Source organism: Phascolarctos cinereus, unplaced genomic scaffold (assembly GCF_003287225.1).
Source record: "Phascolarctos cinereus isolate Bilbo 61053 unplaced genomic scaffold, phaCin_HiC Scaffold_3;HRSCAF=262, whole genome shotgun sequence".
In the NCBI taxonomy this organism is placed as follows: domain Eukaryota; kingdom Metazoa; phylum Chordata; class Mammalia; order Diprotodontia; family Phascolarctidae; genus Phascolarctos; species Phascolarctos cinereus.
This window is the reverse complement of record NW_027555736.1, coordinates 52,800,468-52,922,284: the sequence shown is the minus strand read 5'-3', so window position 1 is coordinate 52,922,284 and position 121,817 is coordinate 52,800,468. Positions and strand designations below refer to the sequence as shown.

Below are 121,817 nucleotides of genomic sequence, written 5' to 3'. Positions count from 1 at the left end.
AGTCTCCATCGTTTCCACCTCTTCTAACACTTTATAATTCTAACAAATTCTAGAACTGTCCTTTTTCTCAGCCAACAACTACCTTTTTTTTTTTTAAATGTCTTTTAGTTCAAACCTTTGTTCAACTTGCTGCTGGTTCCTAGACATACTGTGATGAGGTATTAGAATCAAATGAATTCAAGTCTATCCTACAATATTAACACTTTACAGGTTAACTGAAATATCTCCCAGATGTCTGACCTAAAAATCACTACCACTGAAATAATACACCATCTATTCAAGCAGTTATTTATACAAATGTGTTTTATTTATTTTTAAGAGAACAAAAGAGGTGGCAGAAAATATTTGCATATAACAAATCCTAGTTTATAAACACAGTTATTTTAGTGGTAACATTTCTAACGACATTCAGGGGATGTGTCTCAATCTGCTTCACCACATCTGGAACACTGGTAGTGAGGAAACCGCAGCCGGCACAAAGTATATTTGCAGTGTGGCCAGAACCCTGGAACTGAAATGGCAAATATGATTTCTCCTATTTTCTTGAAGCAATCTTTAATAAAACAAAAGGTGATCTTTGGCATAGATTCATTTTTAAAGGCATTAGTATTGCATTTATATCACATAAGCAACTAAAGAAATTATGGAACTGGTCTAGATAAATGACTTGAGGTCCCAACTCTAAGATTCTATTATCAACCAATCAATCAATCAATATTTATTAAGCGCCTACTATGTGCCAGGCACTGTGCTGAGTACTAAGTACTCTTAGGACCTCAAGAACTCCATTTATTAAAAAGGAAAAAAAGAAGCCTAAAATGTACAGGACTAACTGAAGACAGATTTTACACATTCAACGTTGGGATCCAACCCAAGTGAAGAAAACCAAGGGCCAACGGGTTAAAGCTCTCGCTCAGGCCTTTTCACCATCAGATTTTCTCTCATGTACCAGGCAGGTGTTTCGAGTACTCAGCAGGGATCCCAGGAAACAGATGACATGGGCAATGAAGGACCTGTTACCCACTTAGCTCCTTTCTTCAGACCACAGTGCAAGGTGGGGAGGGAGAAGGGGCTGACTTCATCCACACACTCACTCTCGCTATGTCCCCTGGCCTGCACTGAAGGCACCTCTTGAAGACTTATTTCAGGTTTAGTCACAGCAGTCATTTTTAGATGTGGGAGACTGCCCTCGATAAGTCACGATCAGCCTCCTGTATTGCCAGACCAGAAAATCTTCAGTCTGTGGGTTCATCTCTCCTCAAGCTGGAGAGGCCCCAGTCCAGAGATGGCCCTTCTTTTGCACTAATCAACACCGGGGCAAAAAAGAGCAGCTGTCAGACTGGGGCTGAGTTAGAAAAGAAGGATATTTCAAAGTTCCAGAAACAGAGAAGCACCTCAATGTCCTCCAAACCCATCACGGAGGAAGAGAAATTAGTGGAGGGAACACAATCGGGCCAAGCACTCAAATGCAGCATTTCATTAAGGCCTCAGCAAAGTCCTCGGGGGGGGGGGGGCAGTGACAAAGCATGCATTGCCCGGGTATGGCCCCACTGGACAACGTCCCAGCTGCTCTGCCCCCAAAACAGCAGAGACGAGAGCACCAGAACACACAGTGTTTGGTAGCAGAAATCCTACCCGAGCAAGTGGGCAGGCAGGCCAAGGCAAGAGGCAGGGCACCTCCCCACCCTCACCCCCTTGAATGGCTCCAAGAGCTTCCCTGGAATGGATGGGTCACTTTAGAGCATGATTCATACCATCACGTGTGATTCCATGATTTACTTAGAAGAGAAAGAAATCTTCAGGTTTGTGCTTTTGGAAACTAGCAAAGGAAAGGACAGAGGCCTTTAAGGTAACGATGCAAAGGCCATCCGCCTCAGGTTACTGCGGGGGCCCAGGTTTCTCTTCCCCAGCAGAGCCCCTTTTAGAAGGGGCTGGTGACCTTGCAGAAGGCAGGACAAGGGCACCAGCTTTAGGGCTGAATATGGTCACCAGCAATCCACAGAGCAGCAAACATATTATCAGAGGCAGGGGGACAGCCTGCTCAGCCCCCCAGGCTCAGAGGAGAGAGCACGTGAGCAAGGTATGGAGTGGGGGGCAATTAAAGGAGGTTCCTATCCAGAGACTGTCCAGGTAGGATGCAAGGGTAGTGTTCCATACTTGAATTCTGAGCTTATGTAAATAGAAGTCTGGGAGCCAGAGTCCTAGACTGGTTACAGGGAGAAGAGTTACATGAGGATGTTTGAAAATAGAATACAGACTTTTTCTAGAGAGAGACATTACATACAGTCCCCCAAAGCAAAGGAGAATATAACATTTTCTAACATGGAAAGACCAAATGTGGGGGTGTGTGGAGGAAACAGGCGGGGGTATGACCCTCGCCCCCCCGGCAGCAGCCAGGGCCTTGGGCCACAGTTGTTCCTGCTTAGAAAAGAGTCTCTGAGCCAGGCGTGGGAGTACTGGGGTGTGGGGGAGAGTCAAGCAGGGCGATGGCTGCACTTGGAGCTACTGGTACCAGGGAGTTTTTCGAACCCAACGCAAAGTGAAACCGGCATCTGTTCGAATCTTAATTGAAGCTGCTTCCGCTTCTCTGACAGTCTCCTTGACAGACTGCATCAGGTTCTGGGCATTGTGAACCAGCATTTCTGTGGCCTGGAAGAAAAGAGACATTTCCCTTTAGTCCAGGCTACTCCAAAAGACACAGAGGCAGCCTGGCAGCACAGTCCCCTTATGTTACTACGTAGGGAAACAAAGATGGAGACAGAGACTGGGGCAGGCTGGAAGGGCCTGATCCCAAAGCTGAGTGGCTAGGAAAACCTTCTCCATCTTTACAACCATGGGCACATTGGTCCTCCTAAGGCAGGGCTCCACCTCCAGGGGCTCACCAATGTTAGGGTTAGCCTTACTGTACCTCAGAACTCCTTAACATGAGCAACCACTAGGGGCAGCTAGTTGGCACAGTGGATAGAGCACCAGCCCTAAAGTCAGGAGGACCTGAGTTCAAATCCGACCTCAGACCAAACACGTGACACTAGCTGTGTGACCCTGGGCAAGTCACTTAACCCCAACTGCCTAAAAAAGAAGGGAAGAAAAAAAAACCTTGCAAAACAAACAAACCATGAGCAACCACCAGCCTCAGCCTCTCCCCAGCAGCAAGAATTACAGCCTCCTGCACCTAATTACAGCTGCCCTACTCAAGTCACTATGCTATAGGAGGGGTATCGTCCAATACCAATAAGAACTATGTAAGGAACACCCACGACCAGCCCCAAGCTGTTAATGAAGGTGTTGGATTCCTACAGCCCTTGTCTGAACTGGGGAGCATTTAGTCTCTCTCATGAACTGGCTTCTAATACACATGAAAAAATTATAATGAGATAATAAAATATCTTTCAACTAAGAGTGTGAGCTCCCTGATGACTGCAGCTCTATGCCACACTTGCTGTGTCCACCATACAGGCCAGGGCTTTCTTATTGCAAGACTGAGCTCAACGAATGGCCCATCACGGAATGAAGCGCTGTCATGTTCCGAATCTGTGAGCTGCTTTTTCTACATTAACCCCCCCATTCCTGGTCTGTGGCAGAAGGCCCAGAGCCCCGCCTCCCCCTGAACACAGGCCTGGCCTCCCCGACAGTAAAATGGTGCCAGTACACTCCAACTCTCATCATTCTGGAGGTCACCTGGAATGGCCAACAGGAACACCGGAATGATACTCACCTGTTCCGACTCCTCATCACTGATATTGGTTCGGCCCAGCATGGTGGCTTTGACTGTGGATAGGATTTTGAGCTGAGTGCTAATAGTTGGAATTCTCTCACACACCTGAAAAGAAAAAAATGACCATGGACTTACATTGTTCAGTTATAAGCCATATTTAAAAGGCGTATCCATGACGACAGCTAATGACTATTCCCACCCACTGATAATCTTGCAGCTGGTGCCCTATGTTGGTTCCTCAAACGCATCCAGGGATTTCTATCTTTTAAAATTAGAGAGTCTTATTAATACAAAATATAATGCAGAAGAACCCATGTCCCCCCCAGGTTCCCTCAGTCTGGGACACTTGTCCATCTGGTCAGAAAAGGACTGAATTAAATTCCTTTGTTAGATAAACAAGTCAATGAATCCGTCCTGCCCCCCCCCCCCGCTCCCCCTCATCTCTCCATCCTTCTGGTATAATCTCTCATGGCCTCTTACGTCTCCTCCTCTCACACTCTGTGCTATTCTATGCTCCCTGTTCCTCGTCTCTCACCTGTAATAGATTGGTTCGGATGCGCTTGTCGGTACACTGTTTAGCCACCTCCTTGGCCAACCGCGTCACCTCATCAGAGGCTTTGGCGATGTCCTTCGCACACTGGATCAGCGCCCGTTTGGTGCCACTGCCTCCTCTCACCAGCCGGGACATCTCAGCCATCAGCAGGGCCATCCGTTTGGCTGCTGCAATGATGTCATTGCCCTAAGGAAAAGCAGAACCATGGAGTAAAGCTTAGCCAGCTGGCAAGACCAGAGAAGGAGGCCAGAGCACATGGAGGAAAGATGAGGCAGTCAGTTGCTTGCGGGGACAGGAGGACAGGAAATCACCCTTTTAAGAGCCCACATGCACAGCACTGGGAAACAGACGGAAGAGATTACTGAGATGGCTTCCTCTCCCCAGCTCTCAGCAATGGAAAGGAACCAGCCTCACAGCTGAAAAGAGACGAGTCCTGGGTGTTAGTCTGACATGAGGATTGCCCCTCAAGGGCTGTTAATGAGCACATTAGCACCCCAAGTTAATCACACTGATGCCTGAGGCTGGTTAGAAGGGCACGTCACCCTGGTGCAGGGACGAAGTAGGGCAGCTGACCTGAGGGGAAAAGTACTGAGTGGCCGGCCTCAAGCCCTGCCAGCATCCACCCATGAGCCTGCTCTGCTGGACCCTCCCTTGGAGACCACAGTTACGCGATCTCCTTGCAATGCCAGAAGTTTTAAAACTTCAAAGAACTCTGCGTCCTCAGTAAGTGGCATCATGCAAGAGGGAGGGGATCACCTCCTGAACAGACAACTACAATTCTCACCCCGCTGCTTCCCATCTTTCTCGCCAGTCACAGTGTCTAAAGGAACTGACTGGTTTTAAATTTCCACATTCAAGGTGGTCAACAGTCAATCCAGTGGTTCCTTCAGGACAGGAAAAGCAAAATGTCTTATTAGAGGCAGAGAAACTCAAGCTGGACAAAAACAGAGTTGGAGATTTACCAGGAAGGCCAAATAGATGAATGAATGAGAGTTAAAACGGGTCCTGAAACGACCCCAGAGATCACCTGCCATTTGCCAAAACAGAATCCCCCACTACCCTTCACTCAACACAGTTCTTGGATTGGGCATTTTTGTTCTATAAAACCCAGTGGGACACACTAAAACAGGAAAAACGGGGCTGGATTTCACCCAGTCATTCATTTAATGCTTTTATATCCTCAGTAGTGATACCCACAAATAGTAGAACAGTGACAACGGAAAGATCAACACTAAAAATCTTTTTTTTTTTTGCGAGGCAGTGGGGGTTAAGTGACTTGCCCAGGGTCACACAGCTAGTAAGTGTCAAGGGTCTGAGGTCGCATTTGAACTCAGGTCCTCATGACTCCAAGGCAGAAGCTCTATCCACTGCGCCACGTAGCTGTCCCACAAAAATCTCCTTTTAAAAAGCCAAGGTCTAGTAATTTTCCCCTCAGTCTTCAAGTTGGGTTTTGTGTACCCAAGCCATGTCACTGAAGGGTCCTAGAAGAGGAAGTGCTAAGAAAGAGGTCACAAGCACTACTGACCAACACCAGGTCATCCAAGTTAAGATGGAGGCCACTTTAAAGAAAGTGCACCCTCCCACACATACCCTCCCACACACACACACCTCCCCAGACCACAGAGAGGATAGATTCTACACCAGGGAAACGTGCCAGATGCGCACCAGAGGGACCACCTCTTAAATGCAAACCCACAATCATCCTAGCATTTTATGCCTTTGGTTAGGGAATGTTACAGCCAAGTGTTAGTTATCACGCCTTGCACCTTGCAGCATAACAGTTCCAAAAGACAGAAAACAAAACCAGTCAGTGACCACCATCTCAAATGCAGATTTGCATGTAGGCCCCCCCAGGTGCAAGGCTCTGCTGGTTCTGCCCTGCAGAATCAAGCCCCTCCCCCTGGAGTGATCGCTAGGTGGACAAACGAAGGGAGGGCGGCCTCCAGTAAAGGCCCGCATCTGCAAAACAGCCAAGTGCAAGGCAGCAGAGACTCTGCCATACAAAGCCATTCCTTGTCGAGATCCACTGTGGTCTCTGAGCCACGGATGAAAAGAGCAGAGCACATAGCACAAGACTCAGTCCAGTGACTTCTTCGATGGTCTACAATGGCTCCTGATCAGAAACTCATTGAGAGACTCACCCGTGGCTTTGCGAGTCGTTCTAAAACGCTAACTCGTGCTTTGAAGTCAGCAGGGCGAAAACGACAAAGACAGGAGAAAGGAAGCCTTTCAAAAGTGACCCAATCTCTCTCCTTAGTCTCTCCCCACCCCACCCCCCAACAGAAATGCAGCTTCGTCAATCTGGCACTGACAGACCTAATATACTTGTGAAGCCACTCTCAGTTCTGACAATGAGGTGCAGACAGACAGATGACCACCCCATCCAGACTCCTGGGGCTCTTGCAGATCACAGGTGATGCAATGTGTCAGTGCTGAACATGTCCGGATGCAACTGGAGCAGTCCCCCACTGGGAGGGAACCAATGAGTACCTTACTAGACCACTTGGTTGCTTCTCGATGTAAAGACTGAGCAGCGGCCAGAATGGGCTGGTTAACCGGCTGATTGGTCGGCATTAACAGCAGCTCAGGCTCATAATCATCTTCGTTGTCAGAGGGGAGAGGGAACCCCACCTCATCGGCAACATCCGCCTCAGCTACACCTACACCTTTCTCCAAGGCTTCTTTACCCGGCTTTTCGGGCAGCAGGAAGGATGAGAAACAGGGACAGAGTTAGTATAAGCAGGAGGACTTGAGAGACTAGTATGAAACAGAGCCTCAGCTGGTTTAGTAACCACAGTTCCACCGACTCGGAGAGAAAATATCAGAACCTCCAGGGGGTGAAACAAAGGGATTCGTGGAAAGGGAGCGTTCAGCATCCAATCCTATAAAACCATGCAAAAGGGTAAGATTTTTCTAAAAGTAGTTAGGCAAACAGTACTCATCTTTCAGATACTTATTGTCAGAGTTGAATGGAACAAAAGAAAAGCTCGGGACAGAACATTTGGGGCAGACAATAACCGTGACTCCCAAACAGCCCCAGATAAAGGCAGTGAGTGCCCCCAGGAGGCTGAGACTGTTGAGCAAGCTGCTCCGAGCAGAGCTGAGTGACCCCTCAGTCAGGTCATGTGTACACCGTTCTACATCAGAGCCCAGGAAGAGCCCAAGGCAGCTCAGCGGCTGCCAGACATGGAGTAGTGTTTCCTTCAGGAATAAAGACAGAAGTTAACAGAAGCCCAGAATACAAAGAGTATATCAGACAGCACCAAATACCAAACCCCAAGGGGCAAAAAAAACAGAAAGGGAAATAATTACATGGCTCGACTCAGAGCACCGTTTAATGAGCCCATCCAGCAGCATGCCCCTGCAAGGTATGGCAAGGAGCCCCCCAATTCCAAGCAGGGCAGAAAGGGCAAGTGGTAACTCAAGTTGTTCCTGTTCAAGACAAACAAGTCACACTTTCCAGGCCTTGTCTATCTAGTCCACAGATAAAGCAGAGCACCAGCTTGATGACAGGCTAGTGATGAGCTCAGGTCCCAGTAGGGCCCTCAGAAGAGTTCAAAAATGATAGCATGAAGATATTAGCCTGTGGTCCCCCCAAACTAGAGTAGGCACTAATCCAAAATAGTAATAGAGTGCCTGAGGAGAGCTGGAGGCCAGGGAAATGTCCGGAATTGCCCACAAAGGACAACCAAGGAAAAAAATGAGCTGATTCATTTTCATGAAAGGACTGTGAAGCCTGATGTAATGAATCACATCTATGCAACTGGCTCTCAGAGTGTCAGTTCCCAGCTTGGGTCTCATATCTGTCCTTCCCTCCCATCTATCTAGCCATCCGTATGGCCTAATCACAGCAAGGAGTGTTAGGCCTAGGGTTCCGGTACCTCAAAGTCAACTATTCCTGCCTTCCAAACCTCTGACAACAGTCAGCACTAGGGACACCAAGGGAGCAGAGTAGAGGAAGCCTGTTCCAACAATGGTATCATCTCCAAGAGTTTAGCAAAACAGTTAGCAAAAGAACAAAGTCACTTCCTCAGTCTGGAAGAACAGCAACTGAAAAGGATAATCTGGAGGGTCCAGGACAACCTAAGAATTCAAAATATTCCTGAGAGGGAGGTACGTGAAAACGGATAAAAATGAAAAACCTCAAGACAAGAAATGAAGAAACAATGTCAGACACGTTAATGTTTGCCATTTGGGTTAGAAATGCACTTCACAGCAAGCTAGAAATGATACGTTTTCATATCCAGAGAAATGACTCAGTTTTCACAGTTTATGAAACAGGCAAGAATTAATTACCGGAAATGTTCACTCAACAGTAAGAGCTTTATCAACTACATAAAACTTGGATTTCCACATTTGCTGTGACAAGGCTACACCAAAACTGATTGGCTAACATGTGAAAGATAGTTGAGAAGAAAGAGGTTTCTATGGCCCCAGTCTGCCCACTGACTATAGAACACCGAAGAAAATGGAACTATTTTAACAACAATACAAGAGCCTAAGAAATAGTTTCTTGTTTCAGGGCACTAATAATTAGCAATGGCAAATCCAAACATCCTATACACATGAGGAAAATAATGTTATAAATATTTGATTTCTGAACAACCTAATTTATCCAGTATCAGGGCAAATGTCCTCCCAAGGAGGCCTCTCCTCAAATTACATGCATTCCATTCTTCAACTCCAGCACATGAAAGAGAAACCAACACCCACCACAGACATTCAGATTTACTCAGCATATTCAGCAACATCGAGGACCACAAGAACCAGAGGGAAAAATAACTGCACAAGCCAATCTGACAAAATGTTGATCCTTTCTGTTATGCTCTCAAGCTTGGCTCTTTATCCTTACTGAGGAGCTACTTTTTCTTGGGAAGGGCCTTCAACACTTACCTTGCTGGACCACTTCCGAGCTTCATCATGGAGCTGCCTGGCAGCCATCATCATTGGCTGGTTAATCACCTCCCCGGCCTTCTGCTCAGGGAACTCTTCATCCTTCTCCTCTGGTGGAGGAGGCCTGGGTGGTGGAACCTCACCCTCAGGCAGAGGAGGTTTGGGAGGAGCAAGCTCATCTGTCAGCTAGGTGAGAAACAATCACTCTGTTATTACTGCAGCCCCAAGGGAGAACATTCTCCTTCCTCTAATTCCACCAGCTGGCTAAATAACCACCTTCACCACAAAAAGAAAAAGCCACTACACAAACACCATGCATGCTCACATCCATACATACGACCAGCCCCATTCACCCCTGTCCACATAACCAGCCATGCTGAGCCACTGATGCACATGTATAAAGCACTATGTGTCTCAGCCTGATCAGAGGCAAATTTTCTTTCACACTTCCCCACAAAAACCCCATCACAAAAGCCAATGCCACCACCATTGGTACAAGGATGCTCTCCTGGGCTGTCTAGTAGCAAGAACGCTAGACTAAGAGCAGGAGACCCGAGTTCCAGTGCCAGCCACATCACTATGGGAGCTGCATGAAGGAATGAATGAGTCCCCTCACCCCTCTGGGTCTCACAAACTTCTGGAAAATGAGAGAGCTGGGCCAGATGGCCTCTCAGCATTTGTTCTGCTCTAAAATTCTACGACTGCAGGACAATCAGGCTGTAGGAGGAGCTACCACCTAGGAATACCTTTTCTCTCAGTTCTTCCTGACAAAAGCCTAGATGGAAGGATACAAGTGGTACATTCTTGGAGACTTGCTGTCAGCAAACAGTTCAATCTGGCCCAGTGGGACCTATGCTAGTTTACAGAATTACATTTTATACCAAAATTAAGTGCAGGAGTTGGACAGGGACCAAATTATCATTTTTCTAGGAATGGGCCAAAGCCAAGCGGGTGATTTTGCTGAAGCTGCTCTTCAGAATTTATGTGTTCAAAAATAATAATTCTACTTATTTCTTCATCTTTTTTTATTTAAAATTTTTTTTCTTATTTCTTTATCTTAATTGAAAAGTTAAATACCTGTCCCACCACTATCCTAAACTATTAATGCACAGAATGAAATTTCCACTGTCTATCAAGTAGCTTCAACAGATTTTCAATAGATCACTTTAATTATCAACATTTGGTGGAGAGGGGGTTTCCAGTTATGAAGTAAAACAGCTAGAAATTTTGCCTTCTGTCCTCACAAAACATTTTTAGATACCCAAGTTGGTGATCAATAGGCCATCAGTTAATTTGAAACAACTATCTCAAAAGTCCATGAGGCCAGGGTAAAGTATTATAATTTCTAATAGAGAGGATAAAAGGAAACAAAAAGTTCCTCATCGAGGTAAACTCATAGGAAAACCAGGAAAAGGATTGTGCATAGGCTGCTCAGTTTTGATGAGTGCTACTGACAACTAGAGAGAAACTAGAAAATGGAAACCCCTTAGGCCCAGCCCTATTAATCTCCCTCTCAGCAGGCTTATCAAGCTGGCACCCAACTACTCAGGAAAGCCCATGTGTTTTCAACCACTGTGAGATCCCTGCATCTGCTACTAACTCCACTTCATGCAAAACTCAAGCAACTGCCACCAGCTCCTCTCACTCCAGAACAGTCTCACAGCATACACATTCCCTTTCACTGCAATCATAAACTCTCTGCTGTATCACATCCTCAAACTGAATTTACTTACCCGGAGTTGTTCAAGATCTGGGGGTGGAGGAGGGAAGTCAGGCTCCTGAGGCTGGAAGGCTTCTCTGACCTTGGCCACAGCACCCAGAATCCGATATCCTGAGTCCAGGAAGCTTTTCTGCAGGCCTAGAGACAACAAGCACCCTTACCTTCCAAACAAGTGGGTCAGCAGCCTGGGGTTCTCAGCCCATCTACTGAAGAGGAACTGGTTTGAGTTATCAAAAGCTGGAGGACACGAACCTGATTGCGGGGCATGCCTAATGACACCGGGATTAGGGACATGCAACATCCGACTTACATCGGTTCCCTGTGCCCCAGAACTCTTCTCACATTTCTGTCTCTCTCTGCTCTACTTAGCTGTTGGCATGTCACTTCTTCTCCTGAGGTGCCCCACTCAAGCTTCCCTTGGCTCCAGCTGAGAGCTGGGCATACTCAGAATGGACAGTTGGTTGTAGATGTATCAAAGAACACTGGAAGTCTGGGATGAGGACGGGTGAAAGCAGGGGGATTCTGGCATCAGCCCCTTGTCCCTAATATTCCTAATATTAATCAGACATTATGTCTAACTGGTCACACTTGACTAGACAGCAAATGCATGATCTCAGAATAACCCAGGCGTATCTAAGCCATGAGTATACAGTTCTTATTATGAATATTTTAAAATCTATTTTAATGGTGCAGAAGCTATGAACACCAAATCCAATCTAAGGAAAATCACATGATTTGGTGTAATTTGGTGTCAAAGGACAACTATTATGCACCTATGGGGAAAGTCATCTTATAAAAACTAGGCAATCTTAAGTTGGCCAGATCACTCCATAAAAAGGGTTACAAAGGAGATTAAAACATCTTACTAGCTAAGGAGAGTAGGAGACGTCATAGATTACATAAGGTAAATATTTGGAAAATGAAATTTTTAGCTAAGTCTCTACTGAGGATGGAATGTGGTCAAAGTTAACAATGACTGCAGAGTACTAGAAGCTACTTAGTTTGAAGGCATTCTATATTCTGAGAGTAGAGATGACATTTTTCTATGCCATGAGAAAAGATGGCCTGGGAAGGGTAAAGCACATGATCCTTGATACTGGACCAAGAAAGTGCCATCTTTTATTCTCAAGGTGAATCTGTAGCTTCTATCATATTAAATGGATTCTAGCTCTAATCTAGTAACACCTGAAATTGATAAATGAAATGAAATGAATCATTTATTGCTTACCAGGATCAGAAATGTTTCCAGCTACAGCTTTAGCATCCATCACCATGGGGGAAATGGTTTTGCTCAGTTCATCAGAAGCGGCCTTCACAGCTTCCCGGAATTTGGGATCCTCAGAGTTTTCCACCTCCCGTTTGGCTACTAACAGGATCCGATTGGCTCGCCGAGCAATGCTGGTTGCCCCAGCAACGAGCATCTGAGGTTGGATGTTAGCCATAGCTACTTTACACTTGTCAAGGTCTTTCTTAATCGCTTCCTCAGAAGCATCCAGCAGAGATTTGGTATCTATGGCTTCATCCACCAGCCCTACCAGAGAAAGGGAAACAACACTGAGATTCTGCTCTTCCAAGAAGAGAAGCTCCCAAGTCCTATATGGATCACACAAATGTTTGCTGAAGTTTCAGCACTCAGAACTCCCTCCTTCCTCTGAAGTCTTCCCAACCATCAAAAGCTTCTGGGTGATTACAGCCTTTGAAAAGGGCAGTCTGTGCCAAGGGTCCGGACTGACTTACAGATTTTGTAAGAGCAGTTATCAATGGCCTCCGAGCCTCCATGTTGGCAGCCAAAATGCGCTGCTCTCCAGAAGAAGCAAGGGACGCATCGGAGACTATCACCACAACACCTTCACACTATCTGCTAAGAGCGTGGGCTCTCTGTCCTCCTCATTCCCCAGCCATCTGTTGCTTCTTGGCAGCTGACCCTGCCCGAGACGAGCCATGAGGAGCACTCCAATATCCCTAAAAGCCTGCTTCTTGTCTCTGTTACCTTGATGCCAACACCTCATAAGCTCCGCTTTCATCTCTGGCTACTGGGGGACCCTGTCACAGGAGGTGCTGCCGCTACACCCAAGGCCTTCCCGCTCACATCTCCCTTCTCTCCCGTTCCTCCCTCAGCTCAGAATGAAGACGCCTGGGAGGTGCCACTTCAATTGGGCAGGCTCAGGTTTGGGGGTGGTTACAAAAAAAAACAACCCACAACAACAACCCCACTGCATAGCTAAGATGAAACACTGAGATGGGCTGTGCTGAATTGTCGCTATTGTCATTCCATGAAACACGAATCCCCTGAAAATGACAGGAGCGCTCAATGTTGCCACAAACTGCTCCCTCACATCCACTGAAACCAGATCCAGGCTGGAGGCAAGCAGGGACACTATTCAAAGAGAAGATAGGAGCCTCCACAATGGCCATCGCACAGCCAGGGCAGCCTGAAGACAGGAACACCTCAAAGGGCCTCTCTTCAGCCCCAGTGGGGAGGTTTGACTGAGAGGCGGCTGCTCAGTGTCTCCAAGCACAGCCAAGCTGAGGGCCCAGCACATGACTCCCCTCTCATCCGGTTACAGCTGGGACACCTCTCCATTCCTGCTCAGGTTTCCAAAAGCTCACTCTCCTCCTTCAAAACCCCAGGGGACAGAGCAAAGGAGAGCCGCCACCTTCCACAAGCTTTACCTGTCATTTTTTCAACATTATCAATCCACTGATTCTTCATAGTTTCAAAATGTTCATAAGCAGCTTGATTTCCAGGGTTTCTTAGTAAGATGCGAGCAGCTGAGACGACCTGTCAATAGCAAAGGCACATTTAAGGATCAAGTAACGCCCGTGCCCAGAAATTAACTGAAGGACACGTGGCTCTGTGCTTGGGGAGAAGTGGGCTACCGTGCTTCCCCTCAGGTTTGCACTGTACAGCCAAAACCCCTGAGCATGCACTGAGGAGTCACAGCACATGCAGTTTATCTGAATTCAAACTTTTAACTTCATGTATACACACCATTCTGCTTTATAGTCAGGCCCTAAAACTCCTGTTTTATAGTCCAAACCTCTCTTTCATAATGAAGAATGCCAACAGCAAATATACCATTATTCTTGGGGTAGGCTCTGGTCAATCACACAACACAAGCCCCTTGAAAAGAAAAGGAAAAAAGGAGAAACCTGATCTCTACTGAACTCCAGTAGGAAGTCTTGTTGCCCTCAATCATGGCTTTTATGAAAGGCACTATTCACAGAAAGAAGTCACTGGGAGCTGATTTATGAAGTGAACTTCTAACAAGATGTAACTTTCAATTTTCAATTTTATAATTAGCTACTGCATCAAGAAATTACCTATATCATAGGGAAGTTCCCCTCTTAAACATGGAGATAAATTTCTCCTTTCCAAATGATCTAAAAAGCTAGGCGTAAGTGCAAGGTGGCAGTTCTGTGCCAGGGGAAGGGGGATTAACCCTATTAAAAGGTTAAGACAACCACTTACAAGCAGTGGGGGGGAGGGGTTGATCCCCTCTACTCACTCTCAAACAAATACTCAAGACTCCAGTTTGGAGTGTGAAGGATTTTGTCTACGACCTTTCCTCTCAGCCTGCTATGCCTTGTTTCTGTCTGTGGCATGAGCAGTCAGTCAGGCTCCATGGCTGAAACACTGCTCTTACCCTTGGATCTTTCTCCCACCCATTCCGAGGACCCCACCTCTATAACGAATAGCCCTTCAATCTTCCCTTTTTCTCCTCTGCTACTGACATTATCCTAGGCCAGCATCTCACTACTACCTGCCTATATTACTGCAGACACTTCCTGACAGTTTCTACTCTCCACCCTCTCTGATCCATCCTTCATGCTGCTGAACTGATCTTATCAGCACAGAACTAATCGTGTTTTCTCGCTGCCAATATCAAGACTTAACTCTGCTTACAGACAGAACATCAAACCCTTCCATCTGGTATTATTTGCCATGTACTCCAAGGTGACACCAATGGCCCTTTTTCCTACTCCAAGGATTGCTTTACATTGTTCTCTACATCAGAATGTCAGTGCTGTTCCCCTGGCTGACTGAATGCTTATCTGTGTTTTAAACCCCATCTCCATGTACCTCCCACAGCCTCCCAGTCAACACTGCATTCAAGGGACTTTTTAGGTAATATTTTGTAATAAATGCTTGCTGATGATTGGAGTTATTTATGCCTTATCTCTCACTGAACTATAAACTCTCTGAAAGAAAGGATAATAACCTGCATGCCAGAGGTATTTAAGGAACATTTTGTTGAAGTGACTTAAATTTGGTAAAACAGAAAAAAGCCCAAACCTTAGAAAATATAAAATATCTCCTTGACCTGAGACACTAAATCACGTTAACTGATGGTTCAGACATATTTAGGACTTTAACTCTTGCCTGACTTTCGTCTTCCCTAATTCTCCCAAATAACCTATTGGATGAACAGTAAAATAATATGAAAACGGCAAGTGATGGCATGAAACCGAGATTAATTTTTAGAACACCAACTTAACAGGTTTACAGGAGAAGAAGGGGGAAACGAGGACACTGAGGATTCAAAAGATTCCTCAGTTTGTCCTCATTTTCAAATGAGAAACAAATCAAGTCAAACCTGGGGCGTGAGTTCCCTCGCTGTCTTCACCGAAGCCTGAATACCCTCCACAGTTGATTTATTAGCTGTCCCTACAGCAGCTGCCTTCTCTGCGGTAGCCCCAAGCCTTCCAGAGTGGTTTTCAAAGTTAGCCGCTCTCTCATCAAACACCTGGAGAGAAAAGACATTCTGAACTTTTATCTCTTTAGGCCTATGAGGAGTTATTCCCAATGTAAAGTCTGGGAGAACTACCCTAAACCTAGGTGAATAAGGCTGAGTTAGCACTCATTCCTTCAGCCCTGACAAGTTTGGTCATACACACACACACACACACACACACACACACACACAGAGACCCCTACCTACAGAGGACACAGGGCTCTACCTTGCATTACAAGGAACTTAATGTGAAGAAGACACAGTCCCCAGACTCTCAAGAAGTCTATAATCTAATCTGGAGAAGACAGATAAATCTACAGCTCTAAATGTTAAATTCACGATGTAATATGTTAAAAATAAAAACTCCTCCATGTTTTGGATGGTCCATGGAGTTTTGGGTCTTCAAAACACAAAACACTGCCACAAATAATCTCCATAATAATGTATAAGAAATCTGACTAACATAGTTCACCACAGGGTGTGTACATGCATATGCCTGAAACATCAGTGAGGCTTACGAGCTTTTACTGCATGCAAATGCCGAGCTGTTAAATGAGATTACAACAAACATCTAAGTTAACTTGTGTCTGGCAGAGCCAGACCGGCAAGGCTGCAAGGCTCCACAGCCTGTGAAAGACAAGTTGTTTCACCAAATGAAACAGCAAAAGCTCTTCATTCTTCTGAGAGGCAGTAACACAGAGAATTCTGATCAGTCCTAAGAAATGGGTCCAAGCCTCAGCCTATTTCTTTATTAGCTACAGACTCTGGGTAACTTCCTTTCTCCTCCCTGAGCTCCGTTTTCCTCATTGGTGTACTAGCAGCTTCACAGGACTGTAACAAAGATCAAGTGGGGATGGAATGAGAAAATGGAGAAGGAAACTATAATCATTAACCTTGTTTTCTGTATGAAGGAAATGATCAGACCTGTGGCTTAAAAAATCCAGGATATGTTTACTAGCTGATTTGAGCTCTACTAATACACCTCTATATATGAAAATGTATGAACTACTCTTCATCAGAGCAGGTACATAAAATGCTTCAATGCCAGGAATTCTATGCTTTTGTCTCCTCAATCTGCCATGACACTAGGTATACAACTAGCGCTCTCAATCTCTCTGTCTCTCTCTCTCTCTCTCTGTCTGTCTGTCTGTCTGTCTGTCTCTCTCTCTCTCTCTCTCTCTCACACACACACACACACACACACGTACATGTTCGGGGTAAGAACCTAAAGCATAAACAGCCCCAGTCCCAGCCGCAGAAGGCCTGTAGGCCAACTATCCAGCTCCATTCTTACTATAGTGCCTTGTACTTCTTCCACAGATAAACTTAGACTATGACCTAGTTTTGCCTTGATTTTTTTGTAGAATCACACAATATTAGAGGAGCTTAAAGCCCTTAAAAAGCATGCAGTCCAATCTCTTCATTTGATCCTTGAGATGTGCCCAAGGTCATACAAGACAGTGACAAAGTGTCACACAAGTACAGGACAGCAGCAGCAGCAGCAATAGCAGCACTGCTATTATTGACAGGTCCTTCCTGGATTTTAGAAGACCCTAAAGTGACTTTCCCAGTCATTTAGGGCAGAAAAGGAAATCATGGCTAAAGCAGGTGGGTAAAATAAAATATAAATAGCAAAACCAAACAAAACTAGTATTGCCACATAACTCCTCCAAGACAAGCACATGCAAACAGCCCCTGCCTCTTTCCACACCTTAGTCCCAATTTCCACTTTTGCTTGCCCACTAATGCCCTTAAATGTGCCTTTTAACCCCAATGCACTTATTATAAAGTGCTAGATGAAATTAAGATGATCTCCACCTCTCCTGAAAAACACCATTTCCCATCAGTTCTTCATTCCCTCAAGGGATGGCTCTATATCAAAACTAGCACCTAACAAGAAGGACAGAGAAAGCCATAGATATACCTACCTCATCCCTGTTTGGCGCATCAGGGGGTGCAGTGGCCGCCACTGCCAACAGCTTGATGGGTGTTGTGGTATCACTAAAAACATCTGACACTTCCTGAGTCATGGCCTCTTGCATCTTTGTTTTCAGATCCTTAAAAATATTTTTTTCCAAATGAAAATGCCCCCAGGATTATCCAACTGTAAGCATGTCTGTCAAATCAAGATTCCTGTACCATTTATTCAACAATTTATTGAGCACCTAGCTACACACAAGGAACTACAAAGCATTCTTAAAAAACATGGTTCCCAACCTCTAGAAGCTTACAGTCTAATAAAGGAAATACATAAGACATATCAGGTGAAACCATATATTCTCATGACATCGTAGGTCAGCTTAAAAGACCCCTTTGCTTTTCTTCTTGCCATATCCTTGAAGGTTAAAGGGTTGAGATCCAATCTCGGGGAATAGCTCCAGTTACAGAATAAGGTTTGCTAATGACTACAGAAATAGTGAAAGATGTTTAATGGGTTCTTTTCCTAATGTTATATTTGGTGTTGCTATTATTAAAGGAAACATTTTATGTTAGATTTTCTTTATCTTAGTAGAAACTAGTTACAGAAACATACATTTCTATATTTACCATCTTTGAGCATAATACAGACTTGGATTCTCAGAAGTAAGCAAAAGATTCCTTAACCCCCTGTAATTTGGATTCTGAGTCATCTCTCAACTCTGTTTTCTCCAAAGTTACCAATGATTTTGCCAAATTCAATAGCCTTTAAAACATCCACAAGCTTCTTCACTTTCCTATAACATCTGACACTGCTGACAACCCTCCAAAATACTCTCTCCTCATTCAAATGTTGAGGCACTGCTCTCTCCTGGGTCTCCTCTCACCAGCCTGGCTGCTTCTTCTCAGTCTCCTTTGCTAGGTCATCATTAATGGCCGCCCTTTCCAATGATGGGGGTACTCCCAAGGCTCTGTCCTGGATCCTCTTCTCTCCTCTCTCTACAGTCTCTATCAGTGATCTCCCACAGGAGCTAACCCTTAACTCTATGAAGATGACTCCTAGATCTCTATATCCAGCCCAAGTCTCTCTGCAGAGCTCCATTTCCACATCACCAACTGCCTATCAGAAATTTAGAACTATACGTCTCACAAATATCTAAAGCTTCTACATGTGCAAAAGAGAACTTAGAGTAACCCCCAACCCCAAACTTCCCCTTCTTCCCAACCTCCTGTTCATGTCTGGGGCACCTCCATTCTTTCAATCAATCCCCCAGCTCTGCAACCTTGGAGTCATCTCAATTCCTCATCCTCACGCCACCCGCACCTCTTGCCAGGTCTTGTTGGCTCCATATCCATATCACTAACCTCTGTCAACCTTCTCTCCACTCACACAACCACCACCCTAGTTCAGTGTGTCTCCATGCTTCAAGTTTCTCCTTTGTTCAACCCATCCTTTATTGAGCTGCCAAAGTGATATTCCTAAAGCAAAGGTCTGACTATGTTACTGTCCTGCTCAAAGAGCTCCAATAGCTCCCCATTGCTTCTAGGATCAAAGACAAATTCCACTCTCTGGCATGTGAAGCTCTTCTCAATCTTGCTCCAGCCCACATTTCCAGATATGTATGTATGTATGTATGTATGTATGTATGTATGTATGTATGTATGTATGTATGTATGTATGCATGCATGTATGTGTGTGTGTAATGTATGTATAATATCTATCTATCACTTGCCTTTACTCACTCTTCAGTACAGTTAAGCTGGTCGTCTTGCTATTCCTCACATGACATGCCATTTCCCATCTTCTTACCTTTGCCCAAGGTATGTCTCCTCATGGAAGGCACTCCCTGCTCATCTCTGCCTCAAAGAATCCCTCCTTCCCTTCAAAGCTCAGCTCAGGCCTCACTTCCTACAGGAGGCTTTTGCTGATCCTCCCAGCTGCTAAGGCTTCCATTCACACACACACCCCAAAATTACTTTGGATTTTCCTTATATATATTTTGTATTTTTTTTTAAGGCAATTGGGGTTAAGTGACTTGCCCAGGGTCACACAGCTAGTAAGTGTGAAGTGTTTGGTCTGAGGCCAGATTTGAAATATTTTGTATTTACTTATATGATGTTTTCTTCAATAAAACATAAGCTCCTTGAAGCTAGGATCCATGTTGTTTTTGTTTTAGTACCCCCAGTGCCTAGGAGAGTGACTGCACAGAGTAGGGGCTTAATAATTGCTTATTCACTGACTGATCCTATCATTTCATACAATTATAGTACATAATCCACTATCGTCTTATATTAATTTTGTAATGGAATTTTCCGAATTTCTTGCCAGAGACAAGAATTTTCTGTTAGCCACAGATTTCTTTTTCTCCTTGGCCATGGTCTTTTTACATCAAATACTGTAAACTATACACAATCAAATGCTACACATAATACGATGCCTATTCCTTTAAATAATTATGTCAGAATGTATTAATTCTAAGTTTTACCTTTAAGGAATCCTGTAGCTGGGAAGCAAGAGCCCTGGCCTGTGGACTCTCTCCTTCCCCTCTTGCAGCCAGGTCTGCCAGCTGGGCTGTTAGCTGGTCCACTCGGTCACATTTTGCAAGAAGATCTTGGCGATAAGGCCCCATCATAACATTGGCAAGACGATGCCCTTCTGCCACAAGTCCACGGATTGCAGCCTGACCTGCATCAAAAAAGAAACATAAACTTTTCTTCAAGAAAAAGTTCAGGGCAGATAAATAGCACAGTGGACAGAGCACCGGCCCTGGAGTCAGGAAGACCTGAGTTTAAATCCAGCCACAGACACTTGACACTTACTAGCTGTGTGACCCTAGGCAAGTTACTTAACCCTGATTGCCTTGCCGCAGCACCCCCCCCAAAAAAACCAGTGGGGAGTTCAAGTGTAGCTGTAGCAAGAAAGTCCAATAAAATGTTTTTTCGTTACTATCCTACGCCAGAGCTACATCTCCAAAAGGTAGGAGCATTGATGCCACTCAGCAGAGTTGGACTTCATGTCACAATGTGAGCTTCTTAGAGGTGCCATTCCGGGTCCTCTAAGGCATTCCCCAAGGCTCTCTGCCACCCATTCTCTCCTCTCTTTCCATTCTCTCCCTTAGTGATCTCACCAGCAACTGTGGATTCAATTATCATCTCTACGAAAACAACGTCCAAATCTATATAATCAACCAAAATCCCTCTACTGCATTCTAACCTCACCCTGCCAACTACTTGCGGGACAGCTCCAACTGGATGTATGTCAGCATCTCAAACCCAGTGTGACCAGGATGGAATTATCTTCCCCCTCACAAACCTTCTCTCTTCCATCCTCCACGGTTCTATTGAGGAAACCGCCACCCTCTTGGTTACCCACATTTCTGTTAGTCATCCTTACTCCTCCCTATCTCTCACCCCTACATTCAATACTCTCTTATCCAGGCCTACAGTTCCTACCTCCACAATATCTCCTGCATGTGTTTCTTTCTCTCCACTCAAAAAACTCCATCCTAACTCAGGCCTTCATAGCTTATGTGGATTATTTAAATAATATTCTATTTACTCTTCCTGTGGCTAGCCTGCTCTCTCCAGTCTAGCCTTCAAAGAGCTGCCAAAGTAATATTCCTAAGGCCTAGGTGTTACCTTATTATTCTCCTGCTCAAATGCCTTCTTTCAGTGATTCCCCATTGTGTTTCTAAGGTAAGACTCAAGCTCCTCAGACTGAGATTTAAGGCCCTCCCCACCCACCTTTCCAGCCTGATTTCACTCCTCCTTTTTACACATTCTTCCTTCTAGGAAATGTGAACAAGTTTTCCCTCTGTTCAATATCCAATCCCACACTTACAATAAATTTACATAAGTCATCTTCCATGTGTGGAATGCACTCTTTTATCATCTCTGCTTCTCCATTCACATTGCCACCTCTTCTATAATCCTTTGCCTGAGCACCACCTTCTCCCACCTCAAATCACTTTGTATTTACTTATATGGACACATGGTCATGGGTATCTCTCAGGGGAGGGTCAGCTCTTTGACAGCAGGGGCCTTTGCATCTGTAGTAACTTGCCAAATGACCTAAACACAGCAGTTGTTTCATATGTGTGGGTTGAATTAAACTTAATAAAATGATAAGCTTCTTTTCTTCTGCTTTGAGGAAATTCAGTAACCCTAGATTTACTCTCCCTGTCTTTGCCCAGATCCTTTCCTTTCCTCCACATTCTACCAACTGCATTATTTCTAGGATTGCTTCTCTGTTCCTTCTGTCCTTTACTTAAAAATCTTCTACTTTTAACAGCTTTATCACTATTTTGTCCTAAAATTCTCTACCTAAATCTGGCTCTTTGTTCTTTTTTTTTTTTTTAATTTATTTATTTTTTAGGGGAGAGAGGGCTAATCCATTTCTTCCTCTAGTCCCTTCAGGATATTACTATAATCTCACTTACGGCACCTTGAAAAAATTTTCCTTGGTTACTCCTTAAGGCTACTGTGACTCCAGGGCTACTTCTGCTAGTCTCCCATTCCTGCTTCTTCTAACCTCTGCTCTCCTTTGCTTTGTTCATTCATTATCTAGATTCTAAATACTTGGTCTTCTTGATATTTGTAATTTTGTGACATGATAATATTGTAATACATTCATATGCTATTTGTTCAGCCATTCCCCAATTACTGGATACATGAGATATTTCCAAGTTTTTAGATAGTATGATTAATGCTGTGATAGATATTTCTGTAAAGAGCCTACTAATGGGATCATTGAGTCCAAGAGTTCAAACAGTTTCATAGATCTCATTGGATACTTCCATATTACTTCATAAAATGATTCACGAATTCATAGCATCTCCAAATGTATGATAGTATACCTATTGTGCTACGCTTGCAATAACAATGAATTTTTATTAACTATCTTTACCAATTTAAAGGATGTAAGGCAATTTCTCAGACTTTATGTTTCTCTGCAAAAGTTTGAACAATTTTTCAGGCAGCTATTGATAATTCATATTTATTTTTCTAAAACACTACCTGATTCATATCCTTTAATCACTTATATCTACTGCATAATGGTCTTGCTCTTATACTTGTATGATAATTCCTTATGGATTTTTAAAAATTTCAGATTTTTATGAAAAATATTTATGGCTAATTTTTCCCCAATCTTTCTTTCCATTTTATTCTGGCTATGCAATTGTGCAAAAACACTTTATTTTTATATAATAAAATCTTCTGCTACTAATTATTTTTTTTTCTACTTGCTGAATAGGAAAGAAATTCTGTCCTCTCCACACCTTCAAGAAAGCTATCATTCCATTTTTTTCTTTTCAATGATTTTTTTTTTAGGCAACTGGGGTTAAGTGACTTGCCCAGGGTCACACAGCTTGTAAGTGCCAAGTGTTTGGTCTGAGGCTGGATTTGAACTCAGGTACTCCTGACTTCAGGACCGGTGCTCTATTCACTGCACCACCTAGCTGCCCCTTTTTAATGATTTAAAAAAATATTTATATCATTTATCCATTTGTAGATATGATAGCCAGCATGAGTTGTGGCTATTTTTTTTGCCATACTCTTGGCCCATTTTCTCAACAGTTCTTGTTTGTTGGTTGGTTTTTTGAAAAGCAACACATCCAAGAGCAGTAAACTACGCTGCAGCCCACAGGGCTTACCCCAGGATGGCCGAACCAGAAAGGTGATGACAGAACTTCCAGGCCTTCAGCAACAGAAAACAATAGAGCTTAGCGCTCAATTACCAAGCATAATCAGTTAAATAGCCATCACATCATGGCTTCCTCTTCCAAGGGGCCACACGGAGGTGAGCTTCAGGAAGGTCATGCTCTCCCTCTACATAAGGAATACACTTTCCCCAGGTATAAAAAGCTGCTACAAGTTACAGCACTTCTTTCTGGTTTTGCAATCTTGGATTTATCAGATACTGGTCCATTTCATGCTTCTGATTCTACTTTTGGATTATTTATTTTGTTCCTCTGATCCATTTTGCTATTTTTTTTAATCCTGCACCAGATAGTTTTGATAATTATTACATTATATGATGATCTTAGATGTGGAGTCAGGGACCCCTTTCGTCTTTTTCCCCATTGTTCTCCTCGACAGTCCTCTCGATTTATTCCTCCATAGAAGTAATATCACTTGGGGAGAGGGGAGGAAGGAGAAAGGGAGAGAATTTGGAACTCACAGTTTTAAAAACAAATGTTGAAAATTGTTTTTACATGCAACTGGGGAAAAATAAAATACTAAATAAACAATTAAAAATGTTGTCACTTATAGGAAGTGATAATGGAAAAAAAGCAGCATGAGAACAAAAATGTAAACACCAAGTATGTAAATAAAAGCAATATGTGGGGGAAATACATAGAAAATAAAGAGTTCAGCTGGGACTATGGAGGCAAACAAGGATGTTTTCATTACTATCTTTTTAAAGCTAACATATGCTTTTAAAAACTCTACAGAATACCAACATATGGCAGTGTCTATTCCTATACATAAAAGTGAATACCTTTGCTAGTGTTTACTACACTCAGAATAATTTTTTAAAACTTTAGGAATTTCTGACAATACTACACTCAGAATAATTTTTTTTTAACTTTTAGGAATTTATGACAATTTTGCTTTCTATTTTGGCAGTATAATTATTGTTTTTTAGGTGGATACTTAACAGGTCCTTTTAACTTCTCACTTCAGGATACTTCCTGGAAGAACAAAAGCCTGCTCTTCATTTACCAAAATTATACCTAAGTGGATGCTTTGCAAAGGAATGGGGGAGTTAAGTAGTAAAGAGGTAAAAAGCAAATGCTCAGAACTGGGGATCCAAAAGCCAAAATGGTCATCTGGAGCTGAGCAGTACTGGATGACCCATATGGCAGCCAAGTCATTTATCTTGTTACCCTCTCAGTTCTACTGGAGCAAGAGGAGGTTAAGACTAATGACAATGACCAGAGGCTTTCCAAAAGCTTTGGAAAGACAAATGGTACCAGAATGCTGGCCAAGGTGGGCTCATTTTCATTTAGTACAATAGAGTGAAAACAAAATCTAGGAAAACACCTTACCTACGCCCCTATCGTCCACTGTGGGGTTGTCAATCCACCTCTGAGCTTGTTCAATCTTGCCCTCCAGATGGACAGCTGCTTTGGCAGGTCTGCTATTGGCCACGGCCCTGTTGGTTTTGGTCTGCAGGTTCTGCAGGGCTGTGGCGATTTGCTTAGCCAAAGCCCGAGCCTCGGGAGAGTCTCCTTTTCCCCTGAAGATAAAACAGCAGCTGCTCAGTCATAAACTCCAGCTAAATTAAGACAATGAACCACTACTGACCACAGTTAAAAAAAATACACACATTATTGCCCCCCAAAAGAAAGGGAGTTCCCAAGAAGACAGACAAATTAAATTCATTCTTACCATCGTAGGCATCATATAGCCCAGGGTAAGCTGTTTACACGCAACCTCAGACCATTACTTAAAGAACTGCGACAATATAGGAATAAAAGAATATTCATAATACAGTCAGAAGCAGATAACTATTGCTGAGGATTCATTACTAATGACTTAACTTCATTCCAAATAACTTAATTTCTAATCACATTTGAAGAATCTAATCCATTCTGTCTAACGAAAAGTCAGCCTTAGGAAGACACAATTTCTGCAGCAGTTGTCCTCTCTGCATAATGCCTTAAAAACCTTATGATAGCAGAGGGCTGGCCTAGAGGTCCTGTTAAGGTCACTAAGACTTAGGATTCTATACATTTCTTCACTGGAAGGCTAGAAAATCTAAGTTACTTATCTTACTCTCTGAAACCCACCAAGGTGGCCCCTAAGTATTTGATTATGTTCTCAACTCCAGATTTCAGTGGAGAATGAATACACATAACTGATCATAAAAAGATGACCTACTCTCACCAACATTATCTTTAAAATTTTATCTGCAGCAGCAAAAATTTAATGAATGTCCCCTATATGCAAGAAAGTATGCTAGGCACTTAGAGTTGATACAAACAGGTCTTTACCCTCAAAGGAGCTTCTAATCTAGCAGAAGACAAAGAATACAAACATAAAAGGATAGGTAACACTCTAAAGTAGAATCATGAAGTGTCACAAGGATAGTACATACTAAGTGTTTCTTGAATACAGAAGAAGGAGAGAACTCTGGGGGCTGATGAGATCAGTTACTTGGGTTCAGCCTTAAAGAATGAACAAGATGTCTGTAACTGGAGAGAAGGTAAGAAGGGCATTTCAGGCAAGGGGGAAGGGGAGAGCAGAGATACATAACAGAGAATGCACATGATTTGTGTTGGTCTGAAGTAAAAAATTATGTAAATGAATATTGAGAGATAAGGCTGGAAAGGTAGATCAGATCCCAGGGGGTGAAAAGCCCAGAATGTCAGGATAAAAAACACTGTGCTATATGTGACCACATGTACACAGCATTATGTTAGTCAAAGCTGATGATCTAAAAGTGATGGGATTAATATGGATTAACTTTTTTTTTTTTTAAGTCAGGGATAGAGGAGCAACATGGCACAGTAGATAGAATTCTGACCTGGGTTAAGCTGCCTAAAAGGTGCTGCTTTGTATTGGTGGTTCCTCACTGATGTGTCCAACTATAGGTAAGGCCAAAACCCTGGAGGCCAACCACACAGATGAGCAGAAGAGCACACCCATCTCCCAGGTATAAACAGATACCCAAGGACTTGGGTACATGGCAGGGTGTTCAGCTGGCCATGATGTTTTGGATGGTTTGGAAGATTCCCCCATCCCACAGTGGACAACAAGGCTGTAGGTAAAGAGTTTAGTAGATTTTGTTTTCACTTTATTGTACTAACTGAAAACAAACCCACTTTGTCCAGCACTAGGGCACCACTTGTCTTTTCAAAGCTGATTCTGCCATGACATTCTTCTATGCTCAGAGGCAGCTCTTTCCAAGCCTCCTTTCTCCCACTTCTTCCCTATGCCCAGGAAGCTTGTTACTGAGAAAACCTCAGCCTTCTGCAAAATCCCATCAGCCTTGGGACTGATGGGCTCTTCACCACCTCTGACCCTCTGACTGAAAAGTGGAGCCATGAATGCCAAAACCTCCACTTAGTGTGGGAGCTCAGCTCTAACATCTCCACATTTCTCACCTGGCTGCTCAACTCTGATTCTCCACCATGCCCTTTCATCAGTACCTTCCCCATCTTACTAGCTTTCTTTTGTGGATTGTCTTTCCCCATCAGATTGCTAAGCTTCTTGACAGCAGGAACTGTCTTTCTCCTGGCACATGGCAAGTGTACTATTTATCGACTACTGACTTCACCTCCACTGCCCCAATACTAGACAACCCTGCACATTCAGAGTACTTCAGGTAAATAAAATAGCTTCTCAATGGGGAAGGAGCAGGGACATCTGATGTAATCTAACAGAAAAGGGTACGAGAAATTAATTTAATGCTAAAGAAAAGTGAGGAAGAAAAAAGAGCAGGACCTCTTTTCTAGACAATCATAAAGAGATTCATGGGAGATGTGGTCCTTTAAGGCAGGAAACTGAGATGCTGAAGCTATTACAAGAGACGTCACCAGAGAAACAACATCTGAGATTTCTTACGAAAGACACAGCGTGGTGAGGAAGGAGAGGCTGTCCCTTCTCACATCTGGCCAATGGAAGCATCCACACAACTTCCATTCTTCGCATGATGCTGAGAAAAGAGATAATCTACTGCAAAGATGCAAGATCTGGAGTCAATAAGACCTTGGCTTGAATTCTGCCTCTGACACTAATACCTTTACACCCTACGTATAAAATGAGACAACTAATATAAAGGTTTTTTGCAACGTTTAAATGTTTAAAATGTTTAAAACACTTCTGAGTCTATCTATCAAGACACACGGGAATTATACAAATGCAACTACAAAATGCTCTTTACAGACATGCAGATCTAAATAGCTGGCAAAATACTGTTGCCCACAGGGAAGCCATGCCAACAGAACCAGTGTTTATATGTCTCTTTAAGGTTTGCAAAGCCTTTAGCTATGCTATCTCATGTGATCCTCACAACAGCCCCTGGGAGGGGCTATTATCACTCCTTTTTATAGATGAGGAAACAGAGGCCAAGGCAGGTTAAGTCACTTGCAAGGCTCACACAACCACTACAGCAGAATTTGAACTCAAGGACTCCTGCCTCAAAGTCCAGTGCTCTTTCCCCTAGGCCACCGAGCTGCCTATCTTTGCCTCCCTTTGCCCCTCTGCCAAGTGAAGAGAACCATGTCCTGCCTCCTTAATGGAATTATTATGCCACCTAGCTGCATAAAAATAGCAACGCTACCTAAATTTATTATCAAGCTACAAAAAGATTGTTTTTTGGAGCTAGAAAAGTCAATAATAAAATTCATCTAGAAAAAATAAAAGGTCAAGACTCTCAAGGGAAATAACACACAAACACATAAGTGAACCACAGTAGCACAGGGTTCAATAAACCCCAAAACACCAAACTATGGAGCAAGAACTCACTATTTAACAGAAACTGCCAGGAAAGCCAGTGAGCAATCTAGCAGAAATCAGGTACAGACCGATAGCTCACATCATGCCCCAAGGTCCAAATGGCTACGCGACATAGACGTAAAGAGTGACGTCATAAACAGCTTGAAGGAACAAGCAAACTACCTTATGGATCAATGGGTAGGGAAAGAGCTGAAGACCAAACAAGGCAGAGAGGAAGGAGATCACAGAAGAAAACACAGACAATTTTGATTCTGTAAAATTTAAAAGTTTTTATACAAACAAAACAAGACTAGAGGAAAAACAGTTAACAAGGGGAAAGATATCTCTGCAGAAAGTTTCTCTGAGAAATGTCTAGTATGCTAAATATATAAGGAACCAACTCAACTGTATTAGGACAAGAGCCATTCCCCAATACATAAATGGTCAAAGGATATGAACAGGCAGTTCTCAAAGGAAGAAATCCAAGCTTTCAACAAATATATGAAAACAATACTCAAAATCATTTTAGGAATAATTAGAAAGATGTGAGTTAAAGCAACTCTGAGGGTCTACCACACACCAATCAGATTGTCAATGATGATTTTTTAAAAAGGAAAATTAAAATTGTTGAAAGGGCTACAGGAGAACAGGCACACTAATGCACCACTGGTGGAATTGTAAATTCATTCAGCCATTCTAAAAGTAATTTCGACTAGGCCCCAAAATACTAAACTGTTCATACCCTTTGTTTGACCCAGTTATATCACTACTAGGCCTACACCAAAGAACTCAAAGAAAGAAGGAACATATCCATTTGTATAAAAATATTTTGTCAGCTTTTTTAGTGGCACCAAACAACTGGAAATAAAGGGAAAGCCCACCTATTAAGCAATGGCTAGAAAAATTATGACCTATGAATGTAATAGAATATTTTTGAGTTGTAAGAAATGTTGAAAAAGATACTTTCAGAGAAACCTGAACTGATGTAGAATGAAGTGAGGAGAACTAGGTGAACAATTCCTACAAAAACAATGTTACAGAGACAAACGACTTTGAAAGACTTGAGAACTCTGTTCAAAGCAAAGACCAACTACCACTCCAGAGGACTATTTATGAAGTATATTACCAGCCTCTTGATAAAACTGGTCACGCGTTTAAGAGGCAGAATAGCATATCCTACTGGACATAGTCAATGCGGGAAACCATTGGCTTAACTATACATATTTCTTATAAGGGCCTTTTCTTTTCATTTTATTACCTCAACTGGGAGGGAGGTAAAGAAGAAAGGATAAGGATAGGATAACAAAAAGAAAAAAAAACAGAAAACAAACAAGGAAAAGGAGACTGATGAGGTATTTTTTTTTAATGAATAGAAGAAAGGGAAAGGCAGAAAGAAATACAGATAGAACAGCTTTGAAAGCTACAGGTTGAATTTATTAGAATTAAAAAGAATAGCAAACTAAAAACAATAGAGATTTGCAGTTTCATGTAAAAATGCTTTCTGTTCTACTAGGAATATGGAAATACCCATTTTATTTGATGCCTGTTAAGGTCGGTTGAAAAATGACTTTATATAAAAGAGAATTTGTATAGGAATCAGGTGTCCTGGGTTCTAGACATGGGGTTATGGTACCATTCTACAACTAACTTAACTGTGATCCCAGGACAATTACTTAATCTTGCTGTGACTTGGTTTTGCCATTTACAAAATAGTGGTGGTGACAATCATAATAGCGGCTAACATTTGTATATCACTTCAAGGTCTACAAAGTGCTTTATCGTGGGTCACAGATTTAGAGGTGACAAGGATCTTCGAGGTCATCAAGTCCAATCCTTCATTTTACAGAAGAGGAAATTGAGGCTCAGAGAAGGTAAATGAATTCTGCAGGGTCACACAGCCAATAAGTGTCTGAGTGGAACAAAAGCCCAGGTCTTCTTACGTCTAAGTCCATCACCCTACCTCTTAGACTGTACTGCCTCAGGATAACGAAAGCGATTTGATCACCTCACAGAGTTCCTGCAAGGGTCAAATGAAATAAGGCTACTGCTACACTGTTAAAAGTGGTCTTCATGTATCAAACAGTAAATAATAGAAGGGGAGAGTTGTATGTATAATCATTCACAACCACTTTTCCAAGGTGTTATGCTTAATTGTTTATAGGATCTGGGGATGTTTGAACACAATTTTGTTTTGTTAATGGAATAACTGGTTTTGTTTGGGAGGAAATTACTTAGTTTTGAAAAAGCTTGTGCACATATATTAATTAAATGTTAAATTCTCCCTCAAATGAAAAATCATTACTCACTGTCTCCGTAGATCTGACAGCTTAGAAGTCAGAGCAGAGATTTCTCCAAGGGAACGCAAAATGTCATCTCTTTCTTTAGGATCATCACACAATTCTGCAATTTTCCGAGCTTCAGCCAAAGCACCTCGAATCTGTTCTTCTCCTTCAGGGCCCCCATTTGGATCTGCAAGCCAATTCTTCATATAAAGAAATGGCAAGAAACGAACAAACAAAAAAAAAGCCCCAACAAATGAATGGATGATGTTGACAATGAATTACTTAATCAATCTCAAGAAGCATCTACTGTACCTTGTTAACAGTGTCTAGCAAGCTCCTGGACCACTTTCCGTACAATTACAAGCACAGCCATTTTTAAAAGACTGACCTGTTTTTATACAATGTTACAAGAGTATTTTGCCAGTCAATCTCTTCTATTCTTTAAGAAAAAAAAATTGAACCATTTCTCTTCAGAGAAAATAAGAGTATTTTCACATGAGGTAACATGACTTTGGGTTACTGGAGCCTGATTAATTTTGCAGTCCCATAAATTTTACATTTGCTTGCCCCTGCTAAGTGCTTCTTTACAAATCACTTATTCCAAACAAATACAGATGCAGTTCCTGTAATGAAAGATCATATATATATGCTCTATTCAACATCAAAACTATTTTCTTTCTGCACCCATTACAGTGCTTAATATTAACTGTTCAAAATAAAGAGCCTGATTCTAAAGTATCCAAGCATTAGTCTATAGCTGTGTAATTTTCAAAGTTAACCTGCAGAAGCTGAGAATCAGTCATTGGACAAGAACACAGCCCTCCAGCTGTGACTGACAACAAGATAAACCACTCTTGTCCTGAGAGGACAAGAGACAACTCGGGACATTTACTGAACACGTGCATCTCCGCCCCACCTCCGTACCTGGGCAGCATCAATCTTCTTTGCGATACTTTGTTTTGAATTGGTCATGGCCTCCAGTTTGCGTGCTGCATTCTCCACCTTCGCAGTGAGCATATCTAGACCCTGAGACACCTGCTGGGCTTTCTGCATGACCATGGGTGAGGCTCCTTGTCCTCTACTCAACAGAAAGACAGGCTGTTATTGTGACCCTGCAAATATGCAGTCACAAAATGTTCCACCCAACAGAAAAGCACTAGTCATTTTTGTTCACATACTTGCATCCTTTCCCTTCTTCGACAAATCTGGAAAAGCACATAGGCATAAACAAAGCAAGGCATCTACTTTGTCTGCTGCTCTTAAGAATACATCATTAGCTCAGTGGAGAGGCAAAGCTACTTGGAAAACCAGGGCTACAAAGGAATCACCTCAAAGAACCCTGAAACATTAGGGAATAATTTCTCTCGGCGATTACTACATAAGCCACCCTAAACTCCAAAGAAAAACATGTTCCGAATTATAGTGGCCTTTGTTACCATTGCGGCACTCTTGAGAAATGTCTACTTTCAAACATTATTAGCAGTATACATTTTCAGAGCTCCTCAGTTTTTTGATATATAGAGTAGTCAACAGTTTCATTTGAAAATCTCTACTCTCTGCTTCTAAGTGACCTCCTCATACCAAGCAGCCCCAGTCAGTAGACATGTGCTAAAAGAAAGCTGAGCATGTCTGTGGTAAACTGAGGACAACATTCAATAGATTTAAGGTTATTCCACTAAGAGAGCTGCCTTCTAAAGAAGCAATTATCTAACCTATATTTTCTCACAACCCAGTGGTGCTATCATCATAAGAACTCTCATTTACCATTAGATATAACAATGAAAGTGCAAAGGAGCAAGGCAGCTAGATGGTGCTGTGGATAGAGCACCAGCCCTGATGTCAGAAGGACCTGAGTTCAAATCAGGCCTCAGACCAAACACTTGACACTTACTAGTTGTGTGACTGTGGGCAAGTCACTTAACCCTAATTGCCCCCCCCCAACGTTCCAAGGAGCTTCACCTTCATCTGACAGGATTTCTTTTCAACAAGACCAGGATAAAGAACAGCCATGCTTAGCAGGTCAAGGGGAATTTTTCAAGTCAGAAGAACTACCATACTGCTTCAGATCTTTGGTTAATCTAGTCCCATCTTCTCCAACAGGATGGTTTCACCTGATGATTTGTTCTGGTTTTCCAGGATTTCAGGAATGGTCTTTATAATTTAAACTCCAATCTCTCAAATCAATCTTTTTAAGCTTTCATCTTTCCAAATGAAAGAACTCTGATATTTTCAGTTTTTCTTCCTATAACAGTTAGCACACTTGATATTCCTAGTCTCTCTCTTTTTATTGAGAAAGAACAAAATACACACTTAACCACAAAAAGGCGCCTCTGAGAACTCCACATCAAAATCTTCTTTCGGGGAGATAAAAGGTTTGCAGAGACTGGCTATTAGGCAAGAGGAAAGAAAGAGGCACCCACAATTCTGCCAAACCTCCTTAGTACTTCTAAGGACTGAAAAAAGACTTCCTTTTTTTCCTTTCTACAAAGTTCAATTTATATTCGTGACACAAAAGTTTTTTGTTTGTTTGTCTGTTTTTTGGGGGAGGCAATTGGGGTTAAGTGATTTGCCCAGAATCACATAGTTAGTGAGTGTTATGTGTCTGAGGCCATATTTGAACTCAGATCCTCCTAACTCCAGGGCTGGTGCTCTATCCACTGCACCACCTAGCTGCCCCCAAAAGTACTTTTTTTTTTTAAAAAAAGGCTTGCTAAGATTTTAAGGTTACATTTATGTTACATGTCCTTTATTCCTTTTAAGGTAAAGAACAAGTGGTTCTATTGTGTAAATGAAGTAAGCAATGTCTTGTGATGACTATATTTCCCATTACATATAATACCTAAGACAGTCCTTAGGCCCTGTCTGGGGACATCCCATGTTGTCTTTCAGGACATTCCAATAACAAAATTAGTGTTTAAACTTGCCCTATACTAGAGCTTCACCCCCAGGCTACTGCCTGACAGATGAAAGTGTCTTAGAAGAAGAATCTTTCATACTTCAGTCAGTACCTATACATTCCCTTGGATGTGCTCCAAAACAGAACTGATTTACAATGAATTTTGCTCTTGAGAAAATGGGGCTATATATGCAAGAGTGTAGAGTAACAGAAAGGGACAGTCACACAATCAAAAGCAAGCTGACAATATGTGGTCCAGAAAAAAATGGCTGAGAGCTGATGAATCAGAAAATACCAACCAGAGTAAGCAGGACATTGGTTTGGAAAGAAACTACCAGGAAAGTAATTCTAATGTCATTTCTCTTCATGGTCCCTTTCTTTCTTCCTAATGGGGGACTCAAGACTCCCATTCCCTGGCTTTTGCAGTTTTTCCTTTTTACAAGTTCTTCTAAATCTATATCCAGAAACTGAAAAAGTCCCAACAAATGTCAATTCAGTTCCAAGGCACATTCAGAGGTGAAGAAATCAGAGCTGCATATCAACTTCATTACAGAACATTTGCAGGCTAAGAAACTTTTTTTTTTGGCTTTTTGGTGAGGCAATTGGGGTTAAGTGACTTGCCCAGGATCACACAGCTAGCAAGTGTTAAGTATCTGAGGCCAGATTTGAACCTCAGGTCCTCCTGACTCCAAGGTCGGAGCTCTATCTACAGCGCCACCTAGCTGCCCCAAGAAATTTTTCTTTAAGCAGCTCAGCTACAATCATGTAAACTTTAATGGTGTGCAAACTCTATGACAACTGTTTTCTAAACCCTTTTATTTTACCATGGAATGAGTCTACAATGTACAGAGAGCCAGTACACATCAGTGTAAGAGCTAACATGTTATCTGACCTGTGGAAAGTTATCTTTCTCCAGTAATCTTACAGAAATCCACTTTACTTCTAATAATGCTGAAAAGCCTGAAACTAAATAAGCCAAGAGTTCTTGTTGGCCTACTCCAGGAAGCTGCTCATTGAAACCAGAAGCATTCTACCTGGCTCGGTGTTCAGCCACTTGGTCGGTCATCTGCCCTAACATTTTGCAGGTGCCCAGGATCTCCCTGCGTTCTTTCCCAGCACAGAGTTCACCGACTTTGCCAGCTTCATCCAAGATCTGCCTGATTGCTTGCTCCCCAGCATCTCCTATAGGCAATTACAAGATATACAATATTTACACGCTGATGTCATTCACTGAGAGATGAAATGTTTGTTGCATTTTTATACACTAGCACTAGGGGTAGAGGAAATCAATCCAATAGCTAGTAGTCAAATGGTGTCCCTGAAACCACAGAGATTCCTGCAAGGAGTTCTTCAAACCAAAAGCACTTGGAGATATAAAGAAGCCTGTGCTAAGACTACGGATGATAAGACCAGAGGGACAGTTTAAGGCTATTTAGGGACACCAATTTATAAAAATTTTTTAAATTTTTCCTTTATTTCCTTGTTCCTTTATAAATATTGGTTTAAGGAATCCATGAAGCTCAGCTCAACAGCTGATTCAGTCCCTACCTTTATAGAAAATACAACTAGCTCTTTCCAGTCCTCACCCATCAACTACTCTGCTTAAGGACTCTGTTAACATACTCAAGATCTTACTTCACTCTCACCATAAGAAAGAAGGATGAGGTCTTTTAAACCAAAATAATCACCTCCCTGTCCAGGGAACCAGCCAAGTGTGAAAAGTCCTGCTCTACCTTTCTATGGTCTTTTCTATGTCTGAGAGTTAGAATGATTTACTCCCTAAAGGGAATAGGGAAAAAAAGGAAGAATTAGCTGGGAGAACTGGATGGAAAAGCTAACAGGATTTCAACAGCAGAGTTGTGTCTCATTTTTTGGGAATCATCAGGCAATCAAACGCTCTGAATAAATTAATCCCTCAGATAACTGAAGCAACAAAAGCGTTTACTGGAACATTTTCTAAAACACACATTTCCCTGCCTCAGTAAATAGAGTATATTGAACATTTTCTTGATGACTCCATGACATCATTATAAACATCAATTACTTTACTGAACTATATTCTAATACAATGATGCCCATGGAGGTTCTTTGGGTTTGTAGGGTAGTTTACTCTTACATCAGAAAGTGCCACAATACTGGGCTTTCCTAGATGGTATATCTCCTGTTTCCTCGCTCAATGTCTGCCATCCCTTCTTGTCACTATCAGAGTGTTTGCTTCTAACAGTCCCTTCAGCCTCTTATTTGGCTATCCGTCCAGGAAGACTAAAAGTTGCTGGGGAATAAGACAATCAAATCAGTAACCTCAATTGTATACACAATACAGATTCATAATCAATAGACTCAGGCATAAGACTGGTTAGATTCTTTTCTTATGGTGGAAGGTACATGGACTGATTCTCTCTTTGGGTCAGGCACCATAAAGAGAGACTAAGGAAGGGATAAAACTAGATCTCAGCTGAATGGAAGAGATCATATGTCACAGGGCAGAGAATCCTGGGCTTGGAAAAAGGACACCTGAAGTCTGGGCACAGCTTGATTCCTCATCAGCTATATACATTTGAGAAGACAATTCACCTCCGTGGACCACAGCTTTGTCATGGACAAATTAACATGTGATCCACTAGCTCTGGCACTCTATGAGACTAAATTTTAGATGACGAGGATCATTCACATGACAACCAGATTAGGCCTCCAAACTGGACAGACTTAATTGTACTGGCCTAGTTAGAAGCTGTATCTACTATGAAAGAACCAGCATAGGAAGGTTTGGAAAGACTCTGGCTGCCATGTCATGGACCTTTCAGACACAATTGCTCTTGAAAACCCTCTCCTATGGAGTGATGATCTAGAATAACAGCACTCAGATGGTATGTTAAAGTCCACTAAGCGATTTACAATTATTATCTCATTTGATCTTTACAACCCTGGGAAGTAGGTACTATTCTTACTCCCATTTCACAGCTGAGGAAACTGAGACTGAGACGGCTAAGTGACTTGCCCAGGGTCACCGAGCTAGTAAGTGTCTGATGCCAGATTTGAACTCCGATCTCCCTAATGCTAGGCTGGGAGTTCTATTCACTGTGCCACCTATTTGCCTGGGTGCTACACAGCAGCTAACCTCTGCATGAATGGAAGGAGTTCTCCTCTATTTGTGAGGGAAATCTTGGGCTGAATGTACAAATATTAGAATGCTTTTCTTAACCGAGGACTGCCAAAGCTACAAAAGTACAACCAAAGTCTTACCTGGCGAGGCAGTGGGATCACGGAGCCAACCTTTAGCCTGGTTCAGTTTAGAATCGATGGAGGCCAAAGCTCTCTTCATGGCTTCAGTGTCCTTGGAAGAGAAATTCCTAGTGATTTTCTTACCAAAACTGTGCTGATATAATACAAAGTAGACAGATGCAGCAGTAACATAACATAGCAAGGAGACTCCTGCATTAGCTCTATTTTTTAAAGATACTGCTCACACAACAACTCTTACTTCAGTCTTCAAAATGCAGCATACCTTGCATGCAAATCTTCTGTTAATTACATTCAGTTTCTTATTGTCCCCTACTGCTAAAATCCCTGGAGCCAAAAGATGTTTCATTTCTATGTCAAAAAGAGAACCAGCTGACACAATTTACATTAACAGTCTTTCCGCCCAACAACATTCATCTTGCCCAGTCGTGGTGGTGGAAGCCCTTCCAATCACAGAGAGATTCAGTATGTTGGGCCACAGACACTTTTCTTTTACATCTTGCCTTTTAAAACACACAAAAACTGATGATAATCCTTCACTGCGCTTTAGAGAAACCACAAGAACTCTGGATGAATGGTTCCTAAAAGTTAAAAAGTATTCATTTCAAAATTTATTTGGAATTCTACAAAAGAAAATGATGAACTAGAGTGGAAAGCTATTGTGGAAGAATGTAAAAGAAAGGGTATTTAAGATCCAGATTTTTTTACATACTTTCTCCCCTTTTCCTCATCCCCTAATCCCATCTACCAGTGGTTCCTTACCCTTAACCCCAAGAATGGGAAAGGATCGAATAGGTTTCAATTTATCATTCACTACTAGAAGTCACACTAAGTAATATGAGCATTACTTATACAGCGACGTGGTGTAGTGGATAGAGTGCCTGGCCTGGAGTCAGTAAGACCTGAGTTCCAATCCAGCATCATTTGCTAACTATGTGACCTTGGTCAAGTAACTTCCATTTACCTCAGTTTCTTTATCATTAAATGGGGACAATAACAGCACCAACCTCTCAGGATTTCCATAAGGATCAAATGAGGTAATAATTGTAAAGCACTGAGCTTAGTGAGTGCTAGACAAAAGTTAACATTACTATTGATACCAATTATTAATAATGACACTGAGCTACTAGGTAAAGTGTATGAGGCAGGATTGGAACTGAGTCTTCCCACCTCCTGGCCCAGTGGCCTGGGTGCTGTACAGCAGCTAAAATCTACATTAATGGAAGAACATCTACACAGACACAAACAGAGATGCCTGCAGTACTGAAGTAAATTCTCCATTTCTGTGGAAAATCCTGGGCTGAATGTACCAATATTAGACTTTTTTTTTTTTACCAATAACAACAACTTCATCTTCCGGGCTACTTTATAAGAATATTGACAAATCACTTTTTAAAGCGATCTTCCATATCTCCAAAAGCGTTGTTCCCCATTTCAAATCTACCTTCTTTTCTGCTGGAGGAGGAGGCCTGGCTAGGTAGCTCCCTCAGAGAAGCCAGTGAGTCCTCGACACTCCAGAAAACATGAAAAATCATTAACGTTCCCTGTCCTTTCACTGTCCCTGTTGTTCCCAGAATCTTACCACATGGGGGCACTGCCCACCAGAGGCCATCACAACACAGACCTGTTAGAGCAAGCCGACAACAGCAGCCCCAGATCAACCGACTCTGCACGTCTCAATTAGGCACCGAGGACCAACACCTCACCAGCCTCTCTTTTCCAAATTAACCATGCAAGTCTGCTATCCCCTTGCAGTGCCTTCCTCCTAGACTAGACAACAAAGGGGGACCACTTACTTCTCCCTGTAATCATCCATAGCAAAATCTCACTCATTAACACTAATTACTGAGCTGGTGATATTAAAAGTGAATCAAACAATTTTAAAGCAGCCATTACTTTAAGAACCTATATTATTCCAACAAACACCACCACACAGAGGTCTGAGGCTGAATAGAGACCTACTTAACAGACTAGCAATTACTAGGAATAAATAGATGCTAGTGAAATGCTTTAAACCTTGTTTTATTGAATAATTTAAATATCACTCTTCTAATCTTATTTATACTATTCACTTACACAGCAAGCCCTCTCCTTCATTCTTAGTAAAAAGGATACTGATAAAAATTGTGTTATAACTTCATGGTCCTAATAAGGACCTATAGTAGTGATATGAGCTGGTGTGAAGGCCCTTTCCAGCTTGGGAAGGTAGCAGGGCAGTGAAAAGAGCACATCTAACTGAAAGGGAGGAGGTCTAGGTCTGGAGTCTGCCATTAATTTACCATGTGATCTGGGGAGAACTCATGCCTTAGTTTTTTCATCATAAAAAAGATCTAAAATTCCTTGGCAGCTAGGTGGTTCAGGAGATAGTACACTGGGCCTGGAATCAGGAAGACCTGAGTTCAAATCTCTCCTCAGACACTCAAAGAGCTGTGTGACCCTGGGCAGTCTCTGTTTGCCTTAATCCTCTGGAGAAGGAAATGGCAAACCACTCCAGTATCTTTGCCAAGAACACTCCCTAGACAGCAGTGGCTTGCTATGGTCCACGGGGTCATGAAAAGTCGCACACAACTGAACAACAAAGGTTGTTTCCAACTCAAAAATTCAATTGTTCCAACTTTATTAAAATCAAGAACAGAACTGTTCCCTTTTAAACAGTTTATCTAGTTTACAAAACATCTTCCTCACAGGAGCCCAGTGAGGTAGATAACGAAATAAAGCAGAAAAAATAACACTCATACTCCAGATGAGGAAAGTGAGGCTCAGAGAACATTAATGACTTGTCTCTAGCTCCCAATCATGGAAGAGCTAGGATCTGAAGCAGAGGCTCTTGCCTACAAGTGCTATGTTCTTCTGTACCACCAAACAGCTTCACAACAGTTTGTTCAGAAACCATTCTCCCTAGAAGACAGGAATCCTGTAAACGTAAAAACATATTTGTTCACATAAAAAAACTTACGTATTCAGTAAAAAACTTATGGCTATCTAAATGTATCTCAGAAGCCTAAAACCACATTTTGAAAACTAAGTACATTATTTAGTGCCCAGTCTCATGTTATATTATACTATATTGAGAGGCTCCAGGCCATCAGGACTTATGAGTCTGCATACTTGTAGGAATGAAGGGCAGGGGATTCTTGGGGCTTACCCTGATTTTGTGTGAGAGTCAACAACAATTATCTACTGGGATGATTTCAGCTTCCAACACATACCTACATAAGAACATTGCCCCGAATTACTCATCTCTACATGACAAATTTCCACCACTTGATAATCAGTGACCTAGACAGATGACAGCTTTCTGTATCCACTGCCTTAAAAAAACAACAACAACAAATGAACCCCAAAGGAACAACTAGAGATCTATTCAGTCCCCTCACAAAACCTCTCGTTTTTCTCCCTAATAAAGCAGGGCAGTGAATGCGTTGGGAGAAGGGAAGAATGTTATACTCATGAAATGAGTAATTTACAACTGAGTGGGAGAGATGGCAGTCAAGATGTTCAAATTAAGCGGCTTGTTTTTCCTCACATAAATATGTGGCAAATTTGGAAAAAGACCACTTTGAAGCTGAGAATTTTCACTTAGTTTAACAAAGCTCCCAAAGGGGCAGATGTCTGGAGATTACATAGTTTTTACCATACTCACTTAAAAAGAACTTTCAAAAGTTAATTTCTGTGAAAAATAAAAGTACCTATAGGTCTTGGAGTTTTAATCTCCCAAGAATCCTATGTTCCATTTATGGTGTGACAGTTGTTACAGTAGCATTGTATATAACATATAGTTATATTTAGATATAAGATAAAAATTCAGATGCAATGGAAGAAAAGCAATGTGAGAAGAGGATAGTTATTAGATGCACTCAAGAAGGTGGATCTGGGTATGAGCTAGGTGGGTTTCTAATTAAATAAAGTAACAAGCTACACCTGCATCCAATTACCTTCCACCTACAGCCTTCAGCTTCCTGTCAGTATCTTCTCAAAGGAAGGCTGAAATAAGTGGGAAATGCAGGGTCCTTTCAGCTGGCTTTTCTTCCCTTTATCAACAATTCCTTATGTGAATATATAAGATGTACTGAAAAAGGAAGTCTGTGGTGATTTGGCATTGTTCCCACTTAACAAAAGGTAGACCACATAAGGATACTCTTTAAAATACCTTTCCCATAACAATGAAACTTACTTTCAGTCACAGCAGCACTTAAATAGAAACAGCAAAAATAATCAAGAAGGACTGAGCTAGGAGACAGCATCAGGACCCCCAAGGTCCCTGACAATTTGATGAAGGGGCAAAAGGAGGACCCCCTACCTCTACCTGCCCATGCCACCTACCAGCACTCATCCTGGCCCTCCGGTCCAGCCCTCCTCAAAAAAAAAATGAGGCTTTAAAAAACGAGATGTGTTGAAAAGAAGGTTCTGGTGCTAGAATGAGCCCTTTTGGTAGTCAACACATAAATAATAAAACCATACAATTAGATGTTTAGAGTTCAGTCAGGTCTTGGAGGGAAGGCCAATTTCTCTAACATTTGAACTGTTTCTCTTCTTTTAATGATAAAATAAAACAAACAAATAAAGTGGATGGTTAACCCAAATTCTTAGTGGCAAATCTCACAGGATAATGTTTCTAACGAAAAATACTAAATGGCTTGGAGAAATCTATACACTTCTCAATCTGGGGAAGTGCAACATAATGTGGGGGGAGAGGCTGGGGGAGTGTAATGTAAAATTCGATCCTCGGATCATTAATTTCTGCAGCAAGGATAAGTATTCTAGTGATGCAGTTTGTAGCTGATATTTCTACTTTTGGTAACGTGTAGTGAAGTCTGGCAGGACCACTTAGCTTCGTCACCACTTTGGGCCAGTATCAATCCTAGTGCATGACAAAGTACTGCAGCAGAAGATTCCACATAACAAGACCAAAAGTTTCAAGGGGGTGAGCCCAGCAGAAGGGCCTGTGGGGTGTGGGCACTGCCGGCCATGGAGTACCTGCCTCTTCTCAAAGACTGGCATCCCTCAGTTGATTCCTTACAAACAGGAGAGAGGTCAGAGCAAAGAACAGATGTTTCAAAGAGCTGGATTTAACTGGTGTTTCAACAATTTTACTAACTATAGTGTTCAACAAGAAGTTATCAGTAAACAAGTCCAGAATTTCTGAGTGACTGATCAGTTTTAATAAGACTGATTATGTAAGCTTGGGAAATCATTTGAAAATTCTTAGCATTATCACTGGAATTCAGATTCAAAGGCACAATGACTAACCTTAGCAAAGTCTCCTTAAAAATGAGTTCATTAGACAAGCTATACTTCTACCCCCAATAATTTTTTCCACTTTCTGGAGGCACCATCAATGTCCAGGAGAAGCCTGCACTAATGGAGAAGCAGGCAACATGTATAGCAAGAGAAGGTTAATTATTTTTGGTCTGGGAGAAAGAATGAGAGCTGCCAAATGTACTAAACATACTTTCATTATTCACCACTTTCCATTTTAAAGGAACTATATCAAGGTAAAAAACACAGCTAAAAACATCTAATTCACTTTTTTATCATTCCACGCTGCATTTCTCTACCACAATTAGCTTGGATAATTTCACTGATTCCTTCCACACCAGCACAAGGCCAGATGGTCAGCATACATAGACAATGCCTCGTTCCTTCCTACTACTACTTGGAAAAAAAGGAAAGCTAGAGACTGAAAGGTCTGCTACCTACAAGAGGCAAAGAAGAGTTCACAATGAGGAACAGAGGGACAGAGCTTGGGAATGCCAAGGGTGGTTAGCCTCCTCCTTCCAGTACAGAGATACAGGATGATCACAGCTCAATCAAAGTTCAGAAACACCCTTTCTTTACTATTACTGCAATTACTGTTAAGTTTTGAAGCCCAGGGCTAATATTAAGAACAGAGCTTTATACGTTCATCTGATATCACCAGTTTTATTCTTCAAAACATAAATTCATTAAGTCTTTTTAACTACTTCAGTGTGGAGAACTCCAAGCATACAATTTTTATCCAGCAGCATCCCAACCCTATCTTAGTAGACAAGTCACAGTGAATTGCCATGGGTTAAGTGACTTGGCCAGGGTCACCCAGAAAGTAAGTCTCAGGGTTAATATTTGAACCCAGGTCTTGCCAATTCCAAGCCCAGCACTCTAAACTCTCAACCATGCTGCTTCTAGTATCCATCAATCACATTTTAAAACTATGAAGACAAACCCTGAGCAAAGCAACATTCCAGACCTTCCAGAAGAGAATGATGGGGGAAGAATTAAGACAAAGAAATAGCATGAATGACTAAGGGGAATTTTTCCAGAAGAGCAGGTCCACAGATAACTCCAATGTTACCCTGCTGTCCCACATAGGCCTACACTCTCCAAATGAATGAGTGGAAGTGGTGAAGTCGTTTTGGCTGGAACAGGAAGCTGAAACCTTTCCCAAATGTGTCTACCAAACCCAAAAAGTCTGATTTACCACAATGATGCTTTTAATTTGTTTCTTAAATGAGTGACTTGAAATGAACACACAGATTAGAACTGCCTAGATTTCTACAGCCCCGAGATCCTCATTAAATGGCATTCTGAAGCGTACTCGAGCACAGTGTCACACACTGGCACACGGAAGGAGGCACCGCACACAGCCAACACAAGACACAAATCCTCACAGACATGCTTATTTCTCTTTTAGCAGAAAAAAAAAGTGCAAAATAGACTAGATGGCAGGAGAAAGCTTACCTTCTAAACGTGAGAAAAGAATAAAACAAACATGAGAACAAAAACAAAAGGCAGAAAGAAGTCATAACAGCGAAGTCAGAGTGGTAAAGTACTTCAAGGCAAAGGTAAGTTAACTCTAAAGGACGTCAATAGTTTCAATACAGAAATTAGATACAATCTAATTAAGAACTGTGCAAACACCTCCCTCGACAAATTGTTAGGTAAAATTAGCTTCGCCTGTTCAGTTTCATGTAGCTGACCACCAGACAAAGGGCAGTCCATTCCAGGCCCCTCCTTATCAGAGGAAAGAGCTGGCACCACTAGGAAAAAGGTTAGAAATTACACCTGGAAACCAGGCTATGATGTTCTCGATTCAGTTCTGCCACTGGTGGGCTACAGGACCCTGGTCAAAAGCATCTGTCGTGCAGTAAGCATTGGGAAGAAGGCTCTGGGAGTGCAAACAAATTGCTAGAGTCCCCAGTCCAGATGCCTGTGTCATAGTCACTACAGGGAGAAACAAGACAACCCTCAGCACAAGGCCAGGGCTGGCAGAGACAGGAGAAAAATCTACCTACAGTCAAAGTAACAGGTGGAAAATAAGAGAAAAAAAAAGGAGACTCCGGAAAACTCCTAACACTAGAGAGTTTATATGAAAACACATTCCCCAGCTGAGTTTTACATCTCTTCTCCTAGGATCAAAGGTCACATGCCAAAATTTTTCCATTATAATCTCAAGATCAAAGGTTAGTGGAGGAAAAAGTTTTCCATGAGACTTCTGAATAGGATACATCCTAATTGAACTTATTATGATGGTTCAACTACACGGTGTACTTTCACCCCAAATCTGGCTTACATGGAGCCCCAGTGAGTCTATAATCAGATTTATTTTCAGTGCACACCTATGTGAAAGGTTCTTTTCCAAGAGATCTCATTTTGGGGAAGCATCCTCTATTCAAGGTTGGCCTTTACTCAGACCAACACGATAGGTTCATAGCAACAGCTACCAGCAAAAAGTGGTGTAAGAACCAGTGTCAAGAGGATTCTTTCATCCATCCTTCCCTAAAGGAAGTACCCATTATAAAAGCATTCTCCCATTCAAGACACCAGAGAGTCCTGGCCTGAAGTCTTGAGGTAAACGGAACATTACTCTGGGCTCTATATTCAATCTTGGTTAACAAGAAGTTGCTGGTCCCAAAAGCAAAGAAGTTACCTAAATAAAGAGCTGACATGTCTTATGCTACACATAAAAATACTTCAAGATTATATATAAGAAATTACAAATTAACCAACCCTCCCCTCCCCCTGAGGACTGGTCAGCCATTTTCTCCCAAGTTCATACTTACCTTGCTAGCCCAAGCATCTTCATCCCAGGAAGTGAGCTGCAACACCCGGATGATCTCATTAATCTCTGCACTCATCTTTTCCACTGTAAAGTTTCGGTTTTTCAAAGCTTCTTCAATACCTTGGTTTTTGGAGTTTTTAGTAGTTACAAAAATCTTCATGGCTGTAAAAACACATTAGAACTAGGAAATTATGGCCAAAATTCAATTCCATTGTCTAAGATTAGCTACACCATGTAGAAAAGACATTAAGCATATGCAATTATCATCTTAAAAAGGGATAAAAGTTGGGTCAATAAAATTTTCCAGCCTGGAAATCTCTCACCACAAGAAAACTAAACACATAAAACGTCACTATAACCACTTATAAATTAAGGAAATAATTCAGTATATACAACCTCAAAACTCACAACCACAAAGTACTCGGGCCTCCTGAGAGCCTGAGAACAAGGACCCTAAGCCAGTGAGCTTCATGTAGAATGATGGCAGAAATAAGATGGCAGAGATTATAAATCTAGGACCACTCCTCCATTCCCTATTCCTTGGCTTCCTCAACCCCTTTAAAAACAATAAAACACAAAAATGTAGAATAATAGGATAGAAAGAATCTCTCCCACAAGAACTTTTTTACTTTAAAACTAAATATATATATATATATATATATATTATATATATATATATATATATATATATATATATATATATTATATATATATAACAATTAGTACATTTCATTATAATATTCAGAATAGAAAGGATCTTTCCTCCAATTCTTGTGCCATGTTTCTACTGTGAACATTTTTGGAATGAGGTGTATCCAGCCTCAGAACACATTCCCCAGTAAGTCAATGTGAGAACAGGAATTTCATAGGTTCAGAGGTAGAAAGACCCTCAGAAGCCATTTGGTCCAGCTCATATCTATCCAAGAAGAGCCTCTCCCAAACTCAACAGCCTTTGCTTGAAGTCCACTAATGTGGGGAGTCCTACAGCCTCCTACAGAAACCCAATCCACTTTCAAAGAGCTCTCATTATTACAAGTTTTTTTCCTTACAAAATACACCTAAACTGGGTTCTTGTGAACTTCTCCCTTCTACTCTCTTGGGCCAACCAGAACAAGTTTATTCTGTCTTCCATAACAGCTCATCAAAAATTTTAAAAATTATTTCCTCCCTAGCCAACCTTTATCACCTCCATTCTAAACATCCTTGTTCCTTCAACTAATCTTTAAAACACGAACTCAAAGTAACCATCCCCACTATTCATTCTCTGCAGTTTACCAGAGATCTTCCTAATGTGACACTGAACACAATACTCTGGGTGTAGTTTGACCAGGGCAAAAGAAATTAATCACACCGTCCACTCAGTTCTGGACATCATGCCACTCAATGTACCCTCAGACTGCAATTACTCTTCTTGGCAACCATGATGTTGACCATTTTAAACTTTCAGCCCACTAAAATCTCAGGATTTTTGTTTAATGCACTGATGTCCAACCATATGGATTCCCCTTTCATATTCATTTTATTTTTATTTTTACTTTTTTTTTTATTTTTAGGCAATTGGGGTTAAGTGACTTGCCCAGAGTCACACAGGTAGTAAGTGTTAAGTGTTTGGTCTGAGGCCAGATTTGAACTCAAGTCCTCCTGACTTCAGGGCCAGTACTCTATCCACTGTGACACCTGGCTGCCCCTTTGTGTTCATTTTTTTAAACCTTAGTGTAATACTCTGAATTTATCCCTAAGTTATATCTTTCTAGATAGCAGCCCAATGTTCTAGCCTGCCAAGATCGTTCTGAATTCTGATCACCCAAACTTTCTGATAAGCATGTTATCTATATTTTCATCTGAGTAGCTAATTAAACACGTTACATAACACAGAGCTAAGTATATATCCCTGAAACACATCTCTGGAGACTTCCTACCAAATGGACACTGAACCATAGATTATTTTATGTTTCCAGTCAGTCATTCAACCAATTTCAAACCCTAAGATCTAACTAGATCATTGTCTGGCTTACATCCCTCCATATTCTGCAGAAGATCAGCAGGAGAGATTTCTGTCATATGTTTTGCTAAAATCTAGGTAAAATATATCTATAGTATTCCCTTCCAGGACCAGAATAGTAAACTGCCCCCCCCATAATCCCAACTTTGATAGGCTCTATAATTCTGTCCAAAAATCACAGACAAGTTCACTGGCATATAGATTGTAGATTTCAATCTTTTCTCATTTTTGAAAATCAGTTGCCCTTCCCGATCCTGTAGCACCTCTCTTGTTCTCCACAATCTTTCAGGTAGCACTGATAATGATCCCAACTGTTTTTAAGTTTACTTGAGCCAAGTAACCTGAACTCTTCCCATATCTTTTCTCCTCATGCTCTCTGTTTTCTCCTTATTCTTACATTTCCACTATTTTCTATATCCTAACACTCCTTTACTACCTCTTCACTTAGCTAAGTATCCACTCCTGGCATCACTGGAGGGACCCAAGTTGATACTACAGATAACCCATATCATACAAATTCCCTATGCAGCAGCCCTTTTGACCAGTGCCCTCCAGTAGGAATGTCATTGTCATTGGCAGAGAAGACAGAAGCAGATTAAGAACTGGGCAGCTTTGCATCTGTTATCTCCTTAAGCAGGAATTCTTCCTTCCTTCCCCTTCTTTAAATCTCCCCTTTGTTCCAATCCTTAAAAAGTGATCTCAGTGACTCAGGACTTCCCTACAATACAATAAATTTCAAACCACCCAGGCCTGCCCCACCTGTCCATATCCACCCAAAAGATCTTCACAGGAGATCCACCCAGCAGCATGCTGGAGGCCCTCCCTGCTTTCGTCCAACATCACAAAGGGTCCCAGTGGGGACACCTGGCAATCTACCTGTCATTGCTTATTCTCACCACGTGACCAACACATCTTCCTTTTCTGTCACGTAATTCCCCAATGATATACTTTACTCCTCATCCTCCTTCCATTTTCTCATTGAACTTCATACAATGTTTCGGCTTGCTCCCACTACGCATTTTTCCATTATCCTTGTAATGCTCATCTTTAGTTCTGCGGAGGCAATAGTGTTCCAGGTCTCACAGGCATACAGGACACCAAGAAAATGTTTACATTGAACAAATGTGACTTTTCTGTCACAGGAAGCTTCTGGGTATGTTAAATGCTTTACAATTTCCCAAAAGCAAATTCATCCCTCTTCCTCCTACTTTTCAACTCTGGGCCTACCTAAATTGTCTGTCTCAGGGTATAGATACACTATTGAACAAGTTCTTAGAGTGTCCATTCAGATGCATGTTGAAATCTGGGCAAAAGACATTCTTTATTCATTTGTTTCTTCCTGTGAGGATGGACAGACCCAACTCCTTCAAGTGATTACAGATCTCTTCCAAGGGGTTTGATGCAACTGACACAATGTCATACACAAATGGGAACATAATGAACGACTTCAGCATCCGTTAGGAACCCTTCCTTGGCTTGGATGCTGTGCTGGATCTCCTTCATGACAACGAGGAATACTTTTGGTGAACATCTATTACCGGATGCTTATTATCAGGTGGTTACTGAGCAGGGTTATTTCTACTGTTTCATGTCCCAAGGAATCTTGGATGATCTTGATATGTGTATGGTAGAAACTTTGTAAAACAGCCTATTAGGGGAGCGTTTTGTTCTGCTGACCTGAATGATTCAGAATTATCAACAAAAATGAAACACAGTGGGATCTTCTGTTCTTTACAACTTTTATCAATTACAAAATGGTGCAGATGCAATCCACTGTTGGCAGAAGCCTGCTTGGTGTTCTCTACTAAAACCCCCACTGAGGATGCATTGAATTTTATACAGATGACCCTCAAAAAGATCTTGTATAGACAGGGGATATGTGAGCGCACACACTTACACACCCCCATACGTGTTGGTAGTTAATCTTTTCTTTATCAATAAGGAACAAGATTTTTCCCACTCCTTTGCTATCTTTTGTTTCCATTCTTTGCTTTTCACTCTTCTTTTGCTTTCAGCTTCCAAAAAGCTGTATTTGCTTCCACTCCTTTAGATAGTCAGTAAATTGGTCCCTCAGTGCCCTCACAATGATATCACCTCCAGCACCGATCTCCTCTACAGACTCATTATATACATGCTCCAAATTAGACTGCTGTTTTCTGTTCTCTCTGAGCATCTCTGGGGCAGGGATGTTAGGGTCCAAGTGTGATGGCTCCATTATCATTGATTAAGAAAACAATTTGTTAAAATAATTTTTAAAAATCTTTTCCATTTTTCTTCTTTTTGTGATCTTCTTTCCTATTTTCCCAAACCACAAAAAAATTTCTCCACTAAGCCTTAAAACAGGACTTTTGTTATGCTTCCCCTTCCTCAGTTCATTCTGAACTTGAGTGTTATGAACATTATTCCTGTGCGACTATGCCATTCTTTTGTATTCCTTCCCCCTTTGCCTGACCCTCTGTCCACTTTTTGGATATCTTTCTTAAACTGAAATTGGCTAGTGATTTTTCTATGAATTCATATGGCCTCTAGCCAACCTCCCATGACCATCTTTTCCTTCTCACCAGAGTGTTCTCACTGGACATCTTAAGAAGTTCCTTCTTGAAGAGCAGCATAGTGATACAATGGAAACAGCCCTGGACTTAGAGCTCAAGTCTTAAGCTCAGCCATTTATTACTGGAATGACCTTGGATATGTAAGTTAACCTTTCCTGGGCCTCATTTATCTCATCTGTAAAATGACAGGGTTGAAGGAAATGGCTTTCATGTTCCTTCCAGCTCTAAATCTGTAATTCTATGATCTCTTCTGAGTGAATGACTTCCCTGCAGATCTGTAATCTGTGGGGCTCTATTTATGCAATAATCTCTTTGAACTCTTTGAAATCTGTTCTCCCAACACCTAGCAGGGATGTCGGACTACTTCTGGTTTTCTTTTTGTAGTCTATAATGAACTTTCATATAGAATGACCACTTCCCCCCAAGATTCCCAAGCTTTCCACCCCAGCAACCAGTTGATGAGAAAAATCTCCACAATTTCCTTTTTTAGTTACTACACCTCTTGAAGGAGGAAATGATCATTAAAGGAAGTCAAGATATTATTAACCAACCTGTTTCTAGCAGAGAGAAAGCCACAGCAGAAGCCCAGATAATGGAGCTCCTCATCACTTCTACCTCACACTTCGGAGTCAGGCTTGTGTTAGGATTGCTGAACTTGCCATCGATTTCTTCCTTCAGTCCAGGTGATCTAGAGTTTGCTCCAATGATGACATCACTTCTGTTTCTGCCTCCTTTGGCCCTTACCCACCATGTTCCCCTGCTCTGGTTCTTGGAGATCCTTCTCCTGACAATACTTAGCCCATTTTTCACAACAGTTTTCCTCTGAGTCCTTCTCTTCCTCCGTTTCTCCTTCTTCAACTCAACCCCTTCTCTCTGAGTCCTTCAGTTTCTTCAAGTCATCTGCCCAAGTTCTTTTCCTCCTCTCCCTGAATCCTCCTTTTCCTTCTCAAGTCCCTCCTCTCCTCCGCAAATCTGATCACAATTCCAAAGCCCTTCATACTACTAACCTGCATTTTGTGCAACAAAGCAGCCACTGATTTTGAATTTCTGGGGTCTAGATCAACAAGGAGGTATGATCCTAGCTGACAAGTTCTACATTCAGTCTGTTCTGAATCTAGCCTAGCAATAAATGTTTTCAATAGATATGGATTAACTTAAAATTATTTAAAATACTTTTCACAGAAAAGAGGGTCACTGAAGTGTCATTCAAGTCACCCCCACCCCACATACAGTAAATGACAAGATCCTGTGTCTCCTTTCCTTAGCCAGGTGAGAATACCTCTGTTGAATCAATCAATCAATCAAAGACATTTTAAGTACTGTGAAAAGTCCCGAATCAATTCAGAAGTCCTCTGGAAGCCACTGGATGAAGTGAAATTATGCCACACAGGAGTATGTTCAGATTGTTTGAGGAGGCTGGTCATGCCACATGAGTTTTTTATTTTTAAAATAAATAGCAGGGGATTTGAGCATCTGGCACTAAGCTAGGAGTGGAAGCCCTCCAGCCAAGTCAAGGAGAAGGGATTGACTGGAGGGAGAGGGACAGAAAAGAGGATAAATCTCTCCTCATTTCAATCCCTCGTTTTCTCATCCCACCCCACTTTTAGTAGAGGAAGACCCCATGAACTTGAGGGACCCAAGGATCTGGACTTTTTCATCACCATCCTGGCAGTGATGGCCAGTAACATCTGTATCAGGAGCTGAGGATAAACTAGTAGTGCTGAGGAAAGGCAGCTCAACGGTTCTACAAGGAGTCCAGCAGGAAAGCTCTCTCTTACCTAATGGGAGCTCCACGAGCACCCCATGAGAGGGAGAAAAAGACTTACAGTAGTAACCACATTTCAACTCTTTCAATGTACCTATACTATGAGGAGATAAGAAAAAGCCACTCAAACTCTGGATACTCAACCTGCCAGTGCAAACAAGAGTCTGGACATTGAGGTCCAGAGCATGTGCTACAGAAACATTTTTTTAATGTACAACGAGAACAGAAGGAAGGCCAAAAGGAAACACAGACAAGTAGGATAGCTTTGAAAGTTACCTGTTGAAATTAACTATACACTTGAAGGAAAAAGCAAGCATCATTTGGTTTTATAAAAGAGATTCACTGCGGCAGCTAGGTGACACAGTGGATAGAGCACCAGGCCTGGAGTCAGGAGGACCTAAGTTCTAATCTGGCCTCAGACATTTCTTGCTATGTGACTCTGTGACTTCTGGGCAAGTTACTTAATCCCAATTGCCTCAAAAAAAGAAAGAGATTCACATTCAATGTTATTTTTCAGTTCTATTGTGTACATGGATATTTCTTTTTATTTATTGATAAGTTCAGAATTTTTTTAACTAGAAAAAAAGAGGAAAAGAGAATTCTAGGAAGGTATATTAGCATACACTGCTCTACAGTTTTTAATTTGGATCTCTAATAAAAAATGTGTGTCTCCATGAAAAAGTTAATAAGGAAAGATACTAACTAACCTGCAAACTGAGCCCAGGGTAGCTGATATTTACCAGTTAGTCTGGAAGCTACCAGAAGCCAGGGGCAGAGCTTAATGAAGGCTAGGAAAATATCCCTGTACCAAAGGGTAACAGAATTTCAAGTATGAGTTGGAGGAGAGGTACAGGAGAAAACTAGTAGCCAACTGAATCTCCATACATACTCCATACATACTGAATCTATAGCCACTTGGCTGGACACAATGTCTAGTTACCAAATCAATCATTCCTTGCTTTTGCACAAATGGACAACAAATGGACAGATAAGAAGACAGTTAAGGAAACATAAAAGAGAAATAAAATCTATCACACACACAAAAAAGAATTAACTTCAAGGCTCAGATGATACACTTAAAATACCTGAAATGAGGACTGGCAATAACTCTTTCACAGTGTTCATTGAATTCACCAACATCACTCTGTGTTCCTGGTGAGTCAATTCCTGTTGTCTTTCATCAATCATTTTGGCCATTTTTGTCATTCCTAGCTCAGAAAAAACAAACCGTGTTATGAGTTATGAGTAGCAGGATGGGTTCTAGATTTATATTCTTGGTTCAGGTCAACTTTCATTAAACTAATACAATAATGATGAGAATCAAACAATCTCTCTACAGATACAGGTGTATGTGTATACATGTGTGCATAACTAATTATTAATTATGTAAATACACACATAACATACAATACATAAATTTTATAAATACTGACAATGCACTGACTCAACATAACAAAATTTCTATATACCAAACAAAATAAATAATCCTTCAAGAATCTCACAACAATCTAATATCAAAGAATACTTTGGAAGTTTACATAAAGATGTTAAGAATTAAATAATGGTGATACCAGGAGACACCTAGTATCTTTTCATCTATATTCTAACACTTCACATTTTGGTGGCATAAATCAAAAGAATGACTTAGTTCTCTAAATCACTAAGAAACTTAGGGAAAGTCATCACTGCCCATGCTCTTTCAGAATGATTCAAATTAGATAATCTATCACAGATACAAATTTCCATAATTACAACACTTTAACTTCAGTGTAACACTGTTAACAAGCACATTCAGTCTAGGGTATATCTACCTGCAGAAAGGGAAGTTTAGTTACTTAGGTCTCAAAAGGATCTCATTACAACATGACATGAATCCCAACAGCAGAGTTATACTGAAAACAAAATATTTGTAGACAACTTCACATCAACAACATGGTCATCTCCAGCTTTCAAGATTTGTGGTTTGTGATGCAAATGGTCTGTGTCATACAACTGACCTCGGCAGGCCAGGTCTCTCCTCCGGGCTATAATTACTGTCATAAAGTAAAACTGTATTTATACTACAAGTTTTTAAGCTGTAATTTTAAAGTAATTTCCTCCTCTTTGGCTTGATTATTATTCTAAAATTTAATTTTTATTTGCATAAGGAATTTTTTATAAACCTAGACAGCCACAGCATTATAATTCTCTTTAAGTCTCCTTAGATTATTCAATCTTGGGCTACCAAAAATCCATTGGTGGTAGGAAGACTCATTAGTAAGCTAAGAGTCACAAAGGGCTATGGGCCAGCTGGCAAACAATGAAGGAATGCTGTGTAATGTAGAGTGGAGAGGTCAAAATTCAGGGTGGCCTTCAGCATTACAGCAACAGAAAACTATTTCCTATATTCTCAGGCTACGTTTGCCACGTCTGATTTAATGTAACTTCACCAAACAGGAACAGGATTTTTTAAAAATATATTCAGCTTTCAGACACAGTGAACCATCTTAAACAGTCCCATCATCAAAAAGGAAGATATGGAAACCCAACAGTATACAAATGAATTTCAACAGCATACAACCCTTATTTTCTGCTTTTTACATTTTCAAATTCTTCACAAATGGCTTGAGAAGAAAGGAAAGGGTTCTATCTTCTTGATCAAAGAGAAATAATATGGAGAAAACTATGAGCGTCAAACCTGGTCCCAAATTCTTAGTGTAAGTGACCAAATCCTCCATTGTTTCTACCACTTCTGCCACTGTTAGATATTCCAAAATGCCTTTGCACACACGGATGATTTTGCGGACCTAAAAAGAAAATCACAGAATGTTTAGAAACCCATTTAATTCAATGTGGACCTGGCCACAAATCTACAAAATCCCAAACAAGAGTCTATCAAGCTTTCACTTGAAAATTCTAGGGCAGGGAATGCATTACCTCCCAAAGCAGTCCACTGCATGTTTGGATGGCTGGGGCTGTAAGACAGTCTCTCCCTACAGCAAACCTAAACATGCCTCTCTGAAACACCTTTCCATCACTACTATTCCTCTAGGACCAATCAGAACAAGTCTAACCCCATCTCAACTGAGAGTCCTTCAAAGAAGTTTCAGTGTGTTAAACTATGCAAAGAAACACTAAATTAAGCAGGTGATGATACTGATGTGTAGATATTAATATTTCATCACCACGTTAAATAAACTCAAATTTCCTAACAATGAAGCCAGTAACTTTTAAGATCAAGCTTGGAGTGGGTGTGTACAATTGGCTCATTTTCACAACACCTTAGAAAGTGGGTGGCAAATATAATCCCTGCTTTGTTGGAAAATCAGAAGTCAAAAAGAAAAGGGATTTGCCCCCCCAATAGCTGTGTAAGGGAGCTGGGAAGAGAACCTAAGTATTTCTAATCGAGATACTGAGTCCCTAATGTGGAGACTCATAATTCTCCCTTTCTGCTGTAGAGGATGTTCTCAAGAATTAAGATACCTACCTCGGCCTCATCAAAGGTGAGGAGCAAGTCAGATGTCCCAGAAAGTATACCCCTTGACCCGTCAATCAGATAATCGCGAGCTGGCACAGAGTAAGGATCTGCCTGAAGCATCTGGGCTGCCTGGACAAGCTTGGTACAAGCATTTTCAACCCTGTGGAGAATAGAATGGCACTTCATAATGCTCTCTGACTGATGCCAAAAGGAAGATCATCCATTATTTTACTGTACACTTAAAAAAAAAGTCCAACAGTCAAGCCTTTGCTCATTTATTCATTCAACAAATATTTACTCATGTGCCATCTATTATGGCACATTGGTATGCTAAGCCCTGGTTCAATGACCATTACTCAGCTACAAAAAATGAAGATAATAGACTGAATTTTTAATATTGTTTTTATACCACCCCCCATACACACACACATACAACCTGGTAAAGATATAGCACACATCGGTCATGTCCTGGATATGATCAAAATTTTTTAAATAAGGAAATTTGAAGGAGGTGACCAAAACATGGTGACATTTAATACTTATATGTAGGAGGAAAAAAAGAACAAATTAAGTGTGGCTATTAAGGGGGAAGTAAGAGGGTTAGAATCATACATTTTCTACTAGTCTGGCTAAATGGATATTTCAGAAAAGCCCTCTATGTCTGTTTTATTAATGCAATGACTATTATCATGGGTAGCTAGACAAGTTAGGCAAAATCCACAAATGGCAGCGGATCAATACCAAGTTAATTCTACCAAGGAATTCAAAGCATATTAACTGAAAATCAATTTTTCAATATTCTTTGACTTAACATGTTATTAATTCTACAAACATTTCCTGAATGCCTCCTAAGGGCAAATCAAAGGACTCAAGGGGCTGAACTATGAATAGCAAATAATATCAGAGAAAATAGAACTATTTTTTAAAAGAATCTGAAACTGATATTCTTCGAATTGTATTTAGGAAGGAACTCACTGAAATACCCTTTTGTAAAGAGACTTATTTTTCACTTACCAGGACTACCCCTTGAGCAGAGTTGAATTTATGTAATAACACAAATATTATTTCATTTGATGCTCACAACCCTGGGAGGTAGGTGCTATTACTATTATCTTTATCTGAGGAAACTGAGGCAAGCAGAGGTTAGGTGACTTGTTCAGGGCCACACATCTAATAAATATCTGCAGCTGGATTTGAACTCAGGTCTTCCTGACTTCAGGTCCAGCACTCTATCCACTGTGCCATCTGATAAAGATGAGATGAAGGCACACACTGGGAAACACATTAAATGTTTTAAAAAAAAAGACACCAATAAAAATGTATTTCAAAGAAACAAAATAATTGCAAGTAATTTCAGGGGGTGGGGAAAGTGTCAAGAGCCGGGCCAATTAGAAGAGGTCTCATGGAGGTGATAAAGGAGATGATTCTTGGCCTGCACAGAGGACAAAAGACAACACAGACAACACGCAGAGGCTAGAACAAGTAGACTAGCTGGGCTGGAAGATAGAACACCGTGGGAACTGAGAAAATGGGTGAACTGTGAAAACAAGCAGCAAAGTCTTTAACAATGTGGTTCTAACCTAAGAGAAGAGCTTTTCTACACAGGGAGACACACAAGATGTCTGAGCAGGGGAATGACATAGTCAGACCCATGTTTTAGGAATATCAGCATGGATGCTGTGTGGAAGAGGGAGCCTAGAGAAGGGAGATGCTGGCACGGCAGGCACCCATCAGGAGGCTACTTCAGCAGTCCACTGGAAAGACGATAAAGGCCTGATGGATGGTGTGGGCTAGGGGAAGGAAAAGAGAAAGATGGAAGACGTGTGGAGATGGAGGATGATTGAGGCTGTGAACCTCGGAAACTGGAAGGATGGTGGGCACCCCAACACAACTAGTGACTAATTCTGTCAAGAAACTAACCTAGCAGACTAGGGAAAGATAATGAATTCTGTTTGGACACATGGAGTTTGAGAGGCCTAGGAGACATCCATGATGAGGTCAAGCAGGCAGTTCATGCGGAACTAGAGCTCAGGAAAGAGACTGGGGTGAATTTACAGATTTGAAAGTCATCTGCACAAAGATAATTGAGTCCAAGGGAGCTGGCGAAAACATCGAGAGAAAGAGAAGAGAGCAAAGCCTTGCAGGGGCGGCGGTGGGGGGGCAGCCAAAGTTAGGGGCGGGACATGGATGGTGACACAAAAGAAAGGAGGAAGGGGCAGTCAGACAGATAGGAGAACCAAAAGAAGGCTTGGTCACAAAAAGAGGAAGGGGTAACTGGAAGGGGAGCAGGGAAGAGAGGTCAACAGTGTGAAAAGCCAGAGATCAAAAAGGAGGATGACTAAGAAAAGGTCACTGTATTTGGCCACTGAAATATTGATAAACCATCATATGTTACTACATAGAGAGGATTCTTATTCACGCATGGACAGAAACTGGTGCCTTTCTATGAGTCTCCATTCTAGCATTCTGAATCATGCTAAGTCCCTGTTGACTTTTTGTCCAGGCTCATGAACCACACTGGAAGCTTTGACGATGGTTCCTGAGCTCCGGGACTGTTCTTGCCTTTCCATCCCCAGGAGAGAACACTTTCAGTGGGGATTTTTGTTTTGTTTTGTTTTTAACGAATTTGGCTACCAAGGAGAAATGGCAACAGTTTGTAAGGGTCAAAGAGTCAAGGGAAGATGTTTTTTAAGGAACAGAAGACGCGTGCACATGTTTGTAGGCTGCAGCGAAGGAGCCAATGGATAAAGAGAGTTTGAAAACACAAGAAGAGTGATGAAAGGAGTAAGTTCCCCAAAATGGAAGGGCACGAGATCAAGAGCAACAGTGTAACTGGGAATTCTGACATCCAGCACAAATTCAGTGTGTCTCTAGGGCAGTCACCTAGGAACAAAAGGGAATATAACGTATGACCACCTGCCCATGGCCAACATAACCTGGAGACAGAGGCTCATGGGAGCTGAGGAGGCTAGAGGAAAAAAACCTGAGAGACCAAAGAGGGACAGAGCACGGAGCAGAAAACGTGCTGCTGGAGCTGGAGAGCAGAGGAAGGAGCCAAGTGAGGAAAGAGTCGGCCTGGCTGCCAGGCTGAGCGGGAACTCTGTGACCCTGGGGGAGTTCCAGCACCAATCAAAAGCACAAAGTGGGGGAGGGTCTTGGCAAGAAAGACAACCTCTTCCTTCAAGACTGGAACAAAAGAGGACAGAACACGGGATAACGTTGGAGGGATCTGAGGTAAAGAATAAGGGAAAAGAAGCTTGTAAGGGACAGTCTATTTTCTATCCAATTAGAATACAGATGTCATAAAAATATCTATAAGAGACAAAAGTGCTACTGAGAAGAACACAAAAAAAACCCTAATTCCATAGAAGTCAAATACTCCCAGGCACAAAAGGTATTCATATTTTGTTTTTATACATAGATTCTTTTAAGAGTGCATACTTATCCCTTTATATCATCATAACAATAATAACTACTAATTTAGATAGTATCTTTAATGAAAGGCAAGGCTTTGTTGGGGGGAAGGGAGGGAAGAGGAAAAGAAGGGACCAGGTTAGTGTGAGCAAGAAATGATGCTCCTTGCTGCAACACCTCGGATTACTTACGCAGTACCACGAGTAGCCCTAGTTACCAACACTAGCAGGCGTATTCCTGGCAAAACTGTGAAGTGGATGAAATCAGTCTTCAGGGCCCTACTACCTGTTCTTTCAGTAGCCCTCTTTACCCCTGCTGTAGCCTTCTCCTCCCTGATCTGGAAACAAATGTGTCCATTCTCTTTTCTTTTTTTTCTTTCTTTTTCTTCTTCTTCTTCTTCTTCTTCTTCTTCCTCTTCCTCTTCCTCCTCCTCCTCCTCCTGCTCCTTCTTCTTCTTCTTCGCAAGGCAATCAGGGTTAAGTGACTTGCCCAGGGTCACATAGATAGTATGTGTCAAGTGTCTGAGGCTGAATTTGAACTGAGGTCCTCCTGACTTGAGGACCGGTGCTCTACCCACTGCGCCACCTGGCTGCCCTTTCCATTTTCTTTTCTATCAAAACGTGGACCCAAGTTTTGGAAAGGATCTGATGAATTAATTCATACTGAAGTACATATGACTGTTGAGACTTAATGTGTTGCCCCTTACAGAGGGCATGAAGTATTGGGAACAGAGTTCTGATGGATTTTCAGACCCCCACAACTGGTAAGGAGTCTTTCCATGAACCTTACAAATCATGAGTGGCTACCTATACATTACCCTACTCACACTCAGAATGCTCCTAGGATCATGGAGTTGAGTTGGAAGAGATCTTAGAGATCATCTAATTCAATATATTCATTTTACAAATAAGCAAAGTGCGGCTCAGTAAACAAAAGAGCTAAGATTTGAACCCAGGTCCTGCAACTTCAAATCCAGCATGCTTTACACTGTATCAAATTGCCTCTCAATCCCTATTTCATGTGTAATCTTCAATCAATCAAGGAGCATTTATTATGTACCATGTACTGGGCTTACACAGACAAAACGAAATTGTCTCTGCCATCCATAACCTTTAGTCTTTCAAGGAAGACACGTACGTATTTAAGTTACAAAAAAAAAAAGTACAAAAATACAATGTAAAATCCACCAGCAGCATGGGAGAACAAGAAAGCTTTCATAGAAATGGTGGCACCGAAGCTGAGTTTTGGTGAAGGTAAAAAATAAATTAAAAAAACACCAAGGGATTTGAAGAGGCTGAGATGGAGACAGAACTTTACCAGCATGGCAGATGACCAGTGCAAGTCACATAGCCAGAAGAGAGCATGTCCAGCATAGGGAATAGCAAGAAGGCCAGTTTGGCTGGAATGTAAAGTACAAGAATGGGAACCATCGATAATGAGGCCAGAAATGCATGTTGGAGCTAGGTTTGTAAAGGGTTCAAAGTGACAAAGTTTACATCTGATACTAGAGACAAGTGGGATCCAGTGGTTAGATCTGTGCTTTAGGAGAATCACTTTAGCAGATGAATGGAGAATGTCTTACAAAGGGGAAAGATAAGGCAGGGAGACCAATTATGTCTATCTTAAATTTAAAGAAAATAAATAATACACATAAATATCTTAAAAGTCTAAAAGTTGGAGTCTGAATATAAAATTATATTCTCTCATTGAGAAGCAGCATAAAATAAGAAAAAGTATTGGTGCTGCGGTTAACCTAAATTTTAAGTCTGATACTAAATGTAGGACCCTGGATGTGACTCTTAACCTCACAGAAGCTTGTTTTCTTCAGCTGTAAAACCGGGATAATACTACTTCTATTATCTAGCTCAGGAGTCAAAGTCAAGGCCCAGGGGCAAAGCAGCTCGGAAAAGCTTAAGTGTGGCCCAACCAGGCTAAACTGTAATTGGAAAACATTTAACAAAATTGTTGTTGTTGTTCCTCCTTTGTTTTCAAAGGGGACCAATGACATCATAGATAATGTCTTGACTTGGGCATGAATGGGATTTAAGTCAGGCAGAGCTGGGAAAAGTTGTTAGCCTCACTCTCTCTTCCCCAGTCATCAAAGTCCAATGGCAGGACAAAAGTCAAGATGAAAATAAACATACAACAGAATGTTAATTTGTGGTTTTCTAAGTCAATACACTGTTGACAGAGATCCTTACGAACAGTCTTGTGGCCCCCTCTTTGAGTTTGAGACCACTGATCTAGCTCATAGGACTGCTGTGAATGAAACAATATATAAAAAGTACCTCTTGTCCTAGGACACTGTATCCTTCCCATTTAGTATTTATCTTCTCATTTTAACAGAAATAAATTGTTCTGTTGTTATCATAGCACCAGCCAAGATACCTGACTCCAGAAGATGCCATTCTGAGAAAGGTCAAAGATCCTTGCCTATTAGTCATCTGGAAATCTGAGACAGAGCCACCCCCACGGTTATGATTTCCAGAAATGGTGGCTGGAGAATTAGAGTCATTAACACAGTTATAATTTATAGAAATGAGGCCCACATGTAACTGGGAACATGGGGTGTGTACACTTGATAGGCTTTGAGCGAGTTCACCACGTAGCAAGTGTACAACACAAGATTCAACAGGCTAGGAGGTACTATGTAAAAAGAAACAAAATGTTCCAGCTTGCTTGCTCTCAAACTTAAAAGATACCATTTGCTTCAGCAGCAGATATCTTCTTGATCTTTTCAAACTGTACAGTACACTGCAAAGAGGGCTTCTCATTCTACTAACGTCAAACAGTGATAGTGTAAAGACCTGTATGTCTTAGAAACAGAATTAAAAGCCAGTGAGTCATACTGAAAGCATCCTAACCCACATAAGGACACAATTCATCCCTCCCTGCCAAAGACATATACATGGTGACAGAGACCTAATAAAAAACAAACAAAAAATCAAAACCCACACAAAAAAAGAAACAAACCCACAAATGCTTTCTAAATTATTTTAAATTGGGACAAAGGGGAATGTGCAGTCAGTTTTTATTTTAAATTGGGACAAGAAGGAACAGACAGTCAGCTCTTCGGACAGATCTGGTATAGGAGCCTATTTAAGTCAAGTAAAGCATAAGAAAGGCAGGGGACAGTGTAGCTAAGGAGGGAGGCATTCCTTAGTAAACTGACCACTCAGTGGTAAATTATTTGGCCATGTCAAGCTATGAAACAAACAAACAAACAAAATACAAAATGATTCTCAGTCTTCTGTGGTGGAAAAGAAGAGGCAGAAGGTGCTAAGAATCACACCATTTTTAGACTAGGAAAGAACATTTGCTTGCTTTGACGCGGGAACTCTCAATGCGAAATCCTGGTCTAGTAATTAACCAGAGTACATACCACTGAAAGAAATGAATTCTACCAATTTTGACATTCTCACTATTAATGAAAACAGAACATAAAAGGAAGCTGCAGTTAAGCAGAAGGAGGGCCAAACAAAGGAGCTGGCAGAGATGGTTTTATAAGGCTTCCAATGACAATAGGAAACATGAGACACATCACATAGTACAGGGGCTCAGAATAAGTATTTGCAAAAAGGCCAGCATGGAAATAATTGTAGCTTCTGCACAAACATCTGTTGCCAAGGTATAGAAGTAGAGGAATTCTAGAAAGAACTTGATCATACCCTTCATAATTAAAACAATATGTTTTTGAATACTCAATTACTTCAATGCAAAGAGAAAATGTTGAAAAATACATTTGGTGAAAGTATGGTTCAGGAGTAAGAAAGAAGAGTGGCAAAAGGCCTGTAATTTATACAGAAACCTCCTTCCCATATATTTTAAATACTCACTTAAAAAAGACGGGGAAGGTAGAAAGGGGAGAGCTGGAACACACTGGACAGGGTAAATAAGGAATAATATCACAAAAAAGTCAAGTTAATCTTATTCTAACATAAAGGAAATGACTGGTTGTCCAGCTGAGATTAACAAACAATTGTCTACGTACAAATAAACCACTCATTTATTAAAGAAATGACCGAAATCAAAACCAACCATAAGGAAAAAAAAATCAGAATATATGGCAAGTAAGTGAGACAACTCTAACAAGATATAAACAAGTTGTTGGTGCTGACAATAGAAAATGACTAAAGAATGAGTATTAACATGTAAACTCATCATTTCCTAAGTCTAACCAATAAAATTCAATAGCCACAATGAAAAGACAAAAAACCTTGAAACTGCTTCAACCAGGGAGATATTTGATCTTGACAAAATAAAAGAGATGGGAACAAAAAGAAACACCAGTCTATAACTTAAACTCATCTATGAAATCAGTAGATAATGCATTGGATTTAATTAGAAAACCTATATTCAAACTCTAGCTCTGCCATTTAAAAACTGAATGACCATAAGCCAGTCATTGAGCTTCTCGCTGTCTCAGTTTGCTCATCTACAAAATGGAAACACTGGCCAACCACACTATCTACCTCAAAGAGTTATGAAGATGAAAATGGAACATACACATACATATATACATACACACACATGTATATTTATTCACACACATATAATGCACGTACACATAAATATTATATGTGCACATACATATATATATTCATTCACACAGTGCATACATACCTTTATACATATGCATATTTATTTGTACATGTATGTGTACATGCATATACACAGGTATATATTATATACACACACACACACGTATATTACACACACACATATGTGTATACACACACAGAGTGCTTTTTCAAGTTCTATCAAACATAAGCCATTATTAGGAAGTTTCACACCCAAAAAAGGAAGAAGATAATGTAAGTAATATTTTTGCCTTGAGTATATGGCTCTTTGTACTTTTTATATTTGGAGAGTTACTTTTTGCAAACATGCTGGGATTTGGATAGTGGGTTCGCTATTTTTCACTTAACTTTGCATGTGTAGAAACAACCTAAGAACTTCAAGACTCCCGAATATAATGCCAAATGAGTCAGCTAGGTGAGGCAGCAGAGCATCCTGGGAAAAGCCCTCAATTGAGAAGAGAGGGGCAAGGACTGCATCTGGCTCTGGTTCTTACCAAACTGGGTGACCTTGCGCAAGTCCCATCATCTCTCTGGGTTTTATTTTCTTCATTTATAGAACAAAGGGGATGGATCATATTTCTAATGGCCCCTTCCAGCTCTAAATACTAACATCAATCTTTGAAAATATTTAAGGACAAAGTAAACAATGATCTTCAAAGGTCAGTACTGCTGAAAGCAGAGGGATGGATTTAGATGACCTCAAATCATGTACGCCAGAGGTGTCAAACACAGTGCGATGTGGGGCTGGATTAAAATGCAACTTGGAAATAGTGAATAACATAAAAATGCACTAGAATGTGGATTAACATTAACATGCAGTATTCTAAGTCAATATGCTGCCAGCAGGGACTCTAACATACAGTTTAATGGTTCTGTTTCTATTTGAGTTTGACACCACTGTTCTACACAATTCAAGCGAAAAGATTTTTAACCACTGTAGTCTACAGACATTTTAAATCCATTAATACATTTCAACAGATCTGTGCTCTCGTGGACATGGACATTTCTTCCTACAACACATCACTGCGCGTGGATTCTTGTCTATGTTTTCCCACAGAGCCTCCACTGAAAATCTACCCAATGTTCTGGAGGCTTTCTTCAATTTCCTTTTCAATTCATAAGAACCAGTTTTCTCCTGTTTTTCTTTTCTCACACTATCAATCAATAAACTTAGAAGGCTTCCTTCAAGTCCTTTTACATTTTGTAGGAATCAAACGTCTCTGGGTCTTTTTGCTCTGGAAACCTAATTATTAAATTTAAAAATCACCACCAAAGTTTCTTTGTGAAGGGTAAAAGACATGAGCCAGGAATTATTTCTTCATCCACAAGCTGCTTGGAAATGTTCTCCACATTGCTAAGATCACTCAGAGTTCACCAGAGGGAAGATCATGTTTAAGATTTCACAAATTGTTTTATTTGGGGAAGTTTGTGAGAAGCAATGGCGTCCAACTGGGCTCAATGTGGAAAGAAAGCTCAAAGGGGAACTATTTAAAGCCCTCAAGCTTGCTCCAGGTCAAAAAATGCAGAGAAGCAGCTGTCAAACATGAAGGAATAGTTAAGGAAAACTTGGCCACAGGAATTTGGGGACAGTATCTTTTATTCTATCAGTAACAGAAAAGGTCACCGATTCACATAAAACACACACACATATAGCACATTTCTTTCTGTACACAGTTAAGTGCCTATGGGAGCCATGATAATGAATTCTAAATAAAGACACTCCTTTGTCTTTTACAAAAGAACCTACAAGAGAATTTTTAAAATGTGAATTTCACCACAAACAATTTCAAGTATTTAGAGGATCTGTTTATTTAGTTTGGACCTATAATTTCACTGAAAGAAGAAAAAGACAATTACAGGCACTATAGATCTAAGAAATGTGAAAACTGGCTATTATTTCAAGTCAAAAGAAAGCCACAACAAGCACGCTTTAATCCTGTTACAAGGTTCTCTTAACAACTGAAGAATGGAAGTACTATAGTTCAATATTATACTGTAATTGTGTTAAGAGAAAAACAAAAATTAGGAGTCTGAAATAGGCCAGTCACCAGGAAATGTGGTTACTGTATGGCATCATTCAATGATAACATATTCGATAAATGTAAACATTCAGCAATATTTGTTATCAAACAGGCAGAACAATCCAAGACAGAATCAACTCAAACTGTTTAGAGAAATACAGTGGCTAAAAACGAAAGCATTTTACAACATAAAATAGTAATAAAATTTGCTAGCTAAATGGTACTTTGAGCTGGGTCTTAAAGAGTTTTAATAGCAGTGGAATTTTAGGCCCAGAGAACATGAGCAAAAACAAGTAAGAAGGTGGAGAAGTAAAGGGCATGCTTGGAGAAGAACAAGTTTGATGTGAAAAAAAGTAGTCGGAAATAAACTGGAATTACAGGTTCTAACTAGAGCCCGGGCTAAAGGCAGGACGCTGGTTGGGCCCAACACACAAGGGGACGTGTGATCCTTCCTCGGATTCTTTTTACTTTTAATGCCACAAAACCTTTTTCTTCATAGCATTTGTTTTATAACATTCAAAGTATTTATTTTATGGTAAGTCAAGCTGCACAGAATAAAGCGAAACCTCAAATCACACAGAGGCAGCACAACAGTAAAGCCTTGTCTGAGATACATAAACGATGAATCTGGTAGAAGCCAAAGTGGGAAAATCTTAAAGCTGAAGTATTTGTACTTTATTTTACAGTTAATGGGAGCCACTGAACAGCTCTGAATATGGGGTAATGTGATCATAACTCTTCATTACTCTGGCAAAGATGTGCAGGATGAATGGATAGAAGAAGAAGAAGGGAGGGAGAAAAGTAGGGGAGGGAGAAAGAGGAAGAGAGAGCACTGAACAAATCATAATAATTAGAAGGGAAAGGAGAAAAGGTGAAAAGGATGTGAAAGAAATTAGAGGTAGAATTAATAAGACTTGATTCCTGATTATCTCAAGGTAATACAAAGCAAGAGATCTATGAAGTCAGAATCAGAGGGAAAAAAGATAAAGAGGTGAAAGAGATGTGATACCACCGATAGACAGATTTCTGCTTGATACCCTCCAGATTGTTAACGGTAATTGGCAAAGAGGACAGACAAAAAAGAAAAATGACAAATATTTCAGGGGTTGTTAGAAAACAAGAAAATTAACACACCGCTGTAAGAGCTCTAAGTTGATTCAGCCATTCCGAAAAGCAACTAGAAACCATGCCCCAAAAGTCAGTAAACTGCCCAATACCCTTTGACCTAGCAATTCCACTAAGTCCACACCAGAAAGAGATTAAAGAAAGAGGAAAAGTCCCATTTGTACAACAATAATTACATACCAGCTCTTTTCATGGCAGCAAAAAATGGAAACTAAGGGGTTGCTCTCCTGTTGGGGAATGGATAAATAATGATATGTGAATGTAAGCAGATATTATTGAATTATAAGAAATTATGAAGTGGTCAGTATCAGAGGAAACTGGGAAAAGCCTCTATAAATTGATATAGAGTGGAGTGAATATAACTAGAAAAAAAAACTTTAAAAAAACTAAAATTCCAACCAAAATTCTGACTTTAAAATAAGGCATACATTTTTTGGACATTGCCAATGTGGGACTTTGTTTTGCTGGACTATATTTATTACGAGGATTTTCTTTTTTTCTTTCCTTTTTTTTTTTTGCTGTTGACAGGTAGTTGATAGAAGAGATAATAAATTCTTATAAAAATTATAAGAAAGAGCTGATGACAGCTTTTGTCTGAATAAGGGCTTTGGTAGAAACCTATTAATTATTGATCAAATTCAGATGAACAAACTAGAGCCACACTCTGAAACAAAGAGGACTATAGAACAATAAAACTTTGCTAGTGAGTTGCAATGTAAAGAGTTTTACTAAGGCAGCCTAAATAAAGGTCGCAGTTTACACAGGTCAGACCTACAGACCTAGGATGATTATTTATTAGCAATTATGTGGAAGATGGAATGGAGAAGAAAGGGACCAATCAATAGCCTCTCATGGCAGACCAGAGGGAGCTCATAAGAATCTGACTAACAGTGGCAGAGACAAAGGAAGTGATGAGAGATATTACGGAGGTAGAACTGAAAAGACCTGCAATTATTTGGATGTTGGGGGAGGGGTGCCAAAGGCCAGGAAGGAGTTAAGCAGATCGCCCACCAGAAATGACTGGGAAAACGGGAGTGCTCCTAAAAGGAGGAGAGAAATCTAGAGGAAGGACAGGGTTAAGGCAAAATAGAATGTGTTCTGTTTTGGATGTGTTAGGTTTGAGATGCCTATGGGACAAGCAAAACACGCCCAACAAGCAGCTGGCAATGCAAACCTAGAGGTTAGGAGAGAGATCAGGATCAGATGTGAAGATCTGGAAGTCATCTCCAGAAAGATGGCGACTGATCCAATGGGAGCCGATGGGATCATCAAGGGAGAGAGCGGCTAAGACAGAGCAGCACTGAGAAAGATAACGACGATCCAGCAAAGGAGACTGAAAAGAAGCAGAATGGTCAGAAAAGAGGACCAGGAAAGAGTTGTCCAGAGAGGAGAAAGAGCACAGAAAGAGGAATTGGCCAATCAACAAGTTAACAAGTATTTATGAAGCGTTTACTAAGTGCCAGGCACAGTGTTAGGACTGGGGATACAAAGAAAGACAAACACTCCCTGCCCTCAAGGAACTTACATTCTAACGGGAAGAGAAGTCAAGGAAGACAAAGCCTTGGATTTAGCAGTTAAGAGATCATTTCTAACTTTGAAGAGAGTTGTTTCCATTAAGGGCTGACAAGTGACTTGGGAGGAAGCTGAGGTAGCAATCCTTTATTGTCTCTATTTGCTTACCTCTCCTAAAAACCCTTTGCAGTCTGGTTTCTGAACTTATTACAAGTCACCAATAATCTCCTAATTTCCAAATCCAACAGTCTTTTATCCATCCTCATCTTTCCTGACCTCTCTGCTGCAGTAGACAGCTGATCATGCACTCTTCCTCTTTCTTGGTTCTCCTCCTGTCTAACCATTCCACAGTCTTTGCTTAATCACAATCCATATCATGCCCCCTCATCATGGATGTACTTAAGGTCTCTGTCCTGGGCCGTCTTCGTTTCTCTCTACACTCTCTCAGCGACCTCATCATCTCCTTTGGGTTGAATCATCCCAGGCAAGTCATTAAATGTCTCAGGGTTCTAAGCAACTTTCTAGACTCTTAAGTTGTGGAGAAGGTATCATTGGTAGTGGGAGTCTCCTCATCCAGGAATTCCCTCTATACCAAGAAATCACAAGCCTAATCCCTGTGCCCATATTTATTTTGCATATAGTTATTCAGTATATGCTTATGTACATATGTACATGTTGTCTCCCCAACAGAAAGCTAGCTGAGTGACTGTTTCATTTTTTTTTTTGGTCTCTGTAACCCCAATGCCCAGCACAGTGCCTGGCACACAGCATTTAATAAATGCTTAATTGACTGAGACAAGATAATCATTTTTAGGAATATTATAAAAGGGATTCTTGTTTATATACAGGTTAGACTGGGTGACTTCTGAGGTCCCTTCAGACTCTATTTAATGTAAAGAAATGGGAACAAATATAACTTAAGGTTTCATAGTTTGCAACAGGAAGTGGTAGATTAACACTTGCTTAACAGCATTTCATTAAATACTGAATGATAATAATCAGTAAAATACAATTACCTAATAAATACAACAGTTGGCAACCTTGTTGGTGCCCTCCTAAGGAACATACATCAGCTACATGGTGGGCATACCCTAGTATTTCAGTAACGCATGATTACTACGCTGCTGAAGCTGCCTTTACAGGCAGCACTGTTCCAATAGCAATTATCAGGGAAAATTGCATATTATCTCATACTTTAGCAGTTAAATGTTATGTCAATCTTACAGAAATTGTGCAAATCCTGAACTCTCTTTGGTTAGATGTGTGAACAACTGACTGTGAAGGCGCTATGAGGTAAGTGCAGCTCTTCTCCAGGAGTTGTCTTTTTACTAAAAAGGTTTTCCAGTGGGTTTCTCACTAAATACTACAGTACACATAATATCAGTTTCAGATTTTTTTTTTAATTCTATTTTTGGGGCAGCTAGGTGGCGCAGTGGATAGAGCACTGGCTCTGCAGTCAGGAGGACCTGAGTTCAAATCCAGTCTCAAACCAGACACTTGACATTTACTAGCTATGTGACCCTGGGCAAGCCACTTAATCCCAACTGCCTCGCAAAAAAAAAAAATTCTATTTTCTCTAAAGTTTCTTTGCATTTTTTCTCTTAATTTTATTTTTTTTCAATTAACAAGGATTTATTTTCTCTCCTTCCAACCTCCCCCTACTGAAAAAATTAAGAACAAAACCTTTACAACAATTACAAGTAGTGAAGCATAACAAATTCCCACGTGAGCTATGTTCAAAAATATGTCTTATTCTGCACTCTGAGTCTTTCGCTTCTTTGTCAGGAGGTCAGTAGCATTCTTCTTCATCATCGTCTTCATCATCAGTCCCTGGAATGATGGTTTCAGTGTCTTGCATATACATGGCTGGTCATTGCATTGATCAGTTCTTAAATTGTTCCAAGTTGTTAGTCTTTACATTGTTGTTATTGTAACTGCATAAACTGCTCCCCAGGTTCTGCTTACTTCACTCTGCATCAGTTCTTCATACATGTCTCCCCAGGTTTCTGAAACAATCCCTTCTATCATTTCTCTGGCATACATATACACATCTGACAGTCTCAAAGCGATACTTCCAGCTCCCATCTTTGAGACTCTTACCATTTTCCTGAAGGTATTTATTGAGTTGGAAGTAACACAGTAATAAGAGGTTGAACTTTGTGTCACAGACAAAAACAGCCATCCAAGATTTTTTACTCAAGGCATGACATGATCAGAGAGATACGTAAGGATTTCACAGAGAATTTTTAGGGTACAAAACAATTCAAAAACTCTACAAAAAGGCCTGCAAATGGCCACTGACCCTGGACGTGCAGTTTACTGAACAACTTCTTCATTTCTAATATTTTGGTGGTAAAATGCAAGTCTCTTAAATAAGTTTTTACCATTTAAATGAAAACATATTCACCCCCAAGTGAGATGAAAAGGCAGGCTGATGCAAAATGAAGGTCACTTGCTTCATGAAGCTTTCTTTGATCTTCCACCTTGCCCCTACAACCTACCCACTTTCTCTGCCAAAAGTTAGCCATCCCTTCTCCTTCATCTCTTATAGAATTCCAACTTCTCCTATGGGAAGGTCACATTCTACTTTGTATTGTGACTTATCTGTATACATGTTATTTCTCCCACTGGATTATAAACTTCTTGGGAACAGGAACTATGTCTTATTTATCTTCACATCCTCCTCCCAGCACCAATCAATATCTGTTTGGTTGAATTAAACTGTACAAAATATTGGACTCCAAGGGTCATTTTTTAAACTACTAAGCTGATAGAACAGCATATAAAAAAAACTGAATCATAGAATCTGAGAATAGAGAGGGATCTTTTTAGAGGGATCAACCAAGGAACATAGTAGATATGCCAAAAGAATCCAGCAAAAACCAATGATTTTTGTATCTTAGTTTCTGACACATGAAGAGCAAAACTTTTTGCAGAAATGAAATAGTCTAAGCATGATATTGCAAAAGCACTCATTCGAATAAACAAAAAATAAAATGAAATTTTCATTTATTACTGAAAAATACGTACTGTCTCCACAGCCCACAGAAATCAGAACTAATGTCCACAGTGTAGAATATATATCCGCTCTTGATTTTAAGTCTTGACTCCAATGGGACAACAGATAATCCGAATGTTACAAACTACAGCCACAAGGCAAACATAACCAATAACATAAAGCTCGTGTGCAGTTGCCAAAACTTCAGCCAGCTTTGCCAGCTATACGTACAACAAAGCAGACTAAGTGCAATAGCATCGAGTGCAGAAGCATTCAGGGTCACGCATGACGCCAAGCGGGATTCTGGCATAACTGGATACAAAAAGCAAAACTCAGAAGAACTCACGAATGGTAAAAATGTTAATGACCGAAATCAAACATGAGAAGCAAAAGCTGAAGTTATGACTCCCATATTTGACACAAGGCTTACTGAAAGGAATTTCTGCTTCTTAGGTCAATTATTTTTACCTCCCAAGAATGCCAAGATCGAAGCTTCTGCTTAGCAAAAGTATTTAGGCCACAGTAGAATTTTATAGTCACTCACTTAATAAATGCTGGCGGCATGTCTCTCTTTAAAATCTGATCCTCAGTTGTCTGAACAGTCTCTTTTCCAACCTGAGAAAGGGGAAGAAAGAGTGACGGTTAACACTTCAGATCTAGAATTCTAAATCCTCAGAAAATCTGACCCTATCTACATGTTCCATATGCAATATAAAAATTTCTATCATTAGAATTTTCATCTCTTGAGTTAAAGAAAACTTCTACAAAGCTAGTTAAAATTGGGGAGAGAGTAGGGAGAGGTATAAAAGCAATGATATTGTAGTTACTTTGGTAACTAAATGAAACATTTAATATCTATTACTAGTCCAATAATCAAATACCTCTTAATGTACCTCTAAATTAGTAAGTCAGTCATATTCAATAACAATCTTTGATTGTGTCACATTACCAAATTTTCATAAGGATATTCAATTTTAAAAGTATGGTAAGTTACCACTTGCAAGCTAAGTACAGTGACAGTATAAATTTTAAATATCAGTGACCCACTGATTCCATAAACAATAAATATAGACAATAATGAAATCAAACTTTTAAAAGTCACAATAATCTAGCCATGTGGTACTTATTAAACATGTGATATCTATGAATTCACCCTATTCAAGAATATTATGATATAACCATTCAGAATTTGGATTCTATCTTTTACTACACAAAGCACTGTACAATGATAATAAATTACTACAACACACAAATATAAATAATTGAGTTACAACACATGTAATGCAAAGTATGAACACAACTTATAGTGTTTTTAATCCCTGAAGTAAATACTCCTTAAATCTGCCATTTGAACCATATGGCCTAGTAAAGATTTTAAAGAAGAAAAAAAACAAAAGAAAAATGAAATTTCTAAATGCACAAGCAATCTCATCTTAAAAACATTCATAATCAACAATTCTTGGGCAACAGAAGTCATGTGTAAGTTAATGAATCCAAGTTTTTCTCTTCTAAGTTAACAGCTCAGAAATAGATGGGGAAAACACACATATTCCACTGTGTAATATCCATTGCTTCCATATACAATAGAGCTTTTGTATCACAATAAAAGCCTTTCAAATCAACAGCTGCTTCTCCAGAGTTGCCCAGACCAAAAGATGACACAATTATTTCCAAATGTATTGTTCACTCTATTTTCTTGAAATAAACCACTCAAGAGGCCAAGGGCATTGACTTCATACACAAAGCATAAAGGACTATACCAATCACTAGTTTATCATAAGCAGAGTAGGACAAGAAAGACATGTATGTGGTGTAAATAATCCTTTACATGAAAGAATATGTATAGCTCACAAATTTTTCCCAAAATAATCACTCAAATATTTGCTGACTAATTAAATAAATGGTAAAGCTCAAATATAATAAAGATGAAAAATTTAACAATTATAAAACAACTGAGAAGCAAAATGGTCTAGCAGACAGAAGGGCAGCCTTGGGAGTCAGTAAGACTCGAGATCAAATTCTGCCTCTAAACCACACTGGCTAGTGACCAGGTAATGTGGGCACATCACTTATCCAGGACTCAAGCAATTCTCTAAAATCGAATGTTATGAATAAGCTGCCCATTCATTGGAGGCTTCCAAGGAAGGAGAGTTCCCTACAGTAACAAACTCATAGAAATGGATCTCTAAAAAATAAGAAAACAAAATAACTGATATTTAATTCAATTCTTTTAGAAGTTTGTCAAAGGGCTACTCATCCAGATAGGGAAGAAATGCATGATTTGATGGAGTCACTACTACAGTGGTATGGTGCTCCCTCCACTAGGGCACATCTCCCCTTTTCCATGCTCTCTCATCCTATGTGATTCTTATTCATGTTTTCTCATAAATCCTCCATAGAGGAAATAGGTGCCATCTTGTTCTTTCTTTTATTATTTTAGTACCATTTACTCATGTACCCCCTGGGTTATCCAATCTGCCATCTCTCATACTCACTATATGACCAAGCTGCTTCCTTTTCCAGGTCTGAATTTCTTCAACAGTATCTCACATGTGATTTCTCACACAGATTATCATTATTAATATACTTCAGCCTACTTAAGCCCAGGTGTCTTTCCATCACCCTTTACGTTATCTGTAATTTTTAATTCTCCTGGGAATCGAAGTATATCATTATCCCTCATGGGGTTGTTGTAAGGAAAATCCTTTTTAAAATTTAAAGCATTACATAGATGACTTATTATTATGATCATTTTAATTCATTATCTCTTTGAGGAATAGGGTGTGGTAGGGAAAAAGAAAGAATAAAGACTATACTTTGAGGTTATTTTACTTAAGGTACTTATTTAGAAGGCTGTTTAAAAAGTAACTTAAGCACTAAACACTAAATTTGAGGCAAACATTGTAGAATCCATTGGTATCTAATAACTCTAAGAATGCCTGTGATAGAAAAGAGAAGTCTGTCCATTCTTAACAGACTTGGCCTAGTAGTACATTAAATAAAATGAATGATGCTATCAAATGCCATACTTAAAATGGGAGTATCTTGGAGTGAAAAATGTTTTACTGGGACAAGAGATTGGTACAAGGGAAAGAAGAAAAATAAATCTTGTGACTCCTCAATTCTTATTCTATAATTAGCTTCCGAAATCTTAAAATGCATATTGGCAAAATTATAAAATAGTATGTCTGGTTTAAGCAACACAGTTTCATTTTAGGGTAAGTTACCAAGCTTCTGTTTCATTTCTTCTGCACCTAAACGGTTCTATTGTTCCCAAAGGAATCTCTCTTCCCCCCATTTCCAAAGCCTCTTATAAAATGCTCTATAAACTTTGTAATATATTTGGCCCTCAGACGGAAATTGAGCATATCAAATGGAGTTACTCTAAAAAAGTACTCCTAAAAATCAGAAAACCAGGAGGGGGACATGAAGGTCATTGACTTTATCCTCCCAGTTTCAACTAGAACACTTCTATTACCCCTAGACAAATTAGAACTTAGTATATTTTTAAGCTATGAAGAGAAGCAAACTCCCCATCCTCCTCTGGTAACTCATTCCACTAGTTAACAATTTAGACTATTAGAAAATTATTCTTTATATCTAACCAGCATTTTCCCTCTCAGTATGGTTAAAACAATTTTTCTTAATAATCAGTCTACAGTACAAATGTAAACAAGTGATGTCTGGGCAAACGCCTTTGGAACGCTTGAAACCGTGACATAATTCCTCTCCTTTTGATCTAAAGTATTAAACGATGCCAATTCCATTAACTTTTCCCCTTTTTTGTCTAGAGGTCTGGACCTGTGATTTCATTGGTTTCAAGGAAACTCTTGATGAAACTCTCTCTGCCAATCCAGATGAACACCTATTGTACCACAAAGTCTTATCTCGATGCCTGGAGCACAGAGAAGTTCAGTGACTTGCCCAGGCTTACACAGCCAGGTTATGTTAAGAGGCAAGATGTGAACCCAGGTCTTTCTGCTCCAAGTCTAGATCTCTATCCACTATCCCATGCTTTCTCTCAACACTTCCTGATATACTTTTTGACTCTTCATTCAATCTTCTCATATTTTTTCATGTTTTTTCTTTTTATTTATGTTCCAACTTTTCAATTAATAATCAGACAGTCAATAAACCTTTAGTAAGTGCCTACTATATGCCAGGTACTCTCTAAGCACTTGGGTTATAAAAAGAGGCAAAAGACAGCCCCTGCCTTCAAGAAGCTCACAATCTAATGAGAAATAACAAGCACTTATTTTCTCTCCTTCCTCCCCACTTCTTTCTGAAATTTTCTGTCCTATAAATGTCTGGGCATCTCTCCTGCTATTCCTTCTACACTGCAGTAGCTGTACCTTGCTTGGCCTTAGCTGCTCGACTCTTTTTTCTCCCCTTCCTTTCTTTCTCTAGCTGTTTGACATTGGCCATGGCTTTTCTAATCGTATCTTCTAACTCAAAAGATCCACTGAAGGTGGAATGTTTTCAGTATTTTTGTGAAGTCACTCATTTGCAAATAGTTAAGTGCAAGTGATTATATTTCTTCAAAATGCAGTTCTTTCACCTTTCTCTATCTCCAAAATATGTTTTCACACTAACCCTGTCCTGCTACACTTATCGATGAGAGTGAACAAAGGCTACACTGAAAGACGATGTTATGGCCCAGTTGTCCCAGAAGGCAAGGACTAAGGGAGAGATGGAGGTGCTCCATACAGATAGGAGCAGCCCAGGCATGACAGCAGCTCAGTGGACGCTGAAGGCACACCAGCCTTGGCAAGCTATATCCTCCTCATCTGGCATAATGCCTTGCATATAGTAAGAACTGAATAAACGTTTGTTGAACAGGATTATGTTCCCCCCCAACAACTGGAGTAATCCATTGACTGATGGACCAAGAGAGATATCACACTTAAAAGGCAGAATACATAATAATAAGAATATTTGGTCTATCCTGATGTCTGACCTCCTTATTTGAAGGTAAATAAAAGTGAAATTAATTCCACCCAAGTGAAAAAAGAAATGTTTAATTTAGGAGTGTCTATTAAAACAGAAATTCTAAATCAGATACTGCCAATCTTTGGCATGCATGCCCAGATTTCCTGGCATATGCCATTCTTTCCATTTATAAGAGAATGTGACTGGCTAACTTGCTAATAAGAACTAGCAGTCTAAGAAATAAAGATCTTGTATTATCATTAAAGTTCCAAGTCACAAACTTCCAAAGGAGCTAAGTTCAGAAGATCTATAAAACAGGAAGGGCATTTCCTCCCTGCTACTGACTGGCAAAAGGGTTGGTCTTAAGACACCCAAAGCAGGGCTTCAGGCTTCTAATACAATTGGTTATTAGCTGCCAGGAAACATATGATATACCTATTCCAAAACTATCAAAACAGGTACTGTTTCTATAGTAGCCTTTTTTTCCAAACAAAAAAGGCTGCGTGGCAAACAAGAGAAATTCATTCTTTGAATACTTTTTGTTATAATCTTGATAACTGATTGAACAAGCATAGATCATCATAGTTGACAGGTTGTAAAAATATTTTATTAGATAAGTATCATAAGGGGCAGGAGGAAGTATGATTGGTAATATGAGATACAAGTCTATGTTGAAACAGGTCCACGGTAATTTTCACAAATAACTTATCACTGTGCAGACCTCCAGATCAAGGCCTTGAGTTAAAGTATCTTTACAGAGGAAAGAACAGAGAAATTGAACCTCTAGCCCTACTGCTATTCCTGAAGAGTATTTCACCACAACCACATCATTCATTCATTCATTTAACAAGTAAATATGTAGGAATGACTAACATGCCTTTTCTGATTTGTTCATTTCCTTATCTGAAAAATGAAGCTGGACCAAGTGATTTAAAAGGTCCTTTCCAGGCCTATGAATCTGTGATCCCAAAGTCCATTTAGAAGGCTGGTCAACCTAAAAGAACTTTAGATTGAAATGTACCACCACATTCAGTTATAACTCTTATTTCTTATATATTTTCTCTGCATTCTGTCATTATGTAAATCAACTACAAACTGGCTATTTAATCCTTTAACTCTAAAAGAGATAAAAAGCATTTTCATTCCCACAGGCAGCAAACCTAAGAGTTTAAGAGGGAAATGGGCCCATAAGAAAAAAGGGAAAGAAGGTTGGTTAATAACACAAGTTCTGACCAAGTTAAGCAATAGAGACTTATCACAATAAGTAAAAAGAAATTTTTTCTGAGGGATTCAATCAATTGTAATGCAAATGTGCGTTTAAATTTTGCACTAGTGCCAAGAGAAACACAGAGTCACTGGTTCTGTGCCCTTCTAAATCAAAGATATATTGTTGTGGCTTCACTCTCTTCTCCAAAGAACTGCCTTCAGAACTCCTGAGACCTAAAAAGATTAATGTGGGAAATGAAAAAGGCCTTAGGCTTGCAGAGTTCCTTTTGGTGCTTATAAAGAAACATTAAAATGGCCAGAAGGTACCAAGTGATTAAGAGGTTTGGAGGCGTCTTGGCCAGAGCCCATGTTTCTTTGGAAGGGCCCTGGCTTGACTGAGCAGTTCATTTAAACAATTTTTGTTCAAGATGTGACTTTAGTTCAAAATTCAATGTGAGAGGCCTTTTGTCTTCTGTGGCTGTTATCACTTCTCCCAACATGATCTTTACCTCTATCTACTGGATTTGATTCAGTAATAAAGAGTGACTTGGTTTCTTTCCAACAAAGTCTGGCTGTGTTTAAGCCTCTGCCTAGACTAAAAAATATGCTAATGCAGATGTGTCTTCCTAAGTCAGAGAATACAGAAAACAGTCATACAAAATGCAGAAGGAGCAGCTCAAGTTAGAGAGCTGCACAATACTGGTTATCATCAGACTGCACACAACCAAAACAAGAGAGATGGTGAACAAAAAGGATGCAGGAGGTCGGGGGCAGGAGGGGGTGCCCAGAGTTTTTCAGCTCTTCCACTGGCAGACTTCTTGACATATCCAGACGACAGAATTGGATTCTGTCCAGAAGCTTTCAATCTCCTTTGGTTAGTCTGGCACTATTACCCAAGTTCAATCACTATCAAGCTACAAGGCCATTAGACTCCGACCAAAGGAGCCTGCAAATCACCTTCCTGCTTTGGGCTCAAGAGCCTGGTACAACAGGAGCGGAATGAAGTCAATTATGACTAAAATGATCAATTAAAACCTCAGGCCCTAAATCAACTGCCCTACAAACCAAAAAACCCTATCCAGCAGGGACTCATCAGAGAACAGGAATGCATGCTTTTTTCCCCATGTATGGAGATGGTTTTACTGCCTCACTGGCAACAGAACTAGTGCTTGAGTTCTGACCCAGCAGCAGTGATGTGGCAGGTTGATGCTCCCCACCATTATTTTCACTGGGCCGCCTCTGCCCCCAGAGCATACATTCACAAGGCAGCTGGCCAGATGTAGATGTGGAACATGTGACCTCGGAAAATGCAAAGCTAACTAAGTGGCCTACAACAGAACTCTCACTAAATAAGCTAACAGTAAGGAGCATGGATTAAGCTTAAGCTAATGATTCCCAACTCTTCTAGAAATAACACCTTATAATTTTGACTTTATAATTTTGACTTTATCATCAAAATTCAACATAACAAGGCTTTTATCTTCTGTTGCTGATAATATTTCTAATATAATTCTTAGCTCTATTTTACCAGATTTCTTTCTTTCTTTCTTTCTTTTTTTTTGAGGAAATTGGGATTAAGTGACTTGCCCCAGGTCACACAGTTAGTGAGTGTTATGTGTCTGAGACCAGATTTGAACTCAGGTCCTCCTGATTCCAAGGTCGGTGTTCTACTCACTGTACCACCTAGCTGCCCCAGGATTTCATTTAATGAGGAAGAGTGATTTGGTTTCTTTCCCACAAAGATCTGGGTTCTAGTTCTGACTCTGCCATGCGACTCTGGTGATGAGCCACATCATGTCTCAGGGCCTTGTTTTCCTCATTTGTAAAATAAGATTCCTTTCAACTCTAATATTCTAGGATTCTAGAACCTGAAGCACTACCTTCTATTCTCACATGACATTCTCAGCCTCAAACTTTAATCTCATGCTAGGCGAACATCTATTATCAGCTTCAAGCTCTGCCATGGCCCTGATCTACAATGACGGCCAACAGAATACAAAAAGCAACCAAATTCTTATAACATCACAAGAGCCCAAAGGCTGCCCTTGTTATGTATCAGTAGCACTTAGCATCCTAAGTTTACTGAGCGGGGTTAGGGAAGGAGGGGGAAGGAGAGAAGGGAATTGTTTATCAGGAACCCAAGTTCCCTCTATCTACCTGATGAGATTACAGGGCACAGTCCTTTCTCAGAGAGGGTCATCTCCCATGGAGACATAGCGATGACCACCCTTTCTCTGTCTCCTTGCTGGACAGGTCCCCATAACTGAGGACCTGGGGCAGAGAGTTAGAAGGAGAGACTCCAATCAGGCTATAAGAACTGTGGGAATGGCCCTGCCCACTCTTTTGGACCACTCTCCCACCATATGCTTCTCTTCCTTTGACTTCTAGCAAGAGGGAGAGAGAAGCCTCTTCAGCACCCTCCCTTTTAATGGTAATGGCAGCTTGCATGTAGTCCAAGTCCAGGTGAAGAGAAACACCTGTTTCTTGGCCTGCCTAGAGAAGGCCAAGAACCTAGCCACCCACTTCTGCCTTTTTGTTTCCCTTCCCTAAGCACAGGTCAGCAATAAGCAGCCCTGAAAAACGGACCGTTCCAGGCCTGAGAGCTACTTTGTCGGTTGAAGGATTCCTCAATCAGGTGTCAGCTGCCCAGGGTCAGGGAAGGGGGTGTAAACCTCCACAACAACACTCTTCTCACAAGAAAAGAACACAAGCAGTACCCTGGCTGACAGGCCTTGTGACTTGCTTGGCAGATGCAAAATATCTATTCAGCCACCCCACAAAGTTGTCCTTTTCCAAAGGAGCACAAGTACCAGGAGTTATTTCAGTGTTTTGTGTATTCTACAGTTGTTGCTGTGCACCTTGAATCTTACACAATTTCTATGCATAGGAAATAAACAGCTAATCTAAATCTGCTATTCTGAGAAAACAGTAGACATGGACCACACCTATGCTTTGTTTTATAGATTTTCTCTGCCTCCCAAAGATGCGGGCAGAGCCAGAGCCCCTGGGCAGTGGGGGACAAGCGGATTCAAAGCTCTTGAGGAAATCTTGAGATCTTCTAGCCAAGCTTTCTTGTTTGACAGAAGACCAGAGAGCTTTTGCTTAAAGCCTCCAGTGATGAGAAGGGGGAGAAAAGAGAAAGGAATAAGCACTTACATAGCACCGACTATGTGCTAATGCACTGTGCTAAGCACTTTATATATATTATCTCATTTGATGCTCAGAATAACCTGCAAAATGGGTGCTGTTATTATCCCCATTTTACAGTTAAAGAAACTAAAACAAACTTCGGTGAAGTGACCTGCCCAAGGTCACACAGCTAGTAAGTAACTGAGGTCACATTTTAACTTGGGTTCTTGTGACTCCAAGCCCAGGGCTCTATCCACTGGACCCCCCAGCTAGAGGAATCAAATGCCTCCCAAAGCTGCCCACTGAACTCAGGGATAGTGCTCATTGTTAAGAGGTTTTTCCTCACATCGAGCCTAAATTTCTTTCTTTGCAATCCTCATCCATTACTTCCAATTCTGTCCTCTGAGGCCGAGCAGACCAATGTCTCTTACATGGGACGACTCTTCACAATACTGAAGACAGCTATCACGTGTTCTTCCCCTCCACACCCTTTCAAATCTTCTTTTCTCCAACCTAAACATCTCTAGCTCCATCAGCTGGTCTTCACACGGCCCAGAGGGGAGGCCCTTCACCATGCACTTTCTTCTTCTTCCTAAAATGTGATTCCCAGAACTGAATCAAACATCCTGGATGTGATCTGACCAGGAACACGAGCTCCCCCACCACAAGGTCATAACTGTGGAGCGAGAAAGGCCCTGAAAGGCCACCCAGTGCAATACTTTCATCATAAAGAGTAGGACACTGAGGCCTGGAGACAAAAGTGACTTGGGCAGTGGGGCGGCAGCATCAGCCTATATACCTTCATTTGCCTTCCCAGCTTTCAATTGTGTTGTTCACCAGAGCCCCCAGACCTTTTCAGATGAGCTGCCCTCTGCTGCTGCCCAAACAAACCTGAACCATTCTGGACCTTATGAAACTGACTTTGTAAAACTAAAGGATGAGACACTATGTTAATTTCCATTAAATTTCATCTCAGCTTCAGTTCGATAAGCATTCATGTAACACCTCTATGCCCAACACCATGCTAGGCACTGGAGATACAAAGATGCGAATAGCTCCCAGTCTCGAGTAGGCTTATTAATTTAGCCTTCAAGATCTTTTTGAATTCAGATGATCTAATGTGACAGCTACCCCTCCCATCTTCAGGTCATCAGTAAACTGGATGCCATCCAGCATGCCATTTCTACTGTTCTCTAACTCACTTAATAAAAATGTTAAATAGCACAGGGCCAAATACCAATCACTAGTAACACTAAAGATTTCTTTCCAGGCTGACATCAAATTATTAATGACTTCCTTGGGTCTGGCCCATCAACCAATTCCAAATCCACCCAAATTAGACTATCAGCTAGCCCATATCTCTTCATCTTTTCCAGAAGAATCAAATGACTTTGTCAAATACTTTGCTAAGATCTAATTCAACATTACTTGCAGCAGTGATGTCAAACTCAAACAGAAACAGGGTCACTGAACCACACCCACACATGACAATTCCTGTGGGTGGTGCCTATTGTGCTGGACAATCACACACTAATGTTATCTATACTTCTATCAGATAACTAATGTTACCTGATACTTCTGACCTATAGCATTTCCCGGATAGAAAATATTGTTAGTAATTAGAAAAGCAAACAAGGCTAAGTCTGGCAGGACTTGTCTGTGATGTCATGCTGGCCATTTGCAATCACTGCTTCTTTTTTCTAGATGTCACCAAGCCAAGCCATTTAATAAGTTCTAAAATTTTGCCAGAAATCAATATCATGCTGATTGCCCTGTGATTTGTAGACTCCATTCTCATGGTACAATGAAAAGAGCACTAGAAAGGAAGTCAGAGGACCTGGGTTCAAATTCTGCCTCTTCTCCATGCAACTAGTATACCTCCTTGTCTGTAAAATGAGCTGAAGAAGGAAATGGCAAACCACTCCAGTATCTTTGCCAAGAAAACCTCAGATGAGGTCACAAAGAGTCAGACACGACTGAAAAGGACTGAACAACAATGATGACAACAGTCCAAAGGTTGAGCAGGCTGTCTTCTCTCCATCATCAAGTATAGCATCATCTCACGGCTCTAGGTTGGCACTGTTTATAGCTGAAGATTCAAATGCAAAAATTTCTGAAATTCACATGAGGAGAATATCTTCAGAAACATCCCAAAATAAAGGGCAAGGCTCCAAGCTCCTGGCAGGAACTCGTCACAAGTGCCAAACTAAAGACTTAAACATGGTCCCTCTGCCAATCGCTTGGAAGTTGAAATAAATTGTGTTCAGACATGCTACAAGTAAGCTGATGACCTGTTACAAAACAGCCCATCTTACAGGAATTCTTGAAACCAGGCCTTAACGGGATTCTGACAGTGAGGAACCAGATTCCACTTAGGCTACAAAGGCTGAAACACCGCAAGGAAGTGAACACTAGTGTTGTAAGACTTGTGGGACCAGAGTAAAGAAACGTATATGTTATAGTTGAATATATTGTTAGAACTAAATTGTGATCCTCTGAAGCATGTGTCAAAGTTAAAATACAGATGAGAAACTCTAGTATAATACGAGAAGAGTGAAAAACAATGGTGAATTTACATCTGCATTCAGATGAGTATATAGATTATAGGTGACTTTGAAGGCAAAGTCTGATCTACTTAAAATTGACACTAGACAAGCTTCAGTGTAATTTGAATTGGGATGCAAGTTTCCTTCAAAGCAAATCAACTTCAGAAAAATGGAATGATATACTTCAGTATAAAGTTGAGGTTATAAGTCCTTAAAATAGCACAAACTACCTCATTAAATCCTATGGCTCTAAAACATCCAATGATGACTATAAGTTATTTTGATTGGATACATGACATTTACATTTTATTGTAAGACCCTATAAAAGGGTCTTACCTCAAATATTATCTTAGGAAACAAGATTTTTATCACTGACAAAATAACAAAGTTTTATTTGGAATAATTTGTATGGTCTGTGTCTAATCCGTTTTTTAAAAATCTACATCGTATAAGCAACTGTAAACTCTACCAATATAAAACTTCACTCTGTTCAAGAAACAAATGCTAATATTAATAGTAGAGCTTTTATAAAAGGATTACTATTGAGTATGAAACAACCTTTCAATTTAGTGCTATGCAGATAGGCTATGCTATCATAGATTAATGTTGCTACACCAAAAAATAACCTAGAGCAAACCTAGAGCAACCAAAGCAGGGGTTGGTTTCCTGAATTCAAGTAAAGGATAACTTAAAATTTACTAATTCTGTGAAGAGAATTTAAGTTCTTCAAGGACAAGGACCATTTCATTTGGGGTTTTGTACCCCCAGAACCCAACACATAACAATCAATAAATGTTTGTCTGCCGACTGACTGTTGAAGATGAGCCTTTAGTTGATGATCTAAGGATGGAGCTTCTATTGACAGGGTTGAGAGAGTTACAAATGGTTCTTCAGTGCAATGTACAACCTAACTCCTGAAATGACTACAATTAAGCCAATGAGAGAGAGTATGCAAAGCACACTTTGCAAACCTCCAAGTGCCAAATAAATGCTGGCTATTATTAAGCAGGTCAAATATCTCTTTAAGGAAAACTTTCCCTTTAAAGATAAGTCAAAGGATAACAAATATTTCCAACTTCTTGATAAATGTGTTTTGCAGTCAAACCCTTTTATTAGTCTCAAACACCTGATTCACTGAAGATTTCCTATCCAGTTCATCAATATCAACTTCCAGCTGGCAGAAGAAATGGAAGAAAGTACACTATGCTTAGATAAAGGAATTTACCTTTCAATAAAATTATTGAAATGCAACAATAAAATAAATAAGTATCTGAGGAAGGCTTCAGATCTTCAGACACCAACTACAATGCTCTGTTATGCCAAGCTCAGCAAAAATGGCTGTTTAATTTGAGATTGGACTAGAGTTCTGAATGAAGTTTCTTATCCATATGTCTACTGGACAGCCAATCAACCAGACACAAGATGATAGAACATATGTCCATTTCAACTACAGGTGCAGGTAAGAATTTTTTTAAATGCCTGAGGGGATCACATTCCTGTTTAATTTAAATCCTGCTAATAATTTTAGAAGCACCTTACTTGCTAATTAGAGGCTGAACTCAGTGCCACTTTTACAACATGGTTAGTGCATTTGGCTCCAGTCTTTAACAAGTAGCCTCACCCATCATCTAGGTCCATGCTTAGTAAAAATATATAACTATTAGAACTGGTTTCCTGATTCATGCCAGCAAACACTTCTCACAAACAGCCTGTCATGAAATTAGGTCCTGTTATATTACATCAACATATCAGTGGCTGCAGGCCGCCATTATTCCCACCCCACCCCAGCTCCCTGCAAAAACGCTCCTGGAAATATTTTAAATGTTTAAATAATGTTTCCCGCTGTGCAGGGCAGATCATTAATCACAGAATTAGAGATTTCGGATGACCCTTCCAGACTATTCCTTGGAAAACAAAGATTCCTGCCTGTTAAACAAATGCTGACACAAGACTTTTGCTTTTAATTCTCCTGTTTAGAAGGGAGAGGAAGGTAGGAATGATTTTTTTAAGACCTTTATTGTTTCCTTTTCAACTACTACATGCACAAATACATTGTGTCTACAACTAGACTGAAAGCAGACCCACTTTCTAAACCTGCTGGAAAGTGAAATCAGAGAACAGCTGCAACATTTACAGCTTAAACCAGCAGAGATGTACAAATAAAGAGGCTGTAAGCTACCCCAGCCAAAACAACTTTTGTTTGAGTCTGACACTAACTAGACTGTATCACTGCTTTACAGTGAAACACCTGAATACTAAACCCGGCCTTAGTCCAAAGTAGACAAAACAATAGTGGGTTTTTTCCTTCTATTTCACTTATTACAACAAAATATCAAGGTCCAAAGACTGGAGGATGAGCAGTCAGTACCAATTTCAACCAAATGCATTAGTGAAAGCCAATGAACGAAGAGTTCTCAGCTGCGCAAAAGGGAAAAACAATATTAGCCAAAACTGATAATCCATTAAGCCTTTAGCAAGCAAAAAAATTTCAAAAAAAATATTGAGGCTGATACCAGCAAAGCACTTATTTACTAGGCTTAATTCCTTTTTCATCTTTCCAGATTCTAACTCCAGATAGCTAATTATCTAGTGAAAGGCTATATAACTGGTTTGCATATGGAAAAACTTTTCTAAGCTGGGAGCTCAGATGAAGGATACAACAACAGAGAATCCTGAGAGTCTCATAAAGAATATAAACCTTCACTGTCAGTGGCTGCTTTGGGAATTTCAAGTTCAAACCCATTCCTTAACAGATGCCTTTCTATAAACCCCCTTTAAACAAGACGGATATCTAGGGCTTGGTTTTGTAGCTTTTTTTTTTTTAGTTTTCAATTATTTATTTCCACAAGATTTTGAGTTGCAAATTTTCACCCCATCTCACCCCTCCCTCCACCCCAAGATGGCATGCATTCTGAATATCCCTTTCCCTAGTCTGTCCTCTCTTCTATCTCTCCCCCCCTTCCCCTTCTATTTTCCTGTAGGGCAGGATAGACTTCTGTACCCCATTTCCTGTATTTCTTATTTCCCAGTAGCATGTGAAAACTTTTTTTTTCAAACACATTTTTAAAACTTTAGGCATCAAATTTTCTCCCTCCCTCCCCACCCATCCTCATTGAAAAGGCAAACAACTCAATATAGGTTATACGTGTATAGTTATGCAAAACACTTCCATGGCAGACATCTTGTGAAAAACTAACTCTATTTCCCTTAATCCTATCCTGCCCTCCCATTTATTCTATGCTTTCTTTTGACCTTGTCCCTCCTCAGAAGTATTTACTTCTGATTACCCCCTTACCCAATCTGCCCTCCTCTCTATCATCCCCCTGCTCTCTTCTCCCCTTCTCCCCTGATTTTCCTGTAGGTTAAGACAGATTTCCATACCCAATTGAATGTGTATGTTATTCCCTCCATAAGACAAATCCTATGAGAATAAGATTCACTCATTCCCTCTTACCTTCCCCCGTTTCCCCTCCACTGTAAGAGACTTTCTGGGGTTTTTTTTGTGAGATAATTTACCCCATTCTACCTCTCCCTTTCTTCTTCTCCGAGTATAATCCTCTCTCATCCCTTAATTTTATTCTCCAGATATGACCCCTTAATCTTCAACTCACCCTGTACCCTCTATCTATCTACATATACATACATGTAATTTTTTTCCTCCAGCTACCCTAATACTGACAAAGGTCTCATGAGTTATAAATATCATCTTTCCAGGCAGGAATGTAAACAATTCAATCTTAATAAGTCTCTTATGATTTCTCTTTCCTGTTTACCTCTTCATGTTCCACTTGAGTCTTTTATTTGAAAGTCAAATTTTCTATTCAGCTCTGGTCTTTTCACCAAGAATGTTTGAAAGTCCTCTATTTCACTGAATGACCATTTTTTCCCCTGAAGGATTATACTCAATTTTGCTGGGTAGGTGATTCTTGGTTGTAATCCTATCTCCTTTGCCCTCCAGAACATTATATTCTATGCCCTGCGGAACTTGACCTGGAAACTCTGGAATTTGGCTACAATATTCCTAGGAGTTTTCCTTTGGGGATCTCTTTCAGGAGGACATCTGTGGATTCTTTCAATTTCTATTTTGCCCTCTGGTTCTAATATATCAGGGCAGTTTTCCTTGATAATTTCTTGAAAGATGATGTCTAGGCTCTTGTTTTGATCATGGCTTTCAGATAGTCCAATAATTTTTAAATTCTCTCTCCTGGATCTATTTTCCAGGTCAGTTGTTTTTCCAATGAGATATTTTACATTGTTTTCTAATTTTTCATTCTTTTGGATTTGTTTTACAGTATCATGATTTCTCATAAAGTCACTAGCTTCCAATTGCTCTACTCTAATTTTTAAGGAAGTATTTTCTTCAGTAATCTTTTGGACTTCCTTTTCCATTTGGCCAATTTTTCTTTTTAGGGCATTTTTCTCCTCATTGGCTTTTTGAACCTCTTTTGCCATTTGGGTTAGGCTATTTTTTAAGGTGTTATTTTCTTCAGTATTTTTTTTGGGTCTCCTTTAGCAAGCTGTTCACTTGTTTTTCGTGATTTTCTTGCATCACTCTCAGTTTTTCCTCTGCTTCCCTTACTTGCTTCTCAAGATCACTTTTGAGCTCTTCCAAGGCCTGGGACTGATTCATATTTTTCTTGGAGGCTTTGGATGTAGGAGCTTTGACTTTGTTGTCTTCTTCTGGTTGTATATTTTGATCTTCTTTTTCACCAAAGTAAGATAATATAGTCTGACTCTTTTTGTGCTGCTTGCTCATGATCCTGGCCAATTACTTGAGTTTTAAATTCTTTGTTAAGGTAAGAGTCTGCTTCCAATGTGGAGACAGTACTGTCCCAAGCTTTGGGGGTTTGTACAGCTGTTTTCAGAGATACTTGTAGGGACCTGTAAGTTTTCAGTTCTTCCAAGGTGGTATGATAAGAGGAGAGGTGTTTACTCCTTTCCTGGCCTGTGCTCTGGTCTATTAGTGACCACAAGTACTCCTTTCTGTCCTGGAACTGTGAGGAGGGTTTCCTCTTTACAGCCACTACAAGCTCCACCACGCCAGTGCTCCTCTTTACCCCAGCACCGCCACCCAGAACTGTGACCCAGATCCAAGCTCAGACAAAGCAAGAGATTTCTGCCTCAGCACTGGCAAAGAGATCCCTGCAGTCCCTCTCTGATCAGCCACTGGATTCTCCCTCAGTCTGTGGGCCAGAAGCTCAGGAGTCAGCTGCCCCCCAGGGCCACGCTCTTGGGGAACTGGAGCTGAGACCCTGTGCTCCTCTCTCAGCACTGCAGAAACAGACTTTTCCCTCTGACCTTCTAAGTTGTCTTTGGAATTTGTGGGTTGAGAGGTCTGGAAGCTTCCACAGCTGCATGTGATTCAGTCCTCTGAGGCCTGCTCCAGGTTAACTGAAGCTTGCACACCCATGCTGTGCTGCACTCCGCTCCCAGCCTGGTGCAATATACGTTTTTGATCAACCATCCAGGTTGTCTTGGGCTGGAAATTTGTTTCACTCTTGTCTTTTTGTGGGTTCTGCTACTTTAGAATTTGTTTAGAGACTTTTTTTTAGAGACATTTTTATGGGTATTTGGAGGGGTTTGGGGGAGAGATCAAGCAAGTCACTGCTTTTACTCCGCCATCTTGGCTCTGCCTGAGTTTTTTTTTTTTAAATCACATAGTTAAGCAACCTTTATTAAAACATAAATCTAAATTCCTTCCTTAGGATGCATGCATTTTCTCAGGTGTTGGGCAGATATAAAGAAAACCAACAATGCTCATCAAATTCAATTGAGAAACTGAATATAACATATGAGAAACTGGGAAATGGAATTCAATTTTTTAAAATTAGGAGATTTGGACAGCTTCCTCAGCACATAAAGAGGCAGGGGGAAGGAGCGTGGAGGGGTCCTAGATCTATGATTTATTGGAGGTAGAGAATGCCCAATGCAGAACTTCCCTCCAACATTACAGATCAGCAATGTGTCCATAATTTTCTGTCTCAAAGAGCCAGTATCATGCTATTTACTACAACAAAGTTTATAAAGATCAACGAGATAAAAATTTTTAATTATAAAGATATCTGGGGAGGAGGAAGAATTTTATGTGTCTCAAATATGGAAAGGAGAAAAAAATCCAGTAAGAAAATGGAAGAAATGATTGGAAATAAAATTAAGTTTCATTACACAAAAATAAAAGAATTTTGCACAAGAAAATATATTACCTTTAAAAGAAAGAGAACGTGGCAAAATATTTGTGGTAAATGGGGTGGATAAAGATCTGACATCTAGAATTTATAGTGACAGACATACCTCCATACCCTTTGAGCCAGAGACTCAATTACTCGGCTTATATCCCCAGGAAGCCAGAAAAATAAAGTCCCGCAGACATCAAAATAATTAGAACAGAACTTTTTGTGATAGCTAAGAAATGGAAACAAAGAAGACGCCCATCAATTAGGGAATGGCTAAACAAACTGTGATACGTGAACATAATAGAATGTTCCTATGCTGTGAGAAATGATGTGTGTGATGAACGCAGAGAAGCAGGGACCTCTGTGAACTGATGCAGAGTGAAGTAAGCAGAGACAAGAAAACAACATACACAGGAACCACAAACAACATAAATGTGGAGAATGATGTGGCCAGAAAAATCAAAAGTAAATGTAACAAAATTATAAAGATCTAGCAAGACTCAAATAAAGAGGTCTGAAAGGACACCCCCAACCCACCCCTAAGTGGAGGTGGGAGTCCACAGGCACTACATATTGCACATGTTTTCCAACTTTTTCAATATGTTGATCAGTTGTACTGATTTTTTTTTCTCTCAAAAATATTTTTGTCATATGGGATGGCCCTCCAGGAGGGGGAGGGAGAGGGATACTTGGGATAACTATGATGATTACAAGAAACAGATGATAGGAATAAAAACTTATTTTAAAAAATTTAAAAGAGGGATGGTTATACCAATTAGAGTGATATGTACTCCTTAAAGGACAGAAATATTTTAAATAAAAAATGCACATTTAATAACCACATAAAAAGCTATTCAAATTCTCTAATACTCAGAGAAATGCAAATCAAAACAACCTCAAAATACCACTTTCATAGACAAAAATAGAAATGAAAGATAAAATAAATTCTTGGCAGGGGCTGTAGAAAAATGGACCATGTATTATTTTTGGTGGGGGTTGCAAACTGGTGCAAATATTTTTGAGAACAATCTGCTGGTATATAGTAATAATAATAATATAATATTAACAGTTATAAAAGTGAACCTTCTCTGACCCAGATATCCCATTACTGGGACTATACTTGAAAAATATCACTAAGGAAACAAAGGACTTATTTATCTAAAAACTGACACAATCACGGAAGCTCTAAAACTGGGCTCTGAGGAAGAGGAGAAAGGGATAGCAACCAATCCAAAAGAAACCCAAAGCATCCCTGAGCTCCCTACTTCTGATACATGTTAGCTATCTAGTAAGCCGCTCGGGTCACCTACTATGAGGCAAGGGGACATCTACAATATGTTAACTATGCTCTGCTTACTCACAACAAATAAAAGAGCAATGGCAGTGTTTTATGTCTGAGCAATCTGCTTCTACACAAGAGGAGGAAAAAATAGCATTCAAACATTTGGAAGTAATATCAATTTAATGTATGTGCATGCCTTTGAGAGCTGTGAAGGCTGATCATTGGCACATCCAAGTTTCTAAAACTTAATTCCACAATCTAAGAAAGAGAATCTTCAATAGATGGTGAGAAGCTATAAAGAGCTGCAATGTGGAGACCCAGAGGAAACACTGATTTGTGATCAGGGAGCCCTCACTAGTCACGGGACTAGAGGTAAGTCCTCTCAATAGTCTGAACCTCACTCTCCTCATTTGTAAAAGCAAGATAATAATATCTGCACTATTTACTTCATCAGGCTGTTCAGAAGAAAAATGAGATGATGTTTGTGAAAGCACGGTGGGATCATAAACTGATAAGCAAATGTAAACTATCATTTTATTCATAATACAGCATGTTATTACTCAGAATTATAGAACGCCCATAAATTCAATGATTACAGTTGTAGAGCTTACTTCTCTGCAAGCTGTCAAGAAAACCCACCTGCTTTTCTAGAGGCAAGGTGGCCAGGCATAGAAGACAAAGAGATCTGGCCTCGCAACCAGGAATCCCTGACCTAAGTGCTACCTGTGATATACATATACTGGCTAGGTGACTGGGCACATTCCTTGTCAGTACCCTAGGCGTTCCTTAGATTATAAATTATAGAGAAAGTGCAATGGTAGATGTAGTTTCCTTCCATGGAAGTTTCCTATACCAAAGAAATCACAGGTCCATTCCTTATCCCTAGACAGGCTTCAAATTAGACTTATAAAATGATCTACATAGTTACTATAAGCAAAAAAAAAAAAAAGAAAAGAAAGAAAAAAAGAGCCAAGGGCTTCTACAGTAGATTTCCTCTTGAAGATTTATATAAAGACACAGGCAAGAATTGCACAAAATCCAAAAGGTGTGAATGCGCTGCTGTAGCACTTAAAAAGGTTTCAAGAAACAATTTCTAGGTAATCATTTTTTAAATATAATGCCAGCATTTTAATAAAAGATGGTCATTTGGCTGGCTGTCTCTTAGATCAAAGACAATCATTGGGGGGGGGGGAGAGACCACTGGGCAGGCACAGGGCTTATATGCCTATCCGAAGAAGGATGTTCGCAAAGGTGGTAATCAACTCTGATTAATGAGAGAATGAATATTACAATGAGGGGTTGGACCTGAATTTAGATTATGTTATTTACTTCTAAATTAGCCCCAGCCTTGGGCAATGTATTCAAAGAATTTATCACTATCTAAGCCTGAGCAGAGCACAACGTCTTCCCCACCTGGGTAGGGTCTGGACAGAGCAAAAGGTTAGCTCAACCTTCAGGGACTGAGGTCTTGAAATGAGAAGAAAAGGAGTGAAATCTGAATCTCCCCCAAATCATTGGTTATTAATAATCATTTCTCTCACTGTGATGTCTGCCAGTGATGTAAGTGTCCAAATCAATGAGATGGCAGATCTTTCAAGGTATTAACAACATAACAAGGGACAGAAAAACACCATTCATAATAGTGACAAAACTATCACATGTCATGACACAAAAGAGACCTATATAAATACAATATCTAAATGACCAACAAAAACAAAGAACTAAAATTAAGAGACTTTTAGAGTCATAAAGGAACACGGAGATCACAACTAGTCCTGGTTTTGTTGATAGGGAACCTGAGACACAGCAGTATTAATGGGTAGAGTCAGAATTAAAATTCAAGTTTTCCTACTTCAAATGTTATTTTTTATGCTTTGGTCACAACTGTCAATATGTTAAGTGATGGCTACACTTGGGTCTCTCACTTCATGGGTATCTTGCTCCACAGGCAATTCAGATACTCCTAGGAAAGACTTTAGACTTGTAAGCTCAGAATACAGTTAAAAGGAGCAGCAGGTCATCTGGTCCAATATCTAGACAAGAATTCCTGCTACAAAGTCCCAGGCAATCAGCCATCTAACTTCCACTTGAAGACCTGATGTTAAGGGGAACTGACTACTTCCTGAGGCAGCCCACACCATTGTTAGAAAGCTCTAAATATTAGAAATCTTTTCCTTCAATCGAGCCAAAATCTGTCCCTAGCAATTTCCATCTATGGCTTAAGTCTGGCTTTCTGGGGCCAAGAAGAACAAATCTAATCCCTCTTCCACAACAACTCTTCCAATACTTAAAAACAGCTACCATATCTCCCTTAACTATCTTCTCCAAGTTAAATATCCTTAGCTCTCTCGACTGATCTTCATGTGACAGAGTCTCGAGTGGACATGTTCCACCTTGACAATGGCTTATCTACAAGGTGGCACCCCAAAATGAACACAACACCCCAGATTTTATAGAACCAAAGCAGAGGACCTTCTTCATTGTGAACACTGAGCCTATTTTAATGCAGTCTAAATTCATGTTAGTTTTTTTGGATTGCCATGTTGACGTGGTTTCAGGGGTACAGGGACCCCAAAATACCAAAATTCAGGGCAGAGTTGTCTAGAAAGAATTCATGGACTCAAGCAGTCTTCCAGTCAAGTGTCAAAAAGTTTATTATAGGGGCAGCTAGGTGGGGCAGTGGATAAGAGCACCGGCCCTGGAGTCAGGAAGACCTGAGTTCAAATCTAGCCTCAGATTCATAATACTCACTAGCTGTGTGACTCTGGGCAAATCACTTACCACCAACTGCCTCACCAAAAGAGGAAAAAAAGTTTATTATAATGCAATAAAGGCAGGCAGAATTCCTTATGGAACCTGCAACCTAATAGGAGTGATGCTAAAAGCTTATGTAGGAAAGTTCAGTGAGGGGTACACCAAGCATACTAATAAGGTAGTGAACATACAGTTTCTGTATCTGGGGTGCAGGAGTCATTCACTAATGGCATGGCCTGGGCAGGGGAGACACTTCTAAGGGCTCTGTACCTCTGTACATCTACATCTGTAACAAGAAAAGCTTGAGAGTTGACGTCTATGGCTTGAGATGTGGACTGTATGTGGTAACTGTGGAAATCAGTACATGATAGCTCTGCTTGTACAAGATGGTCTTTCACACAAGAGAAACTATACAGAGGTCGACTTGCTCTTGCTTGCCTAACTGGGGCCCATTCATGAGTTATTGCCAAAGATAAGGTCTCTGGGCTAGGGTCTTAGAGCACGGGTCCAAGCACCCCATCAATGCCACAGTGCTGATCCTGTATCCCTCCAAGATCCTTAGTTCTTTTCCAGGAACCCAGGCACTGACCATCAGGCACTTGATTTTTCTGAAGCTAAGTGTGGCATTCTGGATACAGTGCTGGGCTCAGAGGCAGGAAGGCTCATACTCCTGAGTTCTGGCCTCAGATATTTACTAGCTGTGTGTGATTCTAGGCAAGTAATTTAATCCTGTTTGCCTCAGTTTCTTCAGCTGTAAAATGAGCTGGAGAAGGAAATGGTAAACCACTTTGGTACCTTTGCCAAGAAAACCCCAAATGAGGTCACAAAGTCCGACGAGATTGAAACAACTGAGCAACAAAATAGGACTTCACTCTTATCCCTAATTAAATTTCACCCCTTTAGATAGGGTCCATTTATCTAGCCTGTTGAGATCTTTTTAGATTATGATTCTGTTGTCCAGTACTGTAGTTCTCAGATCCCATCTTCATGTCATTTGCTAATCTGATAAATATGCCAGTCTTGTCTTCATCTAAATCACTGACAAAAAATGTTGATCAGAACAGGACCAAAGACAGAGCCCTGCAGCACTTTCCTCTAGGGTTATAACAATCAACATTCCTTGGGTTCAAGTGTTCAATCAATCTTGATTTCACTTAAATACAGCCCATAATTTGTTATTGCTGCATCTTGTTCACAATGTCAAATTGCTTGCTAAATTCTAGTGATGCCATAGTATTTAACAGGGGCAGCTAGGTGGTGCAGTGGATAGAGCACTGGCCCTGAAATCAGAAGGACCTGAGTTCAAATCCAACCTCAGACCAAACACTTGACACTTACTAGCTGTGTGACCCTGGGCATCTCACTTAACCCCATTGCCTAGCCCCCCCCCAAAAAAAAACAAGAGTCCAGTCTAAAAGCAAAAGGACAGACTAAACTATTGCCCAAAATTCCTTCTATGTCTACAATTTATATGTGAAGTTACAGGATCACTGCTAATGTAAACAAAGGTAGAATAAACTTTGGGTTAACTCCATTTTTCTTTAAATAGAAATTTAATTAAAAATTTTCAACCACAGTACACAACGTTAAATTAATCATATTAACATAAAAGGTAAAGGATAATTTTCATATGGGTAATCCAATTTTGGATTATTTAACAGCTTTGGAATGAAGACAGTCACACACTCAAATTCTTTAATCGCTTTAATGCCCAATATAACTCAACAAGTAGCCTTTGAAAAGAAAATGAGAGATAACCAAGAGTTTACTGGTTTAAATTATTCAATTTCACTGATGTAAATACTGGCTCCACAAGTACAAATCCCAATCACTCTGTAATTTAGCCAACAGTCTCCTAGAGAGACTATAACCAAATGTGGCTAACACGGCAATGAGTCTCTCTGAACTTCACTAGGCAGTCTGGAAATCCTCAATTCAAACCTGCCTTCTGTGTGACCAATCTCTGATCTTCAACTGCTTCTGTAAAATGGAAATAAAATGCCTAGGTCCTGCCTCACAAAGCTGTTGTGATGATCAAATAAAATAATCTACAGTGCCATAAAAATGAATATTATTATTAACAGTTAGGCTAGTCCTCACAATTTGTCTGTCATTCAAGAGATTACATTACTCACGTATTTCCTAAGCATATTTAGACAGTGGAATTAAGACAAGAGCACAGTTTTTGTTGAGGTAGGAACTTACCCGAAGTCTAAAATGCCATTTCCTGTCCTTGAGTACTACATCTAGGGATAGCTCCAAGATGCCCCTTTTTCTTACAGCCTGACTGTAGCCACTCCAGTAATCTGATTAAACTAAGGAAGACTTCATATGTGATTTACATTTACATATGCTTTTATATGGCCCCAAGGGATCCCATCAGGATCCTTTTACTGAGAAAGGTAAGCGATAGAGAAACAAAACAACCAATCTTTTTTTTAACTCCACATTCACCAACTATTTATAGAAGTACTTTTTGTAGTAACAAAAAAAGTACTTTTTGTGGTAACAAAGAAATGGAAAGAAAATAGATGCCCATCAACTGGGGAATGGCTAAACAAACAGTAACATAACACCACAATGGAATATTGCTATGCTATATGAAATGACAAGGATGGATCAACTTTCATGAATCAACGCAAAGTAACAAGGTACAGCTAGGTCCAGTTAGTGCAAACAATGAATCCTGTTAAGTAGTTGCATTATTCCAGTTCATTCTGTGCCATTTCCACTGGGCTGGAACACATTACCATATTTCACATAATGTAAACAGAAAAGAACCACCACAAAGATAATCAAAACTTAATGCTGCAAAATTATAAAGAACAAGCTTAGCCCCCCACTCCCACCCCAAGAAAACATATAAGACATCTCCTTTCTCCCTCCTTTGCAGATGTTGGGTTCCATGGTGGCAAACACTATATATGTCAGATTTTTCCAAAATGTTCATCAGTTTCACTGAATCTTTTTTCTCTTCCTTTCTTTTCCTCAAAATTCTCTGTCATAAGAGAGAAATCTCTAGAAGGGAGGAGGAAGAAGAATGCAAGGGGAAATCCAGGCAGTATAAGAACAGATGATACTAAGAAAAATATGTTGTTGTTTTAAATTTATTTTTAAAAAGAAAGTAGAAGCAAAGGATAATAGTAGGTAAACTTTTGCACTATTTGCTCTTTGGCTAACTAGGCAAATTGGGGCCTACATGAGCTCAGGAATATCTTCCACACCCACTCCAATCAACTAAGATTTACCAATCATAAGCTTCTCTTTAACACTTCTAGAATTAAGTTTAATTCACACATCACTGTGCACTACTTTAATCAGGCAGCCTCCTAACACCAGCTCTGGACTGGGGAGTGGATATGAGAAAAGGACTACTGAAAAAGAGCAAAGAAGAAAAGGGGGTTCCCAGAAAGATATCGGAAAGTGACAACAGTTTACCATAGATGTTTATGTCTGAATTAGGAGAAGAACTGAGGACTATTTTGGAAGGCCACACTCCTGGACTCTCCCTTACACTCCTAGGACACAGAGCCTAAGCTAGAAGGGACCTTTGATATCATCTAGGAAATGGATTCTTAACCTCTTTTTGAGTCACAGACCCTCTGGCAGCATCTAATGAGGCCTATGGACACCTTTTCAGAACCCACAGAATAAAATAACATAAGGCTACAAAGGAAGCCAATTTACTGAAATAAAGATGGTCTCTCTCTTTTTTTCACCCAAGTTCACAGACACCCGGCAATCTATCCATTGACCTTTGATACATTAAAAGCCCTTGATCTGGGTCAACCCCTTCATTTTACAGTTCAGGAAATTGAGGCATCAAGAGGGGAAGTAATTGTTCCCAAGGTTACCTACTCAGTGTCAGAGGCAATATTTGAACTGAGACTTTTTGAGTGTAAAGACACTGCTCTTAACACTATACCATTGCTGCCTATTCATTCCCATCTCTATCCTGACGGAAAAAAAAGAGAAAAACAGATGAGGAAGACAAAGACAAAAAGAAAGAGAAAACAGTTGTAGGCCTGTTTTACCTCTTCTGTCTCCCTTATCAACATGTTGTTTGAGGGATTTCACTATTCTTGGAACCTCTAGAACCTGCTGCCCCAGTTTATCAAGAATCTACTGTAATTCACACAAAGTACAATTAGTCTCCAGTTGATTGACAATAAACATCTGAGGAAGGGCTAAGTGACAGTCAGATAGCTGCTGGTCATTCACAACTCAGTGACAGACCAGAGGAAAGTAATCTGATAAAAGTATGCTAAGAAAATTGGGGGGAAGCAGAGGGGCCTGCATTCAAATCTGGCCTCAGACACGTACTATACTAGCTGTATGACACTGGGCAAGTCACTTAACCCTGCTGCCTCAGCTCTTCATCTGTAAAATGAGCTGGAGAAGAAAATGGCAAACCACTCAAGTATCTCTGCGAAGAAAACCCCAAATGTGGTCACAAAGAATCAGACAGAACTGAAAAATGATGGAACGACAGCAGGGCTTTCTCTTATACTACAGAATGGAATCCTATGTGTAAGGCAAGTAAATACTGGGCTAAGGGTGGGAAGGAAGAGTTAATGGCCTTTAGCTCCTAGATCACCCAGAACAGGGGAAGGATTTGCATGAGAAGCCTAGGTTACAAATGCAAGGGTTTTCAGATAGCTATCAGATTAGTTCCCTACAGTTGATTCTAGAAACATCTGTTTATATGATAAAATTAATTAGTCATGGATGTGAACCAATAACACTTATTTCTAATAACCATGCCATGCAATGGTTATATATTTCACTAAAATCTGTCAAATAAATTTTGTTACAAATATCATTGGATTATAAATCAAAAATGTGGGGGCAGCTAAGTGGCACAGTGGATAGAGCACCAGCCCTGAAGTCAGGAGGACCTGAGTTCAAATCTGATCTCAGACCAAACACTTGACACTTACTAGCTGTGTGACCCTGAGCAAGTCACTTACAAACAAACAAAAAAAAATTAAAAATGTGTATACTCAGCCTCCAAAGTTTGCTGCTCACATAAAATGGCTATCCAATTCAATTAATGTTCATTAAGTTCTCACCACAGCAAAGTCACTAGAATGAGCCACTAGTTAGTAGTTATGTACAGAATACTTAACTTGTAGTCAACTTGTAGTCTGAAAGACCTAGGTTCAAATCTTCTCATCTGACACGTAAAAGATTTCAATGAGGCAAGTTACAATTTCTCAAAGCCTCAGTGGTATCAGTGGCTCTCAAAGTGTGGTCCAGGGACCTTGGAGGTCCCTGAGACCCTTTCCTGGGGTCTGAAACATCAAAACTATTTTCATAAAAATATTAAGATGCTTCTATTTCTAATACCATAACTATCAATAGCTATAACCCAGGTAAACAAAAGCTTTTTAGGGGGTCCTCAATAATCTTTAAGAGTGTAAAAAGATCCCAAGATTAAAAAGTTTGAGAACCACTGCTCTTTATTAATTACAGAGAACAGCTGCCAGTGAAATCGCAGCTTGTCCACTAGGTTATCTAGCTACACAAAGACAAAAAACGAATCAGTTTCAGTCCTCAAAAAGGATGTACAGGAATGATAGCATTCACACACTTCAATATTATACAAGCTAATTCCTAAAAGAAAAACATTAACAATTAGAGGGATCAGGAAAGATTTCAAGAAAGGCAGCACCTGAGAGCTAAGCTTCAAAGGAAGACAAGGATAGTAATATGGGGGAGGGGGGGGAGAGTACATGAAAGGCAAAGGGAATGGAAAAATGGTGCAGTGAGTTCCAGAGCACAGCCAACCCTACCATCTGGCTGAAATTTACATCAATTTAATTCAACAAGTATTAGGTACCCAAAGCAATGGCCAAATGCTAAAGATACAGCCTCTTTCCTGTGGGGTTGGTGTATAGAGGAGTATTGGGAAGGACAATAATACTTACAAAGATAAGTAAATATAAAGTAATTTCAAGCAGCATGAGAGAGAACTAGCCACTAGGGGAGGCATGGGTGGGGTTAAAGAAAAGACTCATATGGGAGATGACCCTGAGGCGAGCTTTAGAGGGAGTCAAGAATTCCATGAGGCAGAGATGAGGAAGAAGAACACTCGAAGAAGCAAGACCAATCCTGAATTCCAAGTGTCTGAAGAAGAATAGCAGAAGGAACACTGATCACTTACCTTGGAAATATGACTCCGAGGGCTTAGCCCTCCAATATGCCTGTTAAATAAAATGAACTCTCTTAAATCAATTTCTCAATGCCCATCATGTAGCATTTATGTTTCTGCTGCACACATACAAAAGAAATGATGGTTTTAGAGACACAAGCTATTTTTGACCATGCCTTATTTTTTTACCTTGGAAATTTTCAGCAGCCATCCCAAATTAGCAAAAAATACTCATCTGAAGGCAGAGAGAGATCAGCGCCTTCTCTGTCAGCAGCACGTATACTAAAATTAGAAACTGATAGCAATACTTGGAATTTGAAAATCCTACTGCTGATGAATCAGAATATATACCTAACTTTTCCTGTCTTGTCAGATTACTACCGTTAGTAGGAATCATGATGTTTGTAAATTATCACTAGGATACTGGAATTCTCAGTACTGTCAGGATACAGAAATCAAGTGCAATCTATGATAAAAGAACAGGTTAGTCTACCACCTAAAAGAGAAGGTAAATGGTCAGAAGGACTATCTCTTAGTCCTTCAGATCATCATGGAGAAGGTGTTCCTTGTTTTACAAATGGAAAAAAGGAGCAGATCTCAACCTAAATCAGGAGGTTGGAGGATGAGGAAAAAATGTAACAAAGAAGAGGAAGTACTGAACATTTGGAGATAAATGAAAGCAAGGAAGCTTTCTCCCATTGGGGAGAAAACCACGACTTCAAAGAAGGATGCAGCTGCCTCCATTCCAAGGAATAATGGTATGGATTTACAGATGCCCTCAAGAGAGAAATTTTCCAGTAAGGGTCAGAGAAAGGAGAGCAGCCAGGGGCCAGCACCTGTGCTAAGCAGCAGGGAGGTTGCTTGCTATCCATCCACTTAATAGTAACCCAAGAGCGGCCGGCTGTCCTCCCAGTACATCTCTCCAGGATCTGACAAATCTGAGGACTACTACCCACTTGTGGTGATTGAAATGATATTTCAAGAAGGAATCAAGTCAGTGCTGCTATGTAACAAGGATTGAATAAGAGGAATTTAAAGAAACGACAAAAGATTTGCCTGAACTGACGTAGAATAAAATAAGCAAAATATACACAATTACTTCAACATAAATTGTAAAAACATTTAAAGGAAGCCAAACTCTAAGTAACTACGAAAAACCAATACCAAAAAGCACACCTCCCTCTGTTGAGAAATGAAGATGGGAATAATTATGGAAGGAGTATACTGCATACACTGGGTGGCAAGATGGTACAGTGGATAGAGCATCGGGCCCGGAGTCATGAAGACCTAAATTCAAATCCACACGTCCTAGCTGTGTGACCCTGGGGATCACTTCACCTCTGTTTGCCTCAGTTTCCTCATCTGTAAAATGGGGATAACAACAGCACCTACCTCCCAGGATTGTTGTGAGATCTGACAAGATGACTGTAAAGCTCTTAGCACAGTGCCTGGCATATAGTAAGCAATCAGTCAATAAATATTTATTAAGTTCCTACTATGTACCAGGCACCGTGCTAAGTGTCAGGCTCTCAAAAAGAGGCAAAAGACAGTCCCTGACCTCAAGGAGTTTGCAATCTAATGGCGAAGACAACATGTAAACAAATATATGCAAAGCAAGCTATACACAGGATAAACAGGAAATGATAAACAGGGGGAGGGCACTAGAATTAAGAGGGCGGTGAGAAAGGCCCATTAACTAATATTATCATCATTGTACATGGACAAATGCACCCCTTGAAACAGGGTGCATTATCTTAGATACCTACTAGCTGTAGGCAAGTCATTTAACCACTGTCTGCCTCAGTTTCCTCAACTATAAAAAAGGGATAATAGCAGCACCTACCTCATAGAGTTGTTCTGAGGATTATATGAGATATTTCTGCCTAACACACAGTAAGCACTACATAAATACTAATTATTGTTATTAGATCCCATGGCCTAAAATTCTTCAAGGACATCAGCCCAAGATGGATGGGAAGCTCTTATAAGTGAAATTGTGAAGATTAAAGAAGCAGTTCTGATTAGGAGGGACAGGGGAAGCTAGGCAAACAGACAAATATGGAAACACTTGGAACTCAACCAACATAGATTAGTTTTTAAGACTTATATAGAAGATGAAAGGAAAGGCAAGTAACTGAAGGTGAACACAAAAGCAAAGCATAGCCCTACAAAGCCAGAGTCTGGACCACTAGACCTACAGTTGCTGAGTAATGCTTTAAAAAAAAAAAAGCAGTTTGGTTCTATTGGAGAAAAGAGGACCAAATAAGGGAAAGATAGTACCACTACTTGGGATGGATAGCATAATGATAATAGGTGAGAGAAGAACAGCAGACAGAATTCAACTCATTTTGCTTCTCTTTTCTCTACCAGACAGAACGATCTTTGAACTTGAAAGGACACATATGGCTCAGAAAGATAATATAAGAACCTACCTTCCCGAGAGGAGTTTATGTCAACAGGCCCAAACACACAACATCTCAGGAAAATAAAAGAACGGATGAGTTTTACTACTAAACGAAGGTCAGTGATCTCTGAAAGATCACAGAGGATGGGAGAGTGGCTAGAGGACTTGAGAAGGAAAATGGTCCAATTCTCAAAAAAGGGAAGAAAGTGAAGTCCTCAAACTATAAGCCACTGAACTTAACTCTGATTCACAGGGGGAAAAAAATAGAGCCTCTTATTAAAGTAATAGCTTTAAGGGAGCAGCAGTCACGAAGAGCTAGCTGAGCTTCAAGAACAAGCCAGGCCACACTAGCCTCATCTGTTCTCTTGACATTTACAAAACGGGCAGATGAGAGGAATGCCCAATGGTTTTGACAAAGGCTCTCATGCTAGCCTCATAGGAAAAAAAGAAAGTGATATAGTCTAAACAAGCCTATGCATATGGATTCAGAATGGTGTAAACAGAAGGACCCAGAGTTGTCATCAAAGACTCAACTAGAAAGGTGGATGGCAGAGTGCCCCAGTAACCTTCCCTTCGCCCTGTGCTGTTTAATTGTTTGTCACTAACTTGGATAAATGCGTGAATGGCATGTTTATCCACTTTGCAGAAGGTACAAAGCTGTAAGAGATAGCTAACACACTGGCATATCACCCAGTAAGCAGCATGACAGCCCAAAAAAGGTAGTACAAGTAGTCAAGGGATAATGCTCAGGACTAGCCAGGTGGTGGCCCCATACCACATGTACTCTGCCCTGATTGGATCATCCCTACAGACACTGTCTTCAGTCCTGGGAATCACTTTTAAGGAAGGACTGTAACAGGTTGGAGAACATCCAAAACAGAGCAACCAGGATGTCAAAGGGACTTGACACCGTGCCATCTAAGGATCCCTTCAAGGAACTGCAGCTGTTTTGCTTAAGGAAAAAAGGTCTTAATAGGGAGACACAACAGCTCTCTTGGAGCTTGGAGCGGAAGGGGGCCAAGGCTTTTTCTACTTGGCCTCAGAAGGAAGAACAATGAGTCAACATTACAAAGAGCTACATTTCCACTTGAAAGACAAACTTTGTGTTAGAGGTGTCCAAAAATGGCAAGGGCTGCCTCCAGAATTGGTGGATTCCTCTCACAGCAAAGGGCAGATGACCACATGTTGAGGGTATCATAGAAAGCATTCTCGTTCAAGTGTGGGCAGAATCAGATGACCTCAGAGGTCACTTCTAACTCAGATTCTCTAATTCCATAAACCTGTAAACAGACACCAAGAAGAGTAGGGGGTTCTAGGAAACCTTATATAAATCTAAGGTGCAGAAATACTACATTTTCTGGAAGAGTTTGCATTACTTAGAGCTGACTCTTTCTAATACAGTAGAGTCACATCTTACGTAGAGATTAGATCCTCTAATAGGTCAGTATAAAAAGAAAATTATGGGTAGTCCAAGTGACTCTTTAAGATTCCTTAAATCATCCATCAGGTAGAGTTTCATTAAACAGTTACAGCTGGAAGAAGGTGAAAGGTGCTTTAAAAGACAACAGTTTGTATAGATGTGAGATGATTACTAAGAAAACAACTGAAGGTAAATTTTAATTTTCACTATTCTCAGCTAAGCTACTGCTCAGTAGAGAGGCAGGAATCATGACTTCTATTCAAATAGAAAAATTCTTTTCAGAACAGGTAAAGACTGATAATTAGAGGCAAAAATACTCTTGAAAGAGCTGGTGGTTTCTAGTACAGGGTGATTACATCATGACATAATGGTTTCTTTTCTTACTTCCCCATAAGGAGAGGATGTAAAGACACCAAAGGAAACACAGAGGGCCCTTCTAGATGACCAAGAAGGCTGGGAAAGCCAGCTAAGGCCAAGGCTTTCATTAGCCCCAAAAGCCTACAGAGAATGACTAGACTGTACAAATGGAAGAGATTATAGAATCACATTCAACTCCAGGGGATGACTGCCTGAGGTGGAAAAGCAGACTCCAACCTCCCAACTCATGATTACTCTGGTATATGCGCTCACTGAACAGAATGCAAGAAAATTTCTCTCCTCCCCTCTTCCTTTCCCTCCTCTGCCCCTTCTCTCTCTCAAGTTACATGAGTATATGTAATTCCATTGTAACTTGCTACCTGACCTCACCTAACAAGGAAAATGCCAGCTCCTTGCTCTATCCATTCTCTCTGGAATAAGTGAGATTTTCCCCCCCTTTCTTTAGAGCTCTTTGGCAGGTAGGTGGCTCAGGGGATAGAGTGCTGCACCTGGAGTCAGGAAGACCTGAGTTCAAATCCAGCCTCAGACACTCACTAGCTGTGCGACCTTGGGCAAGTCACAACCTCTGTTTGCCTTGATGAACCAGGTAAGGAAATGACAAAACCACTCCATATCTATAGCAAGAAAACCCCATATGGGGTCACAAAAAGTCAGACACAACTGAACATTACAGCTCTTTTCTGGCCTATTTCTGAATATTCTTTCTTCATGGTCCTCTTCAGATGCAGCCACAGTAGCACCCATCACAATTTGACTACAGTTTGAACTTTTCCCTGAACTATATACAACCAAAAAGGCGTAGGTACAACTTTAATTAAGATAAATGTTCAATAAGATGTCAATAACTTTTGTGCTCTTTACTATCCTCATTTTGATCCAGATAATATTTTTGTATAGATAACACTTATATTTTTGTATTACACATTTTTATTGATATACTTTTAAGATGAAGAGCACCATGTATTTAGTTGTATAGTTTGTATAGATAACACAGTTTTTATTGATCTATTTTTGAGATGAAGGGCACTATGCATTTAAATTTGAAACCAATTTGTTTCATCAGTGTCTGATACATTTAATTCATAAAGATGCAATACAATACAGTCAGAAGTGACTGTAACTTACAATTCAGAAACCTGGGATTAAGTCCCTGGTTCGACATAGAGTGGCTATAAGACACTGGACAAGCTACTTAATCTCTATAACTCAGTAGCTCATTTGTGAAAAGAGCACATCTCCATGACCTACCTGGTTGGGTTATTGTGAGGAAAGCACCTTGTAAACTATAAAGTTCTATATAAATGAGTTAGACGAGAAGACCCTGGAAGGTAGACACTGTCATTTTTGTTTACTCTTGCTATGCCTAGCACTTGGGACAGAGGAGATACTTAAACAATTTTAAACCCATTAATGAACTAGAATCAATCTAGTGACTCCAGACATGAATGCATTATTTTCAAATATATTCTATTGATCAACACTCCATCCAGAGACTAAGAGGATGGGCTGCTCTTGCTGTCTTACTGGGCTCCCTAGAGATCCTCATCTTTGGTATGGGTCTAGAATATGAAGCAGAAATAAACAACTGTTAAGGTTTTTTAAAATCCTAACCATACCTCAACCCCAGCCCCCAAACTGCCAAAAAAAAAAATTCTAACAGCCATTTGGGGAGAAATATTTCTTACGACTGCTCCAAAGAATGCAGTCACTACCTAACAACTGTATGAAGTTAGTTCTAGTGTGAATAGCCAGCACTCCATTGTTGCTGGTGTGGGCACTGACTCCACTGGTCCGTGCAGAGAAGGAGTAAGCCTAAAAAAGCTGAATGGTGTTTTCCACATTGCTATCCTGCAGCATCTATCACTTCACTGAAAATCCCCATTGGCAATCTGCTTTACTAGATAAAAGTTAAAAACCTGGCTCAGGCATAGGAGAAATGTTTGAAGAAACTCGAGATGTTTAAGCCGAAAAAGGGAAGATCAGGGAGGAATAGCATGGTCATATTTAACTTATTAGAAGAGCTGCCTCTCAAATGAACAAGAGAATAGATTTATGGCAATCCAACAGGCAGAATTATAACCAAATGATGGTAAAGATCTTATGTCAAATTATAGTTCAACAGAAAGAACTTCCTAACAATCAGAGCTATCCAACAATAGGAGACTGCCTGACCAATGTAAGTGCTCCGACAGAGGCCAGATCATCGAGGGAGGGATGTTGTCCAGGGCAATTCTTGTATTGGCTCGGCAGCTGGACTGCATGACTGGATGACTACAATGGACAATTCTGGTTACTTAAGTTAAATAATGTATCCCTGGACAGGAGACAACGACTAGTCCCATCTTCATTGGTACAGGGAATTCTCAGCTGAGGAAACTCCCTCCAAAAATGTGCAATTCTCTGCAACTTGAAGACTGAAGGAGTTGCCTAGCGCAGTGATACCACGTTAACATTCTCTGTTCTAACGTATTTTTATTTACTTTGTCAGATATTTCCCAATTACATGTTAATCTGGTTTGGGGACCTGCCTATTATGTCTGACAACTCTGGCCTCTGGAAGGGTTTGGATAAGTGACTTATGATGCAGAATCCTGGACTTAACAATTAGAGAAATGTATTTCATTTCATTTCAAAACAACAGAGAGTTGTTACATAAAGCTGCAGTTAGGAGAGCTGAATCTATCTTGACTCCTTGACTAATTAAAGTGACTAACACTAACTCTGGACAAATCACTTAAGTCCTCTGAACTTAGTTTTCTTCTGTAAAATGTAGAGGGTTATAAGGGAGACCAAAAATTAATTTTTAATAATACTGCATTTGGCTAAGACTATCTAAAGTATCTATCCCAGAGTCCAGCCTTCCAGTGAAAGGAGACAGTTCCCTCAAATGAAAGGGAAGACCAGTAATGAGAGGAAGCCAGAGAACAGAGGTTCTCCATTTTTAGAAATGATATGAGCCGTTTCCCTTCTTCCACGAGAACTACTGAAGCTTATTTCAAGAAAGGCTATGGCTTTGACTTGGATTATGGCAGCTGGGCTTAGTAAAGACCACAGCAGAATTTAGCCACTTTCCTACTGAGTCATTCAGTGGAAAAGTACAATGGTGGAAAATTCTCCACACAGTAAGCCGTGGACTCCATTTCCTACAACTTGACAATAGTTACAAAACATTTTAAGTTCTAAGATTCTCTCCCCCTCCCCACCACCCTGCAGGTCACACTTTGTTAGAGGAGTTTGCTGCAGAAAGTTGGTAATATATATTTAAAACTTTAAAAGTCTGAGAGAAACAAAAAACAAAAGAATTTCATTGAAAAAAAATATTTTCTACATAGCAAGAGCTTAGTAAAACTAATGACTCTATGGAACTGCTCTTTTTTTCCTCTGTGAGTATTAAGAATGGACATTAGGATCATAGAATCTCTGAGCTGTGAAAAACCTTATATCATCTAATCCAATGCCCTCCTTCGGCACACAAGGAAATAGACCCAGAGAGGTAAAGTGATTTGCCTGAGATAAGAAATCAGATTGTGGAAGAGCTGAGCCTAAAAACCAAATTTATAGCAAAAGGCTGCCAGGTGGTGCAATGGAAAGAACACAGCCTACTACAGTTAGGAAGGCCCAAGTTCATATACAACCTCAGTTACTCACATGCCGTAGGACTCTAGGCAAGTCACTTAACCTGTCTTCCTCATCTTCCCAATCTATGAAATGGGCATAATAATAACCCCTAACTCCAAGGATTATCATAAGGACAAAATTATATACTATTTGTAAAGCACTTTGTGAATCTTAAAGCACTATATAAATGTTAGCTATTATGACAACCCAGTTTGGTCCTTTTTTCCCATTACCCTCTGCTACCAATGTCTGAAGGTGGCAGCAGAAAAGATTAAACATTATAAGGTGTGCTACTCTCATGTTCCAGAAATAACCCCAAATCTATACTAATTATATAATTGCTAGCTGTTTGACCACGGGCAGCTAGGTGGCTAAGCAGATAGAGTGTTGGGCCCAGAGGCAGGAAGACCTGAGTTCCAATTTAGCCTCATAGACTTACTAGGTGTGTGACCCTTGGCAAGTTACTTAACCCGGTTTGCCTCAGTTGCCTCATGTGTAAAATGAATTGAAGTAGGAAATGGCAAACCCCTTCAGTATCTTTGCCAAGAAAATCCTACATGAGGTCATGGAAGAGTCAAACATGACTGAAACGACTCAACAAAGCTATTTGACCCAAGTAGCTCAGAAACATAGTGCAGATGGTCTAGAAGCTCCAGCCAAATGTTTGTTTTATGTTGGCCCAAGTCTCCTGGTAGTATACATTATTCTTTATGGCTTCCATCTTCAGAATGCTAGGGTGTTATTACTGTAATCACAACTTCCCAGATTCAAAAATATTTTTACTTTAAATAGCCAGATAACTTATCTGAGAAAGTGCACACCCAGAATTTTTCAGTCTGGTATTTGTTGGAAAAGTCAACCTATTCCATGAGGTAATGTCCAAGTAACTGAAAATGAAGTGACAATTTGTTCCCAGTCTCAACTGGTCTAGGTCTAAACACTCATCCAGATCTTCATTCCCTACCTCTATTATATGCATACACTCTTCATTGCACAAGCTCGAGCTTGGTTAAAATGCATCAGTTTGATAATGTCTATCTTAGACCAGCAGAATGGCTTAGAAGCTCCAGGAGAGCCTAGGTGTCTCTTCAATTCACTCTGTATGGTACTAACCATACAAATCATACTACCCAGTGTCGGGCACTGGCTCCCCAACATGCATCATAAAAATAACCTTGATGTGTAGCAACAGCCTGGGTGAATTTCTCCACTCTTCTGGGTCAATTCTTGACCAAGCCAATGAAACAGTTTCGGTTTGGGGGGTTTTTTGTTCTCTCTCTTTTTTTTTTAAGATTCTAAACAGGAGGTTAGGTTGGCATGTGTGTGTGTGTGTGTGTGTGTGTGTGTGTGTGTGTGTGTGTGTGTGTTTTATTTTCATACTTATAACTTTACAGTTCGAAGTCCAGAAGGAAAGGAATATTCTATCTGCTCTCACAACCTGAGAGTGGGTAAATACTGAGTTAAAACACAGTGCTGATGAGAACACAAAGTTGTTGAGGCCTATTCACCTTAGCTTTACTAAGAGAGCAATTCCATATCCAGAGGCTATACCTCCAAACACAAGTCCAGTTAAGAATATATAATGGCCAGCACTCCTAGAAAAATAACTCGTGTCCTCCTAACAGCACATGAATGTTGCTATTTGAAATGCATACAATTTATTTAGTGCATTTTAATGTTTTCTTTTAGGTTTTTTTTTTAAATATACATGTAATCATAGGATTACGAGGGATCTTTGGAGAGAGTTGGATGACACGATTTCAGATGAAGAAACTAACATCCCTAGAGAAGAAGTACCTTACTTAGGGCATAAAGTAGCATAGCCAAGAAATGAACCCAGCTCTTCTCATTCCACATCCAGTTCTCTTTTCACTATTAGTTTTTGTTTTCTTCTAAAACTATAAAGAAAAAAGAAACAGCCTTCCTTTCCCCTTCCACTCTCAATGGAATGGACATGTTCCTTCTAAAGGCCATATGCACCAAGCACAATGGAAAAGCAGCTGAGATACACCACGCACAGCCCTGTATGATTAGGAACTGCCAGGCCACCCCAGGAGTTCCAGTGACTAAGAGGTAGAGACTTCAAACAGAAGGGGCGCTTTCCTCCTCAGCCTCCTTTTTAAAGCTTTCTAAAAGCCATCTGAGTCAATGTTCTTCTCTAGGTTTTCAGAGTCTCACACTGTACTTTCAGCCTGCCTATGATGTCAGATTGGAAATAATTGCCAAGTCAATTTCCTAACAGTGTATGTAGGTTGGCTGAACATTAGGATGGATTGGCAAGGAAATTTATGCAATCTCTTTCCTTCAAGGTCTTTATGCAGAAGAGGCGCTGTGGAGTAACGGAAAGAGGGCTCCACTGCTAATCAGACTGGACCTGAGTTTGAAACCTACCACACACAGTTACTAGTTGTGAGAAAATCATTTAATTTGTCTAAGCCTCAGTTTCCTCAACTGAGAAAAGGATAATAATATCCACAGTATTTATCTCACAAGCTTGTGGAGAGGATCCAATTAATTGATTTACATAAAGGGCAAACCATGAAGCACCATATAACTATCAGCCAGAATTATTACTCTAGTTTACAGGGACCACTACGTAAATGTAGGGTAACTGCCTAAATGACTTTTCCTGGTTGTTCCTGCCCCTAAATTTGGCCTAAAAGTATATATTATTATCCTAGGGACAAACCTGGGTATATAGCCAACTCAAATCCTGTATTTGCTTTGCTGAATATCAGTGAGTCTTTTAAATTGCTCTAATGCTAATGCTAGGTTGTTACACAGAAATTCACCCTACTAGCATTCTCTTGACAAAGATTAATGAATAAGTTTGGCCATATTTGGCTAGAATGCCTTAGCTGAATAAAAAATTAATCTTTCTGTTTGTCTCCTGACACAAAATTCAGGGAGTCCAAGATCTTTCTATTAAGAGTTATTCATTAGCCATATTAAAACAGGCATAACACTATATAACCAATAGACTTCCAAATGTTTTTTTTAATCAAAACTTGGCTTACATTTCTTTACACTAAAAAAGACATTCCTAGTAAGATGTGAAATACTGCATTTCCAGATACTCTCCTGTTGTAAATTTAGTAAGTGGCCCTCCAAATAGAGTGGACCCTTTTTTTTTATCCTCAATACTGGGCAGCCCAACTCTCAACCAAACTGTGTGTGTGTGTGTGTGTGTGTGTGTGTGTGTGTGTAGTTACACAAGTCAAATCCAAAACTTTTTAGTTCTGCTAGAACGTGATCATATCAAATGTCTGGGTTCCAAAAGGTTTATCACAAAAAAGTTGCCATTATGACGTAAAGGGGAGAAGACATGTATAGGTGCATGTATGTGGGCAACAACATTACTGCTAAAGGCTAGCAACAGTGGGGCTTCCTCCAGCTTGTTTGGCTCTGTCCATGGCACCAGGCCCCCATCACCTAGCTTTTTACCTTTTCGATCTCTGTGCTTCCTAGCTCCCTGGGTATTTCATGCAACAAGAAGGGGACTTTGTGAGAAATGTCAAGTCAGTGATTTTTTTTCCTACCACAATATGAACTTGTGATATCAAAAATACATGAAGTCATTCTTGGGACTGAAAATAGGCTTCATGTCTTCTCTTACACCAGAGTTTTCCCAACCCCTGTTTATGCTAGGGGCAAGCAATCTACACCCAGGCCATGAGGTAAAGGTTCTTTCAACATTAGAGTCTGCAGTTATTTGGGGACCAAATTCATCTGAGAAATGCTGACCTAATGAAATAAGCTTTAGGAGAGCACAGCATTAATTATATGAGATCAATATGAACAAATTTTTAAATTCACATTTAATTTGAAGAAAACTTTTAAATGAACCCAATTCCCACAAGTATCCATGTAAGTGAATTTTGGCTATTAAAGGAGTATGGGGGTTACATCTAGCTCTTCCAACATCTCTGGGCCAAAGGTTTCCAAGTGAAACTTTCCTGGTCTGAAAAGTCACAACATATCTGATGTAAGTGATACAAAGTTTTAAAGGGTGTGTCAAATTCAGCAACCACATACCAGCTTAAAATGCTTATGTGCTGGCCTCATCACTCTTTAAAAAAAAAAGGGGGGGGGAGAAAAAAAAAAGAAAACCCCAATGTGCAAATGAAAATGCCCATAAAATATAATGCTATTTTAACACAATTTCCTTCATACAATCATTTTTATGCCATGCCAAAACTTGACTCAGAACAGGTAAACCAGCCAAAACCAAAACAATAACAAAAAATATGACTTGACTAAAAATATAGTTTTTTCACTTCTAAAACTGCAAAAAAAAAACCCCCTCATAACTTTGGAATTAGCACAAATTCCCATATTCCCCCACAATAAGAAAGCAAGACTTGAAACTAAAATAACTTCAGATTTTAAAATTGGTACTATGCGACCTACTGTGCTTTTCTTTCCAATGAGCACTCTATTAATGCAGCTATTAATCCCAGAGTTAGTTCTACCAGAAAACTAGATTATTTTGGGTGTGGTTCAAAAGTCACGACTGGAAAGAAAAAATAAATGAATGAATGAAAATGCCATGGGTCTAGAGAGGGGTAGAATTAAAACATAATATCAGATACAAGGATATAAAACAATACGCCTAAAACTAATGAAAACCATACAAGATTTGGAGTCAGCATGGAATGGAATGGAAAAGCATTTATTAAATGCTGTATTTGTGCCAAACACTGTACTAAGTAGAAAAGCAAGACAGGCCTGCCCTCAGAGAGTCTGAATTTCTGATTATGGAAAGAAGACACTCTTGGCTGGGCCCACTCAGTGGACTTGGGGAAGTCCCCTAACTTCGCTGAGCCTCAGTGGCACCTTATGGCAAAAAGCACTCAATTCAGAGATTTAGAGAACCAGGGTTTAAACCCACTTATTGTCTGTATTCCTGTCTGTGTCCTTAAGGAAGTCACGTGTCCTTAAGGAAGTTACGTGTCCTCTCCGGGCCTCAGTTTCTTTATCTGTAAAATGAAGTGGCCAGACAGGATGATTAGCTCGAAATTTATGGTCCAATGATCTGTAATTGACAAGGCTGAAGTAATAATAGCAGCTAACATTTATATATAACTCTGTGCCAAGCAATGTCCCATTTGATTCTCACAACAACCCTGGAAAGTAAGTGCTTTTACTAGCCCCCTTTTTACAGATGAGGAAACTGAGGTAAACATAGGGGAAGTGATTTGCACAGGGTCTGAGACTGGATTTGAACTCAGGGACATCCTGACACCAGGCTGGCGCTTTATGCATAGCACCACCTAGCTGCCTCTGAAGGCCTCATCCAGCTCTAAAGCCTCTGAATTATTAAATAAAACTGTCAAAAGAGAGATTAATGGCTAAAGGTTTTTTTCCCCCCCAGAGGAAAAAGAAAAAACTGATATACATGCCACACTGCAAAACATAGTAGTAAATTATCAGCTAAGCCCTCTGACTGAGACACCCCTCCCCGTGCTTCTGCACCCAATTCCTTTGGTCCCACCCTACTTGGAACACTCTTACCTCTCCCTGCTATTTTCTACTGCTCCATTAGAAATACTACTGAAATGAAAACTGCACAGGGATTGAGGAAAAGGACAAGTAAGTAAATATTCCTCCTCCACCTCCTCCCCGAGTACTGGAGTAAAGAACCAAAGAGAAACTCCAAGAGGCCTCCTCACGCAAAGGCACCCCAAAAGATGCACCTTTCACTATGATGTGACTGATTTTTTAAACAGATGTACCAGAAGCTTAAATATCCAAGCAAGCACTATTCCAGTCAGAGGACTTTTCATCCTTTGAGAGTGGATGTGATTTCTATAAACAGTCAAAAAGCCTTTTGAAGCCAATTCTGGTTAATCAGGAGGGTGATCAAGCTAAGTTACATCCTTCGGGGTAAAAAACTAGGTTTAACTATAAAGGAATGAGACTAATTTTGTGCATGTGTGGTTCATAAGCTGCTTCAAAGGAACTCCAAAAAAAATACTGCAGCAGTTCTAGATTTATACTCCCAAGGAGAATCTTTATGGAAAAAAAAAAGTCATTTCATAAAGGAGTTGTGGCATATTTGGTTTTTTTAAAAGCTGGCCCTAAAGTAAGGAGGACCTAAGTTCAAATCCAGCTTCAAACATTTACTAGTTGTGTGACTCTGGGCAAGTCACTTAACCCTGTTTGCCTCAGTTTCCTCATCTGTAAAATGAGCTGGAGAAGGAAATAGCAAACCACTCAGCATTTTTGCCCAAAAAAAAAAAAACGGGGTCAGAAAGTCAGATATGACTGAAATGACTGAACAACAACAACAAAAAGTCTCATTACTTTCTATGCAATCACCTGCATTTTATTCCTTAAAAAATGTTTAAGCACCTCTCCTTTCCACTCTGAAATTCATCACCAAATCCTGTTAATTCTTCAACAGACTCTGACCCAAATCCTCTTCCATTTCCACATCACTATCCTCATCTAGGCCCCATAACTTTGTGTCAGATCTCCTTACAAAGCTTCTAGAGTAGTTCTCACTGCCTCTAGTCCATTCATTCTGTAATTAAAAGCACATTAAACTCCTACCACGTGCAAGGTGTTGATGAGGTGCTGAGGGAAATACAAAGTCACATTAAGTACACACAGTCCCTGCTATCCAAAAGCTTACAAATCTAGTTGGGCAGACAGGCCATGCACCCAAATAAAAGACAGGTGAGTGGTTCAGTGTAACCTCTATACATGACTGTAATACTAAATAGCTAACAAATTATAGCATTTTATGTTCATTACCTCATTTGATCCCAATACCTGACCTCTTACAACCAAGGGGTGCTCAATCACTTACCCACTTACTACTCCCTTAAAAACATTACTGAAATGAAAACTGCACAGGGATTGAGTGCTTGTTACCTTCCTAGACACCTTACATTTCATGAGTTTTTTCTAAGTGGCCCTTCCACAGTCATAAATTAGGAGTTGATCTCTATTCCAAATAACTTACGTAGTTTTAACACCATATTCCCAAATATGTTTTATTACAGACAGTTTTTCATATAATCTGTCCTCTGTATACAATTTGGGATTATTGTATTTATACATCCCAAGTCTTTTGTTGATGGTTATTCAGCATCTTAAGGCAAAATCATCTGTTTAAATGTTGAACTTGTGAATGAAAAAAATCATCTACTTAGCATGAGTACTAGTTATATCAAGATGTGATTTTTCATGACGAATCTCTTTACTGTTACCAATGTGATATTATATAATTAATACTTGTCATCTAGGATATGTGATCCTTGAGAGCTGAATCTACCTGAAGCTCTGATTATTGGAACTTGCTACTCAAGACTTTATGGGACTGTAACTGCTATTCTTCTGAGTCTGACTCCAGGTATGATCACGAAGGAATGCTGCTGAGCCAATGATCCATGATGCCAGCAGTCCTCTAGGGTTTTATATGTATAAACTGCAGGTAGATTTCTCTTGGGAAAGGCTGGGGGGAACAACTCTTGGAGATAGGATTCTCCTGACTCAATTTCCCCAATATCAATATTTCTTGAAAGGAAAATATCCCACCTGGCTGATTTTAAACCCGACTCAATGCAACTGACTATCTATGTAACTTTTGCCTGGAATTGCCATGAAGTTAAGGAAGCATTATTCCCTTGTAGTCATGTCCCTATTCTTCTTTTACGGCAAATTTCTATAATCACGTCAGATGACCAGCATGACTACAACCTCATAGGCTAATACTGGAGAATATCTGAGTTACTATGATAAGATGCAGATATAAAACTTGAGCTATTTGGCCTAGAATTTTAGTCCTTGGCTATATTCCAAACAACTAAGTATTTAGCCTTGACATCTATTACTAGTTATAAAGCATAAAAATTGGGTTCTAATTCTCTGTTCATATCTGAGTTTCCTATATGCATATCAACATAACAACTGGCCAACCTAAAAATGTAAATTTCCTGGTCTAAAAGGTTCCGAATTTGATTTTCCAGTAATAGACATAAAGTCTGAGCTAACTTTCATTATCTCACCTGGTGACTGGCAACATAAATTTAAAATTGTGTTAAAACCAATTTTGTAGGAGATTTTTAACAGAGAAAGAGGATTAGACCTGAGTCTAAGAAGTCAGTCAACTGGAAACTGCTCTGAGATCACACCCAGACCAGAGAGCTGCATCAGATGGTGTCCAAGACTCAGACAGCTGTATGAGATGAGACTTCTAAGTCTTAAATGGGCAATTTTATTTTTTTTGCTGTTTACTTTTTCCCTGTGTGCCTTTTATTGTAAGGTTTGCTTAACAGAGAGGTGACTGCCCCACTTTGATTTTTTCAGTGCAATCAATCTCTTTCCCTTTCCCCCTCACAAGCCCCACAGTTAAGAACCCTTGATGAAGTGTTTGTGAGATCATTTGTGTGATTCATTGAGAAGACTTCTTCTCTAAGTAGAATCAAATAGCGGAATGTAAGCAACAAATATTTCTCTCCTATATTTAATAACTAATTACTGCATTAGGACCAAGGTTTTTTTTCCTTTTCTACTTCCTCAAACAAAAACCAACCAGTGTGGGAAATATCTCTTAAAGATTTACCCAGGCCAAGATCTAATCAGATAGTAAAAGGAATTCTAAGTTTGGGCCAATTAAAAAAAGAAAAACCAACAACTATATTCCCTAAAATAATACATTTAACTCCTCTTAGCTTGTTTATATTCTTTCATACTTGCATGATGTAGGCCTGAAGTAATGCTACGAAATTATGAAGTATATTGATTTAAAATCAGGTATCCAATGAAGTTCCTGTTATTACCTAAGAATGAACTCATTTCTGTGTCCTTAAATTATAATCAATATTGGCCCTATAAAAGTATATATAGAACATAAAGCTAAGCATTTTAAAAGAAAGCTGGAACTCTTATTTCACTGATACACTGCGAGTTTGTGGCTAAATAAGGACTTTACTTCAGGAACTTTGGCTTAGTACACATATGGTACCACTTAAGTCTTCCTAGTTATTATGCTGTTGCATAGAATAGTTTAAATTCAGGGATCACCACTGAACTGCCTTGCACATAGTAGGCACTTAATATTTGCTGATCTAAATAGACAGAAGACGGGGACAGCTAGGTGGTGCAGTGGATAGAGCACCCGCCCTGGATTCAGGAAGACCTGAGTTCAAATCCTGCCTCAGACACATAACACTTAGTAGTTGTGTGGCTCTGGGTAAGTTAGTTAACCCCACTGCCTAGTTAAAAACAAAAACAAAAAACTAAATAGACAGAAGAGGACCCCCAGAAGCTAATGGGACAGTCCTGCCCTAACTAAACCAGCATCAGGGGTTACGTGGCAGTCTTGACCCAAATTGTGGGTAAGTATCCCCCATCAGACAAGTAATCAAAGCCCCACCCAGATCCTAAGCTTCTCAACCTGCCCACCCTCCCTGAGTTCCCTCAGCATTTATAGAGCTGTTCATTAACACCCATTCCCTCTGTAGGAGAGTGTATTAATTTTTGTCCAGCGTGGTTTTTCACAGGAAGCAGCACCCCAACTACCCTCTCTGACACAGGAGAGACAGCAAAGTGTGAAACTGGTTATGGAACCCTGGTCCCATCAGTCACTAGTGCCTGTGTGTCACCCAGCCAACAGCTGTTCCCCTGCTCCCCCTTCCTCAGTGGGCTCAGCCTCCCACAGCGATCACTTTGGGAATTAGTCATGGCATCTGGAAAAACCAAATGGCTAGCTGAGCGGGTGGGCTGCTCCCCCATCCAGAGAGGCTGCTGGAACCCAAGGGATCCCCTCCTTCCTGCTCTCAGGGATCTAGCTGGTCATCCCCACAGGCCTCTCCGGCAGCTCCATTTTGCTTCCTGCCAGGAGGAGGAGGAACAGTGGGAGGGACCCGAGTCTGGGAAAGGCCAGTGAAGGGGAGGAAGCAGTGTGACAGCAGGTAAAGGGAACCTGGACAAGAAGGTATAAAATATAGGGGGGAAACTTCGGAATCGGGACTGACTCCATACTCAACACTGACTCAATACTGGGATCTACATATGCCCAAAGTAGGAAAAGAGGTGAAACTGACTCAGGGATGTTGGGGGAAGGGGAGAAGCGGGAGGGAAGGGAAGGAAAGGGGGAAGGGAGGAAAAGAAGAGGAGAGGGGGAAGAGGACCGGAGTGGAGGTAAAGGGAGAAGGGAGAGGGAAAAAAGGGAGGGGAGGGAGAGAGAAAAAAGGGGAGGGAAGGGGGGAAGGGGAAGGAAAAAGGAGGAAGAGGGGGAAGGGGGAAAGAAAGGGGAAAAGAGGAGGGAAGGGGGAGGTAGGGAGGGAGGGAAGAGAAGGACGAACCCTGGGATGGGATGAAAGGGAAGCAGTGAACACCAGGGATGGCCCCAGGAAGAAGGTTCAGCATAATGGGGAAAGTGAGGCAGGCTGGACAAAGGATCCAGAAAGATGGGTGGACTCCCCAGGGGGTGGAGTGCGACGACGGAGCTTCCAAGTAAGTTTGGTGGCTGGATGGAGGCTGGGGTCCGCGCAGGGGGGGGGGGTCGGGACACGAAGGGTTAAAGAAGCGGGAGTGCGATCGGGGCGGAGGCGGCAGGGCAGGGGCAGAGGAGGGGCCGAGCGCCGGGAAGGCGGTGGGGCCGGGGTCTCGGGCGCTCCGGGGCAGGAAGGGGCCGCCCGCCCGCTCCCTCCCTCCCTCCCTCCCTCCCTCTCTCCCCGCCCCGGCCGGGCTGGGCCGGCGCTCACCCGGACAAGGTTGCTGACTGCCGCCTGCACGGCGGCCACGGGCGCGGTGAGGTCAGGGATGGCTTTGCCGTCCACCTCGCCCTCCTCGTGCATGATCACCAGGTGCGAGATCTGCTGCGCCACCGGCTCCAGGATGCTCTCGATCGTACGCGTGTGGAACACCGGCATGGTGGCGGCGGACGGGGCGGCGAGCCGCGGGCTACGGGAGAGGAGACCGGCCGGCGGGCGGCGAGGAGCCAGAGAGCGACGAGCGACGGCTGCCGGCGGCGGCGAGCTAGGCTGCGACTGCCGACTCCGGGCTTTCCTCAGCGTAACCGACCTCGAGGCCGCCCCGCCCCTCGCGTCGCCGCGCCCAATCGCGGCTTCGCGCAGACTGGGGCGGCCGCTCTCATTGGGCTTCCTCCAAGCAACTCCGCCCTCCCTCCCGCCGGCCGCAGCCCCCTCTCCTCGGCCCCGCCCCGCCCCCATTCCCGAGGGCGGGGCCGAGGATTGGGGCTGCGCCGCAGGGATTGAGGACGGATTCCCGAGCTCCGGCGAGGGGGCGCGCCTTATAAGGGCATAGTGGGAGCGGAGCGCCCAAGGAGACTGTTGGCCCCGCCCCCTCTCGGCCCCGCCCCCTGCCCCCTCCGTAGAAGGAGCTCAGTGGAGCTACAACCGCTCCAGCCCCGGGAAGCCGAGCTGTCCGCTCCGACTACGCCCTCTCCCACTGGATAAAGTCTTCACCACCTGGCTCTTCCCAGAAGACTCAGGCCTCAATTTCCAAATCTGTAATAAGGTCATTGGTCAGTCTGGTGTGGTGCATAGAATGCTGGACCCGGGGTCTTGGAGACACCTGGGTTTGAATGCTCCCTCAGATCCCCCCTCCTTTTAAATTCTGTGACCAGTCACTTGCCTCAGTTTCTTCATCTGTAAAACAGAGATAATACCTGTAGTAGAAATAGCTAGGTGGTGCAGGGATAGAGGTGGGAACTTGGATCGAGGAAGCCCTGAGTATTTAAGGCACTTTTTAGCTGAGTAAATCACTTAACCTGCATTTGCCTCAGCCTCAGTTTCCTCATCTGTAAATGGGGTAATAATATTTACCTCACAGGGTTGTTGTGACAGTCAAACGAGTTAACAGTATGTGAAGCATTTTGGGCCCTTTAAATGTCAAATATTATTCGGTAATATCTAAAGCTCCTTCCAGTTCTAATCACTTCAAACTAAACATGGCAAGAAGAGCTTCCTGATCTCTGTTTAATTCTCCCTTTTGCTTAAGCTTCTCCATTACAATGGACAAGACTCATCCACTTGGTTTTCCTTGTGTGAATGATGAAGCTCTTTTGATGATTATAGTTCTCATTTAGGAGACTGCAAGAATTAAGGATGCCCTCTGCAAACAGTGTTTGGGGGACCTCAGGATCTATAGGAAATCCCGTGTTCAGTTTGACTCTGGGATGGACATCTTCCATGACATTGGTGAGCACACATCTTATTTTTTGTCCTGGTCTCAGTCTGTTGATATTAATAACTGGAGGGAAAGTTATGGAACAAAATTATCTCCATTGCTCAATCTGTAGAGGATTCCATGTGGCTTTTAACACATGCCGTAGCAACACCTCATAAAGATTTGGTATGTAAAGTGCTGCAATAGTGGAAAGTATTTGGAGTCAGAGTACTCAGGTTGAAGTCTTGTCTGTTTGCACTTTTTACCTGTGTGACCTTGGATTTAATTTACTTAGATCTCAGTTTCCCCATTAGTAAAATAAACAAGTTGGATTAGATTACCTCTAAGGTCCCTCCCAGCTCTTGATCGCATGTAAGAAAATGTTTGCAAAAGCCTCCCCATTCTCTTATTAAATGGATTCTCATAGAAATAGGGAAGTGGGCACATGGCCAAGTAGTTACTGATATTCTCCCATCTGTTTACGTGAGAATGTTGAGACACAGCCGGGGCATCAGTTCACCTAAGCTCTCTTATGCAGTCAAAATGGAAGCAGACTTTGAACCCAAGTCTCCTCTAAACTTCTCCCGAAGGAGCTCTGCTAAGCTCCTCCCACTGTCGGTTTGTGGGTTGTGAAATGTAATGTCATGCCAGATATATTTCTGGCATAGAGATAGATATCTGTACACCGGATATATTTCCAGGGACTCCTCTGCAGCCTTTCAACAGACACACCTCTAGACACAGGCCCACTTTTCTTGCACTCATTGGGTACGCCTCCAACACACAAAACTATTTTCACTGTCCCCGGTTCATCACAGATTCGTCTTCTCTGCCAATCTTCCCCACCACAACAGGCTTTCCTCTCCCACCCCCCAACAAATGCTGACACACGCTCCCCTTTCTCCACCCTAGGAAACCACACCATTTGCCCCGGGTGTGGCTACAAGAGTAACCACTTCCCTTTCCACTTTAAAGACGGTTTTTAACCTGAGAGATGAGGTCATCTTCTGCTCCTCTCCTCCTAACCTCCCCATCCTCCTGCCTCATTTTACTAAGTGGAGCTTTCCTGCCCCTTCTATGAAAGTAATTTGTAAATACAGCTATCTATCTTAATGTGTGCCTTTTTTGACTGTTTAAAATGGACAAGGAAGAAAAATGTTCAAAGTTTGGTGTTTTCTGAAGGTGTCCGTGGTTCCTTTTTCGCTTCGACAGAGAGTAAACACTTCATGATTTTTTAATTCCCACAGGTTCATCCTGATAGGTCAGATGAACTTCTTGATCTTCCCTGACCATTTTAATAATGACTTTGGAGATCACTATTGGGTTAGAAGAAAACAGGAAAATTTTGAAACAGACAGATTAGTCCCCTACCTTTTCCTAAGGCTCTTGCCCAAATCAAAAGTTACCAGGCCAGTGAGTTTAGCCTCAAGGCTCAACCAATTAAGAGAAGCTAAATTAAATTAGTTGCATTCTTAATATATTAATTGAATTATATTAATCATATTAATATAATTAATTGAATGACCAGTAAATTAATTGAAGTTTAAATGTGTTTTAATCTGATAAAAACCTTAATGTGCAAAACTCCCCCCTTCCCCTCCCTCCCAGACAACACTTTCAATATAATGTTGGCCTTTAACATGAGAATCTAATGAGGAATTAATGTTGGAATTTCAAGCTCTGTGGCAGAACAAGAGAAATGTTTTGGAGGACTGAGAGTCTTTCATTTCCCCCAAATCATATCCTGTGGGTGACTGGCTTCCTAATTCATCAATGAATAAAGCCAAAGCTGTCTCCAATGAGCATTAGGAGGCAAAGTAATGGAAAGTTCACTAGACTGAGATGCTCAAGGCCCAAGTTTGAGTTCTGGCTATGTTGCTTATTACCCACAGGCCCTTGAACAAGTTGCTCAATAATAATAGCGATAATACTCGCTTAAAATTGCATTTTTTTTCACATTTTACAAACTGCCTTTACAAACATTATCTCCTTTTAGCCTAACAGTGCCTCAGTACATAGAGGACTCAATAAATGTTTGTTGAAATGAATTGACCTTCACAACAACCAGGGGAGGTTAGGCAAAATAGCTATTTTTCTTATCTCTATTTCACAGATAAAGAAAAGTGAGGCTCAAGCAAGATTAAGTAACTTGCTAAAAGTCCCAGCAAATGGTAGAGAAGTGAGGGAGGCAAGGTAAGGAGGGGAGAAGTGGGCCTGCCTTGTGGAGAAAGATCTCTTTAGCTCTAGTCCCGTGATTCTATGCTCCTGCTAAATCGACTTGCTGCCAGCACATTTGTATAGGGGTAAAACAGTCAAAATGCTGATATTGGTCCTTATTCCAGCCCTTAAAATCCCAGAAAAATAGAACACCTGGGAGCACAAAGAAAAAGAAACAAACTGAAGGTGGGACCTTGAAGGTGAGGGAAGCCCTGTGGCTGTAGTCCTCTGAAGCCCCCAGGGTGTTTATTCTTTCATTTTGCTGTAAATTCTTTCCTCTGGAAAAGGAAACCAGTGAGTCACTTCCCATCTTTTCAAGAGACAGCTAAGTGCCACAGTGGTTAGAGTACTGGGCCTGGGATTTAGGAAGACTTGAGTTCAGATGCTTGTGACCTTGGGTAAGTCATTCTCTGCCTCAGTTTCCTCAACTGCAAAATGGCAGTCATAATAGCACCTACCTCCCAGAGTTGCTGGGAGGATCAACTCAGATGACATTTGTAAAGCACTTAGTACAATGCCTGGAACATAGTAGGAGCTTAATAAATGCATGTTTCCTTCCATTTATGGTCTTTTAAACCATATTATGAAGGGGGCAGCTAGGTGATACAGTGGCTAAAGCTCCTGCCTTGGAGTCAGGAGGATCTGAGTTCAAATCTGGCCTCAGACACTTGACACTTACTAGCTATGTGACCCTGGGCAAGTCACTGATTGCCTCACCAAATAAAAAGCAAAAAGAAAATAAAATATATTATGCACTATGTATTCTGTGTATAGCTTGTTCATATATATTTGCTTGCCTGTTGTCTACCCCCATTAGATTGTAAGATCGTTGAGGACAGGGATTGTCTTCTGCCTCTTTTTGTATCTCCAGGACTTAGCACAGTGCCTGGCATGTAGTAAGTACTTAATAAAGGTTTATTGACTGATATTTGTGGCTGAGTTTGCAAAAGTCTAGGCATAAATAGCATAATAGGGCTGAGGTCCATAGATCAAAAGAGTCTTTGGATAAATTTCAGGAGGTCTGTGGATTTAAATAGACATAGATGGCACAGTGGATAGAGTGCTGGGACTGATGTTTGAAAGACTCATCCTCCTGAGTTCAAATCTGGCCTCAGACACTTACTAGCTATGTGACCCTAGGCAAGTCACTCAACCCTTTGTGCCTCAGTTCCTTATCTGTAAAATGAGCTGGAGAAAGAAATGTCAAACCACTCTAGTATACCTGCCAAGAAAACCCCAAATTTGGTTAAGACACAACTGAAAAACGACTGAACAACAACATAAACTTTTTTCCCCAACATAAATTTGGATGGGAAAAAAATTACATCTTTATTTCAAAATAGTTTCCTTTTTAATCTAATGTATTTTATTTTCTGCATTTTAAAACATTACTTTTAGAAAGGTCTATAGGCTTCAAACTGTTGAAGAGATCCGTGGCATAAAAATAGGCTTTAGTTTCCCCAAAAGTTGCATACTCTATCAGTACCTTGAAAAAAAAGAGTATTCAAACATTATGTTTTAACATGTTACTTCCCAATAAGTACCTAAATAAAGACTCTTGCAAAGTACATCATACACACACACACACACACACACACACA

General features: G+C 40.7%; 1 protein-coding gene across 2 annotated transcripts; it reads right to left on the bottom strand.

The window, feature by feature from the left end:
• Nucleotides 1–285: 285 nt before the first annotated feature.
• On the bottom strand, nucleotides 286–116,884 carry VCL (vinculin). 2 transcript variants are annotated; one of them, XM_021005982.2, is made up of 22 exons: nucleotides 116,574–116,884; nucleotides 70,407–70,477; nucleotides 54,222–54,372; nucleotides 53,433–53,541; nucleotides 51,841–51,963; nucleotides 44,438–44,598; nucleotides 36,402–36,492; nucleotides 34,193–34,340; nucleotides 31,187–31,340; nucleotides 30,287–30,462; nucleotides 24,587–24,777; nucleotides 20,021–20,220; nucleotides 17,546–17,674; nucleotides 15,480–15,629; nucleotides 13,555–13,663; nucleotides 12,110–12,412; nucleotides 10,895–11,019; nucleotides 9,162–9,347; nucleotides 6,759–6,959; nucleotides 4,251–4,454; nucleotides 3,716–3,820; nucleotides 286–2,649 (listed from the first exon to the last, which is right to left on the bottom strand). In XM_021005982.2, exons 1-22 carry the CDS (start codon nucleotides 116,739–116,741, stop codon nucleotides 2,503–2,505), a joined length of 3,402 nt encoding a protein of 1,133 aa, XP_020861641.1. In that variant the 5' UTR covers nucleotides 116,742–116,884; the 3' UTR covers nucleotides 286–2,502. The 2 variants fall into 2 exon arrangements, with proteins under 2 accessions (XP_020861641.1, XP_020861642.1); XM_021005983.2 differs by lacking the exon at nucleotides 6,759–6,959 and having other exon boundaries at nucleotides 116,574–116,883.
• Nucleotides 116,885–121,817: the final 4,933 nt, after the last annotated feature.

Bases quoted from the DNA above. Each gene is read 5' to 3' on its own strand.
- VCL (XM_021005982.2), bottom strand. From the start codon at position 116,741: ATGCCGGTGTTCCACACGCGTACGATCGAGAGCATCCTGGAGCCGGTG. The intron at 34,341-36,401 runs GTAAGACTTTGG...AATTGCCTATAG, and splicing joins TGATCCCACTGCCTCGCCAG to GAGATGCTGGGGAGCAAGCA. The intron at 20,221-24,586 runs GTAAGGTGTTTT...TTTTTGATGCAG, and splicing joins AGTGGACGATAGGGGCGTAG to GTCAGGCTGCAATCCGTGGA.